At 41.1% G+C, this 144,179-nt stretch overlaps 1 protein-coding gene and 1 non-coding gene across 2 annotated transcripts; one reads left to right on the top strand and one right to left on the bottom strand.

Moving 5' to 3' along the window:
• Nucleotides 1-43,626: 43,626 nt before the first annotated feature.
• LOC124796678 (RNA-splicing ligase RtcB homolog) lies at nt 43,627-112,191 on the bottom strand. The gene is made up of 9 exons (XM_047260715.1): nt 111,884-112,191; nt 111,596-111,791; nt 111,391-111,521; nt 102,206-102,332; nt 101,232-101,498; nt 90,675-90,850; nt 90,294-90,428; nt 49,648-49,812; nt 43,627-44,682 (listed from the first exon to the last, which is right to left on the bottom strand). Exons 1-9 carry the CDS (start codon nt 111,977-111,979, stop codon nt 44,455-44,457), a joined length of 1,521 nt encoding a protein of 506 aa, XP_047116671.1. The 5' UTR covers nt 111,980-112,191; the 3' UTR covers nt 43,627-44,454.
• Trnar-gcg lies at nt 48,474-48,548 on the top strand. Its single transcript has one exon. It is a non-coding gene; the product is annotated as a tRNA-Arg (tRNA).
• Nucleotides 112,192-144,179: the final 31,988 nt, after the last annotated feature.

The raw sequence follows: 144,179 nt of genomic DNA, 5'->3' as shown, positions 1-144,179 counted from the left end.
CTTCTTCTACTGTATTTACTTCCCCCATTCCTGTCAATTGCTCCCTTATGCTCTCCCTGAATCTCTGTACAACCTCTGGTTCTTTTAGTTTATCCAGGTCCCATCTCCTTAAATTCCCACCTTTTTGCAGTTTCTTCAGTTTTAATCTACAGGTCATAACCAATAGATTGTGGTCAGAGTCCACATCTGCCCCTGGAAATGTCTTACAATTTAAAACCTGGTTCCTAAATCTCTGTCTTACCATTATATAATCTATCTGATACCTTTTAGTATCTCCAGGGTTCTTCCATGTATACAACCTTCTTTCATGATTCTTAAACCAAGTGTTAGCTATGATTATGTTGTGCTCTGTGCAAAATTCTACCAGGCGGCTTCCTCTTTCATTTCTGTCCCCCAATACATATTCACCTACTATGTTTCCTTCTCTCCCTTTTCCTACACTCGAATTCCAGTCACCCATGACTATTAAATTTTCGTCTCCCTTCACAATCTGAATAATTTCTTTTATTTCATCATACATTTCTTCTATTTCTTCGTCATCTGCAGAGCTAGTTGGCATATAAACTTGTACTACTGTAGTAGGTGTGGGCTTCGTGTCTATCTTGGCCACAATAATGCGTTCACTATGCTGTTTGTAGTAGCTTACCCGCATTCCTATTTTCCTATTCATTATTAAACCTACTCCTGCATTACCCCTATTTGACTTTGTGTTTATAACCCTGTAGTCACCTGACCAGAAGTCTTGTTCCTCCTGCCACCGAACTTCACTAATTCCCACTATATCCAACTTCAACCTATCCATTTCCCTTTTTAAATTTTCTAACCTACCTGCCCGATTAAGGGATCTGACATTCCACGCTCCGATCCGTAGAACGCCAGTTTTCTTTCTCCTGATAACGACATCCTCTTGAGTAGTCCCCACCCGGAGATCCGAATGGGGGACTATTTTACCTCCGGAATATTTTACCCAAGAGGACGCCATCATCATGTAATCATACAGTAAAGCTGCATGCCCTCGGGAAAAATTACGGCTGTGGTTTCCCCTTGCTTTCAGCCGTTCGCAGTACCAGCACAGCAAGGCCGTTTTGGTTATTGTTACAAGGCCAGATCAGTCAATCATCCAGACTGTTGCCCTTGCAACTACTGAAAAGGCTGCTGCCCCTCTTCAGGAACCACACGTTTGTCTGGCCTCTCAACAGATACCCCTCCGTTGTGGTTGCACCTACGGTACGGCTATCTGTATCGCTGAGGCACGCAAGCCTCCCCACCAACGGCAAGGTCCATGGTTCATGGGGGGGTGGGGGGGGGGTGGGGGGGGGTGGGGGGGGGGGGGCTCAGCATACAGGTTGAATAATGCTACAACCATGTCTTACTCTCTTCTCTACCACTGCTTCCCTTTCATGCCTCTCTACTCTTATGATTGCTATCTGATTTCTGTACAAGTTTTAACTAGCCTCTCGCTCCCCATATTTTACTCCTGATACCTCCAAAATTTCAAAGACAGTATTCCAGTCAACGTTGTCAAAACCGTTCTCTAAGCCTAAAAATGTTATAAATGTAGGTTTGCCTTTCCTTATCCTATCCTCCAAAGTAAGTTGTATGGTCAGTATCACTTTACACATCCCTACATTTCCTTGAAATCCAAACTGATCTCCCTCGATGTTGACTTCTACCAGTTCTTTCATTCATCTGTAAGGAATTCGTGTTAGTATTTTGCAACAATGACTTATTAAACTGATAGTTTTGCAATTTTTGCACTCATCAATAGCTGGTTTCTTTGGAGTTGCAATTATTACTTTCTTCTTGAAGTCTGAGAATATTTCACGTGTCTCATACATTTTGCACACCAGATGGCATAATTCTGTCATGGCTGGCTTTTCCAAGGCTACCAGTAGTTCTGACATAATGTTGTCTACTCCTGGGGCCTTGTTTAGACTTAGGGCTTTCAGTACTCTGTCAAATTCTTCTTGCAGTACCATATCTCTCATCTCATTCACATCTACACCCTCTTCCCTTTCTATAATACTGATTTCACCTCCCTTGTATAGACCCTCTATATACTCCTTCCACCTTCCAGCTTTCCCTTCTTTAGTTGGGACTGCTTTTCCATCTGAGTTCTTCATATTCATGCAGCTGCTTCTCTTTTCTCCAAAGGTTTCTTTGATTTTCCTGTAGGCAGTATCTATTTTCCTCTGATGAAATATGCTTCTAAATCCTTACAGTTGTCTTTTAGCCATTTTGCACTTCCTGTCAATCTTACTTTTTAGATGCTTGTATTCCCTTTCACCTACTTCATATGCTGCATTTTTAAATTTTCTTCTTTCATCAGTTAAATTCAGTATCTCCTGTGTTATCAAAGAATTTTTACTAGGCCTTGTCTTTTTACCTATTTGATCTTCGATTGCTGTCAGTATCTCAGCTCTTAAAGTTAACCCATTTGTCTTCTACTGTGTTCCTTTCCTCTATCCTCATCAGCCATTGGCTAATGCTCCCTCTCAAACTCTCAACAAACTCTTGCTCTTTCATCTTATCCAGGTCCCACCTTCTTAATTTCCTACCTTTTTGCACTTTTTTCAGGATTAATGTACAGTTCATAACCAATGCATTGTAATCCACATCTGCCCCTGGAAATGTCTTACAATTTAAACTCTGGTACTGAACTGTCTGTCTTACCATTATATAATAAATCTGAAACCTTCCGATGTCTCCAGGTCTCTTCCACATACACAACCTTCTTTCACAATTCTTAAACGAAGTGTCAGTGATGATTAAATTGCGCTCTGTGCAAAACTCTTTCATTCTTTTCCCCCAGTCCATATTCCCCTACTATTTTTTCTCCTCTTCCTTTTTCTACTATTGATTTTTCAATTCCCCATCACAAAGTTTCATCTCCCTTAACTATCTGAATATTTTCTTTTATCTCATCATATATTTCTTCAGTCACTTTATCATCAGCGGAGCTTATTGGCACATAAACTTGTACTACTGTGGTGGAGGTGAGCTTCATGTCTATCTTGGCTACAATGATGCATTCACTATGCTGTCCATAGTAGCTGCCCACATTCATTATAAAACCTACTCCTGCATTACCTCTGTTTGATTTTGTATGTATAACCCTGTAGTCATCTGACCAAAAGTCATGTTTGTACTTCCACCAACTTCACTAATTTCCACATATCTGATTTCAACCTATCCCTTTCCCTTTTTAAATTTTTTAACTTACCTACCTGATTAAGGGATCTAACATCCCAAGCTCTGATCTGTAGAATACCAGTTTTGTTTCTCTTGATGACAACATCCTTGTAAGTAATCCTTGTCTGGAGATCCGAATCGGAGACTATTTTACCTCCAGAATATTTTAGCCAAAGGATCATTTAATCTTACAGTAGAGTTGCATTCCGCTGGGAAATGGTTTAAATGGCTCTGAGCACTATGCAACCTAACTTCTGAGGTCATCAATCGCCTAGAACTTAGAACTAATTAAACCTAACTAACCTAAGGACATCACACACATCCATGCCCGAGGCAGGATTCGAACCTGTGACCGAAGCAGTCGCTCGGCTCCAGACTGTAGCGCCTAGAACCGCACCGCTGGGAAAAATTAGGGCCATAATTTTCTGTTGATTTCAGCCTTTCGCAGTGCCAGCACAGCTAGGCCATTTTGGTTGATGTTGCAAGAATTGAAAACAACTACAAGGGTGTACAATTTTTTTTTAGATGTGCACACAGCAATATCCCACTGCCAAAAAAAGTAGTACACCCTTTTATAAGTTTACAATTCACTAAAGATTTATTGTTGCAAAACTGCATTTGGAGTACATGAAATGTTAACCTTTACAGATCAATAACACAAGCAGTTCTGAGGTATCAAACCAAGCAGGGAGAATCCACGTTCATTGTTGAAGACCATGGCATGCCATTCCACCTTCCAAGCAATCCTCTTGTGACACCAGTTGAGCTGTGCATGTCAGTGTTGTGGAGTAAGTGGAAGACGGGCTAGACGACACTCAGAAGGCCACAATTTGACCCCTTCGAAACTTGATCAGTTGGCAGCAGGGAGCACAAGTGCATCTCTGTGGCATGGTCACCTGCTTGCGTCACATGTTTGTGCCATGCTGAGCCTTCTGGCTGTGACTCTTCTCCATTGAAGGGTAGACACAGATGGCCCTCTGGTAACTATGTTACTACAATGTCTGTTGACAGACAACACTGAAACCATTGTCAGTACATCGACTGTCCCCCAGGTTGCATATGCCATCAGCGGTTCAAAATCGGCATCTTCTTTCCAGGTGCACTAATTTTTTTCCAGCAGTGTATTTGCTAAAGAATCTATCAAACATAATTTCAACATTAGTTTGTCCAATCTGTGTTTCATACAAAAGAATCCCATTTTATGCAATGTACTCTGCCGGCAAACAAATTCATCTTTCCGACTTCTGATCCATGTCACTAGATTTTCTTCATGGGAGGTATTATTGGTTTTACACGACAGGTTGTTGTAGAGTATATGGCAAAGGAACATCCATGTGAATGACTAATAATAAAAATCTCATTAGAGAAGTTAACAATATCATCTAAGAAGGCTTCTTTACGAGTAGCACTTTTGTTTGTACAGAATATATTTAATGATCTTAAGATACTGAAAACTCATCATGATTCATGCTTGTCATGGTTTGACATTTCTGTACTGACATCACTGCAAATGGTGGTATTTTCTTTTTTTTTTTCCTTGTATGTTCTTCACAAGTTCAGAATTTTTGAAGAGTTCTTTTAGCTTTATGCAGCTGAACTCACTATCTGATTCAGAATAAAATTGGCTTAAATCAACTTTTGTGAATTTCACACTATCTATGACAAAAATTAAAACTCCAACTTTTTTGTCTGTTTCCTATGTATAATGTTGGCAACAATATATTCTTGAGGAACAAAAATGTCTATTTCAGATTTAGTTAGCCACTGTTCTGAAAGTCAAACTTCATCTTCTTTTTTACTTATACAATGATGTTCTAATTCTATTATCTAATTCCTAATGCTGCATACATTTATTTGTGGCACAGTAGCTACTTTATCTCTTTAACTGTTAATACTTGGACACACTGAGCTGGATTTTATGTTTTTCAATACACTAAATGATCTGTTCTTTGTGGAGAAGGGAGATTTCCTCTAAAGATAATGATAATTATCATTACTGGGCTGGGCCTTGTTACTTTTCTCATGTAAACTTTCATTTCCAGTAGTAAATCTGAAAACATTTTCTTTTCTACTTTTTTATTACATCCTGATTTGATATGATTGTGCTGAAAGTTGAAAATGGAAAATAAATAAAGCCAACAGGAACATATATTGCAAGAATAACTATCAACAACAGAATGCAAACTGATGAAGCTATTTCAACAACCACATACAACAAAGATTGCTCCAAGTGGGGGTTTACTGTTGAAAATGCCATCATAAATAAGACAAGTTCCATCCCTAAAAATATGTGTGTAGGGATAACCCAACAAAACGAGGAAAGGTGGATTAGTATCACTGATTAAAAATTGTGTTGCTACACTACCACAACAAACTATGCAGGGGAGGAAGCTATTATCAAACTGCAAAAAGAATCTAGCCTGACCAAGCATCAAAGTTTGCAAGTGATAGTCATTCTGCATCAATTTTCAGATGCTTTCAAATCAGGAGTGGAGAAAAGACAGACAAAATGACACATGGTAAAACGCCATATCAATACTGGGAATTGTCCACCAATCAGCTGGCATTCATATAAAGTTTCACCGGCTGAATGATGGATAATCTGAGAGGAAGTGGAGAAAATGCTGCAAGATGACATCATTCAAGGTTGCCACAAGTTCTCCAAGTGAAATTCCCTGATTCCCAGATAAGTTTTAGCATTTTTCCCTGACAAATTTTTTGATCTCAAGGTTAAGTAAAGATGTAAGTCGGAAAAAAGGGTAATGGCTTCTGTATTCCCTCTAGTTTTGAATGAACACCAAGTTGTCTCCTGTACAGGATTTATGATCTGAAGGGCAAGTAGATGAAAACCATTTTTGGATGAAGAATTTCTATTTTTATTAACAGGTTAACTCTAAGTTTGCATTAACAGCTATCTCATAACTGCTGATGCTAAACCAGAAAAAATTGAGACGAAAACATTTTATTCAAAAACTTTTCTTCTGTTACTGTTAGCTTAATTTTTAGTTGCTTTATTCAATTTTCAAATACACTGATGGTGAACATTACATTGTAAAACACTCAGGTAAAAATGCTACAAAAATATCAGTCCTCTTCAAATGCAGGATAAATATTGACACAAATCTGTAAGTCTATGATGTGTCCTCAAAACGACAAATTTATCAAAGCAAAGAATTAAAGTGTGTAGAGAGAATTTTACGTGGCTAGTTTTTAATCTAATAGCTGCTACAGTGACATATTATGTAATCATAATTTAAAAGAAACTTTTATGGCAGAACCCAATATTTAATTATAATATATCACTCAAAAATCTCATACATCATGTTGAATACTTTGATTTTAATGTGTTTATGTTAAGACCATATGATAGCGTCCATCAGTGTTTCTAAAGATAAAACATATCTCCCACAGAATCAAGCCTTTAGAACTTATGTGATGGCATCAAATCATCATACAGCTTCTTTGAATCACAGTGCAAGAATTTAATATGAACCAGAAACTGTTCATCAGATTAAAATCAATAACAAATTTGAAGTTTATCAAAACTGCTTTTATATCTAAAGCACTGAAAATCTTATGAGCAAACGAAAACTAAACAAAAGCTTTGCCTTTTCATTAGGTGTTACAACATGTGAAAATTCAGTAATTTTCAGCAAATTAGGTGACACTTTCAGTCCTTTAATATAAAAATCAAACAAATTTTAAGCTGTGAGAAAACACATTGCATGTATAAAATGAGCAGTCAAAGGATTCAGGTTTCATATTTAGTCTTAAATGATAGAGTGTGTATTTTTACATAGCTGAAGTCCCAATAATTACCAGTAGTCCCAATATTTATGGTCTGTGGCTGGAGGACTAAGCAAATGGAACAACTATATACAAGTGCTAAAGTAATATAACAAGACATACATACAAAAATTATAACAGTACATTTCTTCATCCTTTGTGTGCAAGAGTTATCACATATTTTATTAGGTGCGTGCATAGGAAATTTAAAATCTGTACTTCAAGTTAACTTTCAGTAAATACTGAATGTTTATGTGCCCAGCATCATACACAATGTATTGGAAAAGTTGTTAAGAAGAAAATAAGTAATAATTTTAACAACAATTCAAATAATATAGTACACATCCTTGTAGCACATTGCTGGAAATGGCAATTCACCTGTGTATTAACACTACTGATTTACTACTACCTCGTTCTTAAGTTTTGTCTCAAACCATACAATTCATTTTTCAATGATGGGCCCAAAACAAATACTGCAGCAGAGATGACTTCAAAAACTATTCTTCAGAGCACATCTTTCTTTCCACAGGAGATTGTCAGTTGTCACATACCCTCCTGACAGACTAGAAGTGTGTGTTGGGTTAGGGCACAAACCTACACTATTTCACAGAACTCTAATTCAATTTGGAAAGTTGAGATAGGTACTGACAGACCGAAGCAGTGATGTGAGTAATGATGTGTGCCTGAAAAGGCTGTCAAGTAAGACGTTCATCCACAAAATAGTTGTGAGGCTCCTTCACAATTGATGGAAATGAAGTAACAGATGTTTTAAGATACATGGCTTGAAATACTTTTCGGCATCAGTCCGTGTCATGCATTTTGTAACTAACTTCTTTATGAATTTTCTTTTCTTTGTGTGCAGTCTACATCTGGCACATAAGCTGCTTGGCCATTATTTCCCTAAATTAACATGGACTGTTATGGGCTGTCTGGCATGGTCAAGATCCTGGCACTAAATATTACAACAGTGTTTGGAAAAAATTGACAGAAAGTAGAGTGCATAAAACACATATTAATACCCTGACAAGCCTTACAAACTGAACATCAAAATGTAGACAGAGGACCTTTTTATTAGGTTTTAGACTTTTGTAACACCTCCATCCTACCATATAGGATATATGAATTTTCCAGGCAAGATAATCCATCAGACAGGACAATTATAAAACAAATATCTTGTATAATATTACAGTGAAGTTAAAAAAAAGAACAGCATTGGGTTACATTCAGTGCCTTTTCTCTGCCAAATAAAAAGGGCGTGATCTGCCCTGAAACAAAGCTTAAAAAAAGATATTTTAGCCAGCAGCAGAGGATCTTCATCATCCAAAGGTATCTGTTTTAATCTTGTGCTCCTTTACTTTGTCAACATAAGTCTTTAGAAATGGAAAGATTTTTACATCCCAGTCAACTGAATCCTCGTTTTCCAGCCAGTGCATGAAGCAAAACTTTTTAAGAAAGCATGGATTTTTGGGTTTATTAAATCTTTTATAACCAGTTTTCCTTGCAGGTACATTCTTCAACACATTACAAATTGATCTCAGAAAAGGTACAATGCCCCAGTTAGTCTTTACGCTACATTCTTGAAACTCTGGTGAATTGTATGAAGACCACAAGATCCCACATCCGTAAAAGTTGATGCACTGTCCCCATGAATACTCTTCAGATCAAGATGCAAATCCCTCCAGGTATGTCCAATTGACATTAGGCCCATCCATTGATATCTGAAGCGTGTTGCTGAGATTCAGAACAGAAGTTTCTATCTTAAAACCATCCAACATATTGGCAGCAGTGGTACAGCCTAAAAATGCAGATGATAAATAGTGCATTTGAACTTGGTTGTAAACTTTGTGCCAATATCTGAGAGCAGTATCCATTTGCTGCAGCTCAGCCAACTTGTTAAGGCTCTCACCAAATAAGATTACAAAACGAATGTCTCCTTCAAGATCTTTGAGAATATTTTTCCTAAAGTGCAGAGCTAACCCATGAACAATACTGTATGATGTCTTGGTCCATCCAATCTGCATCTTACTAGCTACATTATCATTAGGGAATGTGACCAGAAAAAATCAGTCTGCTTTCCTGTAGTAGAAAAGGAAACATGATTTTCAACAGCCTGCAAAGTTCATAACATTTCCACCCTGGTAACATCATCCTGAATCAGGTACTTTGAAGTATGACTGTTAGTCAATGCAGCATTAGTGGCAGTGGTGGAGGTGACGATACAACTGTTAGTTGATGCAGCATTGGTGGCAGTGGTGGAGGTGATGCCACGCTGGAATAGCTGGGTGTCGACAAACAGACCGTCAACTGTGAGCTTCTCAATTCATCAGTCACTGGGATCTTATGAAGTGTCAAGGAGCACCTTCATTATGCTCAGTTATCCAACCAGATGACAGGGAGCTTGATCCAGAAGTACCAGTGCCCTGAAAACAACCAAACATCCAAATAAGATGATGGTATGACCCTTGTGATGCTATACCCAGGCCGGTGAAACATGTCACTTGATAGCTCAGTTGTGGCTGGTTATACTGCGATTGCGAAGTTGCAATAGCTGCCGCCGCACATGCCCACAACTCCGAAGTATGTTTTGTAAATGTAAGCTACAATCAACTTATGTATAAAAGTGCAATAAAGTATGTTTTTATAACAATGGAGAGAACGACGACGGAGACTAAGCATTTGATAGTATATGAGACCGGGAAATAAAAACACCTGAAGTTAATTGTTACCATAACAGCTGCATGTAAAATGTCGTATAAAAATGTAAACCTAAGCACTATCGACATTCATAGAAAGAAATAAAGCAAAACATGCATAGCCTACCCCACTGCAGAGAGAAAGAATTAATTTTGAATACATTTACACTCACCAATTTATGACGTCAATGGCACAGTTCATTCAGTTCTCCTTCACTATCATTGGAATTGGTGCCAAAACCGTTGTCTTCGTCATCATCATCATCAAGAGAAATCAATACTTGTTCATTTTCATTTATAATGCCGTCTAGAGTCTGTGCTTCTCTTATGAGTTTAGCAACATGGTCTACTTCTTTCCTCCACGAGGTAACGTCTACAGTAGGAAGACCTTCATGTAGCAGTCTTCCCACTTCTGTTTTAGTAAAAGTCTTGTTGTTACTTCTAATGTACACCTTGACTTCACTCCAAACCAATTCAACTGGATTAAAATGGCAGTGATAAGGCAGTAGCCTAATTACCAAGTGACCCTGTTCACTTGCAATTTCAGCTACAACATAGTTAGGCATCACAGGCTTATTTTGTTTTACGAGTGAGTATACCAACAGTTTAGTTATGCCCATGTCCGCAGCAATGTCTCTCACCTGCAACCACTGCACCACAGTTTCTTTATGGTCACTATTGGTGGGAGTTTTATCTAAAATCACAGAATAGTACGGTGCATTATCCATCACAAACACTGGAGCAACAAATTTTTAAACCACTGTAGAAACTGTGGGTGGTCCATATCCTCATGATAGTCACCGGTTTTTTCGAACGAAAAACTAAAAGTCCTTCAGGCACAAAGCCCTTTGAAGATCCTGCATGGGCCACAATTAATCGCGATCCTCTTCCTGTTGGCTGATGACCGCAGCTATTCGGAGTATCATCTGTCCAGCATTTCTCAACTGATTCTCCAGTATTGAGCCAGGTTTCGTCGAACCATATGACTGAGAGTATGTCCTTTCCTACAATTTTGTATAAAAAAATGGTATGAGCTGCAATGAGATCAGCTTTTTCAATCAACAGTTTTCGTCCATCTAACTTTTTAAAATGGAAGCCCATACTTTTTAATATCATTTTAAGTGACACTTTCCCCCCTGAGAAAAGTTCACTTTCTTTTAAAGAAATTAGCAACTTCACTATTGCGGGATATTCTTTCCTTTTATAGTATCTGTATACATGCCAATGAATTGCACCGGATTGGAAAGGATCAATATCTGTAACAGGACAAGGCTGCTTTTTTTTTTTTTCTTTCCCAGAGTACTTAAAAACACAGGGGCTTTCTTCCACACCGTTTACTTCACTGTCTTGTAAGTCTTGAAGTTGCACCCCTTTCCTTATAACTGTTCTTTCACTGAGTCCTAGAGTTTTCGAGGTACGCTCTAAAACTTTATCGGCAGGAACCGACGCATGCCCATGAACAGAAACAAATTCTTTTTCTGGCTCGTAAAACTCATGCGTCCTCTGTAGCAATTCCAAAGCCTGACTATCTAATGGCACTCCATGGTGCAATGGATTGTCACTTGGTGAACAACATCGTTTTGGTGACATTGTTTAACAAACAAAAACTATAGTCAAAGCAGTAACACAACACAACACAACAGCAGGCATTTGCGCACTAACATACAATGTTTACATGCAAGCCGGCAACATGGTAGTGTCGATGCCAGAACCAGCGTTTGTTTGGTGCTGTTATTGGTTCAGAAGACGCGACGCCTCGCGTTTCTCACTTGTTTTTTAGTTATATTACCAACTCTATGGTGCTTTGGGCATGACCTTGAAGTGACATGTTTCAGTGGTCTGGGGATACATAGCTGCCAACCTTTTAAATCCAAAAATTGGGAGATGCAGCTTAAAAAATCAAGTGGTACGAATGATCAAAAATTGTAGCTCATTTTCAGTATAGTCCCAAGACAATTGATGTGAGTCTTTTCCTGTGACATCAAAAAGCTATATAATGGCTATTAAAATACTAATAAAAACACTCGAACTAACCAAGACATCAATTCCATACCTGTTATCTGTAGCACAGCTCAACTGCGGCATTAGATTGGGATGTTTCTTGACCTTTTCTCCTATGATTGCGACAGTTTTTGTTCTTGCAGAGCTGCATATTTTTGCTGTACTGCTATCTGATAATATTTCCCTGTACAAGTCACTCTCATGGACAGTGCAATTAATTTGCAAATTGTAAATGATATAAATAATTCTAACACCAAATTCCATTTTTTTAAATTAGTCACAAACTTAACATTTTCTCATTGGTTTGAAACATCACTTTCACCAGCAAATGATATACAAATGTCACATCAGCAAAGACAAGACATCTGTATGATGCAAAAAGTGGCAACTGACCCTAAGTAAAAAAAAAAGTGAGAGGTCATCCACATGAGCACTAAAAAATATCTGTCAAATTTCAGTTACAAGACAAACTGCATGAATCTCAAGGCTGTCAATTCAACTAAATACCTAGGAATTACAGTTATGAACAATTTGGAAAGACCATACAGATAATGTGTGGGGAACATGAACCAAAGATTGCGCTTTGTTGGCAGAACACTTAGAAGATGCAGCAGATCCACTAAAGAGACTGCCTACAGTACACTTGTCTGCCCTCTTCTAGATTGTTGTTAAGTGCCATAGTGCTTAGAGCCATTTGAGCCTCTACTAGAGTACTGTTGCACAGTATGGGACCCTTACCAGACAGGATTGTCAGAGAACATCAAAAAAGTCCAATTAAGGGCAGTTCGTTTTGTATTATCACAATTAGGGGAGACAGTGTCATAGAAATGATATATGAGTTTGGGTGCCAGTCATTTAAACAAAGGTGTATTTTGTTGCAACGAGAGCTATTTAAGAAATTTCAATCACCAACTTTCTCCTCCAAATGCTGAAATATTTTGTTGGCCCTCAACTATATAGTGAGAAAGCATCACCATAATAAAATAAATCAGAGCACAAATAGAAAGTTTTTCCTGTGCACTATTCAACACTGAATGATAAAGAAATAATCTGAAAATGGTACAATAAACCCTCAACGAGGCACTCAAGTGTGAATTGCAGGCTTGTCATGTGGATAAAGATTATAAAATGCAAACAATTGATCTTTCCTTGATATAATAATGCATGGAAATTGCTCCAAGGAAACAGAATGAAAATGTTTGAGGTCTGCTGATTTCAAAAATGTTGAAATGATTGCATCGGTTGCAGCATTGTCATATATTGTTGTTATTCCTAAAAACTTGGTGATGCTAATGTCTGTAGATTCATCAATTACAGTGTTGCACATGTCACCAATATCTTGCCTGAAACCTCCGACAAAATAGGGCCATAGTACATGTTTTACAACTGCACTATGCTTTGTTCTATATACTTGAAGTTTTCTGGCAACATCATTGCTTGAATTTACTCACATACAATCCAATTAAGTCATCACATGATATGGTCACACAATGACAAAACATGTGAGGGAACCCTCAGTTTGATTCACTCCTAAAGATTCTTTCATGGTTTTGAAAGGTATTTTTGTTTAGGATGATGCAGCTGTCTTGTGTTTTGTTGTGCCACTATGGCTTACATGTTGACATAAGGTACTAACAAAGTACTATGACAAAATTTGCAAAATGCTCTTGTTTCATCGCCAAAATTATTTCTAACCAATTTGCAAATTTAATATTGCAAAGCTATTCAGCACGACATTTCTGGGCACATACTGTGCCTTTAATTTACCCATGTTTCACGCTAAAACAATATCCAGTGATGTAAAAAAAACACCACAGTGCATGTAGCTGTGGATTTATTAATACTAGGGTGCGTAATAATACAGGAATGACGACACGAATACCATGTATTATAAATGTTTAGGTGATATAATTTCAAGAGTTAGTAGATGTTAATAAACTGAAAAGTGCTATTTTCTGTATGTTGAATGGATAAAGTGATTTTTAAAAGTGATTTTACTGTAAAACCGCCCTAATATGTTTAAAATCTACCATAATTCCCACTAGCCACTAGACAGGTACTCAAAACCACCATATTTAACAGGAAAACCACTAACTTGGCAGCACTGGCACTGTGACAACACTTAAACAGAAGCCCAAACAGAGCACAAAATGGAGCAAGATGAGTATACATTCTACAAAATGTGCAGGGAAGAGGAAAACTACAATCTACAACATGTTGCATGTGACTTCCTGATTCCTACAAAATTTTAGAAATACATCAATTAAAAAGACTAATAAGCAAAGGACTTTCCACAGTTGGCCAAAAACTGAAATGATTGGTTTTCAAAAATGGGTCAAATGGCTCTGAGCACTACGGGACTTAACTTCTGAGGTCATCAGTCCCCTAGAACTTAGAACAACTTAAACCTAACTAACCTAAGGACATCACACACATTCATGCCCGAGGCAGGATTTGAACCTGTGACCATAGCTGTCGCACGGTTCCAGACTGTAGCGCCTAGAACTGCTCGGCCACCCCGGCCAGCAATGGGTTTTCAAAACAATCATCTTAGGTTTGATGACCACTGGCTAAAAATCAGTAAAAATAATGGAATAATTGGGAGCTGGGGGTAAAAGCTGAAAATTGGGAGCCCCCACCTAAATCAGGAGAGTTTGCAGGTACTATCAGGGTAAGATCAGTGGTTGTCAATAGGTGAGTATGTATGGTTCCAGGATGCACATGTAATGAAGAAGGGAATGATATCAAGCCCCTCATCTAAAGAGGGAGCAAGAAGAACAGCAACATTGGGAAAGCACGGTGTACCTTACCAATCCTCCCTCTCCATTGAAAAACAAGTGGCAAGTTTCCATAACGAACACCAAAACTTGACATTAGAAAAGGATAGATTACATCAAGCTGTGCAAGTGTACGTTGAAAATGCCGGAGTCTGTCAGTCACTTTTGAGCACCATTCTGTTGGCAAGGTTTCCCAGCTTGCCTGATGTTCCTTTTCTCCTTGCTTATGTTTTAAGTCATAATTGGAATACTCTTTCAATAGCCTAACACATCACCAAAATGATCGAGTAAGAAAACAATGCAGTCATTGAAAATAAAATCCCATTAAGGTCAGTGAGACATTGTGCAGCCTTTAAGAGTCAATGCATCACTTAACAGTCATAACACTTCACTTATTGAGGACTGACGAAAAAGGCAAATGTCCGCTGTTTTCTTGACTGCCTTGGAGTGCTTAGCTCCTTCCACATGGCTGATTAAGGCCATCTTCCCTATGCTTCTGAGAGCAAAAGACTTGCTGCATACTGTGCAATACTCCTGGAATTCTGACACCTTATGGGCCTTGAAGACCTCAAACCTCCAGTCAGCCGGCCATTCAGCACCGAAGTTCACCTTGCTTGGTTTCACCATGAAATACTACTAGAACAGTGCAACAGTTGCCACATGACTGACAACAGGAAGTCGTTTTTTGACAGCACTCCTGCAACAATCAAAAGCTGGTGCATCTTCAATAGGGAATTGCCACACAAAGCGTATTTTCCTGACAAGCCACGGATATTTCCAGCGATTTCTTTTATAACTGTTGCTCCTGTTTGTGTGTTGGTTGGTTGTTTTGGGGAAGGAGACCAGACAGCGTGGTCATCGGTCTCATCGGATTATGGAAGGATGGGGAAGGAAGTCGGCCGTGCCCTTTCAGAGAAACCATCCTGGCATTTGCCTGGAGTGATTTAGGGAAATCACGGAAAACCTAAATCAGGATGGCCGGATGCGGGAATGAATTGTCGTCCTCCCGAATGCGAGTCCAGTGTCTAACCACTGCACCACCTCGCTTGGTGTGTGTGTGTGTGTGTGTGTGTGTGTGTGTGTGTGTGTGTGTGTGTGTGGAGGCCCAACCTTGAGACTGTACCCACAGAATGCAAGAATATTATATTCACAGTGTCCCTCATGCCTCATAAATGGTCTGAGTTATCGAAATAAGATTGTGGGAAATGATAGCACAGAAATATTTGAGTATTTTCCTACATGATAAGCAAGTGGAGTTTTCTTATGTATCATCTTATACAGGTAACTGTAGACTTATATAATGGAACGCTGTAATTTTTTTGTCTTCGATAGCTGCTGAAATGAGAACTAGTGTGGCTTTGCAGCAAGATAAGTTAAGAATTACACATTTGTTTTTATACCAAAAATGTTATTTTTCATAAACTTTTGACCTGAAATTACCACATTTCCTCATTTAATAAACCACTGTTTCAGGATTCTATCACAACTGCAAGGGCATTATGACGTTAGCGAGGTGACATTGTGTGAACTCCACTTTGTTTTGCCAAAGGAAGTAAATTTTAACAACAAAAAACGAGAACTGTAGTTGTTACTCAAAAGTTGCCACTTCTGAGTGAGTGGTTTTCAAGTGAAAGCAAGTTTTAGTTGCTACAGATATAATGAGTGGAATCGACCATTGAACACATCGAAAAACATACAATTGTATCGTGAAATAGCTGTTTGTGAAAATTCATACATGAACATTACACAAACAAGAATGAAAAAACAGCGTACAAAGAGAGGGTTAAAAAAATTTCTAGACAGTATTCCAGTTGTGGACAACAGTGTTGTTATAAAAACCAAGCTACAAAATTTGGAATCAAGTTTTAGAAAAAACTCTTCATTTGTGTGACCATATTGTCCATAGTTGCTTTATAGTAACTGAAGGTATTTTAAATCAGTCTTTGCAGGTATGGTACAAGAAAAAATAGTGCCAAATCAGGAAATGTAAAAAAAACAAACTTGCAAGCAGATGGCGTTCCTAATGTGAGCAAAAATATTAAGTACTAACATCAACATCTTTTTTTTTAGATAGAGAAAGCAAGCCAAATGGTATGTGTGTTCCACTACGACCACTGATGTTATTTTATGTCAGTAAAACAAAACACATCTGGTGACGCATTTCCTTGCAGTCACAAGACAGATTTAAAATACCTTCACTGATTTAAAAATAACATCAGAAAAAAGTAGGCCTCTTGAAAGAAGTGTATAAGACAGAGAAGAGTTGTGTAATCCAGGGCTATTGACGACTGCAATAAAATGTTGGTTCTACTATGTTTGTTATTGTCAGTTATTACCCACTGTGTTATGTCTACTATTTTTATTATTATTATTTATTTGTTAGTGCCATCTAGGATCACGTTAGGTCTTGTTGCACCCAGCACTGAGCCTGGCTTTTTTCTGAGCCCAGATTTCCCTCATTTTTTGTCAGTGGGCCTGCCTGCATTCTTCTGTCCAAAGGTCACCATGTCTTCTTTTCATCTATTTTATAGGTATTGGTGATTTTTCTTTCGAGAAGTATGTGAATACATAGTGTAGAAACTGCCAATGACTGCCAAACTGTCCACACTTTCCAATACATAAACTACTTTCAAAGTGCCACAAAGTACTAAAATAAATAAAATGTCTGTAAAACACCACACTGTACAACATACTTTTGGTGAGACAGTCACAATTCCTGAGATCCATTGCCCATGGCCTCTGGCCTGACGAGGAGCACTGCAGTCCTGGGTCCATGGATAAACCACAAAAATTCATCACATTACGCCATACATAAACAGATCCAGCCCGCAGGCAGATTGGTGAGACTAGAACCAATGGACAGGGCCTGTACATTAGTGGGAAACGATGTGCATCAGATTGGTAGGCCTGATCTGTTAGAGAGACCTGCAGAAGTGGTGTACGGTTTTGGCCCTCATGAAAATCCACTCGGGTGGCCAACTATTCACGAGCCATACATAATCAGCATGTTAATGACATGAGACCACAGTGATCAAGCCATGCAACAGATAACTTGTGTGAATACTCTGAAAATCAATAACAATGAGGATAGATGCCAACTCACTGTAAAAATGATTGCTGAGCCTCAGACAAGCATGTAGAAAAGACAATCACACTCTCACAACTAGCTATAGCCTTAGTCAGAAAATGACAGCACATACACATTCACTCAGACACAACTCACACACACATGATAGCTGTCTCCAGCCACTGTGTCTACAGCCTCTGAGAATCAGATCCAAACAAATCGCTTCTCACATCTGCCTGCCTCTCATTGGCAGCTGCTAGGCTAGTGGCAAGAACTGGTGGCAGCACTGACTGCAAGCTGAGGGGAGTGATAGGAAGGGGAGGAGCAGTAGCAAAAAGGGAGTAGGCAAGTGGCACCCATTCTCAGCTGTGCCCATGCCCATGCACACAGCCAACCCAGATTCATTGAAACTTCAGAGTGTCCTCAATCATCTCCTGAGAAGAGGAAGGACAGCACATGACATTTCTGCATCAATTACCAACAAAATCATGAAGAAAGATGTCTATCCATTGCTCTGCATCAATAGCATCCTGAACTACTTGAGAGGAGCAAAGTAATTCTCAACTGCAGACATGCAGAGAGGCTACTGGCAAATCAAGGTTGACTAGGCTGAGTGGAAACAGACTGTCTTCATAACTCCTGACAGTCATTTTGAGTTTAAAGTTATGTTATTTGGACAGAGTAACAGTCCAGCTGCCCTCTAGCGTTTGAAGCACAACCTGCTTCACCTTCACTGGACAATGGATCTTTGCTTTCTTGATGACTTTGTCATTTTTTAAAAACATTTAAAGTTCGTCTAAGCCATTGGTTGCCAACCTTTCTTAGACAATTACCCCTGAGTGCAATCAGACTTAAGCTAGTACCCCATCCCTCTAAACACTGCCCCCCTGCCATCTATTGCCAGCCCTCTCCCCCACAATATCACCAACTTCAGCACCAAAGTACACTGCAGAATGGAAGACTTTTCTTGGAACACTTTTATTTTTAAAATGATGAAATATGAATGACATTTAGGGTGTGTGTGTGTTAGAATAAATGCTACAGGAATTCGTAGTACATTGCAAATGCAACCCATAACTCCTCCTCAGAAAAGAAAGCTAACTATCCACAGTGAGGGTACACACTTGTTACAAAACATGCTTCCCCTGCATTACTCCTCTCCATTGCGACATTTGCTTGACCTGCACACTGCAACGCCATTTAAAATCAAACAAGTTTAGATGTGTGCACTATATTTACTGTTTGTAAATCACTATATTGCCGCACTCCTTACTTCTGAACTGGCAGAAATTGGACAACTTCAAGCTGTTAATGCTTTGTCTCTAATCACTCTAGTAACAATAATAATAACACTGTGTACAGGATTACAGTAGCCCTTATGTAGTTATTGAAAAACGGAAAATCCTGGATGGAATGTAACAGTATTATGAAAGGGATAGCTGCTACTCACCATATAGCAGAGATGCTCAGTTGCAGAAATGCAAAAATACTGTCAGAAAGTTGGCTTTCAACTGGAGCTAGACTGCAAGCAGCAGCACATTATGGGAGAGGCAACTGGTTGGGGGTAAGAATGGGGCTGAGGTGAGGAGGGGGAGGGATAGCAGGGCAGGAGTGGGGGACAGTAAAGTGCTGCTGGGAACATGTAAGGATGAGGTGGAGAGTAGGGCAGCTAGGTGCAGTAGGGAAGTTAGACAGTTTGGGGGAGAGAGGGGGTAGTGGAAAATGAGAGAAGTGAAAAGACTGCATGTGTTGGTGGAATAGAGAGCTGTGTAGTGCTGGATTGGGAACATGGAAGGCGCTGGGTGGGTAAGGACAATGACTAATGAAGGTTGAGGCCAGGAGCATTACGAGAACGCAGGATATACTTGGTGTGGAATCCATTGGCCGTTCAGAAAGGTAGTGTTGAGTAGCAGTAAGGTCATGGGTGCTAGGGATTTTAGTGTACAGGAGAGTTTTTTTAGATGGTGTTGTGCATGTTGCTCTAGTTCCCAGAGGGCAAGAGTTTCAATGGGTGTTATGGGATCCATGAATTTGGGATTGCTTAGCAGGTGAATTTTATGGAGAGAAGGTATTGGAAGGAGTTTTGGACCTGATTGATATGGTTTTGCAGAACTATGTTGGTGAGGCCTAAGGATTGGTGGCATGTGAGCAGATGGAGGTCACTGTGGAAGGAAGGGTGGCAGCTGGAGGTGGGTAATTTATTGGTTAAGGCCATTTGGGAGGTTCCATGAGTCAAGCAACAATGCATGAACAGTATGTGAGACTGGGTTCTCACTAGGGATAAGGAAACTTTTCTGTATTGATGCAAATGGAAGGAGCAAGGATCCATTAACCCTATACATTCATACTGATCACTCTCCCTGCATCAATCTTGCATATTTTTGCATGTTGTTTCCCGCACCTGTGCCACACGAACTTGTATCTGATACTACCAACCCCTCCCCGCCACCCACTGCTTCCCCTCTCTATTCCAGTTTGCACGTACTAATTTCACACAGTCTAGTTACATCCGCCGTTCTCCTTCTTCACACTTATACACCCACAAACCTGCAACCCACATTACATATATTTTTATTTTTTCTTTGATCTCATTGTGACTTCATGCCAATTTCAGTTGGTTTTCACCTTTCACTATTGGCCTGCCTACTCCCTCAAGTTTTCATCTTGTTTCCCCTTATTTCAGCCTTTTCATGATTTTTCCCTCGTATCTTGAATATAATTTTGCGAATTTATACAGACATAGTTCTTCGTTATTTACGCATTTTGCATGTTTTTTCCATCATCATGCATCCTTGCTCTTTCCATTTGCGTCAGAACAGGAAAGTTTCCTTATTCCGAGCCAGAAACCAGTCCCACATACTATTCCTGCATTGTCACTTGACTAAAATGGAATCCCCCCAAATGGCCTTACCATCAAATTAACTATCTCCGGCTGCCACCTTTCCTTCCACAATGACCTCCGTCTGTTCAGATTCCACCAATCCTTAGCCCTCACCAACATAGTCCTGCAAAACCATATCACTCAGGCCCAAACTTCCGTAAAATACCTTATCTTCATCCATAAAATTCTTCTGCTGTGCAGTCCCAAATTCCTGGAGCCCATAACACACACTGAAACTAATGCCCTCCAGGAACTAGAGCAACATGCACAATGCCACCTAAAAAAACTATCCAACCTACTCACTTCCTACTACCACCTTGGACTAACACTGTCCACCACCTCTACAGCAACCCCCAAACCTCACACACATCCCTTCATAGCAGTAAGACCCTGTCTCGCAGACCTACTACACTTACCCAACCCTCCAAAACTCCCTCCCACCACCACATAGAATCCAAAAACTAAACAGACCTGAAACACAGTCATGAATCTTTCCTTCAAAAGCCTTAGCCCTGCAGAAGTATCAGTCCTTTCCAAAGGTCTCACCTTCTTCCCCACTCCAAAATTCACTCATGCAGGGTTTGTTAAAGACCTCCTCTCCTCCTCCGGTCCCTACAGTGGAAACACTTTTTCACCACCAATCTTACCAATCAGACTCAACCAGAGACCAATATTGTACCCTGCCTGACTCAGTTCATTCCTCCATCCAACCATGATTCACCCCCACTGCCCCTCAAATCACCACCTGTTAACCTTCAAGAATTTCTTAACCTTGAGATCGTTCCTCACATCCCTCAACATGCAAACTAACCTTACATCGGCAGAAAGATCCGCAATCCACCAACTTAAAGCTGATTCCGAACTTATAATCCTATTTGGTAACAAACACTCCATCACTGTTGTTTTGAACTGCAATGATTATCTGGCAAAAGGACTCTGCAAACTGTCAGATTCATCCATTTACAAACACTGCCACAGTGATCCCATTCCAGAAATCCTATAGGATCTCCAATCTCTCCTCAAATCCTTAGTCTCATTCCAGAACCTCTCCCAGAATTCCATCTCTCTCCTCAGTCCTACCACTCCTCGCATTCCTACCTTCTACATGTTTCCTAAAGTCCATAAACCTAACCACCCATGACACCCCATTGTTGCCGGTTACTGTGCCCCCACTAGAGAATCTCTGGTCTTGTAAACCAACACCTTCAACCTTCAATCTATCCTCCCATATAAAAGATACCAACCATTTTCTCTACCATGTCTCCACAGTTCCTATTCCTTTACCACATGGTGCCCTGCTCATCACTATTGATGCCACTTTGCTTTTCACTAACATCCCTAATGACCATACCACCGAGCGAGGTGGCGCAGTGGTAGCACACTGGACTCGCATTCGGGAGGACGACGGTTCAATCCCGCGTCCGGCCATCCTGATTTAGGTTTTCCGTGATTTCCCTAAATCACTCCAGGCAAATGCTGGGATGGTTCCTTTGAAAGGGCACGGTCGACTTCCTTCCCCATCCTTCCCTAGTCCGATGAGACCGATGACCTCGCAGTTTGGTCTCTTCCCCCAAACAATCCAATCCAATCCAATGCCCATACCATACTGTTATTGACCCCATCTTTCCCAACACCCAATGGATTCCAAACCAGGAAGCTCCTTCCTAATCACCATGACTAACTAGATCCTCACCCACAATTACTTCTCCTTTGAAGACATTACTCACAAACAAATCCAGGGTACAGCTATGGGCACCCACATGGCACCATACTATGACAACCTATTCATGGGACACCTAGATGAATCCTTCTAAACATCCAGAATCCTGAACCCCTCATCTGGTTCAGATTCACTGATGACATCTTCGTGATCTGGATTGAGGGTGAAGACACTCTAACCACATTCCTCCAGAACGTCGACAACTTCTCCCCAAATCACTTCATCTGGTCCCATTCATCCCACAAAGCCACCTTCCTGGATGTTGACCTCCTCCTTAAAGATGGCTACATCAGTTCCTCTGTCCACATCAAACCTACCAACTACCAGCAATAACTCCACTTCGGCAGCTGCCACCTGTTCCATACCAAGAAGTCCATTCATACAGCCTAGCCACCCACGGCCATTGCATCTGTAGTGACAAGGGTCCCTCTTGAAATATACCAAGGGTCTCACTGAGGCCTTTGCAGATCGTAATTACCCTCCGAACTTTGTACAAAAAAGATCTCCTGTGCCTTATCTTTCAGTCACCCACTACCTCCCAGTCCCCACATCTGACCACAGAGGAGCATTCCCCTCATGACTCAGTACCACGCAGGACTGGAGCAACTGAATTACATTCTCCACCATGATTTTGACTACCTCTCGCCGTGTCCTGAAATGAGAAATGTCCTACCCACTATACTTACCACCCCTCCCACAGTGGTATTCTGCCATCCACTGAACCTACACAATATCCTCATCCATCCCTACACAGCCCCTGCTCCCAACCCCTTAGCTCATGGCTCATATCTCTGTAATAGACCTAGATGCAAGACCTGTCCCATACATCTTCCTACCACCACCCCAGTCTGGTCACAAACATCACCTATCCCATCAAAGGCAGGGAGGGCTACCTGTGAAACCAGTCATGTGATGTATGAGCTATACTGCAACCAATGTGCTGCATTCTATGTGGGCATGACAACCAACAAGCAGTCTATCCATATGAATGGCCACTGACAAACTGTGGCAAAGAAACAACTGGACCACCCTGTTGTCACACACAACATGACAATCTTCATTTCAATGACTGCTTCACTGCCTGTGCCATCTGAATCCTTCCCACCAAAACCAGCTTTTCTGAATTGTGCAGCATATCCTATGGTCCCATAACCCTCCTGGCCTCAACCTTCATTAGTCATTGTCCTTACTCATCTATCCACTTCCCTGTTCCCACTCCAGCATTACACAGCTCTCTGTTCCACAAATGCACCCAGTCTTTTTACTTCTCTCATTTCCTCTACTCTCTTCTCTTCCTCACCCTCTGTCTCACCTCCTGACTGCACCTAACTGCCCTACTCTCCACCTTGTCCTGCACGCTCCCAGCAGCACTTTACCATCCCCTACCCGTACCCTGCTATACCACCCCTCCATGCCCCAGCCTCCACCTTAGCCCCACCCAGTTGGCTCTCCCATATTGTGTTGCTGTTCACAGCCTGACTCCAGTTGCAGAGACTGTGATCATGTGCATGTGAGTTTTGGGTGGGTGGGAGCTCATGCAGCTGTGATACACAAGTGATATACAAAAGTGGGTGGAAACATAAGGACACTGGCTACCTTTAAGGAATTCTTTGGTAGAACACAGCAACATGGATGAAATCTCTGTCATTACTACGTAAAATGACACTGATGCTGAACAGAAGGAAGATCCAGCACTTTTGAAAATGGTACAAGTCTTGAAGAAGTAATAACTGATCAAAGGAGAATTTCAGTTAATCAACAGAGTGTGTATAAGAGGAACTACTACTTAGTGAGGCAGAAATGGTTGCTCATCATCACAGCTCATCTATGGCCAGCTAACCTGAAGTATTTCCAAGCTGCTCAAGTGTCTGGTTACCTGTGATTCATGAAGATTCTAGACAGAATCAGACACAACTGTCACTGGCCAGGTCTCTTTTCTGATCTGTTAGACACAATGTGAGCCACTGTAATGAATACCAACATTGGAAGCCTGTGTCAACATTACTTCCACGGCATTTGGTACCAATCCTACCTGCAGCAGCAGTACTCCACAAAACTGGAATCAACTTCTTGGGGAGGTTCTCAAAGTTGACAAAGTGGACTTGATGGACAATAGTATGTACTGACTACATCACTTGTTATGAAGACATCGTTTTGAAACACAGAGCACTCCATGTGATGATCTCTGAGCATCAAAAAATTTTCCAGTCAAGATTAGTATCAGAGGTAATCTCACATTATGACATCACACACACGATGACAACTGCCTACCATTCACAGACGAATGACTTCACATAATGCTTTAATAAGATGCTGGCAGATGTGCTCTCAAGCTACATCAATGTCACATAGAGAGATTGGGATAAAATACTGCCCATCATGACATTCACATACAATACGGTGAAGCAAGACATTACAGGTTTCATACCATTCTTTCTGCCCATGGTCATGAGGCCAAAACAGGAATGGATGCAATGTTCCTGTTTCAACCAGCCAATGTTCAAGATGACTACATGAAACACTTCATCACCAGGAGTGAAGCAGCAAGACACATGGAACACATGGAACCTGGATGCTCAGGAGCAGGACAAAAAGCACTACAATGCCTCGCACCGATCAGCAAGATACAGCCCATGAGACTTGGTTTGAATTTCTACTCCTGTGCAGAAAGCAGAAGCACTGCAAGAGAGGCCCAGAAAGAGCACTTTGGGCAGCATTATACCCTTTGTCACTTGTTGGATGTCATATATGAATTTGATGATTATGACCCTTCATCAGAAAGACAAAAGTGTAGAGATATCACCCAAATCCTCCGCATGAAGCCATATTACAGTCAAGAGGCTCAAGTTGATGACTGGAGATTCAGGGAATACTAAGGCTCACTCAGTCGCAAAGCTTTGATGAGAGGGTATACCTTTGATGATCATCATGGTATAGAGGATGCAACAAGACAGCCACAATGCAAGGATCTGCCAGCGCTGCCATACAGGGGACCACTGACAAGATCTAGATCCATGGTGCAGTAGTAGGCTCCAATGAGAATTTCTGAAACAAAGTGTCACAGGAGAGGGAGCAATGCCTGAATTATGGAGCCTTTAGCATGGTGTAGGGGGCTATCATCACTGGTTGGCATGCTATGGACCAGCAGTTCAAACCAGACCACAAGAAATTGTTTATTATTTCTGGAATGTTCTTGAAATATCTTATGTTTATATATTCTAGAATATTCAGTGTTTGTATAAAAAGTTGCATTCTTGGTAGGAGAGTTCAGTTCTATTCTAAATGTATGTTAACAGAATCTTCCGTTGGTTCTTGGTAGAACAACATTATAATACATTTACTAAAGTTATGTTGTCAGTAATAATCATGCTTTCAAAGCTAAATGTTGTACTTTATTGACAACTCTGCCTTCAGATTTGGACAAGACTGTGGTTTCAACATGACAGCATTGCATTTTAATTGAAAATTGGGTGACATAAGTGCAATAGTCAAGAAAAAGTTTCTTTTTTTGAGCCTTTTTTTGGTGAGTATCATCTTTGAGAAGACACAGAAGCCAGATCATAATTGGAAGAAAAGTTTCCTTTGCATAGTTTAAAGATACAAGTTTTTTCTATTTGCAAGTGGATTTTCTGAATAGTAGTTTCTTCATCACATTGTCAAATGAAAGACACTGCAATTGAGATTAACTCCCTAGCTACTGCAGCAGAGAAAGCAAGTGTCACATCAATGCAATGCCACTTTTGAAAGTGCCCAATGACCAGAGAAATGGCAACTTATTATTTGCATCCCAATACACCATCGCCACGTTCAGTACCTGTTGTTGTGAGTAGACGGCTATCAAATGGCAAACTACAAGTGAACACTTCTACATAAGCAGTTCTCTGTACATGAACAGCAACAATACATTGTGCATTTTAACAGTAAATGAAAATTGTACTAGTTCAAATAATTTTGCAGCAAGCAACAATGAATGAATAAAACTTACCTTAAGTGCTCTCACTACAGGTTGAGGTCACACTGCTGGTATTGCAGGCATGTACTTGAATCAGCAGCAGTTCTATTGCTACGTCAAGGTTGTGGGCTCTTTGTGCACAGCTGTTTTCAAGTTTCTGCATATAATGCACTGAATTCCTACTGACACTTTAGAGAACACTTTCTAAAGTGGAACAACACAACTTCAAAGTGTTATTAATCTTAAAATTGTGGTTCTCCCTTGCTACTTTGTTTTTTACAAAGACCAAAAATGTTCAACGGTACTGAATTCACAGTGTGCCACATAAGTTTAATTTCCTTGTTCACTGAGCACAATACACTTTCAAAAAGATATTCTTGCGATGTGAAGTGCAGTTGCACATGTTCCAGTAGGGCTGCTTTAGTAAATTCCTTGCGTGACATGGCATTAGATGGAAACTGTATGTTATTGCTCTCCATCCATTCAATATTTCACAAATGGATTTCATGACCTAGATTTATCACAGCATGATATGGAGCCTGATCTATAACAATCACAGATCTGTTTGGTAATATTTCGAGAAAGCTTTGTAGTTTCTGGCAGTCATCTCCTTTTCCCCAATGAGATAAGCCAGAAGTTTGCATGAACCCATCTTTTTTCCTGGCATGGCACATTACAAATCTGGTTCCAAAACAGGATGTGTTTCAATTCCTTTTCCAGTCATTCCACACTCGAACACTTCCTTCGGGATGAACATGATACATTTTCTGATGCATTGCAATCCAAACTTGCTGGAATGATTTGCACCACATCGACTCTTCTCAGAATAATAAAAAGTCCAGCCAGGGTTTTGCAAGTGTCTTACTTCACGCAGAACTCATCTCCCTTTGCTACTGAGGTACTCGATTATTTTACATCAGCAAAGGTTTTTATAAAACTTTTTCTGCCTAATGCTCAGTTTCTGAATAGCACGCCAAAAGGTTGTTTCACTAATATCAGGGAAGTCTTTCACTTCAGTCTTCAATTTTTACGATACAGCTGCTTCTGCTAGAAATGACTCTTTCACAATGAAATCATGGACTTTATTTCTTATGACTACCTGTCTAAATTCATCCAATACAAATGTCTGTCACCTGCCAGAATTACTTTTCGGTGATGATAGATGTGAATTTTCTCTATATTCTCTTGAAATTCGTTTCACTCTACTTTTGCAAATACAGACAAATTTAGAAGTTCTCTGTGACAGGGAACTGATTGCACACGGTTCTTTTTTGGCCTCAGATTTAGCATGCTCATTAACACCATGGACTTGTCACAGGCTCTGTAAATGAGGCATGGTTTCACAAGGCAGCTAATTACAGCACAAGGACTGTCTCATTAGAGTGCACAACAACAAATGACAGCACAATTGTTTTCTTCATTAACAATGGAAGTTCAAGGCACAGATGGTTCCAAGTGACAGTTGCAGTATGCCCATACATGTACTTTGTGTGTGAAGAAAGCATGTATCTTCCCAATTAAGGTCTTGCTTCCATACATAGAATTTGCCACTTCCCACCACCATTGGCGATGACAGCTTGCATCAAATGGAAAAAAATTCACTAAATAACTCACTACAATTACACTTAATGCTTGAATTGGCTACAATGCTCAAGGCAAAGTGTTCAGAACACTTCTGAATGCTCATTGTCTGTTGGAGAATGTGTGACATAGGTATGCAGAATGAGTTTAAATTTGCCAGCCATCATTTGTAAATCCAATTATATCAGACAGAAAGCTCCAACATAAACACTGCAACAATGAACAATGAAATGGAAATACTGTTCAGAGGTGTGCGAGCATAAAGATGCAAAACCAAAAAAAAAAAAAAAAAAATTAAACAAGTGATATTAACACTTTATGCAGCTTTATGTGCATAAAATATATAACATCTGTGAAAGGCAACAACAGAGCTTGCATTTACACTTTTCCTCTAGTTCATGAGCATCACCATTAGGTGAATTGTGGCACTCTATGTCTGCCATTATCACAACAAAATGACTTAAATAGAAAACAATGAAAATGTGGATGGTAATAGAGAATGATGGTATTCTTAAACCATGCACAGGAAATTGACAATGCAGTTACATTCTGGCTTCTACAACATGCCAAAGTTGACACTTGCCAAAAACTGCTCAAGAAAGCACTCTTTCTCTTAAACATTATGGCTTACATCACCACCTTTCATAGCAAAATTAAACAAACCAAAATAAACATTTACACAATTCAGGTGAGGTAAAACACGCAATGTAGCCAGAACAGAAGCTCAAAGCAAAGGATTCAATCATTTTGCAGTGCATAATAGTTGAAGCACTGAGTGACAGACATGAAAATAAACAAGACTGATCATGTAGCTAAGCTTTCAGTCAGTCTTGTTTATGTGCTTTCCTCTTATTCTTTGGCTCAACTATTACTCCATCTGGAAAGGTCTTGCAACGCCCAGTGGTACCAACTGACCACGTCATCCTCAGCTGATAGGCCGAATGGAAACCTACTTGCTTTTTCCGTTACGTGGACGACACGTTCATTATCTGACCACATGGTATGGATAAACTCCTTGACTTCCTTACGCATCTAAACTCCATACACCCCAACATCAAATTCACTATGGAGACTGAAACGGAGGGTAAATTACCTTTCCTTGACGTCTTGATCAAGAGAAGGGCTGACGGCACCCTAGGTCATGGGGTGTATCGGAAGACAACGCACACTGATCTGTATTTGCATGCAGACAGCTGCCACCACCCTTCACAGAGGAATGGGGTACTTAAAACTCTAGTACATAGGGTGCGCATTTTCTCTGACGCAGAGTGTCTACCCCAGGAATTGGAACATCTCAGAACTGTATTTCGAAAAAATGGGTACTCAGAGTGGCAGATTCAACGTGCTCTCTGCCCAACCACTACAGCACAACCTGTGGAGATGGATGAAATCATGAAGGAGGAGGTAGGCACTGCGTTTATTCCATATACAGGTGCACTCTCGGGGAAAATTGCCCGCATTTTGAAGAAACACCGGGTCGGAACTGTGTTTTGCCCTCCGAATAAAACTCGTGCACTGGTGGGGAGCACCAAAGATGACCTCGGTTTGAGAAAGGCCGGTGTGTACCAGATTGCGGGTCAATGTGGCAAGTCGTATATTGGTCAGACGATGTGTACCGTCAAGAATCGATGCCGTGAACACCAGAGGCACACTCAACTGATGTATCTGAGCAAGTCGGCAGTCGCTGAACATTGTTTGTCAGAAAATCACGCTATGGAGTATGAACGCACGAGGATTCTGGTACAGACGTCGAGATACTGGGACAGTGTTGTTAGAGAGGCCATCGAAATTCGCACCAATGACGACCTCAAAAACCGTGACTGTGGCTATAATCTTAGTAAGGCTTGGGAACCAGCGATTGGGTTAATCATGAGTAAATCGAGCAAACATATAGTTGTGATGACCATGGCGGACAGAGCCATCACACCGACGTCATCTCAGACGCCGTCGCAATCTGTTCTACCGCGTGACCGTGGCGTGGGGCACGAACGGCGGAGGGAGTGCGCCGCAGGCAGAGGTTATGAGGGTATTTAAATCAGCCGCTGCCACGACCGAACCCAGTTCCCCCTGAGCAGCCATAGCATACGGATCTCTGTACCGGCACGTTCACAGGAGCTCAGTCCGTCAGTTCACCTGATGATGGCGACATGTATGATCGCCGAAATATTGTGCCCATTGGACACTGTAGACCGGCAGTACACCTGTGGATATTTTGATTATCTCATTTACATTTACAATCCCGTCGCTTAGCAACCCCTGAAGAGGGCCATTTTCTCATCCCCACTAAGGAAGTGAGCGGGTATCCACTATCTGCTCAACCAATGCCTTCTTTATATTAGGTACAATTTCAATTCACAATTACAACTTTTAAACTACTATAAACAACTACTGGTGCTCTCTAACCTAAGCACCCACCACCTAAGAACCCTTAAGAACTTAGTGTCATCCAAGTGGAGGACTAGGAGGCACGTTACCACAATGAACCTTCCCATTTGATTTCTCCCACACCATTGATAACACAACGTAGGAAGTCTTCAGACTCTTATATCCCTGTCCTCCTTTGCCTTCCTTGTCGCAATACATTTTGTACTGGTCCTACAAGTGAACAGCCAGGCTATGGGTTGGCCTGGTCATGAGAGGTGGATCCTCAATCTATTTAACTTCAATGTCTTAGTATTGCTGCCAGAGTGTGCCCATCTAATTTTTGTTGCAGAGTAATTGTAAAATATGGTATTCAAGCTGGGCATTAGACAAAATAATGTCTACTAATGTACTAAAATGCTTAACTGTTCTCGATCAGCAAGTATTTGATGAATGTCTTACATAGTAATGACTTGTCTTGCTGTTGAGGAAACTTGTGTTCTGGAGTGCCTACCTCAGCACCACAGACACACATTGGGCTAGGCCTTTTCTCTATTGAGTGCAGATACACCGGGTAGGGACCATGACCATGTCAGAAAGTGCACTAGTCTTCTATTAGGGTTCAAAATGTTTTAGATTGATTCTTTATTTAACACATGTGCTGCAGCTGATGCTTACAAGCGTTTCTGTGATCAACACGCCAGAGCGGCCTATGCTTGTAAGTGTTTCTGAGATCAACAAGCCAGTGCAGGTAATGCTTATAAGTGGTGCGTTCGCTAGCTGAGTACTCAGTTTAGTTCATTCGGCTGTGCACTCGTGTTAGTACAAGCAACCAATGAAATATCACGTAATGTTTTCCTGTCTGTGTTGTGCATTGTTTGTAATGGTAGTGAATCAACCGACACTGAGGCCTTCTAACCCCAAAAAAAAGTAGAAAGAGTGAAGAATATACTGATCATGAGTTACTGAGAGTGTTAGAAGATAGTGATGTTGAGTTCAGAGGGGACGAATCAGAGGAGGGTGGCTGGAATTTGGGGACTGCATGAACATACCATAGTGATGACAGTGTGAAAGCAGAATTGTTGAATGTGTTTCACGACAGTTCAGTCAGACAATACGGACAATGATGATGATGAGGAAATCACTGACGATAAAGAACCCGCGCTCGCAGAAGCAAGCAAACCAGGTGCAACTTGGGATGAAGAACCACATGGGATGCAGTCTCATCTGTTTACAAAAGTGAAATATTTGGAGATAAACCCTGCTGGCAAAACACCAATGGGTTTCTTTAGACTAGTGGTTACAGATGACATACTGCAGCTTGTAGCTGACGAAATGAACGGTAACACACACAATATATTTGTGAGCGAAAATACGAAAGAGGATGCTAGGATTAGTAATTGAAACCTAAGTATAGGAGAAATACTAGTCTTCCTGGGTATCTCATTACATATGGGTAATGTCAAATATGCCCGATTACAAGACTACTGGAACAAAGACCCGCTGTTCGTAAATAGAGGAATAGCGACGAGTATGGGCAGAGACAGATATTTGCTCATCTTATGCTCACTGCATTTTGCAAAAAATCCAGAGTCAGGAGACCTGAAACCAGGTGATCGACTATATAAGGCACGCCCTATATTGAATTGTTTTAACAGCAGAATGTGTCAGGTGTATTATCCAGGTAGGGATCTATTTTTAGATGAATCAACGATTCTTTGGAGGGGACGATTGTCATTTAGACAATATATAAAGAACAAAAGGAATAAATATGGCATCAAATTGTTCATGCTAAATAATCCAGACAGTTTCATAAATAAAAGCATTTTGTACATGGGGATGCTTGGAGATACGGGAGGGGGGGGGGGGGTGGGGGTGGGGGGTGGGAATGCTGAAAAGATAGTATTACATTTGCTGGAAGAGAAGCTGCATGTTGGCCATCACATTTACAATTTTTACAATAGCTTTGCTTTAGCTAATTCCCTGTTGAATGCTAACACACATTGCACCAGGATGCTAAGGGTAAATAAGAGAAGTACCCCTAAAGACATGGTATGTGCAAAACTGGGGAAAAGAGACACTATTGCAAGATATTCGGACAGCATAATGATCAGCAAATGGAAGGATAGACGAGAGGTCTCCTATATTTCCACAGAATATCCTAATACAATGGGACGTGTGCTGAATGAACGCCAGCAAATAGTCTCGAAACCACTACCAATTATGAAATATATAAGTTGTATATCTGGGACCCATGGGTAGGACCAGATGCTGTCGTACTATTTATGTGAACGAAAGACTATCGCTGGCCAAAGAAACTATGCTTCCATGTAGCTGACATGCTAATGTTCAATTCACATTACCTATATACTACATACTCAGGGCATAAAATGACATTACATGATTATAGAATACAAATAATAAAGGCAGTACTTCCACCAATGGACGTTATAAAAGGTATGCATAACAAATACCATGAAGAACATAATAGAGGGAAACATTCCACGTGGGAAAAATATATATAAAAACAAAGAAGATGTAACATACCAAACGAAAGTGCTGGCAGGTTGATAGACACACAAAAAAGCACAAACATACACACCAAATTCTAGCTTTCGCAACCAACGGCTGCTTCATCAGGAAAGAGGGAAGGAGAGGGTAAGACGAAAGAATGTGGGTTTTAAGGGAGAGGGTAAGGAGTCATTCCAATCCCGGGAGCGGAAAGACTTACCTTAGGGGGAAAAAAGGACAGGTATACACTCGCATACACACACATATCCATCCACACATACACAGACACAAGCAGACATTTGTAAAGGCAAAGAGTTTGGGCAGAGATGTCAGTCGAGGTGGAAGTACCTAGGCAAAGATGTTACTGAATGACAGGTGAGGTATGAGCGGTGGCAACTTGAAATTAGTGGAGGTTGAGGCCTGGCGGGTAACGAGAAGAGGGGATATACTGAAGGGCAAGTTCCCATCTCCGGAGTTCTGACAGGTTGGTGTTAGTGGGAAGTATCCAGATAACCCGGACGGTGTAACACTGTGCCAAGATGTGCTGGCCATGCACCAAGGCATGTTTAACCACGGGGTGATCCTCATTACCAACAAACACTGTCTGCCTGTGTCCATTCATGCGAATGGACAGTTTGTTGCTGGTCATTCCCACATAGAAAGCTTCACAGTGTAGGCAGGTCAGTTGGTAAATCACGTGGGTGCTTTCACACGTGGCTCTGCCTTTGATCGTGTACACCTTCCGGGTTACAGGACTGGAGTAGGTGGTGGTGGTGGGAGGGTGCATGGGACAGGTTTTACACCGGGGGCGGTTACAAGGGTAGGAGCCAGAGGGTAGGGAAGGTGGTTTGGGGATTTCATAGGGATGAACTAAGAGGTTACGAAGGTTAGGTGGACGAAGGAAGGACACTCTTGGTGGAGTGGGGAGGATTTCATGAAGGATGGATCTCATTTTAGGGTAGGATTTGAGGAAGTCGTATCCCTGCTGGAGAGCCACATTCAGAGTCTGATCCAGTCCCGGAAAGTATCCTGTCACAAGTGGGGCACTTTTAGGGTTCTTCTGTGGGAGGTTCTGGGTTTGAGGGGATGAGGAAGTGGCTCTGGTTATTTGCTTTGTACCAGGTCGGGAGGGTAGTTGCGGGATGCGAAAGCTGTTTTCAGGTTGTTGGTGTAATGGTTCAGGGCTTCCGGACTGGAGCAGATTCGTTTGCCACGAAGACCTAGGCTGTAGGGAAGCGACCGTTTGATGTGGAATGGGTGGCAGCTGTCATAATGGAGGTACTGTTGTTTGTTGGTGGGTTTGATGTGGACGGACGTGTGAAGCTGGCCATGGGACAGGTGGAGGTCAACGTCAAGGAAAGTGGCATGGGATTTGGAGTAGGACCGGGTGACTCTGATGGAAACAAAGGAGTTGAGGTTGGAGAGGAAATTCTGGAGTTCTTCTTCACTGTGGGTCCAGATCATGAAGATGTCATCAATAAATCTGTACCAAACTTTGGGTTGGCAGGCTTGGGTAACCAAGAAGGCTTCCTCTAAGCAACCCATAAATAGGTTGGCGTACGAGGGGGCCATCCTGGTACCCATGGCTGTTCCCTTTAGTTGTTGGTATGTCTGGCCTTCGAAAGTGAAGAAGTTGTGGGTCAGGATGAAGCTGGCTAAGGTAATGAGGAAAGAGGTTTTAGGTAGGGTGACAGGTGATTGGCGTGAAAGGAAGTGCTCCATCACAGCAAGGCCCTGGACGTGCGGAATATTTGCGTATAGGGAAGTGGTATCAATGGTTACAAGGATGGTTTCTGGGGGTAACAGATTGGGTAAGGATTCCAGGTGTTCGAGAAAGTGGTTGGTGTCTTTGATGAAGGATGGGAGACTGCATGTAATGAGTTGAAGGTGTTGATCTACGTAGGCAGAGATACGTTCTGTGGGGGCTTGGTAACCAGCTACAATGGGGTGGCCCCCTACAAAACCTTTCACTTTCCACCTTCTAATACCATGTCACCCTCACAACGACCCCATTAAGTTTTATTTACATTCCCTCTGCAAACATACCTTCACTCTAGCCAGATTACGCTCCCATATTTTATTTTCCCAGGCCTGTCTGACATTTGGCATTACCCCCAAAGGCCTCACACTTAAAGTTCCCATCTCTGGCTGTAACCCTTCTTTCCATCAGTCCCTATACCAGTTCCAAACTGAACAATCCATTGCGCTCACCCACCTAATCCCTCACCTACACATCAACTCAGCCAATGAACACACCCGTCAACTCCTATCCTTAATAAAAGTCCTCAATCTTTCCTCTCCTACATCCACACCGGCTGTTCAGAGCATCCTCCTACAGGCCAACTGCAAATTAGAACAGCATGCCACCCTCCACCTCAAAAAACTATCCAATCTCCTGGTTTCCCACCTCCGGAAGGCAACTCACTCACCCTTCACAACCTTTCCAGCAAACCTCAACCTCCTCTCATTGCACACAGACCCAGTCTCTCCCATCTACTCAACTCCCACTTCCTGCTCCACTCCCCCCAAAACCTCAAAATTCGAATCAACACAATCTGGAACCACAACACCCTAATTCAGTAGTTAACCTTTCCTCCAAACCTCTCTCCCAATCCGAAACCTCTGTCCTATCCAAAGGCCTCACCTTCAGCCCCACTCCCAGATTCAACCAAACAGCCCTCGTCAAAGATTTACTGTCCTACGCTCGTACTCTCTGCTGGAAATATCACTTTTCACGAAGAAAAATGATCCTAATCCTACTCCTAATGATCCAACTCCCCAAGACACTATCCAAATTGAACCTGCCTGGAACAGTTCCGTCCTCCGTCACAGCGGGACCCACCTCCTCTTCCTCAAAATCACCCTCTCCAAACCTTCCAGGAATTTCTGACTTCCAGCCTTGCCTCTCAATCCTTCTTAAAAAACCTTAATCCTACTCCCAACATCACCACTGCTGAAGCCCAGGCCATCCGTGATCTGAAGGCTGACCGATCCATCGTCATTCTTCCGGCGGACAAGGGTTCCACGACCGTGGTACTTGATCGTCGGGAGTATGTGGCTGAGGGACTGCGTCAGCTTTCAGACAACACTACTTACAAAGTTTGCCAAGGTAATCCCATTTCTGATGTCCAGGCGGAGCTTCATGGAATCCTCAGAACCTTAGGCCCCCTACAAAACCTTTCAAATGACTCCATCAACCTCCTGACCCCACCGACATGCCGCACCCCTACCTTCTACCTTCTTCCTAAAATTCACAAACCCAATCATCCCGGCCGCCCCATTGTAGCTGGTTACCAAGCCCCCACAGAACGTATCTCTGCCTACGTAGATCAACACCTTCAACCCATTACATGCAGTCTCCCATCCTTCATCAAAGACACCAACCACTTTCTCAAACGCCTGGAATCCTTACCCAATCTGTTACCCCCAGAAACCATCCTTGTAACCATTGATGCCACTTCCCTATACACAAATATTCCGCACATCCAGGGCCTCACTGCGATGGAGCACTTTCTTTCACGCCGATCACCTGTCACCCTACCTAAAACCTCTTTCCTCATTACCTTAGCCAGCTTCATCCTGACCCACAACTTCTTCACTTTCGAAGGCCAGACATACCAACAACTAAAGGGAACAGCCATGGGTACCAGGATGGCCCCCTCGTACGCCAACCTATTTAAGGGTCGCTTAGAGGAAGCCTTCTTGGTTACCCAAGCCTGCCAACCCAAAGTTTGGTACAGATTTATTGATGACATCTTCATGATATGGACCCACAGTGAAGAAGAACTCCAGAATTTCCTCTCCAACCTCAACTTCTTTGGTTCCATCAGATTCACCTGGTCCTACTCCAAATCCCATGCCACTTTCCTTGACGTTGACCTCCACCTGTCCCATGGCCAGCTTCACACGTCCGTCCACATCAAACCCACCAACAAACAACAGTACCTCCATTATGACAGCTGCCACCCATTCCACATCAAACGGTCGCTTCCCTACAGCCTAGGTCTTCGTGGCAAACGAATCTGCTCCAGTCCGGAAGCCCTGAACCATTACACCAACAACCTGAAAACAGCTTTCGCATCCCGCAACTACCCTCCCAACCTGGTACAAAGCAAATAACCAGAGCCACTTCCTCATCCCCTCAAACCCAGAACCTCCCACAGAAGAACCCCAAAAGTGCCCCACTTGTGACAGGATACTTTCCGGGACTGGATCAGACTCTGAATGTGGCTCTCCAGCAGGGATACGACTTACTCAAATCCTGCCCTGAAATGAGATCCATCCTTCATGAAATCCTCCCCACTCCACCAAGAGTGTCGTAACCTCTTAGTTCATCCCTATGAAATCCCCAAACCACCTTCCCTACCCTCTGGCTCCTACCCTTGTAACCGCCCCGGTGTAAAACCTGTCCCATGCACCCTCCCACCACCACCTGCTCCAGTCCTGTAACCCAGAAGGTGTACACGATCAAAGGCAGAGCCACGTGTGAAAGCACCCACGTGATTTACCAACTGACCTGCCTACACTGTGAAGCTTTCTATGTGGGAATGACCAGCAACAAACTGTCCATTCGCATGAATGGACACAGGCAGACAGTGTTTGTTGGTAATGAGGATCACTCCGCGGCTAAACATGCCTTGGTGCACGGCCAGCACATCTTGGCACAGTGTTACACCGTCCGGGTTATCTGGATACTTCCCACTAACACCAACCTGTCAGAACTCTGGAGATGGGAACTTGCCCTTCAGTATATCCTCTCTTCTCGTTACCCGCCAGGCCTCAACCTCCGCTAATTTCAAGTTGCCACCGCTCATACCTCACCTGTCATTCAACAACATCTTTGCCTATGTACTTCCGCCTCGACTGACATCTCTGCCCAAACTCTTTGCCTTTACAAATGTCTGCTTGTGTCTGTGTATGTGCAGATGGATATGTGTGTGTATGCGAGTGATGCGAGTGTATACCTGTCCTTTTTCCCCCTAAGGTAAGTCTTTCCGCTCCCGGGATTGGAATGACTCCTTACCCTCTCCCTTAAAACCCACATTCTTTCGTCTTGCCCTCTCCTTCCCTCTTTCCTGATGAAGCAGCCGTTGGTTGCGAAAGCTAGAATTTGGTGTGTATGTTTGTGTTTTTTTGTGTGTCTATCAACCTGCCAGCATTTTCGTTTGGTGAGTCACATCATCTTTGTTTTTATATATAAATACCGCAAAGACACACACATTGTGCAAAAGTGGGACGCAACCGAAGGGAAGGAGCAAGTTATGAGGAAGCGATTAACAACATGCGCGGAACGGGGCAAGTGTACAAATACACCATACAGGTGCATAATGTGTCCAAACAAACCTGGATTCTGTTTGAACTACTGCACAATTACACATCCGTAATGTAATGGGATGTCGTATCTTAAGGGAAGATCTGTTCATGTCTAATTTGTAAAGTGTTTGTATTTGCTTTATTCGGTAGCCAAGTAAAAATGTTACATTGATTGTTCAGAGCATAATGTTTCTGTACCGTATGTGGACTTATTTGTAGTTTGCTATAAAAACATCACCTCTATACCTTGCAAACTTATTTGTTACATGGGATTGGGTTTCCATAGCACGACATTGCAGATCAGTCCTGTTTTTCTCCATTTGATAAATCTTTTGGTGTTTTCAGACTAATTATTTCTCAATGGAGTAAATTTATCACTTGTTTGAATTGCATTTTCTTTCCAGTTTGCAATAACTGCATTTGACACTTATAAGCATCAGACAGCATGCAGCATTTATCACACGATTGGAATGCAGCTAAAGTGTACCTGTATTTCTGTATCTAGGACCACCTCTTGCGCAGACGATATATTCGCTGTCAATATTATGTATGTGCACAACATGACCTTGCAGGTTTCGCAGGAGTATGATTTCAGCTCTCAGCTCATATGCGCTTACAAGTGTCCACCTATAGCGTTAACGGCCCGCACTGGTGACCACAGTGAACATGTTAACAGAAGCTAGGAAATCATGCAACCTTTGTGCTGTTACAGAACTGTCCCATACTCCCTGTAATATATGCATTATTGCTCTTGATATCCCTACAGGGGGAATAGATAAAGTGTGCATTAAGCAGGAAAATATCTTTAGCAGGAAGCACCACAATAGTTTCTTTTGTACAAAATAAGGCAAACATGCAACTGCTTAAAGCCATTCCTCATATAAGTCAAGTGCAAGTAGGACTCGTGCACTGAGGTTTCCACATTTTGCTTGTTATTGACATTGATACTGGCAAGACATCAGTTCTAGGGATTCCAAGTTTTGAGAATGTTTTAATTTCAGTAATATACAAATGACATATGGTCATGCAGGAGGCACACTATCATTATGATATAATAATCAGCAGTTCTGCATTCAAGCTGGATGGATTGGACTGGTGAAAGTCTAACATCAGGAAAGAATGACTTCATTGCTGATATCATGCATTTTGGAATTTATCCATCATCAGATATCTAGGAGTGATTACTGCATGTAGATATGGCATTTCAAGTTGTATCTGTATGTAAATTCAGTCTGTGAATGTGTTTCACATACAACTTGAAATGCCATATCTATGTGCATTAATCACTCCTGAATATCTACCAATGGGCAAATTCTGAAACATTTCTACTGATATTTTTTGTCTAGCATACTTAAGTTAAAACTGAATTTTTTTTCATGTGATGGTTACAAATTAACAATTTTACAATTTTTTCCTCCACTTGCACTGGGAAACCTTTCTTCTTGCCAGATTTCACGATTCTAGGTCAATAGGAAGTATCATACAGGTTTTGATGAGCAAGTTAGTGTATCAAATTATGTGACATTTGGCCATATCTTGATTGCACTGACTTAGAAGCTTCAGTATTTTACACCGAGGAGGGACCATATACCTCAGCATGTGACATTTCAACTTGATACAGCTACCCATTCCATCAGAAAAAAGGGTTTTAAACAGAGTGACAGGTATACAAATGGACAACAATGTGATCCTATAAGGGTTCTGTTTTTACCGACAGATATGGAACTCTAAAAACATATGCATAATCACAACATTAACAATTAATTCATGCACTAAAATACAAACAGCTTTTTTGAGAAGAAACAAAAAATGAACTGCTGTATCCGATGGTTCAGTCTACATTGTCATTTACGTAGTGTTTTTACAGTGAATGCCATAGGGCACTTCAATGTTTCCTGCGAAAATGTTTCTGTGAATGAGACCAATCATATATAGTACTGTTTTAAAGGAACAGGTTTTGATTTGCATTACACCTCTATTGCACCGTCAAAACCATTCATCATCGAAGTCCTGTGTATAGGAAGTTATAATGTTATCAACCAAAATAGCCTCGCAAATGGATGTCTCGAGTTTTTTTGTGGCCTGCCTTCCAGTTTTTGTCATTGGGATTGTTCACATCAATGTTGACCATCAATACGTCTGACTGAATGTATCAGGCAGTCTTTTGTGCACACCCACACACACCTCCCACGAAACTAATAAACATCAGCCTTCTAGGAACAATTTTTGATGACTACAGTCCACATCATCCCATGCAGCTCAAATAAAAGTGAGAATCTATGAGATTCAATGGTTTTGCAGATCTAGGTATGTAAATGGGTTGTAGGTTCCATCATATAAGGCACTGTGACAACTTTCGAATGTTCACTTCTGTTATTCCTTCATCCATGGCTGAAGTTTACCGGCAGTATGGGAACGAAGGCAGACATCTTCCAGTGAAACATCAGGTGAGCAGCACAGTTACCTACAAGAAGCACAGTTTTGCACTTTTTAACACTCAGGCATTTTATACACAGGACCCCTGTCATCCAGACTTGACACTGGTTTGTGTACTCACATGGCAGTTTACATGTTTTGGAAGCAACAGAGATTTGCAATTTTACTGATAAGTGGCAACTTCAGTTTCTCTGACCCACTGACAAAGGTGGAAGCATGTACTGTCACTGTCTTTGCTGAGCTGCTCACAGTAGCCAATTTCATTTTATACAGTGGGGGATTGTCAGGTATGCCTTTTTAAAGGTCAAAATTTGTCAACATTAAATGTCACTGGTCATACAGTCCTGTCAGGACTCTTAAGACACTTTTTGCACACAGTAAATTCTTCATTAATGGATTTGGACTCAATGTAGATTTTTTCACTTATTTCTAGAATGGCCCCTTTAATCTATTGACACAGTAAAATCTTCAGTTTTCTTCTCTGTAACATTATCTGCAGAGTTTGCTGAATTACTGGTCCTCTTGGAGGAATTTACACAGCTCTAAGTTTAGGTATCCACTGGATTAAAGCGTCATCCAATTCACCATATTTCAGTTTTCACTTTATGGTGGGTTTTTGCCCCTTTACAAACAATTTCTCAATGTCTTTCCATTAGCAAATATCAAAGTTGCCCTTCCAAGGTACTGCATAGCTTCTTTAGCAATGGCATCTTGTTTTCGCTGTAGTTCCACATGACTTTTGAAATCTGTTTCCCACTAAAATGCTTTCTTATTTTACACAGGCATTGCGAAAAATGCAAAACATTTAATGCACAGCATAAGTTTGTTGTATGACCACACACTGTTACAACCAAGTAAAAAAGGAAATCTTGGGCAGCTTTGCCTGTTATCAGCCAGAAGTAAAACACAGTTACAAGAGACATTTCTATGTCCTGTTAGCAATAGCTCCTTTACCTTGTGCTACCTGATAAGTAGCCTGTCATATGCTGACAACTTGCATCCATAAAAACACACTGCTGAAAGGTAGCAGAAGACCATTTTAAGTGGACGATGGTTTATATATCAAAAACAAAATGCACTCAAAAAACTAAAAACAGTATAAATATCATCTTCAGTCAGAAAACTGGTCTGACGCAGCTCTCCTTGCTACTCTATCCTGAGCAAGATTCACCTCAATAACTACTGCATCCTACACTGTCCATTTGAACCTGCTTACTGTATTCATCCCTTTGTCTCCCTGTACAGTTTTTACTGCCAACTGATGCCCATGGAAGTACATACACTCTGCTAGCTTTTGGAAGTAATTGCTCTTTCCTCAGGAAGAGCAAGGTTAAAGTGGGGAAGGCACAGCAAAAGAGAACCCACTGGTATGTAAGTTACTGCACTACCTTCCACACTTATATTATCTTTACTAGGCAAGTCTCACATCTTATTAGGTTATGAGCTTACTGGACAAAGTGTTAGTCCCCTTTGAACGACCAAAATGTTCACTTTGGAGAGCTGTAGATGGCGTAGAGCTGGTCACGGGATACTTCCCTTCTAGTGTAAGTCATTGGCAGTGAAGTAGTGTGTTTCTATTGGTTGTATGGTCAGTGCAGTAACAGGAGTAAACATTGAGACATGGGAAAAAAGAAGCTATTGTATTTAGACAAGGTAATGACCACACTGTAAATGAAGAGTTTTTGGTCTAACAATGTGGAATGTCCGATATGTCTACCAGGAGTACCACTTGCAGCCACATAACAGTGTAAGAATAGTGGTCACAAAAAACCCTAACTGACAGACCATGGACAGGTGTCACTCCTTGTAAATGCTAGTTGGTTTGGAAAACTATAGGAATTGCTGCTTTCAGTGAATGCAGGTCCCTTTCAACCAGTTTCCAAGTGAATTTATGTCAACTGTTGCACCAAATCACACTATCTTAAGCCAATAAAAAATGTATTTTGAACAGCTTGTGAAATATAGCAAGCAACATCCCCACAATGTGGTAGCTCTAATGGATCTTGTCAAAGTGTGGTGTCAGTTGAAAGTGGCATACCTGAGGAAACTTGTGGACACTATCACCAGATTGAAGGCACTGTCATGGTTAGAAGAGTGTTACACAATATTAGCATTATGTCTCCCAAGGGATCGGGGGGACTAATTTTTTGTCCCCTGTGCTTATGGTGTACTGAGATTTCTTCTACTTACCGAATTTATAAAATTGCAACTGCAGCATATTTTGCTTGTTTATGTGACTCGATGAGAGTAAATATAAATTGAAAACAAACAATTTTTTTGGGAAAACAGTATTATGTAAACCAAAAAGCAAAATATATCTTCCATATCTTTCAATTAACAAAACTTTATCTTTGCAAATGATTTTATTTCTTTGTCTGAACTGAAGCTTCTAGTTAATGTGGATCAATGTTCAAGAAATTGCACAGTTGTTAAATGTGCCAACACACTAATATTTGAAACTTACAAGAAAATGCCTCAACAGACACAGGGGATTTGTAATTAGTTGAAGAGAGAAGCAGACAATCAAAACATTCTTTGTTTTAGAATGATGCAAGTAGCTGCTGCTTTTAACTTCGTGATCAAGTACATTGTTTTTGTGTGAATACCTATTCATTGTGCCACTCAAAGAATACAAATACATACTGAATCCATTACATGCCATACTACAGTCCACAAAAATTGAAGTGGCACAATCAATTACAATTTTACGATGTTATAAAACAAAGTAATTTATGATTAATCTTTCTGCACACTGTTATATGTCCAATCACTAACTTAACACAGTTGGATCAATGTTACACGTAATATCAGAATGAGAATCTTATAACTTGTTTCAATCAGAGCATCATGTCACCGATGTTTTGGTTCTGTTTTTTTCCAAGTATAATACATTTCCACATTTGTTACATGACTCACAATGCCATTAGTATTTCCAATCATTCAATTACCCTTTTGCTTACTTTTGTTAATTTATAGGCTGAGCTGGCTGTTGCATTTAACAGCTGTAGACCTTTTGCTTGTTCAATAAGCCAACATATTTCATAAATCTGCAAAACACATTACTGAGAACAGCATCTTCCTCATATTACACAAAACCATTCCAAAGTTACTCTCAGTAATAGCTGTCACATCTGTTATTTTATATATGTTTAAGCACAGTTTCTTTATAATGTTAACTTTCAAGCAATGGTAGGCAACTTGCTAGTTAAACAGTAAAGTAAAATCTGGAAACAAGTTTAACCATTTTAGATTAATTTCACAAAATAAATTGATTATATGATGTACATTGATGAGTAACTGAAGCCAGTGAAACATGGGACCAAAAAGTTTGTAAAAACATAAAAGTTTAGGATACTATTTTTTACCACTACATTATTATTTTTCAATTTTTTTGCAAATCATTACATTTTATTACAGTTTTCTGGATATTAGGTTCTAAATAATCCCATAAAGGCACAAGAACATGCCTATACAAATTCACTGCACTGATGAAGTGGCCAGACAGTAAGCAAGGAACAAAGCAATCACATTAGCTGTACCATTTATGGCACCGTAAATTTAAGTCCCTATTGTGTGAAACTTGAAACGTCAAGAAGTGTCTTACATTTCACAGTGAGATCTACAACATTCTTCCACACTACACAGTTGGGAGCATTGTGATATGTATTGTAACATAATAACAAAGAAATATCTTTCTTCTTTAACGTCCTAGATTTTCTCAAGGTCTGTTAACTAGTACAGTCTTGACGAGGACACTTACCAACATTTTAAACACCAGTAAGTAGCATGGCTTTTCATTTTAGTGAAAGCCTAACCTTTTTTGTCTTTAACTATGAAACTTTGTTAGGAAGTCTTCTGCAACAGCATTTGTAGTGGAAAAAAAAACCTTACATGAGGATTTTATTTTACATTTAAGAAATCAGAAGGTAAAAGACTGAAAACTCAGATATCAATAGTTTACAAAATATAGTTAGTGGGATAAGAAAATAAAATTTTCAATTTGGTTAACACTTCAATTTATCAGTGGGTAAGTACAGAATAACTTAAAGTTCAAAACAATTCTTGCATCTTCATCACAGATGATGTTTTACATTCAATCACACATACTGAAATGCGGCATTTTAAATGCAGTAACACATACTTTACTGTATTCAGACACTTTTTTTGAAAAACTGGCATGCGGTCAGCCTTTAATAACAGCAATTGGTCGTAATTTGATACACTTCTTGCTAATACCTGCTTCATGGCATGTATCAACAACATCAGTCACATTCTTGTATGATTCAGGTGCCTCTTCCATAACCAATTTTGGAGAAGCAACTCTAATTGAGATACCCATTTCTTCTAGTTTATTGAGGACATCTTGGTAGTCCAAGTTACGTCGTGACTTCGCCCGAGAAAGGGCTCTACCCTGAAACAAACGTTCTGTTCACTCGAAACTCTAATTAAAAAGAAAATTTTACAAATTTAAGTTTTTTAGAATAAAATGTTAAGAGATCACCTACAACAAGTACAGATGAGTAGGAAAAACCATTAATCCAATGGTTATCAATGTATCACGAGTATTTAATACAAATGTCTAATCACCCAATTTCACAAGCCACCATTCAAGATTTAGTCTTGGACACACAGTAACTGAGGAACAAGGTACAGAATACTTAAAACTTACAAGCTATAGATATAGTTTATAAACACATGGCATGGATTATTTGTCTACCAATTAGTATATCAATTGAGAGAATGTTGTTTACTCCCTTATATAGATCCTGCACTTACTCCTTTCAACTTTTGGCTTTCCATTTTTGCTCATTACTGGCTTAACATCTGAGCTCTGCTCCCACCAAAGGTCTCTACCATTTGTACAAGGAACTGTCTTTCCAATAGTCATATGTTTCTACAGCTGTCTACTTGTTACCTAGCTACTCATGTTCCAATTCCTTAAATTAATTCAGTTAGAAGCAAAAATTGTTGTCAATCAAAATACCAATATTAGGTGAGGTACAACAAAACTTACCACTTCATCTACCTGTATACCATGTGCATATACAACTAACTTTGTGGGTGGGAGTTAACAGAAGTCTTAACTCACCCCTTTACACTTACTTGATACATCATTGTGGAGACATTTAGTATCTTTGCAAAATATGAGCAAATGAAATGCAGATAAACATGATTAAAGCATGTAATAGTTTGACCTGAAAGTACAGTTAACAATATTTCGAAGGAAGAAACTTACATCTAGCATAGGCATACAAGAGTATTAGTGGTACAAGATGTATACGTAAATTGCAAAAAATTTACGATTTAAACAAGGCCTCAAAAATATTGGTACATCTTTGATGTTAAATTTCTCAGAAAATGTAATTTAGAAGAGAACTGTCCTGGCCCACTTATATTCTACAATAGAAAAACAATACTGCTTTTCAATCTTTAAAGTCCAATTACGAGCTTTGTGGAAAGTACAACTATATTAAGTGTGCAGTTGCCTATTAATTTTCAGATTCAATTATTATCTGCAGTTGCAACTCAGTAATTCCAACAAGTGCATTTATGTCAACTAGTATATGTTAATAAAAGCAAACGCCGCATGTTGGACGAAAAACAATCATTCAGACCAGGATGGACATGAAGAGATCACTTTCGTTTAGTAACACTATATTAACAGTTGCAGAGAGCATTACATAAGGACTGAAGCCTCTAGTGCTAAATGTTACAGCGATGCTGATTATGCTAGACACAGTGACATTTGATTATGGGGGGAAAATAAATTACATGAACATGTAAATAGAACTGTCAACTAGTTTACGAGAAAAATATTAGACAGTGAATCACACAACCAGCAATAGGCAGCAGTGTTCTTACAAAAAGGTTAACATTTGTGAACTAAACCTCTAAAGTATGTGTGTGAGACTTGAGAATGTGTAAAATGATGTACCTGAGCAACAGGAAAGTATTTGATGGGAAACTACAGACTTAAATTACACTAACAGTGCAGAAACTGTGGCTGACACAGCAACAATGGGGTCTGTAAAATTGTCAAGAAGGGGCTGAATGCACACTTTCATGTCGCCACAGTTTTAGAGCTAATGGATGAAGGAAGTTTGAAGCATAGCATCTGCTTTGAAGTAGAAATAGAGTACGGTAGCGTGAAAGTAAATATGTAATGTACGTTTTATGATATATAACTTAAGTTTTTGAAACCTTTAAACTGAGGATATGGAGAAAGTTTTTACAAGTTTTTTATTCTTAGAAATTTATCTTAATAGTTACTTTGTTGTCATGTGTTTGGTAAACGTTAACTTTAATCAGTGCATGATACTGTAACAAAAATAGAAACATACAATTTTCAACATGTGCCAGAAATCCACAACTCAATGATCAGATTTGAGAACCTGGTTTTCATGCATGGTATCTACATCAATCATGCGGATGAATACTCACCTGGACCTGCAACACTTCCATGCCAAGTGTCTTGTTCAAGCATTAACACAACATGTGCTTTTCAGAGCTTCCACTTTTGAGAGTGGCTTTTCATACAGGTAACAATGAATGGCTTGGACATGGATAATGGTGTAAAATGCCTGGGCATTTATAAGATGAGGCGAATGCATGGGCGTACCCAGCGAGGGGCAGGGGGGGGGCAGCTGCCCCCCCTCCCCCCCGCAGAAGATATTCGCAGTTTTTTTGCTAGTTTACTGTTTTATTTAATAAGAAATGCTGCTTTGCATGTTTTCTCGGATTGTACAAGTGCATTCTTGTAATTAAAATGTGTATTTAAAGCAGTTTTTCACTGGTTTACTGTTTTATTTAATAAGAAGTGCTGTATGTTGTCTCGAGTCCTTGTTTCCTGAGACTAGTGTGACCTGCCCCCCCCCCTCCCCCACCCCCAGTTCAGACCATGGGTATGCCGTTGGGCAAATGCCTAAGATAAATGCCTGGGCAAAAGCCCAAAATTCATAAATACCTGGGCATTTATGCACTTGAAGTTTAATTGATAAGTGGTGATTATAAAAAAATTTAACCTGATATTTTGTACCACTGCTTCTTCAGTGGTTGAGTAATCAAGATGAAGAAGCTGCTTGGGAATTAGGGGAGAGATGTTAGTGAAAATAAATTGGACAGTAAACTTAACTTTCTACATCTTTAATGAGGTCAATTTTATCGTTGCAACAGTCAAGTCATACGGACGTAGATTAAGTAATGAGGAAAATAAAAGACCATAGTCTGATTCAAATGTCACTACATCTGACAAAGCATTTGTCCTTTCTTCACTGAAAGCAATTTAACATTTAAGAATACATTGTCATCAAGAAACACATGTCAGCTGTTCAGTATATTTGGCAATAATTTTGCTATCAATAATCATTACAAAGCAACTCTCTGAGTGTGTCTCAGAGACACACCAGTTCTTTTCACCAGTTGTTCTTCCTCTTCCTCAGTGAGTGAGTGAGTGAGAGAGTGAGAGAGTGAGAGAGTGAGAGAGTGAGAGAGTGAGAGAGTGAGAGAGTGAGAGAGTGAGAGAGTGAGAGAGTGAGAGAGAGAGAGAGCTGGTGAAAAGAAGAGAAGACATGATAAATGATAAGCAGCTGTCAGCAACATGCCACCCTTCTTTGGTACATCAAGTTGAAATGCTAGAGGGGAAAAAAGCTTCTCTCCTTTCCTTTTGTTCTTAGTATTAAAGGCAATGAACAATATACATCGGTTTAAGTATAAACATTTACTAACTTTCAATATCTGGAATACTGTCCCATCCCATATTTTTGTGTGTAAATTATACATGCCAGCAGTAAAAGCTTTAAAAAGTACTTTACACATGAACTGATTTTAGGCACTTTAAACTGCTTTGGGCACATTCCCATGCAAATGCCCATTTATAAATATCCTGGAATGAGATTTTTCACTCTGCAGCAGAGGTGTGTGCTGATATGAAACTTCCTGGCAGATTAAAACTGTGTGCCGGGCCAAGACTAACTCGGGACCTTTGCCTTTCACGGGCAAGTGCTCTACCAACTGAGCTACCCAATCAGAGTGAAAATCTCATTCTGGAAACATCCCCCAGGCTGTGGCTAAGCCATGTCTCCGCAATATCCTTTCTTTCAGGAGTGCTACTTCTGCAAGGTCAGCAGAAGAGCTTCTGTAAGTTTGGAAGGTAGGAGACGAGGTACTGGCAGAAGTGAAGCTGTGAGGATGGGGCGTGAGTCGTGCTTGGGTAGCTCAGTTGGTAGAGCACTTGCCCGCGAAAAGCAAAGGTCCCGAGTTCGAGTCTCGGCCCGGCACAAAGTTTTGATCTGCCAGGAAGTTTTACAAATATCCTGCCCACTGGGCATTTGCCCAGCCCACATCACTCAACATGGATCCATTCTCACTCTCTCATTAACCCTGGTTTCACCTGAGTGGTTATTTCAAACTACAGAATCATGGCTTCTGGGCAGTGGATAATGTGCATAATCACTGCATGATCAGAACATAAGGTTTTGGTTTGAAGTGTCTACACACAGCATTATTGCTCCAATCTACTTTTATCAGATGCTGACTTCGGGGAGTTACCTTTCCAATGTTTTAAAACCATTTCTGGAAGCATTAACAGAGAAGGAAAATATCTGCAGTTACTTGCAACGGGATGGAGCACCTGCCCATACAACCAGAGGGACCTTTGAACACATTTATGCAATCCTTGCATCTTTGTTGTTAGCAGATGTGAGTCTGGTTGTGGCCCTAGCTGGTCACCCAAATCATGTGATCTATAGTGTGTGATTGGTTTGTATGGGGAGCCCTCGAATCTAATTTGTATCTTAACAGTCAAATCTAAGGCATATTTCAACCACCCTTATGGTCTTCAAGAACTGCAGCAGAACATTGGGGATGAGAGTTTAGCAATTCCAGCAGTCGAGCTTCGATCTGCCTTCAGCAACTTGCTGACAAGGGCCTGAAAGTGCCAAGAGATGAATGGTGGTCACTTTCAACATCTGCTGTAGTCAGGTTAGTACTGTATTTCCTTTCCTCTGCTGTGTTTCTTTGTACCCTGGAATTGTTCTCCAGGCCACTTATTTGCCCCACAATGTACAAGCGATACTCTTATGTCAATATAAAAATTTCCTTATTTCAAGCCTGGAAATATTTGACTATCATTTTTTCTCTTTTCCTGCATATGCATGAAAGTTGGTGACCTACCACCAGTACTTATACTGAAGCTTCTCCAATTGGCAATGGGTACATAAAAATGAAATTTGAACGACTTTTTACTAGTTTCCCAAAATTTGATGTCTTCACAATCAATCTTAACTCGTATAAGCTGTGAAACTCTTCAAATAATAATGAAATTTGTCAGGTTAATATTAAGACTTAATCTTCACGAGTAAATATCTTCAATACTTACTGCACCATGGCAGGTTGAGCCAAAGGTTTCTCGCATACCCTGTTCAGTTCCAGTTAAAACATAACTGCAGGTCCCCATGGTACCTCCAATCAACACTGGTTGTCCTGTCAACTGATAATCCACAGGAATTAGTGGATGGTGGGGAGGGAAAGCCCGAGTTGAGCCCTGCAACAAAGGAAGAGCTTATACTGCTTGTCCTCATCGGCATTTACATATTTAAGTCTAACATATTTTAAGAATTCTTCTATTTAAACTGCGAACATTACAGGTTACTTCTGAATGCAGAAAATTACACTCAAAACATTAGCTATGCACAATCACAAGACACTAATTATTGTAAAGCACTACAAGGGATATTTTATCAGATGAAATATTTGAGGCAACAGATAAAACTTAGCAATTATGTAGAGTGCAGGAGAAAGTCTATGTAGAATGCCCATTTCTGGCTCTTCATCCGACTATAATACGTATGACAAATGATTGAGGACATAAGGTGTAACTGCTATTCTGTGACAAAAAGCTTGGCGTAAGAGAGGAATCCATAGCAGAGCCATATCAAATGAGTGAGAAGACCAACAAAAAATGGTACTATAACACAGATCTTTCGGAAAGAGTTAAGAAATTCATGTTGAGGGTTTTTTAGATTAAATTCACCCCGTTTGAGTTTTCTTTAACAATAAATGTTTTGGTGGGGCCACCTTGAGCAAAACAATTTCCTGTTCTTTCTACACCCACCCAGGTTTTGGTGATTTATCATCGTGCTGTCAAGTAAGAGAGAAATCCACTGATAATTGTGAAACTGCACCAAAACATATTTGAGTGCAGAAAACCCAAGAAATTGTTTTTTGCACAAGGTAGAATCTAAAAAATATTTAGTGTAATGATATAATTATGACAACCATTAAATATGGTTTCAAATTCTGCACGACAAACCATTTCTTTGTGTTTCCTTCAGTAAAAAATTACACAGCAAGCTTTGCTATTGTGTCAGTCTGGCAATGGCCATTCATTTGACTGGTGAGCTTACACACTGTGCATAATTTACAGCAGAACTAGTATACGATGACTTTTCACACGTGTCCTTGCTTCTGATGGGGTAAGATTATGTCCACGATAGGACTGGAATGGCATGTGCTGGGTGGGTGTATGGGACATATCCTTGAAAGACCTAGATGCAAGATTATGCAAATTAAGGAAGGCACTAGGAACTGTAACAATTTGTATTAACACTGCTTTCCACTACAGCAAAGAGATCTGAACACTAGCAAAGAAGGTGTTCTCTTGGATGTAAATGAGATGAGCTAAGGATTAACAATATTTCTTCACGTATAGCTCACATTCATAGGCGGTCACCCACATTCTGTTAGTTGTTTGCCTTTCAATAGATTGTCAGAAGAAGTCTGTGTGCTTTTCATTTTGACATTTTTTTGTAAACACTACAAAAACTTGCTCTTACAGTCAGCTATTTGTACAGGCCCTCTTTTATGTCATATTCTACTATTTACATGTATTTTGCGAGCAATGGACTGATCTGAGAGTTTTTATGACTCCTATACTAGTTTGTTTTGGAATCAGAACTCCAGAAAACGATGAGAAGATTCACAAAACACATGCTCACCATATACAATAGTCCCATTTGTGTGTTACTGACCTGCACGACAATTACTTGCATTGTAAGCTACAAGATGATGATTTAGGTCCAAACAACAAAATTCAACATTCAGAGGCACTCATATTTTGAGTCATTTTTTTCATTTTCACTTCCACTCGAGTATAAATTCTTGTTTAACAGGTAAAAATCAGTCAAAAGTGAACACTAACCAATTCTTCATTGATGCTTATTCCATCTTGTTATCTTTCACTGCCTTTAATGTACACTAGACTTAAGACTTAATACTCAATATGTTGCACAATTGGTCTTTTTTTTTAAATTCATACTTAACATTCATTGTGCAGCAAATAGTCCTGCACAACTGGAGAGAGGGGGGGCGGGTGGCACAGGCACACATCCCTCACCACCTGACTGTGCTGGCCCAACTTGGACAGGATTGGTTCACTGGTGGCAGTGGGCTCAGCCCGACAGTCTGCTGGTGCCTGCTTGGCTCAGACCAGCACGCTGGGCTCCGCTGTAATGGGCAGCCGGGCGGGCTGACAACAGTTTGTGTATTGTGGCACATGCTGCACTCGCCGAGTGACTTGCTAGCCTACACAGACACCATCACCCGTCTTCTCCAGATGGGCAGATTGCTTAGCTGTAACCTGTCTCCAAGTGTCACTGAATTGCATAAAATTAAGAAGAAATACAAACTACTGATCATCGAAATTTCAGTTGCCATTTCTGATGAGTAAAGTTGTGGCATTCCACAAGTATTTCGCATTATTTGCACCTAACACAAGGTGTGATTATCCAATAAACATAGCTGTTGAGAATATTCAAATTATTTATCTGAAAAATAAATTAACCACGTAAACATGTCATACATGGTGTGACTGAGTTTGAGTGGCAGTAACAAGGATCTTGGGCTTGTTATGTTACTTGGCCCAGCATGGGGAACTCCATTAATGAACCCAGGGAGCTGTTGGAAATGGTATGCCCTGACCCACAGAGAAAACAGCATGTGAACACATTTTTTATGCCTGTCAGATGAAAAACTGATCAATAAAAAAGGACAGCAGCCACTGCAGTTTCGTATGGCAGTATTGTAGAACAAACGGAACTGACATTTCTTCAGTATTTTTAATAAGTATTGTTTGAGGTCACTGATTTGTGGCGGATGTAATCTACACTCCTGGAAATGGAAAAAAGAACACATTGACACCGGTGTGTCAGACCCACCATACTTGCTCCGGACACTGCGAGAGGGCTCTACAAGCAATGATCACACGCACGGCACAGCGGACACACCAGGAACCGCGGTGTTGGCCGTCGAATGGCGCTAGCTGCGCAGCATTTGTGCACCGCCGCCGTCAGTGTCAGCCAGTTTGCCGTGGCATACGGAGCTCCATCGCAGTCTTTAACACTGGTAGCATGCCGCGACAGCGTGGACGTGAACCGTATGTGCAGTTGACGGACTTTGAGCGAGGGCGTATAGTGGGCATGCGGGAGGCCGGGTGGACGTACTGCCGAATTGCTCAACACGTGAGGCGTGAGGTCTCCACAGTACATCGATGTTGTCGCCAGTGGTCGGCGGAAGGTGCACGTGCCCGTCGACCTGGGACCGGACCGCAGCGACGCACGGATGCACGCCAAGACCGTAGGATCCTACGCAGTGCCGTAGGGGACCGCACCGCCACTTCCCAGCAAATTACGGACACTGTTGCTCCTGGGGTATCGGCGAGGACCATTCGCAACCGTCTCCATGAAGATGGGCTACGGTCCCGCACACCGTTAGGCCGTCTTCCGCTCACGCCCCAACATCGTGCAGCCCGCCTCCAGTGGTGTCGCGACAGGCGTGAATGGAGGGACGAATGGAGACGTGTCGTCTTCAGCGATGAGAGTCGCTTCTGCCTTGGTGCCAATGATGGTCGTATGCGTTGGTTGGTTGTTTGAGGTTAAAGGGACCAAACAGCAAGGTCATCAGTCCCTTGTTTCAAATAGACTCCATTCTGCTAACGGGACATCTCAGAAAAGTCAGAACAATAAAACGGAAAAAGGGGAAACGTAAAAGGGCAGTCACGTTGTCAATAGTAAAAACAAATGAGGGAAGTTGGCAAGAGAACGAACCCAACACTATGCTGAAGCAGCATAGCCAAGACCACCTGTGACTTAAAAGGTACAACTGCTATAATGCAGAAGTACGTATGGGAATAGAAAAACGAACCAAGCCTTAAAAAGAGGGGGTAAAAACAGAGTAAAAGGGAAAGAAAAGAGGATTCCGGTCAGGGAGGTGAATCGGGAATCTCTGAACACTGCCTACAGTGGGAGACACCCAAACACTCACCGCCCTGCCCCAACACCAGAGGGAGATTAAAAACTTTAAAACTGAGAATAAAAACCACTCTCCCGGAGGAAACCTAGAACCAGAGAGACCATCCGGGAATCGTCAGCCAACATCAAAGGTAAAGTGTGGGGGAGTCTGTACTTAGCACGCAGAGCCAAAAGAAGGGGGCATTCAACCAAAATGTGGGCCACTGACTGGAAGGCTCCACAACCACATAGTGGGGGTGGCTCATCACACAAAAGGAAACCATGGGTCAGCCTGGTATGGCCAATGCGGAGACGACACAGTGTGGTCGAGTCCGTGCGGGAGAGGCGAAAGGAAGAACGCCATGGGCCTGGATTCACCTTAATGGCACGAAGTTTATTAGACAGTGGAGTAGCCTCCCAAGAATTGGCCCATGACTGTGCAAAGTGGGATTTGATGTGAAGCCGTAAATCCGCTGCAGGAGGTGTGACAGAAAACGGGGGGTAAGTAACTGCTCCCCCAGCCAAACGATCAGCGAGCTCATTACCCGGGATACCCACATGGCCCGGGACCCACAGGAAGTCAATGGAACAAGCAGCACGGTGAAGATCAGCGAGGTGGTCATGGATGGCAGAGACCAAGGGATGGCGCGAAAAACACCGGTCAATAGCAAGAAGGCCACTCATCGAGTCCGTACATAACAAAACGCGGTTGTGTTGGGATTGTTTAATAAAGGTAAGGGCCCGGGAAATTGCCATCAATTCCGCAGTAAACACCCCACATGAGGGTGGCAGTAGATGATTTTCCGTTCCAACAAAGGACGTGAAGGCATACCCAACATGATCAGCAGATTTAGAGCCATCAGTGTAAAAAACAACAGCATCCCGAAACTCCCATAAAATTTGGCGGAAAAAGGAACGGAACACCACCGGGGGGATGGAATCTTTCGGACCGCGGTGGAGATCCATCCGAATTCGAGGCCGAGGAACTAACCAAGGAGGGGTGGAGGGGAGGGAGCGAGGAAGACAGGACAAAGAGGGAAGCCGAAAATCACGGTTAAGAGACGCAAGGCGCAGTCCAACCGGTAAACCCGCCCGAGGGCGGGAGTCAGGCGGGCGACGTCCATGGTCTGGGAATAGGATAGAATAGGAAGGATGAGCGGGAGAAGAACGGATAGTAAGGGCATAAGACACCAGAAGCTGGGACCGCCGAACAGAAAGGGGGGGGATCCCAGCTTCAACCAGGAGACTATCAACAGGGCTAGTAGGGAAGGCACCGGTGGCCAAACGGATACCACGATGGTGGACCGGATCCAGCACATGCAGCGTGGAAGGAGCAGCTGAACCATAAACTTGACAACCATAGTCCAAACGTGACAGAACTAAAGCACGATAAAGACGGAGGAGGAGGGAACGGTCCGCACCCCAAGAGGAGTGGGCAAGGAAGCGAAGGACATTGAGTTTACGGAAACATCCTACCTTCAGGAGTCTGATATGGGGCAGCCAAGTGAGCTTGTTGTCGAAAAGAAGACCTAGGAAACGAAACTGTGGAACCACAGGCAATCTTTGGGCAGCGAGATAGAGCTCTGGATCAGGGTGGACCGTAGTACGGCGACAGAAGTGGACCACCCGCGATTTTAAAGGAGAGAATTGAAACCCGTGTGAGAGGGTCCATGCAGAGGCACGCCGTATAGCCACCTGGAGCTGCCGTTCTGCAGATGGCATCGAGGAGGAACTAACCCAAATGCAGAAATCATCCACATACAGGGCAGGGGCGACCAAGGGACCGACAGAGGCCACAAGTCCATCGATAGCAATGAGGAAAAGAAGGACACTCAAGACAGAACCCTGTGGGATGCCCGTCTCCTGGGTCCGTGGAGAACTAAAAGCAGTACCAACTCGAACTCTGAATGACCGATGGATCAGGAACTGGCGGATAAAAATCGGGAGTGGGCCCCGAAGACCCCACTGATGAAGGGTTAGTAAGATGTGATGGCGCCAGGCCGTGTCATAGGCCTTGCGAAGGTCAAAAAACACTGCAACCAAATGGCGGCGGTGGGAAAAAGCCTGCCGAACTGCGGATTCCAAGCGAAGTAAATGATCGATTGGAGATCGTCCCTCTCGAAAGCCACACTGGTAAGGGGACAATAGATCCCGAGATTCGAGGACCCAAGTGAGCCGACGGGCTACCAGCCGCTCAAGTAACTTACAACCAACATTGGTCAAACTAATTGGCCGATAGCTGTCAACAGATAGGGGGTTCTGACCAGGCTTAAGGACAGGAACCACAATGCTATCCCTCCACTGAGAAGGGAAGTCACCCTGGAGCCAGATACGGTTAAAAACCCGAAGAAGATGGTGCCGTTGTGGAGCACTGAGATGTTGAAGCAGCTGGTTATGAATGGAATCTGGGCCAGGGGCCGTATCATGAGAAGAAGAGAGAGCAGAAAGAAATTCCCATTCAGTGAAAGGTTTGTTGTAAGATTCTGACTCACAAGTGGTGAAACATAAGGTGACAGCTTCAGCCTGCTGTTTTTGATGAAGGAAAGCAGCTGGATAGGAGGCCGACGCTGATGCCACTGCAAAATGAGTCGCAAGATGTTCTGCGAGAACTAATGGGTCCGTACAAATGCCATCTGGGAGGTGAAGGCCTGGGAGGGTGGACTGCCGATGGCAACCTTGGAGAGAGCGAAGTGTAGCCCATACCCGTGACAGAGGGACAGTGGAACCAAGGGAAGAAACGAATCGTTCCCAACATATCCGCTTGCTCTGTTTGATTAAATAACGGGCTTTAGCGCGAAGGCGCTTAAAGGTAGAAAGGCTGGCTACAGATGGGTGCCTCTTAAAGTATTGCAAAGCTCGACGGCGATCACGGATGGCAATGGCAATGGCCGTACTCCACCACGGGACTTGCCGACGACGAAATTGTCCAGATGAGCGCGGGACAGCAAGGTTAGCAGCGCGAACAATCGCGTCAGACACGTCACGTAGGACGTCATCAATACAACCCGACAAAGAGGGAGAAAACTCGACCTGTGCAGTATATAGAGGCCAATCGGCACGGTGGAAAGACCAACGAGGTAACCTCTCCATCGGGGAGCGGGAAGGGAGCGTGATAATCAACGGGAAATGGTCACTATCACAAAGGTCGTCGTGTGGCGACCAGTGTAATGAAGGGAGGAGAGAGGGAGAAGAAAGAGAAAGATCAATGGCAGAAAAGGTACCATGACCAGCACTGAAATGAGTAGGGGAGCCATCATTAAGAAGGCACAGGTCATGGTCTGCAATAAATTGGTCTATAAGAAGACCTCGTCTAGATGGAAAGGCACTGCCCCACAAAGGATGATGAGCATTAAAATCCCCAAGGAGGAGGAAGGGAGGAGGAAGTTGCTGAAGAAGGGTGGATAAGGCAGCAGGTGTAAGAGTCCTGTCAGGAGGGAGATAAAGATTGCAAACTGTGACTGCAGAGTCTAAGTGGACCCTAACAGCAACCGCTTCCAATGTAGTTTGGAGAGGAATCCACGTGCTAGCAATGTCTGTACGGACCAACGTACAAACGCCACCAGAAGCCCGCAAGGGTCCGACCCGATTTCGACAGAAAACACGGAACCCACGGAGGGTCGGTGAGTGAGCATCAGTAAAATGAGATTCCTGGAGAACCACACAAGCTGCAGAGTAGGACGAAAGAAGGGATTTTAATTCTGGAAGGTGACGATAGTATCCATTACAGTTCCATTGGAGAACCACAGAACGATGGTTTAAAGGAGGGCTGAACATGCTAAATCCAGTCATACCGCCGGGTCCCCACCCGTCACCGACAAGGAGGGGGCGACATCCATAAACGACAGGTCAGAATCCGGTTGTGAAGTCGGGGAAGGGACCTCCGGTGACACCAGAGGCTCTTTGTCCCGGGACTTATGTTTCTTCTTCTTTTCAGGCTGAGATCGAGGAGGGCTGTGTGGCATAATGGAGCCAGCTGCAGCAAGATCAGGAACAGAAAGAGACCGGGCGACCTGGGGGCCGATAGACCGCGGCTCTCGTGGTCGCCGCGCTGCAGCAGACCTTTGACCTGGAAGGTGCCGGGAAGGGGCATCCCGGGAGAGGCGCCCTTGACCGGCAGACGCCGAAGGAGTAGGACACTTCTCCGGCTGGGGAGGGGGAGCAGCGCCCAGAGGAGAAGGTGTGGGAGCCGCAGGGGAGGGGGGAAGGAGAGGGGTCCGGGATGGGGGTAAGGAAGGGGGAGGAAGGGATGAAGATGTAACCAAGGCGTAGCTAGATGTCATGGACACAGGGTGCAATCGTGCATATTTCTTACGGGCCTCTGTGTAGCTTAAACGATCAAGGGACTTATACTCCTGTATCTTTTTTTCTTTCTTATAGACTGGGCAATCCGCTGAACGTGCAGAATGACTACCATGACAATTTACACATACAGGAGGGGGAACACAGGGACTCCCCTCATGGAGTGGACGTCCACAGTCACCACAGAGAGGGTCCTGAGAACAGCGAGAAGACATGTGGCCAAAACGCAAGCACTTAAAACACCGCATAGGAGGTGGGATGTACGGCTTCACATCACAGCGATAGACCATAATCTTAACTTTCTCAGGAAGGGTATCCCCTTCAAAGGCCAGGATAAAGGCACCAGTATCAATACGATTATCTTTAGGACCCTTCTGAACACGCCGAACAAAATGAACACCCCGCCGTCCGAGATTGTCCCGAAGGTCCTCATCAGTTTGAAGGATGAGGTCTCTGTGAAAAATCACACCTTGTACCATATTTAGAGACTGGTGAGGGGTAATGGACACGGGAATTGTGCCAAGATGGGTACAGGCACGAAGGGCCGCAGATTGGGCAGCCGAAGCAGTTTTTATCAGCAACGAACCCGACCGCATCTTGCTCAGGGAGTCCACTTCGCCGAACTTGTCTTCAATGTGTTCCACAAAGAATAAAGGTTTGACACTGGTGAAAGTATCTCCATCAGTCCTGGTGCAAACTAGATAACGGGGGAAAGGTTTTGCCCCTAGACGACGGGCCTGACCCTCCTCCCAGGGGGTAGCCACGGAAGGGAAGGCCGAAGGGGCAAGAGAAGAAGCACTTGAGGAATCAGTACCACGCAGAGAGACGGCCGCAGAAGAGCGGCCAGAGTTTTGGACCCGTATGCGTTTCATCTGCATAGCGTCCGCCCTGATACCACCCACTCCGATCAGGGGCTCTCCTCACGGGCGCCACCCAGCCACAGCAAGGGCCGTCTGGCACGGCGGCCATTGCCGGGAGTTCCGATGCTCCAGGATGACGAGCAACCACTCCAAGGCATGCATGAGGAGGTTACAGCTCAGGTATCAGAAGTGTGATCCCTGTGTGTTCAGGGGGCTCAACCAAAAGGGTACATAGCGACCCCACCACACGGGCTGGCTACCGTGCTGGCTATGCACCCTAGCATCAGACGACGACGGAAAACAAAAGGTGGAATGTAGTAGGAGGGCACACGTCGGAGACACTAGGTAAGGTGCTCTTCCCCAAATGGCTCACACTACGGAAGAGAAATTTTGGAATGGAGGTCAAACCCCAGAGGGGGACCAAGGAATGCCAAAAGGAGGAGATGATTACGCAACAAAGCCGGAGTGTAAAACCAACAGAACCAGGAGGATAGCGGGGGCCAACATAAGCAAGGACACCAATAGAGGGAGAGGAGAGGGCGAGGGGAAAGGGGTATGGAGGGGAAAGAAGGGGAAGGGAAAGGAAATGCAGCCCGGGAGAGAAAGAAGGCTGCAATGGCTCGGGGCCCCGTGCTCGCCACGCACGTATCCACAAAAGAGTTGTGGACCCCCTGGGGGGGGTCGTATGCGTGTTTGGCGCCGTGCAGGTGAGCGCCACAATCAGGACTGCATACGACCGACGCACACAGGGCCAACACCCGGCATCATGGTGTGGGGAGCGATCTCCTACACTGGCCGTACACCACTGGTGATCGTCGAGGGGACACTGAATAGTGCACGGTACATCCAAACCGTCATCGAACCCATCGTTCTACCATTCCTAGACCGGCAAGGGAACTTGCTGTTCCAACAGGACAATGCACGTCCGCATGTATCCCGTGCCACCCAACGTGCTCTAGAAGGTGTAAGTCAACTACCCTGGCCAGCAAGATCTCCGGATCTGTCCCCCATTGAGCATGTTTGGGACTGGATGAAGCGTCGTCTCACGCGGTCTGCACGTCCAGCACGAACGCTAGTCCAACTGAGGCGCCAGGTGGAAATGGCATGGCAAGCCGTTCCACAGGACTACATTCAGCATCTCTACGATCGTCTCCATGGAAGAATAGCAGCCTACATTGCTGCGAAAGGTGGATATACACTGTACTAGTGCCGAGATTGTGCATGCTCTGTTGCCTGTGTCTATGTGCCTGTGGTTCTGTCAGTGTGATCATGTGATGTATCTGACCCCAGGAATGTGTCAATAAAGTTTCCCCTTCCTGGGACAATGAATTCACGGTGTTCTTATTTCAATTTCCAGGAGTGTAGAAAGGACCACTGTATTGAGCAATAATGCATACATACTGTGAACACTGTTTTATCACAATTACAATCACAATTACAATGGACTGAGTATATTATGGATGGACATTTAGATAGTTGAAGGAAAGAAGTAATCTGAAGAAATAGCTCAGGTGAGGTTTTTGGATTGGAATAAAGTCTCCAGCTTTCAGTGGTAGTCTCCACAACCAAAAGCTTGTGGTTTTATCTGAATCTGATGTGTCGAGTTACAGGAGTACTGTTTACCTAAATGGACTGTTGGGATAAACAGACTTTTTTATGAGTGGAAAACGACAGTGTCAAATCAATATCCTTTTGGCTTTATTATTTTCTTGATGTGGCTACATTCATTCACTGACTACATTCTGTGACTGGAGGCCATGTAGTAGAGCATAAAACATTGACTTTAGAAGATACTTCTGTCATTTATATTTATTTGCACTGTCTCTGTTTTGCTCTGACACTGGCAAGAGCCATATCTGCTCTCCCATCTGTTTCTTGCCTTCCTGTTGGCTCTATCATTTGTTTTTCTTTAAGTAAATCTTTCAACCATAACAAACACTGAGCAACTTTTATTTCTTGTCACATAATTTTAATTTCTTCTTCTGGTAGTGAGGCAGTCGAATTTGAAGGCCAGTTTCTATTGAAGTAGGTGTGATATTCACAGTTACACTAACACCCTCTAGATTTGCGAAACTGTGTGCATTAAACATTTTTGGAAGCTATCAGCAGCCTCAAGTAATGTATAAAATGCAAGTTTGGCCATCAGCTGCTTTCATTTTAAACTGAAATATCAACTGGTTTCAGTCTTGGACCATCTTCACAAGTAAGACTTAAAACAGTTTAAGCCACAACATTACATGTGTCATTACTTAAATAATGTACAGGGTGTACATACAATCTGGGAACACTTTCTATTATTTACTGCACAAAAACTAAATATTGTACAGATGTCATACACATTGCATTTTTTTTATGAAAATTCAATATGCAAACCATGAGTGACCCAGCAGACATCAATACGATAATTGAATTCTTGTCATACCCGTCCCAGCACGGCATCATCGACTGTGGCAGTCGCTTCCCGTATTCTCTCTCAGTGCTCTGCTACATCACATGGTACAGGCAGTACATAAACCAGATGTTTAATGTATCCCAACAGAAAAAAGTCACACAGAGTGAGAGCTGGTGATCGGGCAGATCATTTCATGAAACAGCTGTCCCCTTCTGTAGCACAGCGGATCCATTGATGCGGCAGCTCTGTGTTCAGGTACCCATGAACTTCATGATGAAAATGGGATGGAGCCTCTTCCTACTGAAAGATGAATGGAGAGTGACTGCATTTGAGGCATCAGCCATTTCTGCAACATGTCCAAGTAGGAATGTTCGGTGACAGTGCTCTTGGTGAAGAAAGATGGCCCGTACAGCTTTCGACGTGACAAGGCACAAAAAACATATACCTTTGAGGAATTTGTTGTGCCAGTGGTAAATGGCCTTCCTTGTTGGTGGCTTCTTACCATACTTGGCTCTAAACATCTGCTGAACAGCTTTAGCACACTTGTTTTTGTCGAACTCCAACACAGAGAAAGCTCACTCTGCACGTGAACTCGCCATGTTTGAGACTAGTGCTGACTATCGGCAAATTACCAAACTACACTGTGGCGGTACAAATGAAAAGAACTTCCTGGGTTTCTCTTCAAAATGACTTATGTATGATATTTATAAAATGTTTGGTTCTTGTGCAATAAGTAATTGAAAGTCTTCCCGGACTTTATGTACACCCTGTACAGTGCATGTCATGAAAATATGCGATATGGGACTTTTAGAGGCAAACACACTAATATTAAATGTACATAGAGCAGTACTGAAGAGAATATCAGGACGAAGTATTACACTGTACAATGTAACAAAGTTGCTACACACCATATAGCAGATATGCTGAATCACAGATAATTACAGTCTGTGAAGGCTTCAAGTGAGATCCCCGGTTTATTTCAAGAGGAACTGTTCATCACTGCAGAGGCAACGACCACAGGTGGCTAGGCTGTATGGAAGGGACTTCTTAATATGGAATGTAGTGGTGGCAGCTGTCGAAGTGGAAGTATTGCTGAGGGTTAGTAGGTTTGATGTGGAGGGAGGTATTGATATAGCCATCTTTGAGGTTGAGGTCAACACCTAGGAAGGTAGCTTGTTGGGCTGAGTAGGACCAGGGGAAGCAAACTGGGGAGAAGTGGTTGAGGTTCTGGAGGAATGTGGATAGGGTGTCCTCACCCTCTATCAGATTGCAAAGATGTCATCAACAAATCTGAACCAGGTCAGGGGTTTAGGATTCTGGGTGTTTAGGAAGGTTTCCTCTAGATGGCCCATGAATAGTTTGGCAGAGTATGGTGCCATGCAGGTGCCTATAACCGAGGTATGGGAACTCGGCATGAATAGCCACCGTCAAACTGTGGCGAAGAAACAAGTGGACCAACCTGCTGCTGAGCACACTGCCAAACATGACATCCTTCATTTCAATGACTGCTTCACAGCCTGTGCCATACAGAACCTTCCCACCAACACCAGTTTCTGAATTTCGCAGATGGGAACTTTCTCTGCAATACATTCTACATTCCTGTGACCCTCCTGGCTTCAATCTTCATTAGTCATTGTCCTCACCCATCCAGCCCTTTCCCTGTTCCCATTCCAGTACTACATAGCCCTCATTCCACCTTCACGCCCAGTCTTTTTACTTCTCTCCTTTTCCACTAACCCCCCTCCCCACCTCTCCCCTGCCCCAATGTCTACCCTGCAGCATTTAACTGTCTACCACCCCTACCCGACTATCCCCCCCCTCCCCACCCAAGCCACCTCCTTACCCCCACCTAGTCGCCACTCCCATCATGCATTGTGCTGCTGCTCGCAGTGTGGTTACAGTTGCTGAGACTGCAGTCTGTGTGTGTGTGTGTGTGTGTGTGTGTGTGTGTGTGTGTGTGTGTGTGTGTGTGTGTGCTGCTATCTGTACATTTAGTATTAGCATGTTTTCCTCCAAATGTCCTGTGTCCTATTGATATTCATGACATGTTCTACACTTTAAGTAATGACAAATAAAATATGGTGGCTTCAACCATTTTAACCCTTATTCGTAAAGATGGTAGAACACAAATGATTGATATTTGAGTTTAAAATAAAAGCAGCTGATGGTTAAGCATGCATTTTAAACATTGCATGAATTGTCCACATCTCGAGTGCTGCCCGTTTCATGCTGTCTACATCTGCATCACACTCCACAAGCCACCTAGAAGTGTGGTGGAGGGTACTTCTAACACCACTAATTGATGCCGTCTTCCCTGTTCCACTCGTGAATGATGCATGGAAAGAGTGAATCTCAGTAAGCCTACGTATTAGCACTAATTTCTCTACTTTTCTCAATGTGGTCATTCGGTGAGATGTTTGCGGGAGGAAGTAATATGTTAAACTCTTCATAGATAAGCCTCCTTAAATATTACAATAGTAATTTGCTCTATGATGCACAATGCCTCTTGTAACTCCTGCTACCGGAGTTTGTTGTGCATCTCAGTAAGGTGCGAGCACAAAGAAAGTGGGCTACCCGAGCAGGCGAGGGGGAGCAGTGGGATGTGGCTTCACCCAGTGCAGAAAATATCCCCTTGTTACCTAATGAGGCAGCACAATGGCAGGCAGATGGTGGCGTTGACTGGCGTAGCCCTACAGCTGCCAGCTAGCCAGAATGAACACAACATTCTTTGCCCGGTTTCTGTGTATTAGTTGGCAATGTGCTGTGCTGACAGAATCAAAGCACATGCCCTGCAATCTTTCTCAATTTGATTGAGACTAATCAGTAAAAAGAATTTATTTTCGCTTTCGTCATAGCTTTGTATGTTAGCTTAATGGTGAAGTGCCCAAAATTTTGATAATGGTCATACGTAAAGTGATATTCAAATTTAGGAATGATTCTGCAGGGTGTTTGGAAAGTTTGCAATGAAAAATAGGGGTCACTATGATTTTGCGTTTGGTACATATTACACCATATGTTGCTGCGAATAAAACTCGGCTAAGATATTGAATTTTCCTGTAGACATGGAAGAAGGTTTCTGTCTATCTCCAATCTCGAGAAAATGGAATTTATGTAGCACATTCACTTCGAACCGCTCACGAGCATGAAATATTCGTAACATATCTTGTATCTAGTAACCTGTTTGAGATATCGAAACAAGATTTTGGCAAATTGTAGGATGCAAAGAGGAGAGTATTTGGCTGCAAAGTTAACATACAGAGCTTTCTTATATATAGTGATATAGCAGAAGTTATGGTTTTTATTTTATTTTTTCAATCCAGCACTAATTTTTTTAAGATTCAACATATATTGAAAAGAGAATTTGCTAGTATGAAAATAAACAGGAAATTTCTTCTCTTATGTTGCTGAAAGCAAGGGGAAACTACAGTCGTAATTTTTCCCGAGGACATGCAGCTTTACTGTATGATTAAATGATGGCGTCCTCTTGGGTAAAATATTCCGGAGGTAAAATAGTCCCCCATTCGGATCTCCGGGCGGGGACTACTCAAGAGGACGTCGTTATCAGGAGAAAGAAAACTGGTGTTCTACGGATCGGAGCGTGGAATGTCAGATCCCTTAATCGGGCAGGTAGGTTAGAAAATTTAAAAAGGGAAATGGATAGGTTAAAGTTAGATATAGTGGGAATTAGTGAAGTTCGGTGGCAGGAGGAACAAGACTTTTGGTCAGGTGAATACAGGGTTATAAATACAAAATCAAATAGGGGTAATGCAGGAGTAGGTTTAATAATGAATAAAAAAAATAGGAGTGCAGGTTAGCTACTACAAACAGCATAGTGAATGCATTATTGTGGCCAAGAGAGACACAAAGCCCATGCCTACTACAGTAGTACAAGTTTATATGCCAACTAGCTCTGCAGATGATGAAGAAATAGATGAAATGTATGACGAGATAAAAGAGATTATTCAGGTAGTGAAGGGAGACGAAAATTTAATAGTCATGGGTGACTGGAATTCGTCAGTAGGAAAAGGGAGAGAAGGAAACATAGTAGGTGAATATGGATTGGGGGGAAGAAATGAAAGGGGAAGCCGCCTTGTAGAATTTTGCACAGAGCATAACTTAATCATAGCAAACACTTGGTTCAAGAATCATAAAAGAAGGTTGTATACCTGGAAGAATCCTGGCGATACTAAAAGGTATCAGATAGATTATATAATGGTAAGACAGAGATTTAGGAACCAGGTTTTAAATTGTAAGACATTTCCAGGGGCAGATGTGGATTCTGACCACAATCTATTGGTTATGAACTGCAGATTAAAACTGAAGAAACTGCAAAAAGGTGGGAATCTAAGGAGATGGGACCTGGATAAACTGAAAGAACCAGAGGTTGTAGAGAGTTTCAGGGAGAGCATAAGGGAACAATTGACAGGAATGAGGGAAAGAAATACAGTAGAAGAAGAATGGGTAGCTTTGAGGGATGAAGTAGTGAAGGCAGCAGAGGATCAAATAGGTAAAAAGACGAGGGCTGGTAGAAATCCTTGGGTAACAGAAGAAATATTGAATTTAATTGATGAAAGGAGAAAATATAAAAATGCAGTAAATGAAGCAGGCAAAAAGGAATACAAACGTCTCAAAAATGAGATCGACAGGAAGTGCAAAATGGCTAAGCAGGGATGGCTGGAGGACAAATGTAAGTATGTAGAGGCTTGTCTCACTAGGGGTAAGATAGATACTGCCTACAGGAAAATTAAAGAGACCTTTGGAGAGAAGAAAACCACTTGTATGAATATCAAGAGCTCAGATGGCAACCCAGTTCTAAGCGAAGAAGGGAAGGCAGAAAGGTGGAAGGAGTATATAGAGGGTTTATACAAGGGCGATGTACTTGAGGACAATATTATGGAAATGGAAGAGGATGTAGATGAAGACGAAATGGGAGATAAGATACTGCGTGAAGAGTTTGACAGAGCACTGGAAGACCTGAGTCTAAACAAGGCCCCGGGAGTAGACAACATTCCATTAGAACTACTGATGGCTTTGGGAGAGCCAGTCCTGGCAAAACTCTACCATCTGGTGAATAAGATGTATGAGACAGGCGAAATACCCTCAGACTTCAAGAAGAATATAATAATTCCAATCCCAAAGAAAGCAGGTGTTGACAGATGTGAAAATTACCGAACTATCAGTTTAATAAGTCACAGCTGCAAAATACTAACAAGAATTCTTTACAGACGAATGGAAAAACTGGTAGAAGCAGACCTCGGGGAAGATCAGTTTGGATTCCGTAGAAATGTTGGAACACGTGAGGCAATACTGACCTTACGACTTATCTTAGAAGAAAGATTAAGAAAAGGCAAACCTACGTTTCTAGTATTTGTAGACTTAGAGAAAGCTTTTGACAATGTTAACTGGAATACTCTCTTTCAAATTCTGAAGGTGGCAGATATAAAATACAGGGAGCGAAAGGCTATTTACAATTTGTACAGAAATCAGATGGCAGTTATAAGAGTCGAGGGGCATGAAAGGGAAGCAGTGGTTGGGAAAGGAGTGAGACAGGGTTGTAGCCTCTCCCCGATGTTATTCAATCTGTATATTGAGCAAGCAGTAAAGGAAACAAAAGAAAAATTCAGAGTAGGTATTAAAATTCATGGAGAAGAAGTAGAAACTTTGAGGTTCGCCGATGACATTGTAATTCTGTCAGAGACAGCAAAGGACTTGGAAGAGCAGTTGAACGGAATGGACAGTGTCTTGAAAGGAGGATATAAGATGAATATCAACAAAAGCAAAATGAGGATAATGGAATGTAGTCAAATTAAATCGGGTGATGCTGAGGGAATTAGATTAGGAAATGAGACACTTACAGTAGTAAAGGAGTTTTGCTATTTAGGGAGTAAAATAACTGATGATGGTCGAAGTAGAGAGGATATAAAATGTAGACTGGCAATGGCAAGGAAATCGTTTCTGAAGAAGAGAAATTTGTTAACATCGAGTACAAATTTAAGTGTCAGGAAGTCGTTTCTGAAAGTGTTTGTATGGAGTGTAGCCATGTATGGAAGTGAAACATGGACAATAAATAGTTTGGACAAGAAGAGAATAGAAGCTTTCGAAATGTGGTGCTACAGAAGAATGCTGAAGATAAGGTGGGTAGATCACGTAACTAATTAGGAGGTATTGAATAGGATTGGGGAGAAGAGAAGTTTGTGGCACAACTTGACTAGAAGAAGGGATCGGTTGGTAGGGCATGTTTTGAGGCATCAAGGGATCACAAATTTAGCATTGGAGGGCAGCGTGGAGGGTAAAAATCGTAGAGGGAGACCAAGAGATGAATACACTAAGCAGATTCAGAAGGATGTAGGATGCAGTAGGTACTGCGAGATGAAGAAGCTTGCACAGGATAGAGTAGCATGGAGAGCTGCATCAAACCAGTCTCAGGACTGAAGACCACGACAACATGTTACTGCAAACCAGAACAATGAGGTTTTCCACAAGCTATTTACCTCTCTAGTTGCCAGTTGCTTGGTTAATATGTCACTGTTTCTGAATTATGTCACAATACCTATCGCAAAGCGAGTTTGTCCAAATTATACTTTGTTTTGGCGAAAGAAGCAAAATTAAAGCTACCAAGAGAAACATAGCTGTTACTCATAACCGATGATGCTTCTTAAAAAGATAAAAGGTTAACAAATCAAACAAAAATAACTCACCAATTCTGCTGCAATTTTGAAGGAATCCCATAGCTGATAGTATTTTTATTAGTGAATGACTGGTACAGAAATGCAAAAGGATTTTCTGAATGTTCTTCATCTGAGAAATATGAAAATAGTTCATATTGTGCATCTTTTTGTTCCCATCCTCATTTTGAGTGAAGTGGTGTTCTTCACCTTCTCTTTTGATGTGTTAAAGACAGATTACATATATTTGTAATCTATTTTAATCTTAATATGTAGTCTTAAGTGATCTATAAAGTAACGACTATCATGTTTTTGTAATCTTGTTATCCACAAATACACAGGCACAAAATTTATTATTTTAAATAGCACAATGCTGCATTCTTGCTGCAGGGTAGAACTGACCCAATAAAACTCTTTCATAACTCTAAAGTTATGAACACATTTATGATGTGCAGAGCCTTGCAAACTATGTCAAAAAATGCTACTGATAAATTAAGTTATCTTTAGCAATAAGATTCACTCCCTCACTGTACAAGCATAGGAAAGGAAAGATGGTACACTGCTGTACATTTTCATATATCAAAGATAACAGAAATGCAAAAATACAATTCTTTGGCTCATTTCAATCCCAGCTGCTCATTATTAAAGATACACTGGGTTACAGGATTTCCCTGAAATTGCAACAGAATTGGCGATTTGTTTTTATCTGTATTATTAGCCATTTATCGTTTGAAGAAGTAGCTTTCTTGTCCAAAGGTTTACTTTTTTCCAAAACTCACCTTTCCATAGCTATTGTGACAGAATCTTGAAACACAAGTGTCTTATTAAACATGCAATAGGCAACCAGAGAGATCAATACCTTACGGAAAACCTCTGTGTAGGTACAGGTATTGTTGAAAGTAAACATGGTGCACAAATTCCGATTTCTCAAGACTGGAAACAGATGGAGACCACGTCCTAAGACTAAAGACAAATCAGATAAAGTAAATTTCATTTGCAGCAACATATGGTGGAATATGCACCAAATGCAAAATCATAGTAACCATATTTTTCACTGAAATCTTTTTTGAATTCCACACAGCGTCTTACTCAAATGTCAGTATCACAATGAGTATAACCATAGCTAGATGATGGGCTCTTCACCGCGTAGCTCACAGATGAAGCTATATGTAATATACAAATAATTTTTTTTTATGAATAGTTTCTGTAACATTGTGTGAGAAACACTACAGAGCTAACTCAGTGTGCATGACATTCTACCCATAATGGCCCTCCTGCACCTTGTCTAGCAGGCTAATCAGCTAACACTGTGTGCACCTGAGGGCATGTATAGCTGATCTGACTACCTGCCTTCTGTTACACAAAAATCCAGGTAAGTGTGAGTAGTAGTTGTGCACCGAGGATTGCGTTCAAACTTAATTTTATATATTTAAAAAAATTGATACATCAACCGTATCAAGCATTTCAAAGATTTTTGCCCATTATCGATATTGGCAAGATAACAAAATATGAGACAAATATGGATGAGGAGTACTTGCAGACATATCTTACGGAGTGCACATTCCCACCCGGGGCCTGGCCACAGCTCATATGAGCAACAGGGAGGTGTGGGGGGAGAACCCGGCCAGGCTGAATAGGCCAGCCACAGCCTGAGTGTTGGCACAAGCTCAGCAGGACTGAGCTGGCCTGCCTTGATGTAAAAGCTCCAATTTCTTCCATTGCCTAGGAACCACATATTTTAATATGTGACAAATTTCAACTTGATATGTCTACCCAGTCCTGAAAAAATGGTTCTTAATACTCTGACTGCAGACAGTTGGACAAAAAAGTTGTGAATGTTCCAATTTTATCAACTGAGGCATGGAACCCTAAAAATTGAGCTTCCCAATTTCTATTCTTGCTTCTTGCTTATTACTTTTTGAGAATGTTCTACAAATATGTTGTTTTGTGGTAATTATATTTGAAATTGACATTTTTTCAATTATTTCATTAAATCCATTGTATGGATATATAAAAGTACTTATGACTGTTCATGCTTTAGCAGAATACGTCCTCCAACTTTGGATTACTTAAGTAGTTTATATGAAACATCATGGCCATTAAAAATGTGGATGAGGAATGCTTGCAGGCATAGTTTTCGGAGAGTGCATTGCCGCCCAGCACCTGGCCACAGCTCGTGAGCAACAGGAGGGGGAGGGACTGGCCTAGCTGTACAGGCCGCAGCTTGAGTGTTGACAAGCTCCGCAAGAATGAGCCAGGCTGGTGGGCCAGCGAGTGGACAGCCCTCCTAAAATGGACAAACCTGACTGCAGTGGGCTACAATATTATTAGACAGTAATAATCTCCTCCATCAAACGTCTTTTAAAACACATTCACAGGCAAGGCACTCGAGTTTGCCAAGTACAAAATCTAGGCAATGATTAGAGAGTATAGAGGAAAGGAACACAGTAGAAGACAAATGGGTAGCTTTAAGAGCTGAAATACTGATGGCAATTGAGAATCAAATAGGTAAAAAGACAACGCCTAGTAGAAATCCTTGGATAACATAGGAGATACTGAATTTAACTGATGAAAGAAGAAAATTTAAAAATGCAGCGTGTGAGATAGGTGAAAGGGAATACAAACATCAAAAAATGAGTGACAGGAAGTGGAAAAGTGCTAAGCAGAAATGGGTAGAGGGCAAATGTAAGGATTTAGAAGCATACATCACTAGACGGAAGGTAAGATACTGCCTACAGGAAAATTAAAGAGGCCTTTGGAGAAAGAATGTCAATAGTTCTCATGGAAAACCAGTCCTAAACAAAGAAGGAAAAGCTGAAAGGTGGAAAGAATATAGAGGGTCTATACAAGGGAGATGTACTTGAAAGCAATACTGAAGAAATTGTAGAGGGTGTAGATGAACACGAGATGGGAGATACAATACTGTGAGAAGAATTTGATGGAGTACTGAAAGCCCCAGGCAAGCAGTGGTAGAGGGGTTGATTGGGGGGAGATCAAGCAATGAGGCCATTGGTCCCATGATCTACGATAGCAGAAATCTAGGGAGGAACGACACACTAGGGAGGAACGACACACACAGCGTGAACAGCACAGTCCAGTCAAGGGGAAGGGACAACGTACAAACAAAAGGAAAACAGATCAGTGCAGGAGGAAAAGGAAAGAACAGGAAGGAAGTGGATGGGTGGGTGGAAATGGGGAGAGCAGGGGTGCCCCAGAAACATGACTTGCAATGTGGCACCTGCACTATACCATTTTTCACTGTACAAGAGGGAGAACACCAGGGGAAGAAGACAAGAAAAGGGGAAACGGAACAGTACAAAAGATCAGACAACCTGTAGGGAAAACACAAGGAGAATCTGTCTGGTGTGGATGCAAGGTTGAGGCCCTCACAACCAATACCCCACTAACTAAGGGACTCAAATTCCAAAGTAAAATTCAAGAGCTTATATTCGAGAGGACAAACCATTTTCGTGAAGGAAACTGAGGACAGACAAAACCATGCAACAGTTGTCTGCTAACACATGAGACAAGGAATTTTGGAGGGCACATTTAGTGCGAAGGGCCAAAAGGAAGAGGTGGTATAGCAAAATATTTATCATGAATGGATTCCCGCAACTAAAAAGGAGGGGGGAGGGGGGTCATTACTGAGTAAAAACCCACAGATCAATCTAGTATGGCCAATATGTAGACAGCAGAGGATGGTAGATTCTCACTGGGAGAGGCAGAGAGAAGAACGCCACATGGCGAGAGTCCCATTCATGTTGCCAAGTTTGTTAATGAGAAAGGGACGCGCGGGGGAGGGGGGTGGGAGGCAGCCTCCAAAGAGTGAGCCATGATTGAGCAAAAAGGTGTTTGATTTAAACTGCAAATCCACCCCCAGAGGGGTCACTGAGAATGGGGGTAAGAGCCACCCCCAGCCAGATGAACAGCAAGTTCACTACCTGGGGTATCTATGTGGCCAAGAACTGTCAGGAATTTGACCGAAGAAGCAGCATCTCCAATATCAGCAAGACTGTCATGGATAACAGAGACCAAGAGATGGTGGGAAAACAAACAAGTGATAGCCTGAAGGCCACTGACTGAGTCTGTACAAAACAAAACTTAGGGAGGACCATTTAATTAAGTAGACGGACTGACAGATGGCCATGAATTCCGCAGTACACACCCAATACATGACAGACGAGAGATGGTGTTCCATGCCAACAGAAGATGTAAAGGCATATATCCCAGATGATTGGCAGATTTAGAGCCATCAGTGTGAAAAAAATGGCATCTTGAAACTCTCATAAGAGCGTTCGGAACAAACAACTGAACACCATTGGAGCAAAGGAGGCTTTTGTAGCCCCATATGAGATCCAGCTGAATCCGTGGCTGAGGAACTAACTAGGGGATGATAGTTGGGTGAGAACGGGGGTAAGAGGACAAGGAGGAGAGATTGAAGTCATGACAGAAGCATGGCAAAGTGCTACCAGTAAACCAATCCGATGGCGGGTAGCAATCGGGCAGCCCGAAGCTGTGAAAAGAATAGAGTAGAGTAGGAGGGGGTGAGGAGGGGAAAAGTGGATAGTGATGACATAGGAAACAAGGAGATCGCATAACAAAATCAAACCAGAAGGCTACCAACAGGGCTAGTACGAAAGTCACTGGTGACTGACCAGATATCATGATAATGAATCATGATCCAAGAGAAGCAGCATCGAAGAGCATCTGATCTATGAACTCTACAAACAAAGTTCAGACAGGACAGAACTAATGCCTGGTAATGGTGGAGAAGGGTCAAATTATCCACACTCCCAGAGATGTGGACAAGGAAACAGCTAACCTTCTGATGATGAATTTGGAGCAACTAACTAGGTTTGTTGTCAAAAAGAAGACCCAAAAAATGGAACTGACAGACCATGGCCATGTGTTGGCATCGAGGTAGAGCTCCTAATCAGGGTTGATGGTAGTATGGCGGCAGAATCACAGAACTGAAAACCATGTGAGAGTTTCCACATGAAGCACACCGGATGGCACTCCTGAGCCGTCGTTCTGCAGAGGCCACCGAATGGGAGGTAGCCAAAATACAGAAATCATCCAAACATAGAGCAGGGGTGACCAATGGCCTGGCAGAGGCCCAAGTCTATTAATAACAATCAGAAAAGTAGGGCAATAAGAACGGAGCCCTGTGGAACAACTTTCGCCTCGGTCCGCGGAGAGCTCAGAACAGTGTCATATCGGACTCTTAAATAGTGAATAAAAATAAAGAGGGGTCCCATGAAGACCCCACTCATGGAGTGGAAAGAGGACTTGATGGTGCCAAGCTGTGCCTTACACCTTACAAAGCTCAAAGAAAATTGTGACAAGATGGTGGCAGCGACAAAAGGCCTGCCAAACTGCAGTTTTCAATTGAAGCAGACGATGTTTCTGAGACAGTCTCTCGTGAAACCCACTCTGGTAAGTGGATAAAAGTTCCCGAGATTCAAGAACCCAATTGAGCTGACGAGCCACCATATATTCCACTAACTTGCAGGGGTCCACTGGTCAGGCTAATGGACCAGTAACTATAGAGGGATGACAGATCCTTGGTGTGCTTAATGACTAGAACCACAATACTGCCTCTCCATTGAGATGAGAAAATGCCTTTGAGTCAAATACTGTAAAAAACCTGGAGGAGATATTGGCACTGTCGAGGATTGAGGTGTTGAAGCAATTGTCTATGGATGGCATCAGGGAAAGGAGCTGATTTGTGGGGAGAAGAGAGGGCCAGAAGAAGCTCCCGTTCAGTAAAAGATTCACTGCCAGATTCCACCTGACAAAAGCAGTAAAATGTAAATGGGAAGCTTCACCCCGCTGTTTCCGGAGGAGGCAGCTAGCTGGATAGGATGCTGACACTGATGCCATTGCAAACTGATAGATCTATACAAAGGCCCACTGGAAAAGCAAGGCATAGAATGGAAGACCACCACTGACAACTGTGGAAGATGCAGAGTGTAGCCCACACCCATAATGAAGGAACAGAAGAACTTTGAGAGGAGACAAAGCATTTCTAACATAAGCGTTTGCTCTGTTTGATTAAGTAACAGGTTTTGACATGAAGATGCTGCAAGGTGATAGCGGCAGAGGACAGGTGCCCCTTAAGACGTCGCAAGCTGCAATGATGATCACAGATAGCAGTAGCAATGGCCATGTTCCACCAAGCCACCAATGAACTGACACACAACACAGATCATCTTGTCAGTCAGATCACAGATGACTTCATCAACAACTTGACAAAGAAGATTGAAACACGACCTGGGAGGTATATAGAGGCCAATCAGCACAATAAAAAACCCAGCAGATAAACATGGTCAGCGGGAGATGGGAAGGAAATGAGGGAATCAGCAGGACGTGGTCACTAGCACCAGCTAAGGAAGAAAGATGAGGCGGCAAAGAGAACAAAAGATCAATAGAAGAAAAATTGCTGTATGTGGAACTATACTGAGTTGGGGAACCATCATTAAGAAGGCGCAGGATGTGGTCCACAAGGAATCTGTCAATCAAGAGCCCCAACTAGATATTGAAGCACTGCCCCACAAAGAGCAATGGGAATTAAAGTCTCCAAGGAGGAGAAGGGAGGAGGGAGTTGTTTAAAGAGGGCAGGACGTGTAGGTGGCCTGCCTGGAGGGATAAGGAGATTGCAAACCATGACAGCACAGTCCAAGTGGACCTTAAGGACAACTGCTTCCAATGGAGTTTGAAGTGGGATTGATGTACTAAAAATATCTGTATGGACCAACATGCAGATGCCATCAGAATCCCTCAACAGACTGACCCAATTACAACAAAGCATGGAACACACGAAGGGTTGGTGAGTGAGCATTCCTCGAGAACACAAACTGCTGAGTAAAAGGCAATAAGGGACTCCAACTCTGGGAGATGACGGTAATATCCACTACAGTTCCATTGCATACCGTATTTACTCGAATCTAAGCCGCACTCGAATCTAAGCTGCCCCTGAAAAATGAGACTCGAAATCAAGGGAAAAAAAATTTCCCGAATTCACCTGAAATTTGAGACTCGAAATTCAAGGGGAGAGAAAAGTTTTAGGCCGCACCTCCAAATCTAAACAAAGTTGGTCCATTGTAATATGAGACACAATTTAGGTCGAATGAATGACAATACAGCTACAGTACTTTGGTTCGAGTCTTAAGCTTAGCAGTTAAACTTCAGCAGGTAGCAATTGCTATGCGTCAGGCACTCCATCCGTATTTATACAGGTACCCTTCCTTTTCCACGTGCTTCGTCTGGTTTGAATTGATGGCTTATTTTTCTTTGATCTAATAAGTGCCATTCTCTTTGTTATAGGTGTTTACGTCACTCTAAGCTGAAAATGTATTACTGTACTGTGTCAGGCATTGTTTGTCGCATTCTGATAATGAGTGTGTACGTCCTGTCGCCGCTCGCAGAATGACTTGCTTTTGTGCGCACTTCCGCCGCTTACAATTAAAAAAACAAGAGAGGAATCGTCTCATTAGCGAAACAATGGCAAGAGACTGCTACTTCTTGTTACTTACACTGCTGCTTTCTTCGATAACCATCAACAAGAACCAAATAATAGACTGCGTATGATAGAAGATGTTCTGAACGAGAGTTTAGCGAAAATTTTTCTCCGTTTGAAAATCTTTGCAGGCGCCTCTTTAGTACATTACATTCTGCACAGAAATTAGTCATCTTAGATTTAAAAATCTAGTCAATTGCAGTGCTTCATTTCTAACTGTATCACTATTAGGCATACGAATAATACGAATATAAACATGACATGATATGTATATTCTTCCGCGTTTGCTGTTGTCTAACTAGTTTCGTAGTTATTAGACAGACAGGATTTAAATGAGGTAGCAGCAAACACGAAAGAATACATGGCAAAATGTTTATATTCGTATTATTCTTATGGTGAAGAGAATACTGCATGTGATTCATGATTCATAAAAGTTCCTATTTGTAATCATCTCTTCTCACAGGTAGGAAAAAATTCACAACATAGAGTTGGCCATATTGACAAACATCCCAAACAGTCTTGCCAGTCGGATTTTCATAGTACATTGAAATGCTGCTACATTCGAAGATGAACAATACGGAATTTGTATTTACTTCCTTGGCTAATGTATGAAAATGCAGTGGTCGAAACTGAGCGGAGGAAAAAGCTCGTCTTCCACCCTTTTTTTTTTAAATTTATTTCCTGACACAGAGGTTTTGGCGCCAGTATTTATCTTTGTGCTTGCAAAACATGCCTGTGTAGCACTACATGTATTCGAAGGCAGAAGTTAGTTGTGGCGGCATCTACCAACATTTTTCAGAACTTCCGCCTACTTTGCACTCTATTCTAAGCCGCAGGTGGTTTTTTGGATTACAAAAACCGGAAAAAAAGTGTGGCTTAGATTCGAGTAAATACGGTAATCATGGAGTGGGTATGCAAATGAGAGGAAAACAGGCTACAGCCAAACACACCACCAGGTCACCGTCCGTCACCAACGACAATGGGGTGACATCTATAAATAAGATGTCAGGCTTGGGTTGTGAGGGGCAAATGGCACCTCCGGGGCACCAGATAGGAGGGAGGTATTGTCCTGAGACTTGCATTCCTTCTTCCTCTCATTCACAGGTTGAGGAAGCAGATCACAAATTAAGAGCAGGACACTGCACGATCCAGAATGAAAAAAGAGCGGACGACCTTGGGGCACGCAGACTGTGTGACACCAGGGGTAGGGGTCCCAGAAGGAAGCCCAAACACCAGCAGACACCAAAGAAGCAGAGCACTTCTTCGGCTGGGGGGGGGGGGGGGGGGGATGCAGCATTCAAATGGGAGAGTATGAGAACCACAGGCGAGGTGGAGAGGAGAGGGGGACAGGACTGGGGAAAGGTCATAACGGAGGCAAAAGTAGAAGCCATCAGCAGATGGCTAAGTCTGTCAAATTTGTGACAAGCCTAAGTAACGATCCAGAGACTTATACTCTTCAATCTCCTTTTCTTTCTTATATGCTGGGTAGTCTGGTGAGCTTGGTGAGTTACAGTCTCGACAATTTACACACATGGTTGGTGAAACATTGGAGCTCTCCTCATGGACTGAGTTTTCACAGCCACCACATATCTGGAAAATGTGCCCGAAACACAAGCACTGAAGGCACCTCATGAATGGCAGGATGTATGGCTTCACATCACACCAGAGACACACAATCTCGACCACCTCTGTTAGATAATCTCCCTCAAACACCACAATAAAGGCAATGGTATCAGTGCGGTTGTCCTTACGACCCCTCTGCACACGCTGAACAAAATGAGCACCCGGTCTTTCCAGATTGGTCTGGAGTTCCTCATTAGCTTGAAGGATGATGTCCCTATGATAAATTACTCCCTGGATCATTTTCAAGGACTGGTGAGGTGTAATGGATACCGGGGCATTGCCAAGTTGTTGACCAGCAGGAGGAGCTGCAGACAGAGGCAGATAATGTTTTGATCAATAGGGAACTCAACCAATTCTTACATAGAGACTCCACTTCGCCAAACTTTTGTTTGACATTATCCGCAAAAAATAATATGGCAGTGAACATATGCCCATCTGTCCTAGTACAAACCAGATAGTGGGGAAAGTGATTCACCTCAAACTGACGAGCCTGGTCCTCCTCCCAGGGTGTATCCAGGAAAGGATAGGAGACACAGTCATACGAAGCAGCATTCAATGATCCATTATCACTTTAAGAGATGGCCTTAGGAGAACACTCAATTGATACATTTCATATGCAAAACCTCTGCTCTGATGCTACCTACTCTGATCTGGGGTTCTCGCCACGGGTGCCACCCAGCCATAACAAAGGGCTGTCTGGTAAGGTGGCCTTTGGCAGGAGTTCCAATGCTCCAGAATAAAAGCAACCACTCTTAGGCAAATGTTGAGAGGCAACAGCTCAGGTATGACAAGTGTAATCACTTTACTGTCAGGAGGCTGAATCAGATGGGTATATAACGTGCTGGTGACCTATTGAGGCAGACAGTGCTATGGCAGGGAAGGAAGACAGAAGGAAGGTGGGAGAGGAGTGTACGTCGCAGACGTTCTGGAGGTAGTTTGCCAAATGGCTCACACTACGAAGAGAAAATTTAGCAGTGGAGGTCAAACCCCAAAAGAGGGGCAAGAACATCAAAACAGAAGGATGAAAAGAAAAGGCAAGGGGAACAAATGTGCAAGGAATATAGGAAACATGATACATAGCCAGGCTGACATAAGTAAGAACACTGAAGCAGGGGAAGGAGTGGGGAAACAGAGGGAAACAGTCCAGGAAGGAAGAATGGGCTGCAACAGGTTGGTTGGTTGGTTGGTTGGTTTAAAGGCAGGAGAAGGGACCAAACTATGTCATCAGTCCCTTGTTGCTAATAAAACAATGCCACAAGTGTGAGAATAAAATGGACGAAACATACAACACAAAATGGAAAGAAAGGAAAAGCCACAAGAATGAAGGGAAGACAATGAACACTAAAAGGAACAAAAAAGGATGAGAAAACAGAAGGATGCTAGAAACAGAAGAGAGTAAAACATGAAAGCAGATCACAGTGGCTGGCCAACCAGGAGAATAAAAAGGTAAAGGCAGCCACTCTGCAACACATTAAAACCTCCACCCTAAAAGCACTAGGGTGGAGGACACAGGGGGACTAAGGACATGCGCTAAAACCTACATAGAAGTGTAAGACCCACTCTCATGGATAAAACATAAAACTAAAGCTGCTGTGGAGGCATTGTTGCCCAACACAGAAGGCAGGGTGCTGGGAAAGTTAAAAGTCTGCCGCAGAGCGGCAGGGTGCTGGGAAAGTTAAAAGTCTGCCGCAGAGCGGCTAGAAGTGAACAGTCCAACAAGAGGTGGACGACTGTCATTTGGGAGCCACAGTGACACTGAGGTGGGTCCTTGCAACGGAGTAGGTAACCATGCGTTAGCCACGTGTGGCCAGTGCAGAGCCGGCAGAGGACAACTGATTCCCTGTGGCAAAAGGCCTGCATGGAAGACTTCCACTCATAGTCTCAATGACATACAGTTTGTTGTCCGTGCTGTTATGCCATTCCATCTCCCAAAGCCTGCGGTGTAAGACAGAACCCAGGTCAGCTTCGGAGGTGCCTATCTCCAGAAGCGGTTTCCGCATCGCCTGTTTGGCCAGCCTGTCAGCAAGTTTGTTGCCAGGGATTCCAATGTGTACTATGGTCCACACACACCCCACAGAACGGCGGGAATATACCAGGGCATAGATGGACTCCTGAATTGACACTACCAGAGGGTGGCAAGGGTATCACTGGTCGATAGCTTGTAGGCTGCTCATTGAGTCAGTACACAGGAGAGAAAACTTGCGAGAGCATGAGCAGATGTACTCAAGACCACAAGATATGGCCGCCAGCTTTGCAGTGAAAACACTGCAGCGAACTGGCAAGGAGTGCTGCTCAATATTTCCTCCATGAACATATGCAAAGGCTACGTGACGATCAGCCATTGAGCTGTCAGTGTAAACCACTTCGATTGATGACCTCAGATGTTAAGTCCCATAGTGCTCAGAGCCATTTGTAAACCACTTCACAGCCCCGGAACAAGTCAAGAATCAAGAGGAAGTGACAGTGGAGAGCGGCGGGGTTAACGGAGTCCTTAGGGCCATGCAAAAGGTCCACACGAAGCTGCGGCCGAGGCGTACACCATGGAGGCATACGTGAATGGACCACAAGTAGAGGTGGTAAAGGGAAGGACTCCAGTTCGGAGAGAAGGGACCGCACGCGAATCTTAATCGTTAGCCCCAATCTGGGATGCAGACGCGGGAGATGGACTGCGGTGGGCAGGAAAAGGAGACAGTAATTCGGATGCTCAGGGGAACTATGAGAGTGTGCTGCGTAACTGGCGAGCAGTTGCACACATCTGATCTGCAGTGAGGGACACCAGCCTCCACCAGTACGCTGGTCACCGGATTCATCCTAAAAGCTCCTGTCGCTAATCAAACCCCCACAGTGGTGCATAGGGTTGAGTAAATGCAATGCTGAAGGCACTGCCCAACCACAAACCACACACCCACAGTCAATTCGGATTGGACAAGGGCTCTGTGGAGCTGCAGCAGCCTACAGCGATCTGCACCCCAACTGGTGTTGCTCAGGCAATGGAAGGCATTGAGGTGCTGCCAGCACTTCTGCTTAAGCTGACAAAGATAAGGGAGCCAAGTCAATCGTGCTTCGAAAACCAGTCCTCGGAATTGATATGTCTCCACTACAGTGAGTGGATCGTTGTTAAGGTAAAGTGCGGGTTCCGGACGAACGGTACGATGCCGACAGAAGTGCATGACATGACTTTGCGGCTGAGAACTAGAAAGCCATGGGCTAGAGCCCATGACTGCGCTTTGTGGATGGCTCCCTGGAGGCACCGCTCAGTAACAAAGGTACTGTGAAAGTTGTCTGCATACAGAGAAGGTGAGATGGAGGGCCTGACAGCTGCTGCTAGACTGTTAATGGCCACTAAAAATAGAGAGACACTCAATACAGAGCCCTGTGGGACTCCAATCTCCTGCATATGAATGGAACTATGGGAGTCACCAACTTTGACACGGAAGTACAGGGCGACAGGAAGTTTTGGATAAAAATCTGGAGTGGTCCCCGGAGACCCCACTCATACAATGTGGCAAGGATATGATGTTGCCAAGTCGTGTCATATGCTTTAAGTAAGTCAAAAAAGATAGCAATCAGGTGTTGCCATCTGGAAAAGGCTGTTTGGATGACAGACTCCATGGACACAAGATTATCAGTGGTAGAGCGACACTGGTGGAAGCCGACCTGACGTGGAGCCAGCAAGCCACGTGACTCCAGGACGCAATCCAACCGCCAACATACCATACGTTCCAGTAGCTTACAAAGAACGCTGGTCAGGCTGATGGGCCGATAGCTATCCACATTAAGTGGGTTTTTACTGGGTCTGAGCACCGGAATGATGGTGCTCTCCTGCCATTGTGATGGAAAGACACCATTGCACCAGAGCCGGTTGAAGATGATGAAAATATGTCATTTGTAGTCAGATGAAGAGATGTTGAATCATCTGGCTGTGGATGCAATCAGGCCCAGGAACTGTGTCTGGGCAATATGCAAGGGCACTGAGGAGCTCCCACTCTGTAAATGGGCCGTTATAGGATTCATTGTAGTATGTAGTGAATGAGAGGACGTTCCCTTCCAGCTGCCGTCTGAGTGTGCGAAAGGCTGGGGGGTAATTCTCTGACGCAAAGGCTCGAGCCAAGTGCTCGGCAATCGCATTTGCGTTGGTACGTAACTCGCCATTTATGGTAACACTGGGGACAGCTGTTGGGACCTGGTACCCGAAAAGACGTTTGATCTTTGCGCAGACTTGGAAAGGTGATGTGTGGCACCCAATGGTGGAGACTTATCTCTCCCAACACTCCTTCCGTTGTATGAAAAGGTAGCAAAAACGGGCACGGAACTGTTTAAAGGCTATGAGGTGCTCCAGGGAAGGGTACTGCTTATGCCGCTGTAGAGCTTGCCGACGCTCCTTAATTGCTTCAGCGACTTCCAGCGACCACCAAGGGACTGCCTTGCGTCAATGGCACCCTAACGAGTGAGGGATCGCACTTTCTGCTGCAGAAACAATTGTACTAGTCACGTGGTCAACCATCACATCAATGTTACTGTGTGGGGGAGATTCAGCAGCGACAGCAGAGGTGAAAGTTCCCCAGTCCGCCTTGTTTAAAGCCCATCTGGGTAGACGTTCATGTGCCTGACGCCAGGGCAGTGAAAGGAAGATGGGAAAGTGGTCACTACCACACAGGTCGTCATGTGCTCTCCAGTGGATAGATGGGAGAAGTCCTGAGCTGCAAATTGATAAATCAATGGCTGAGTAACTACCATGAGCCACACTGAAATGTATGGCAGCCCCAGGATTTAAGAGGCTGAGGCTGAATTGCAACAGTAAAGTTTCGACATCTCTGCCTCGGCCAGTAAGCATGGTACCACCCCACACGGGATTATGGGCATTAAAATCTCCCAGAAGCAGGAAAGATTTAGGGAATTGATCAGTCAGTGCAGTTAATACATTCAGGGGTACTGCACCATCTGGACAGTTATTTCTTGCGTCATCCTTATTCTGACAGCCACAGCTTGAGGGGTTTGAAGGGGCACATGTTCACTACAAACCGAGCTTAGGACATCAACACAAACTCCACCTGACACTATTATAATCGCTTCGGTACCTGTAATATCCCTTATAGCCACGGAGGGCAGGGGTCCGCATTGCTGGTAACCAGGTTTCCTGGAGAGCAATGCAGAAAGCATGTAAAATGCTTAACAGTTGCCACAGCTCAGCCAGGCGGTGGAAAAAACCACCGCAATTCCACTGGAGGATGACATCATGAGACAGGGAAAGCATGGAACATTCAATGAGGCAGTTTACGCCTCAGTCACCTGCTGCCACCAATTTATTGCCTGAGCAGTCTGTATCCATTGTTTCTTAGAGTCTGGCAAGATCTTGGTCCTCAGCGGACGCCAAAATCTTCACCCCATTTTCAGCTGCAGAGCCTGTAGGTAGTGTGGTGTGGGTGCCACCGCAATTTCCTTGGTCTTAGGGGTTTTCTTTTTGGATTTCTCTCACTGCTCCTTGGGTTTCCCTGGCTGGAAGGACTTCACTGTTGGGCTCTTCAGCCACTGGCAGGTATCGTCTTTCCCCCTAGAAGAAACCTGGGAAGGGAGTGACCCAAGGAACCCCTTCCTAGCAAGAGAAGCCGAAGAAGACTTACACTTCTCCGGCTTAGAAGTGGGGACGGACCTCCCCGATGGGGGGAGGGGAGGGGGGGGGGGGGGGTTGCTCCCGAAGTAGGTGGTGCAGGAGCAACAGGGAGGCAAATGCCCCACACCATCAATGGGGCAGGTGTAGTCTACCGGTTCTGAGAGGTGACCTGGGTTGGCGGAGCTGATGGTGCCAGAACTATTGTAGTGGCGGTGTAAGAGGGTGTCATACCCACAGGATGCAAGCGTTCAAATTTCCTCTTAGTCTCAGTGTAGGTCAGTCGGTCCAGTGTCTTTTACTCCATGATTTTCCTTCATTTCTGGAGAATCCTGCAGTCAGGCGAGCAAGGCGAATGATGCTCTCCGCATTTGACACAGATGGGAGGCGGGGCACATGGAGTACTGGGATGTGACGGGCGTCCGCAACCTCAGCATGTGACGCTGGAAGTACAGTGGGAAGACATACGGCCGAACTTCCATCATTTAAAGCACCGCATCAGGGGAGGGATATAGGGCTTTACATCACACTGGTAGACCATCACCTTGATCTTCTCGGGCAATGTGTCACCCTCAAAGGCCAAGACGAAGGTACTGGTGACAACCTGCTTATCTTTCGGACCCTGGTGGAATGGTGGACAAACGTACACCTCGCCACTCTAAACTGGCGTGCAGCTCATCGTCGGACTGCAAAAGAAGGTTGTGGTATCGATAGCTACAATGCCACGGCATAGGTGTAAGTTCTTAGGTTGGCATTACGACACTGACACCGACGACAGCGCCCCCTAGCCAGTGCTGTGCAGCTGTACGAGCGCAGCTCCATATTCAGCCCAGTTGATTCCAAGGAGACAACCAAGCAACACTGTTCCTATTTCATAGTGGGTGAGCCACTACAGATTTTATCTTTGTAACTTCTAGACGCTTTTAAATTTGACGGATGAACGGCTTTGCAACGATGTGCTCATCTGTACACAAAGTTAAGTAAAAGAGTCATAACCTAATTGCAGTGTTCTACCTCACCTGCTCCTCCTAGCTTCCTACATTCGACCTACCCTTCAGTTTTCAAGAGCAGACCCACGTGCCGCCTTCCAGGTGGGATACAAAAAAGGTCTCTGTGAAATATGATACCCTGGACCATATTTAATCTCTTATGGGGCGTGATGGTTACAGAAACATCCCCCAGCTTGTCACAATTGAGTAACTCCCGGGACTGGGCAGACGACGCTGGTCTGATCAAGACTGATACACATCTCATTTTGGACAAGCCCTCCAACTCCCTGAACTTGTCCTCTTAGGATTCATCATCATGAAAGATTCCCCATCAGCTCTCTAACATACAAGGTATCATGACGAATAAGATCTGCTGCCAACCTTAGCCTGACATTCTTTCCATGGTGTGACCAGGGAGCAGAACCATTTGGAGTCATACTTCTGTGAGTTGAATTGAGCTTGTTTTCGCTTTGAGACTGCTGGTGTTTCACCACCAGCAAGATATGATGGACTACGCTTCAATGCATGCCATCCGCCCCGATGCCACCCACTCCCAGGGGCCCTCTCCACAGGCGCCACCCAGCCGCAGTAACGGCCACCTGGCAGGATGGCCATTGCCGTGAGTCCTGATGCACCAGGGGGATGGGCATCTACCCCTTAGCATACGTGGGGAGTCAACGGCGCAGGCATCGGCAGAGCAATCCCTGTGTGGTCAGGGGGTTACAACCAACAGAGTACATGGCAGCCCCACCACAACGGACTGGCTACCATGCTGGATATCAGGTGCAAAGACGTCCATGGTCATTGTCGATGGAGAAATTCACACTTCATAGTGCATAATGGAAAATGCACCCAGGAAGGTGTCCCCGCTCAAAAGATGGAGAATGGGCAGAACTGCAATGCAACGACGAGAAAGTGGGCTAAAGATCTCAATAGCTCGGGCCTATTCTAGCCCCCAGACCCGCAAGGGGTGTAAGGGGGTGGGGGTTCAATCTTATTCATTCTGTACACTGTAACGGAACATATTAAAAGCTTTACTTTAACGAAGTATGTGATACCCTCAAAATTCAACCAGTTTAACGAGTATTTATGATTATAGAAGAGTTATTGTGTATGTTAACAATGATTACACAACATGTCTCCACAAACAGTCAACCCATTAAATTATACTGAATAACTGACCCACACGAAAGTTAATATCACTTGATCACTGATACAGCAAATGTCATCATGTAAAAACACTAAGTTTATCTTAAATAATTAATATGAAGTACGAAAAATAGTAGCCAACTTAGGTATTTTGGATCTCCTTAAATAAAAATCACCCAGTGAAACCTATTTGTTCACTAGGAGCGTTTTCACTCAGTATTCACGTAATCAATCCTATTTTAGACGAAAACCAATGTAATTCTTAATAATTCATGTTAATTACTTATTTATGCAAATTAGAGAAGTCAATTGACAAACTTTAAAAAACGGCCTTTTTGTAACAAAGAATTATTCTGTCAAGTTTACAAATCTGTCTGTCATTTTAATAACATGTTAAATTATGTCACTCGATGCAAATTAATAACTTTTCTGCACAAATTATGATAACAGATGTACATGTGACTTGTAAACTATATCTCTTTTTAGTAGTTCTTTGACAATGTTATAAATACAAGCAGCAAGAACGGTCGGGAGGCAGTCGGAATGTCACTTTGGTAGAGTGTGTTTGTGTGTTATTGTTTGAGGTGGATAAACAATGCAAAGAACATGCAACGGAAATACTACTTTGTCTTGTGTCATGGTCTTTGGTGGACAGTGGAATTAAGATGGCCACCAGAGTAATAAATATTTGAGATTTACATATTTGTTGGTTTCGCTCGTTCTTTATCATCAAAAGCACATAAAAAACACGGGACCTCATGTTTTTAACCCTAGACAACCAGATTTAGAGCCAGCATCAGCATCGAGAGACAGCAGCGATCCAGCAAGCAGCAGCGATTACTACAACGCATTTTAATGGCGCCAACCAAACATCAAGTGCTAACAAGCTCCGTAAACGGGAGTGAAATAGTGCGATTACAGCAATTAGCTATATCAACGACTAGGCGACCATTACAACACTGAGCAAAAAACCTAAGAAACTTTGGGTAGGAATTAACATACAGGGAGAAGAAATAAAAATTTTGAGGTTTTCCAATTACATTTTAATTCTCTCAGAGATGGCACAGGATTTGGCAGAGCAGTTGAACGGAATGGACAGTGTCTTGTAAAGGAGGATATAAGATGATTGTCACCAAAAGCAAAATGATAATGGAATTTAGATTAATTAAATCAGGTGGCGCTGAAGGAATTAGATTAGGAAACGAGACTAAGCAGCAGACGAGTTTTGCTACATTAACACCAAACTTACTGATACATGAGCACCAAAATAACTGATGATGGCCATAGTAGAAAGGATATGAAATGTAGACTGGCAATTGCAAGGAAAGTGTTCCTGTAGAAGAGAAATTTGTTAACACTGAATATTGATTTAAGTGTTACGAAGTCCTTTCTGGAAGTATTTGTATGTAGTGTAGCCACAATCAAAGTGGAACATGGACAGTTATCAGTTTAGATGAGCCCTAGAAGCTTTTGAAATGTGAAGCTGAAGGAGAATGATGAAGATTAGATGGGCAGATCATGTAACTAATGAGGTGGTACTTAACAGAAGTGAGGGGGAAAAGAAATTTGTGGTGCAACATGACCAGATGAAGGGGTAGGTCGAAGAGTTGCCCTCTGGGGCCGACTAACTTTTTGCGTGGTGCTATTTTGCTCAAAGTAGAATTCATGCCCTACCGTATTGTGTAACTAACTAGGGGTAATACCACAAAGCAAAAAGAAGGGGGTAAGAACAAATTATGTTGACTGTACAGAAGTCAACTGTTTGTTGCTAAGATTTTGTGAAAGTGGGGCACCTGTAATGGAAACTTTGTGTAAAGTTGTAAAGTGACCCATTTCTTAAGTTGTGTACCAATATTTCAGTCCTTTGAGTCCTTACCAAGCAGACATGGCAGTATACGCAGATTGGTTCAAGAGGTGCACTGCTAAGATCTAACATGTCAGTACAGATCATATGGAAGTATACCAGAGATGTTAAGGGAACAAATTGAAATCTTTGGAAGAAAATGTTCTTGTCAGACACTGTGTGATAAATTAGAAAAGTAGAATTTCAGAAAAACTTCTGCTTTCTCAATTTTACATTCCACTTAAGGACCATGAAAGTGAAATTCTAATGATCTGAGCACTTTTTATATCCCATTTTTCTTTATAGAGCCACCTGAACAATGATTACTTTAACCTGTCAAAGTTTGAGTATTAGTGCCATTTTTTTCTGTTAGTACTTATAATAGCAAAAGGTTTCTAGTTGCTAATAGTATTAACTGACAGGTAATAAATACACTATACTGGCAGCAAAGGATCCAATTCACTTTCCTGGGATACACCTCACACTAAATCCACATGTTTCTAGTACACAACATCCAAGATAACAAGTGACCTCTGTACCAAGAAATCCTTAAACCCGTCACAAATTTTGTTTGACACCCTTGGATTGGAATTGACACGAACACTTGACGAACATCAAGAAATACTGCATCCGCAAAGGACATGATCCATGGCTTTCAAGATGTGATGGGAGAAGAGTGAAAGTCAGGTTCTCCTTAGGATACAGAGACATTTCTAATACAACTTTATTTACTTGCAAATTCACATTCATTGTCATTAGAGCAGCAAACACTGCCATTAAATGAAACCAGTTTTTGAAATAAGCATCTCCTTCATAGAAGCACAGATTTTTTAATGTGTATGTTATTGACAGGAATGAGTCATTTCGTATTTTGCATATCTCTAAAAAGTTTTCTGCAGAATTTGTCCAATCAGTGTAAGTAACATTAATACTAATCAGTTTGATTTTATTCCAAGCAGTACAAAGTCTTTGTACCTATTATGTTCCTAGTCTCCCAAATAACCATCAGTACCCAAAGTTTTCTATTTCAAGTATCTGTTGGCATTCCGGTTACATTCCGGCACTCATAACACCACTTTCTACACAGTCCCCTTATGCAATTATCCAAACCTGTTATACAATATCCTTATGCAATTATCCAAACCTGTTATATGATAAAAGTAATGTAAACCTACTACAGTTTTAATTCTGACTGTATGTTCCTTGCCAGTGGCCTTTAACCCTTGAGCAGCTGCACCATCTTCCATAAAAAGTGGGCACATCGCATATTAGGTACTCGTATGTAGAATAACTGTCTTTATGTTATGAAGGTGAACATGTGTGGTAGGACTCTCAGTTTAATCTCCGATTAATTAAGCAATAGTAAAATAAACTTTCATTAGATTAGTTAAAGCACTGTTTAATTAAATAATGAAATAAGCTTTCATTATATCACTTTGTTGTCATGTACAAGCGTCACCTCATGCTAACGATCCACCTGAATCATTGAACAGCGCAGTTGCAACACATCCCAGACAACCGCTTATTTCATTACTAACTACCTCTTAGACAACTGCCTTGTTGTGGTATTGTGCAGCAAACTCCAAATCTGGGGCACTTTTTTTGCATGGATTGTAAATTTTTCTCACTTAGCTCACTGTATTTTATATTACTTATGCTCACTTGGACATATGACAACACAGCTTATCACTGCGTTAGCTGAAGCAATAAAGAAGGAACAGATACTTGGTTGCAGTTGTAAAACACCAATGTACTAGTACAAGACAATGTTATCTGTTCAAATGGCTCTGAGCACTATGGGACTCAACTTCTGAGGCCATCAGTCCCCTAGAACTACTTAAACCTAACTAACCTAAGGACATCACACACATCCATGCCCGAAGCAGGATTCGAACCTGCGACCGTAGCAGTCGCGTGGTTCCAGACTGTAGCGCCTAGAACCACTCGGCCACCTCGAATGTTATCTGTGGTTGGCGCACTTTATACGTTAGCGCGCCCACTTGAGGATTAACAGTTTTAAATATTTCAGTCACAAATGAATGTACACACCAATCATTTTCTATGCCAACTTGAAACTTACGTTTTGATGCCAGCATTGTTGCAATATATACATTATGACACACCATAATTCATTTTAACTACAGTATGCATATCAACTAGTGACTATCGCTAATATATCCCAACTACTTTTGTTGCGGAGTATACAACATGCAACAAATGGTATTACCTGATAATCCTCTCAATGTTAATCACTGAAAAAGTTTATACCAAAGTAACTGCATGGAATTAACTGCCTTTCGCACAGAATTCATACCACTGTGAGGTATATAATGAAACAAACCACAACAAGAAGATAAGAGAAAAGGAGGGGAAACTTTGCTGTTATCTGCAAGTGATAGCTAAGAAAGTTTACTCTCGATTAAAAAAAAAGGGTACAGTCATCAAATAATATAATTCAACATAACTCTACTCACCAACTTTTAGCGGGAGAACACACATAGAAAAGAAAGGTTTTACATATGCAAGCTTTCAGAGCCAATGGCTCCTGGCAGAAGGGTTGAAGGGGAAGGAGGAACGTCGATTCCAAAGAACTGGAGAGGTTTACGAAACGTGTTGGGGATCAGATAAGTCACCCAGAACCACAGGTTAGGGGAGACTTACCAGATGGGGTGAGCAGAAAAGACTCATCCTGCCCAGTAAGTCTTCTCTGACCCAGTGTTTTGTGTACTTTTCCACATTCTGCCTCTTTTCCTATACCTCTCTAGTCCTCTTCCTTCACCCCACTTCTTTCCCCTTCAACCCTTCTGCTAGAAAGAGCCACTGGCCCCTAAGGTTTGCATAAGTAAAACCCACCACCACTTTGTGAGTAGTTTTTTATCTATCTAATTACATTATATTGTCAGTAATCAAATAATGGATCACTGAAGTTCTGGAATAAATGTACCTATAGATAAGCTCCAAGGTCAATAAATCTCAGTACAAAGATGTTCAGGAATATTTGGTAAATTTAGTACATTTCCAAGAATCCTCATACTCATCAAAATAATCTACAATAGGTATTAATGGTAACATTTAAATCCTTAAATGTGACTGGCACTTTGTTTAATCATTCTGTTTATAGGTAAGAGTAGACTAAATAATAATCTACACACAATCCCATTCGATGGAGCTTTGCATTTTTAATACACTGCATGTTGCTAAATGTTCTGAACTGAAACTCGCCACAACCTCTAAAATAGCTCTAATTTTACTTGTCAGGAATCACTTTTTGGTAAGTAATCTGCTTTTTCCTCATTTAAATCAAATAACATTAAACAGGCATCAACCAAACCTTTGTACAGAAAGTCCAAACTCATCTTTCAGAATGCAATTCTCATACCCGAGAACTCTTCTACTGGAGAATCCTCCTTTCCACAAGAATTATTTAGTACCCTCAAACTTAAATGAAGTTTTTCTCAGTAATTCTGAATTTAGTCCCTGCACCTTACAATTCTGATAGTAAAACAAATCAGAAGTATGACTAACACAAAATATGTCTTGCACTATTTACTGGAAATACTTAAAGAATTTGTCATGGTGGTGTAACTGTTATTGAACCAACATTCTTTGAATCACACTGTAAAAACTTCAATGCACTTATGAAGCATCATGATTTACAAAAGAAATGCAACCGAAACAAAGGAAGAATGAATTCTTATGGAGTAAATTAACATACAATTAACTACAATGCACATATTTACAATTTTAATCACTTAAAATTGTACACTGTCAGTCAATAGCTATTATTCTTACCTTCCTGTGTACCAGCAGTGTCTTCTGTTTACCATCAATATAATGTTCCTCAACTTTAGCAATGTTGTGGGAAACATCATAAATTACATGCATATCTAGGTCATCAGGTGTCATCCGGAATTGTTTAGCAAAAGCCTGGAATAAAAGTGCCACACACAAATTGTTTGATAAGTTTAGCTTCTTGTTTGTTACCAGGATCACTACCACAATAATCCACTAAGACATGCACAGACAAAATATCAGTTATTTTTCAAATGATTCCATGATGGCTGTTTTGGTTCAACTTCTGATTTATATTATTTTCACTTTCCTCAGACCAATGTTTATATTCCAATTAGAATTTTTCATCAACTTAATCTCTACAATAATTTAATAAATTACCTGCCGACTGAGAAATGTCATTGAGCTCCTGTTGACCCACGCAAAATTTGCAGCTGCAGCCATAGCTTTGAGGTAATCCTGACCCTCTGGGGACATAATATGTGCACACGCTAGCTGTCTGTCATTGGTCTCAATGTTATCACGTTTCATAGCTCTTTCCATGGCAACCAATGCATCTACAAATAGATAGCAAAAACATGGATTTCACATGTTATGGTACACACTGAATAACCTTACGTAATAACTGTTATTGTGATTACTCACTATAATCCCATGTCTCTAGTGCTTGAACTTTGAAGAGGAGATGGTATAATGGAAATAGAGACAGTCTTGGCATTAATGTAACAGCTGCCACAACCTAAACAGAATCCATTTTTGGCAGAAATACTAGGAAAACTTGGCAACAATTATCCACCACAAAGATGTGTGAAATATTGTGAAAAGCAATTATGATGCTATTACAGGGACATTATCACCAACTATAATGACATATAGAAAGCTATGAGAGTATTTGTATATGCCGACACCTACACTGGAATCTCGTTAGTATGTCCCTCATTACTCCATTTTTCCACATAGTTTTTATCCATTTTTGTTATCTGAGAGTCACAACTGCATTAAACACATGTTAAACCAACTTGTTTATGCACTCTCCCTCCCTGCTCAGAGCATTCAAATTTGATGGTATTGGTACTGTTTGGTTGCTGCAACTTTTGCTGCTGAGAGTTGCGAGAGTGGTGGGAGGAGGACATTCATGGGCACATGATGCAGAAATAGGCAGGTAGACACTGCTATTCAGTGCTGGCAATTTTGCGAGTCACACGGATCATTTGCTATGGTAGAAATTATGGCGGAAGTAATGCCTATAGATTGGTAGTAGCTCCAACAACTTCAATAGCAGTCAAGCAAACTGAATAACTTAATTCAAACACTTGACTTCTTTGTTCATTTTAGCATTTGACTGACTCCGCTTGTAATTTTTTCATTTTCTTAGTCTGATTTTTTTGTGTTTTAAACAGTTTATCCATTTGTCATTGATAAAAAGACAGTGGGATAGCTTACAAATGAAGAAAGTGGAACACTATTCAGGGAGTGCACAAAAATTCATACATTAAGCTTGTTAATACTGCACAAAACACGAATATTCCTCCATCAATATTAAATACGGAAGTGAGCAAATGAAAAATAACTGAAGCAACATGTGTGGAAACAGAAAAAGTCACATGAAAACGAGAATGTGATGGTCAGTTTCCAGAACTGGAAAAGATGCTACTTAGTGGATGAAACAAGCCCATGTTTTGAACATTTCAACTGACAGTACCATGGTTCATGCAACAGCAATACATTTGACACAAAATATGGAATGTGTGGATTTCAAGGTATTCAATGGTTAGATTGGTAGGTTGAAAAACAGACAATGCAAATGTGTTCAAGGTGGTGCAGCAATTGTGAACATTGACTTGTTCAGTCATGGAAAAATACTCTTCCATCAATCACGGAAAATTGTTTTTAATGCAGATGAAACAGGCTTATTTTTTTCACTTTCTGCCTGAACAACCCAAGGTCATAGGAGAAAAATACCATGGCAGAACATTTCATAAAGAGAGGTTAACTGTTCTATTATGTTGCAACTAAAGTGGAACAATAAGGTTGGTGCTGCTAGTAATTGGAGGGCGAAGAGAACCCGATGATTCAAAAATGTGTGGACATTTCCACGTCAATATATGAGGGGTGTACAATAAGTACTGCATCACTTTTTCTCAGCCAATTTTGTTTGACAAAAATGTCGAGTTTGTTGTGGGATAAATAATCCTGCTTCAACTCCAATAAGTTTCACGAAGTTCCAACAGGTAGCGGCATTTATGTAACCTTCAAAATGGCGTCTCTAACATAGGTGCATTACAAGCAGAAAGCTGTCATCAAGTCTTCTGGTGGAAAACTAGAGCATCACAGCTATTCATAGCCACCTGCGTAATGTCATGGTGAGTCACTGGGTGAGATTTCTCCTCATTGGAATAAGGTCTAAACCTATCCAATCTCTCGTGTGCTGGCTGGCCTTACACAGCTGTGACTCCTGCAATGGTGGAACATGTGGACGCACTCACTTGAGGTGATCAACAGATCACAAACACCTCAATACTCAATTGGACATCTGTTAGTAGTGCAGTCACTCGTCTACCGGTTAAGAAAGTAAAGGTGTGTACCCACAGGTCCATCGCCATCTAATAGAAGACCATAAAGAGTAACACAGGACAATCTATGTGAAATTGCTTATGTGTTACGAGGCAGATCATGACAATTTTTGTTGAATGTCATCATAGGCAATGAAACATGGGTTCATCACTTTGAACTGGAAACAAAACAGCAATCTGTGGAGCAGCACCACACCACCTCTCCCCTGAGAAAAAGTTCAAAGCTGCACCTTCAGCAGGTGAAGTTACGGTGACAGGCTTCTGGGACTCTGAAGGGTTATTCCATTTGATGTCCACCCTGACAGCACAACAATCAACTCCGAAGTGTACTGTGTTACCCTCATGAAATTAAAGAAATGACTTCAGCGTGTCCATTACCACAAAAATGCAAACAGACTTCTCCAGGGCAATGCAAGGCCTGTACACCTGGGCAAAGCTCACAAAAATTCAATGGACTGTTCTTCTTCATCCAACCTACAGCCCATATCTCAATTTCTGCCTTCCATCTGTTTGGCCCAATGAAAGAACACGAAAGATGGGGAGATTATTGATGCAGGAAGACATTAGCTCCATTGTCTACCACTGCAGTGACACTATGCAAGCACACAGGCACTCCCTGTAAGGTGATATAAGGCTGCCACACTAAACAGAGATTATGTCAAAAAAGGCTTCTGTAGACGAAAGAGTGGGGAATAATATGCATTGAAATCCTCAATAAAACCAACCCGCTTTCATAAAGGAAAAATGTTGCATTACTTATAGAATGCCCCTTACACCCGATGCAAGTGCATCGGTACAGTGAATGCAAAATTCTACGTTCACTAGATGCGCTGTTGGCTGGGGAAGCGTGGGGAGAGTGACAGTGATGGGGGTTTGCTCAGAACACTGTAGGGGAAATGCCAAGTGGTGGAGGGGAAGTGCCATTCTGATCTGAAGCCTATGCTCACATTTTTGGTAGATATTAGGCAGGGCCCCTCCACACCCACATCTGCATGGTGACCATTCAAAAATATTTGTCACATCATCTTTGGTTCGTACCTAGAAGGAATTCTGCCAAAAATTCTGTGATTTATTTTCCCCTGGTTTGTTAACCATATGTAACTATCACAGAAGAGTGACGGTGCGGAATTTTAAGTAAAGCCTACATATTTATCTTGTTGCCACGTCAAAATTTGCTTCTTTTGCCAAAACTCAGAGTTTACACAGTCTCACTTCACTAACATGTCGTGCAGACACAACTGCGAGAGAAATCTGAAACAGTGGTTTATTGAGGAACTGAGGAAAAGTAAGGTCAGCATCTTAAGAGAAAGCACATCCTTGGTACAAAATAAATGTCATGACTTCACTTATGTACCGATAGCATTTCATTTCATCAGCTATCGATGGTCCTTAAAAATTACATTCCTTCATCAGAAAAGTCAGTAGTTAGTGGAATACCATGGAAGATAATGAAGTTTTGCATAATAAACATGACGAAATACTCACCTCTTTGTGTACTATCATTTGGCAAAATCTCATTTTGATATCTCAAACCATACACAAAATATGAGGATTGTTGTGGGTATTTCACTTTGGCTCTATCACTGGTGCAACGCTATTGCAAATAAGACCTACGTCAGATCAATTTTCTGAAGACTGGTGACAGATCGCCAACCAAGTCTAAAGAAATATTTAATATGTTCACTAAATTTCATACACGGCAACATATTATGTAATATGCACCAGATGCAAAATCATAGCAACCCGTATTTTTCCATTGCAAACTTTTTCAAATTTCGCGCAGCATATTAGTTCCACATAAATATCACAATAACTACGACCATTAACAAAATTATGGGTACATCATAATGAACCTGATGAAGAAAACTACAAATCAAGTGAGAATGAAATTTTTTACCAAATAGTTTCTGTTAAATCGTTTGAGAAACATTGCAGGGCTTACACATTGTCATTGCAAACTGGCCGCAAAGTGACAAACACTTGTTGGCCTCCTCTTCCGGACAAACTAATGAACAAGCCCAGCTCTTTGTACGAAAACTGGTCACTGCTCATTGGCCACTGTGCCCTGTGCAACCTATAACTCCAACTATTTTTGAAGGATTCTCAAATGCCTGTGATGCAAGAGTGGGCATTAGAAATACGAAAATCATGTCATTTATTGACCAGTGTGTAGCTTGACTTGCGACAGAGCAATAAAAACTCTTAGGTAAAGCTAAATAACGACAACTTGCGAACTTTTTGTCTTTTCATTCACGATGTAATGTGATAGTGATAAGAGTACTTTAAGTGTTTCACCCATATTGTGGTAGGTGGAAGTAGTTGACAGCTCTCAGTATAATGTGCGATCCGGAACACCTTGTTCTCTTCGAAAAGCTATATTATCTCTGACTTTTGAACTTTACCATATTAGTGAATATACTTGCTTACGTCCTCACCCTATTCCATCTCTACTGGCATCTGTATTAGCATTACATTATGCCGACACATTTAACTGCAAGTAACACCATGGGGCCAATGCTAGTTCAGTAATATTGTCTTAAAATAATACTACTCAAATGAAGCTGGAAAGGGATGGAAGTTACTTTTTTATTGGGCATTAGCAAAGTTATTAAAACATGCTAAATATCGAAGGATTATACTCATGAAGAATAAGCAAAATGTTTATCCAAAATCACTGTAGCGCACCCTTCAATTACTCATTTGTTAGTTACAAGTATTTTTATCTCTGACTATCTGGATTTATTTTTTTTATGTCTCTGCAGATTGGTGGTGAAGTGTGATAAATGAAAACGTACTGAAAGATTAAAACTGATCTATCTGATATTACACTGTTACTGAAGCCTGAATGGCAAAACCGCGCATACCTTGCATTATGTTGGACGAATGAAACAATAAACCCATTTTCACATGTATGGCGAAGTTCGTAAGTCACAGAACAAACAGCTTTCTCTAAGAATATTTATTGCTCCATAGTTCACAGATTTTTGCTCACTACACTCAGCCACTGCCACATACTTCAACCGAACTCCCTTACTAATAGGATGAGGCCATGGCAGTGGGCAGTCATGAAGCAAGGCCTGTCCATTACCAACACACAAGGGTTTTATATATAGATACAGAATGGACTGTAACAGTCTAGCACGACTCTGCTTAATGTTTAGAATTAAAAGTTAAATAATAGAGAGTGAATTTTATTAAAAATCAGCCCATAGAAAAAGGAAACCTAAGAACAGCTGTAGAAGCATCAACTAGATACAAGAATTTTTGTCCTGACAGTGATTTTAAGGGGTTCAAAAAATCCATCAACTCTAGTGTTAACATTTGCCTCCTTTGCTGAGCGGTCAGCAAAGCGTGCATACAAGCCCCTACAAAAGAATGCCAAGTCTAAGGTGCACTGCAAATGGTCCAATTTTCTGGTAGTACTCAAATCTGACATCTTTTATTATGTTCTACAGTTGTTTAGTACTTTCTGTGGAAGCTAATATCCAAAGTACCGATAACTAAGAAATGAGCTTGAGTCAGAAAACTGCAAATAAGCAGTCTTCTTTGTTTTTTAGGCAGCTCTACAACATTCATCCCTACAAAGATATTTTTATCAACAATGAAACTGAATAATGGATCCAATAAAAAATAGTTCTCAATTTTTGCGGCCCTAATAATCTGAAGTAATCACATTTGGAAAGTTAATTTTTTTGGTTTCTGTCTCATCAAATTTCTTCTCAAACAATCCCATCAGTGACATCTGACCAGCAGCAGTTTTCCTCATGGCATTCTACAGCAAATTAATGAAACCTGTAAAAAATTCAAGTACACATAAGCTCAGAATCTTGAAAGAGACCTCTTCTAGCTATGGCCACCAACAGTTTTAGAAATTTAAAGAAACACTCACCAGGCTTGTGAACTTGTGGTCAAGTAAACTACCCCTGGTTCCTGTTGCCCAGGTATTGAACATTGCCCCTATGGCAATGGGGATGCACCATGGACCATAGCAATAGACTTATACAACTTTTGATCTGCACACTAATGTTCCACGTAACTGCAAATTATACCGACACCAAGTACATTTTACCTTAAACCAGAATTAAACTGGTGCATCAATAGCATTACACAGCAAAAAGACATACTAATAGTTCTCTATAATTTGAATCCATCAGAAAAAAATTCAGGAAGACCTCTGAAGTTCTTCAAAAATTACAAAATGTGACTAAGTACTCATAAAACCTGAAGACTGTTAATACAAATTGTGCAGCAGATGTTCATTTTACTACCATAATCTCCATCATAATACACAGTTAAACTGTGAAAGCCTTTCCATAGTGCCTTTCCCAGAAACTACTAAACAACTGCAGAAGATAAGAAAAGATGTCAAATTTAAGTACCGCCGGAAAATGGGCCCATTTTCGACACACCTCTACCCTGTCATTTTTTTTTAAGCCTTATATTCTTTCATTGCAAAACAAAATATAGGTTTTAGGTGGATTAGAGCATTGTCTTTCTAACAAGAACATTTTAAAAACACTTTAAAGATGTTTGCGTAAAAGTGGGCCAAAAAAGCGATTTTTAGCATGTTAGAAAAATTGTTAACTTAGGCCTCAATTTGTAAGTCACTGGAAAGCAGCAGGAGACTAAAATTTTATATTTTAAGATCTTGTATTAGTAAGCTGATGTGTGATAAGTTTCATGTTAATCCTGTCATTACTTTCAGAGATATAAAAAGCTTAATTTCACATTTTTTCAAGCATCTATTTTTCCAGTCAACTTTGCTTCAAATTATGCAGAGGAAAAGCTTTTTTTTTACTGTTTTGCTTAAGCAAGCATAAAAAGTTTTAACAAGATAACCTAGTTTTGTTCTTTTTCAAGATTATACTGCCGGAGATATCAGCTCTAGAATTTGCCGAAAACTCACAGGAGTCCTGACAATAGTTGTGCTATGGGGTCAAACAAATGACTACATCTCTCTAAGTATTAAACCGACAAAAGTAAAATGTCACCAATGTTAATTCAGGACATGTGCGGATGTTCACACAAAACTGCAATAAAATCCACGAGTTATACAGTAATCTGTAGGCCACTTGGCATGGAACGATCCGACAGTAACCATGCATAGTTGCAGGCTCCACCATATACAGCAGGTAAGAACAGCACTTAAAGATGTGGAACTTTCATGTCATTCTTTATAATGTATGCTCAATATACATAAAGAGGTTTGAGAAGGAAACATCTCTTACAACAAAGTTACAAACATTTCTTGTTATCAAGTATTTCTACAGTGTAAATGATCTTTTAACATATCTACAATCTATGCTGTGTGTCCTTGCACAGAAATATTTCTACTGTTGGCTTCAGTTTTTTTCTGTTTCACACGCAGAACAATATACTGCCTTAGAGAAAGGACTATGTTGCAAGACGGGTAGTGATGGTTCAGGTACTGGCAAGTGGTGTGTGTATATTTTTCAGAAGTGTAACAAAGTTTCATGTCCTAGGTACATCATTGACTATTTCTTGTGCATGATATAAGCTCCTTATAGACTAGGTACACGTAGTTTTCTTTCAAAATCATACCGGCTTCGGTGTCTAAGGAAGTGTTAATCCATTGGACTTGCATTTGGGACAACAAGTACTCATTCAGACATACTGACTTTGGTTTTTCCATACTGTGAAGTTTAATACTCTGACAGTTCCACTGATAAGGCCATGGAAAACTTCTGCCTACCCCAACCTAATCTTAGTTTGTATATGCTTTATAAACGTAAATATTATTTCTGTAATGTAGTATGACAAGTTATACTTTTGGACAGAATGTTCTAAGGACAAGTAAATAAAATAAATCTACGTGCAAAATTATGTACCAATATTGGTAACATCAGTGATAGGATCCTAGAACATATTTTAAGCTTCACCATTATGTTGTTCCTACAGGGAAAGTAGCTTCTATCGAAGTATCAGAGCAGATTCATGGAAAAATGCCACTTTCGTGAAAAACAACTCACTGTTTTCACACTTAATATCATGTAAACAGTAGACTGTTATCGGGCAGATTTCTGAAAGGTACTGAACAATGAGCCACATTGTCCACTAATAACATTACAAGATTTGTGGTGACCATTTTCAGCAATGAAGGGTGGTATTCGGATGCAATACTTACATCAAAAAGTTTGCATCACCAAGGTTCCCAAAACTCTGGACGATAGACGTTGACTGTGGATATTGTATCACAGACACAGTCCCTTTGACTGTTCAAAGATGTCACTAAATCCGCCCAAAGAAGTAAACAACTGTGCATGAGCAGTATCTATTAGTCAGAGGGGGTCCGACAGCTGATCAGTTCCAGTCATCCCACCAGGAAGGAAGTACACAGCTCGTGTGGTCTGTAGTTCAACCATGCCCAAATAGTCAATACCGCATTTCAATCACAGGAAACTTCACTCCCGACATCGATGGCGAGGTCCATCTTTGCAACCACATCATGCAGCGTGGTACAGATGGGCCAAACAACATGCCAAATGGACTGCTCAGGACTGGCATCACGTTGTCTTCATGAATGTGTCACATAGACCTTCACCCAGACAATCATCAGAGACGTGTTTGGAGGCAACCTGGTCGAGCTGAACACCTTAGGCACACCGTCCAGCGAGTGCAGCAAGATGGAGGTTCCCTGCTGGTTTGGGGTGGCATTATGCGGGGCTGACGTATGCCACTGGTGGCCATGGAAGGTGCCGTAACAGCTGTATGATACATGAATGCCATCCTCCTACTGATAGTGCAACCAGATCGGCAACGTACTGGCAAGGCATTCATCTTAATGGACAACAGTTCGCGCCCCCATCATGCACATCTTGTGAATGACCTACTTCAGGATAACTACATTTCTCGACTAGAGTGGCCAGCATGTTCTGCAGACATGAACAATATCAAACAAGCCTAGGATAGATTGAAAAGGGCTGTTTATGGATGACGTGACCCACCAACCATTCTGAAGGATCTACGCCAAATCGCCATTGAGGAGTGGTACAATCTGGACCAACAGTGCCTTGATGAACTTGTGAATAGTACACCATGACAAATACAGGCATGCATCAATGCAAGAGGGTGTGCTACTGGGGATTAGAGGTACATGTGTTTACAGCAATCTGTACCACCACCTCAAAGTCTTGCTGTATGGTGGTGCAAGATGCAATGTGTGGTTTTCATGAGTGATAAAAAGGGTGAAAATGATGTTTATGTTGATCTCTATTCCAATTTTCTGTACAGGTTCTGGAACTCTCAGAACCGAGGTGATGCAAAACTTTTTTTGATGTGTGTATTTGAAGGGTTCTGGTTTGACTGACTGATTTGGGAGAGGGGACCAAACAGTGAGGTCATCGGTCCCATTGGATGAGGGAAGGAGGGGGAAGGAAATTGGCCACGTCCTTTCAAAGGAACCATCCCAGCATTTGGCTGAAGCAATTTAGTGAAATCACAGAAAACCTGAATCAGGATGACCAGATGTGGGGTTGAACTGCCACCCTCCCGAATGCAAGCCCGGTGTGCTAACCACTGCGCCACCTAGCTCAGTTGAAGGGTTCTAGGAAACGGCGGTCTATCTGCTACAGAAATCTTAGAATATGTTTTAGTCCAGTCAGAATAAGATGGGCTGGGCACAGCAGCCTCTCATGCACAATGTGGTTTTGCAAATACCTGTGGCAACACCTCAGTGTCGTTGCACTTACATAGGCAACTACTGTTTTTGCCTGCAGCCTTTTGCACTACACAGCTGAAAGTTGCCAACAACACTGCTGACTGTTAGGGATGACTTATGCCTACTCCCCGTGATGTACATATGCCAGTAGGTGTCCACTAATCCAGAAACATGCTGCTGGAACAGTAACAAGTATGTTTAGTTCATGTTTTAGTGTAACAGATGCTGTGTGAACATAAATGGCAGACACTGGAAGAAAGACGACTAAGTTATTTCAAAACATTGTTGGATGAATATGAACAACCGGTTTTTGAAGGCAGATGACAGTTCTGTTACCCCCACCTCTCATATCGAACTACTCTCCACCAAACATTGTGCATGGGTATTTATGGAGATGCAGACTGTGTTACAAACCTAACTTATTTGCTTATTGTCAAGGAAAAAGAACATGCAAATTATGCAGTTGCTTGGTCATTCCAATTAAGTAGTGTGAACCATTTTTAGGAAATTGGCTTTGAACTGGTATCATACCAACTCTAACCAGCAATACAAGAAAGTATGTTTCTAAAATTGCATCATATATCTCGTTGACAGTACACAAGGTAACAGTTAAACCAAAGGTTAAAGGTAGTTTACAAGGTTTGCATAAAATAATATCACAAAAACTCACATTAATGAATATCTCACCTGTAGCAACCTGATGCCCAAAGCCTCTGCTTCCTGAATGGATCATGACACATATCTGTCCTTTCATTTCTATTCCCATTTTACTGGCAGCCCATTTATCGTAGATCTCATCAACTACCTGTATCTCAGCATAGTGATTCCCTGCTCCCAAGGTACCTAGCTGAGGCAGTCCTCTCTTCTTTGCTCTCATGCTGACTTTACTTGGATCAGCATTCAACATGCGGCCGTACTCCTCACAGTGTTCTTTATCTTCAGCCCATACATAACCTGAATCAAAGAATCCATATGACCTTTGTTAAATATGCTAAAATATCCTTCAAAGTCCATGCATAAATAAATTAACACACACTGTTAGCCATTCTCCAAAATTTTCTGATAAACCTTTAAATATCTGCCATATAGTATCTCTCTTTGTTCTTGCAGTATTTCTCTGAAATACAAGCATTTAAGTTTTATTCCCAGTGCCCTAGCCTATATTCATATCACGAAGTTCAAACTCGTCTACAAATGTTACTGCTGCTTCATATCAACAAGAGAATGTTTTCTTCGTTTAAAAGTACCAATCTCACAAATTCATAGTTCTGAAATTTTTATAACTAGAAATGTTCATGACAGCACAAAGAAAATAAAAACTACAGTACAGTCACTATTTCAGTGCCCTCCATTTCATTCTGGATTTGCACGTATTGAATATAATTTCTCTATAAAGACAAATGTTAATAGCTTGAAATATTAATAAAATAGAGCATTTTGTAGTAAAACTAATTTGCCACATTAGGACTGCAGTTTTTAGAGACTGCAAATATAAATAGAATTCAACAGTAAAAAGGAGATGGAAATGTTACATTTCCACAGTGAAAACATTATAGGAAGAAAGCTATGCACACATAACTGTTATTTCATCTAATCTGAAGCATTTCTCTTTCGCATATTATTTAGCAAGTATTAACCAAAAGAGACAAATGCCCAAATACCTTCACGAAGTGACCAATCCATTCCCATTTCCAGTGCCTCTTCCATATCTCTTGCATTCATAGGGATTATTCCCTTTGAACCAACACCAACAGGAATATGATCGAACATGCTCTGAGCTAACTGCTCCTGTAATTAAAACAGTATAAGCCATACTTTTTTAAAGCTTTGAGACAATTTTTATGGGAGAAAGTTATCCTCGATCCAAAGATTAGTGTGAATACTGAAGTGCTTTCCTAGGCACAGCCCCATTGGAAGTGATAAGGCATTGCGTTCCTATGATCTTCCAAAGAACTCATCCATCAATTTATAAGGGAACCTACATTTAACACAGGTTCTGAACCTTGGTACAATTTTGCACATTAAGAAATTATAGCCAGAGTTGAAAAAATAACAGAAAAAAGTTATAGTTCATTGAGGACTGTACCCAGGACCTTTGGATTTGTTTTGTCTGGCATCCATGCACATCTGATGTAAATACACTAATTCTTCCAATCATGTGCCACACTATCATTTCATTGTTGAACATATGACTTAAAACATTATGAACAACCACATAAACAGATAAAAACTAATGTCGTCTTGTTTAGCATATCCAACTTTTTCTTGCAAGGTTAAGTTTCACCCTCTCACAGAAGTAATAACTGGATTATATAGCAAGACCATGGACCTTGCCGTTGGTGGAGAGGCTTGCGTGCCTCAGCGATACAGATAGCCGTACCGTAGGTGCAACGACAACGGAGAGGTATCTGTTGAGAGGCCAGACAAACGTGTGGTTCCTGAAGAGGGGCAGCAGCCTTTTCAGTAGTTGCAGGGGCAACAGTCTGGATGATTGATCTCGCCTTGTAACATTAACCAAAACGGCCTTGCTGTTATGGTACTGCGAACGGCTGAAAGCAAGGGGAAACTACAGCCATAATTTTTCCCGAGGGCATGCAGCTTTACTGTATGGTTAAATGATGATGGCGTCCTCTTGGGTAAAATATTCTGGAGGTAAAATAGTCCCCCAATTGGTTCTCCGGGCGGGGACTACTCAAGAGAACGTCTTTATCAGGAGAAAGAAAACTGGTGATCTACGGATCGGAGCGTGGAACGTCAGATCCCTTAATCAGGTTAGAAAATTTAAAAAGGGAAATGGACAGATTAAAGTTAGATATAGTGGGAATTAGTGAAGTTCGGTGGCAGGAGGAACAAGACTTCTTGTCAGGCAATTACAGGATTATAAATACAAAATCAAATGGGGTAATGCAGGAGTAGGTTTAATAATGAATAAAGCTACTACAAACAGCATAGTGAACACATTATTGTCACCAAGACAGACATGAAGCCCACGCCTACTACAGTAGTACAAGTTTATATGCCAACTAGCTCTGCAGATGACAAAGAAACTGAAGAAATTTATGATGATAAAGAAACTATTCAGATAGTGAAGGGAGACGAAAATTTAATAGTCATGGGTGACTGGAATTCGGTAGTAGGAAAGGGGAGAGAAGGAAACGTAGGAGGTGAATATGGATTGGGGCTAAGGAATGAAAGAAGCAGCCCCCTGGTAGAATTTTGCACAGAACACAACTTAATTGTAGCTAACACTTGGTTCAAACATCATAAAAGAAGGCTGTATACATGGAAGAAGCCTGGAGATACTGACAGGTTTCAGATAGATTATATAATGGTAAGACAGATTTAGTAACCAGGTTTTAAATTTTAAGACATTTCCAGGGGCAGATGTGGACTCTAAACTGAAGAAACTGCAAAAATGTGGGAATTTAAGGAGATGGGACCTGGATAAACTGACTAAACCAGAGGTTGTACAGAGTTTCAGGGAGAGCATAAGGGAACAATTGACAGGAACGGGGGAAAGAAATACAGTAAAAGAAGAATGAGTAGCTTTGAGAGATGAAGTAGTGAAGGCATCAGAGGATCAAGTAGGTAAAAACACGAGGGCTAGTAGAAATCTTTGGGTAACAGAAGAAATATTGAATTTAATTGATGAAAGGAGAAAATATAAAAGTGCAGTAAATGAAGCAGGCAAAAAGGAATACAAACGTCTCAAAAATGATATCGACACGAAGTGCAAAATGGCTAAGCAGGGATGGCTAGAGGACAAATGTAAGGATGTAGAGGCCTATCTCACTAGGGGTAAGATAGATACTGCCTACAGGAAAATTAAAGAGACCTTTGGAGATAAGACAACCACTTGTATGAATATCAAGAACTTTGATGGAAACCCAGTTCTAAGCAAAGAAGGGAAAGCAGAAAGGTGGAAGGAGTATATAGAGGGTCTATACAAGGGCGATGTACTTGAGGACAATATTATGGAAATGGAAGAGGATGTAGATGAGGATGAAATGGGAGATATGATATTACGTGAAGAGTTTGACAGAACACTGAAAGACCCGAGTCGAAGCAAGGCCCCGGGAGTAGACCACATTCCATTAGAATTACTGATGGCCTTGGGAGAGCCAGTCCTGACAAAACTCTACCATCTGGTGAGCAAGATGTATGAGAAAGGTGAAATACCCTCAGACTTCAAGAAGAATATAATAATTCCAATCCCAAAGAAAGCAGGTGTTGACAGATGTGAAAATTGCCAAACTATCAGATTAATAAGTCACAGCTGCAAAATACTAATGCGAATTCTTTACAGACAAATGATAAACTAGTAGAAGCCAACCTCGGGGAGATCAGTTTGGATTCCGTAGAAATATTGGAACACGTGAGGCAATACTGACCTTACGACTTATCTTAGAAGATAGATGAAGGAAAGGCAAACCTACGTTTCTAGCATTTGTAGACTTAGTGAAAGTCTTTGACAATGTTGAGTGGAATACTCTTTCAAATTCTGAAGGTGGCAGGGGTAAAATACAAGGAGCGAAAGGCTATTTACAATTTGTACAGAAACCAGATAGCAGCTATAAGAGTCAAGGGGCATTAAAGGGAAGCAGTGGTTAGGAAGGGAGTGGGACAGAGTTGTAGCCTATCCCCGATGTTATTCAATGTGTATATTGAGCAAGAAGTAAAGGAAACAAAAGAAAAGTTCGGAGAAGGTATTAAAATCCATGGAGAAGAAATAAAAACTTTGAGGTTTGCCGATGACATTGTAATTCTGTCAGAGACAGCAAAGGACTTGGTAGAGCAGTTGAATGGAATGGACAGTGTCTTGAAAGGAGGATATAACATGAACACCAACAAAACCAATACGAGGTTCATGGAATGTAGTCGAATTAAGTCGGGTGATGCTGAGGGAATTAGAATAGGAAATGAGACACTTAAAGTAGTAAATGAGTTTTTCTATTTGGGAGCAAAATAACTGATCATGGTCGAAGTAGAGAGGATATAAAATGTAGACTGGGAATGGCAAGGAAATTGTTTCTGAAGAAGAGAAATTTGTTTACATCGAGTAAACATTGAAGTGTCAGGAAGTCGTTTCTGAAAGTGTTTGTATGGAGTGTAGCCATGTATGGAAGTGAAACGTGGACAATAAATAGTTTGGATAAGAAGAAAGTAGAAGCTTTCAAAATGTGGTGCTACAGAAGAATGCTGAAGATTAGCTGGGTAGATCACATAACTAATGAGGAGGTACTGAATAGGATTGGGTGAGAAGAGAAGTTTGTGGCACAACTTGACTAGAAGAAGGGATCGGTTGGTAGGACATGTTCTGAGGCATCAAGGGATCACCAATTTAGTATTGGAGGGCAGTGTGGATGGTAAAAATCGTAGAGGGAGACCAAGAGATGAATACACTAAGCAGATTCAAAAGGATGTAGGTTGCAGTAGGTACTGGGAGATGAAGAAGCTTGCACAGGATAGAGTAGCATGGAGAGCTGCATCAAACCAGTCTCAGGACTGAGGACCACAACAACATGTATGGAGTATAGCACAAAACACAGACAGTAGGTGTAAAGAGATAAGCAAAAAAATGACAGATCATCCATATATACATCATTTTGCATAATGTTATGGATTTCAGCATAATACAAAGAAAAACAAAATTTAAGTCATTCACCTTCTAATGCAAATTACAGTTCGATGAAGATTTATATATATGTTCTGAACAATGCTCTTCAACAGACAAGCCCACAGTCCCCCCCCTCCCCCCCCCCCCAAAAAAGTGAACCCCTGCTGTCAGGACCATGACAACCACATGGCATTACATCATTTTTCTTATTGCATTAGTTATTCTGAGAATGGAGTAAGCATCCCCAGAAGGGGTTTATGATTTCCCATTAAGATATTTATGATGAAATAATAATGTAGAATGAAAATAGTTTTACAAATTAATTAAATTTTTACCTGCCTACTTGTACTATCTAATTCTCTACATTACAATGAATAAATAATATTTATGTAATGTACTTTAAATGCTTGTTTTTATGTTAGTTTGATTCTCCTTTTTTTCAGTTTTATAGTTTTATTTCTGATCAAACACGTATGAGATTTCATTGATTTTTAATATTGAAAATAAGACACTGACAGCCCATGAAAGAACAGTGGGTGCAATGTTGTGCAATTAGTACATATTTTTACTTGTGTAGTTACAATGATCTAAATTACCACTTATTACGAACCTTTGATGTGGCATGGGAACTATTCATAACTTATCCCCATCATTCCAAGAAATGACTCCATAGCCAAGCACTCTATTACATGTAAGGAATGCTATGTACACTGACAAATGACAAAACTCAAAGCATGAGGTGCCGCTTATGTTATATTTGTTATGGTCTGTACAATATGCTCTTTAGGTTACATAATTACAGGCCTCTGTACACTATGACGAGACTCTTTTACTCCTAAGTTTAAATTCATGCAATTTGTTTTCCTGTTATTCAATGTTACATTTACATGCCTCCGAAGAATGAGAAAAAAAATTCCCAAGTTATAACAAAAAGTGCTAATATGTCTTCAAGCTATGCAATGAATAAAATTTTGCTAAAATCGGCAGCTACAGGTCACTAACAGGCTACTGAATCAAGATAGTTAACTGTAGATTTTTCTTAAGTAAGCAAAAATTTATCAATTTTGGAGGCTTTACCACAACACAAGAATAAAATTTAGAAATTTGGACTCCATTTTTTTTTTTTTTTTGGAGAATGAGTAGCTGAATACACATCTTCACTATTCAACAGAATTATTTCATTACAATCAGTAATTACTTCATAAGCAATTAAGACTTATTTTATTCAATATGGCAGAAAATAACCTGTTGCCTCTTGTGCACATACTTCAATAATTTCACTTCTTGTTTATTTTATAACATAAGCCCCTACCATAATTTTTAATGATTTTTATTAAATTTCCACTTCAGGTTTTGCTGGGTATTAAAGTGTGTTCCAAGTGTGACAACTCCATTTTTATATAACGCTTTTTCTTAATTTCTTTATACGTGCTATGCAATTGTTGCCTAATTTTATTATTGCTATTTTTATTTTAGTCTGTTCTTGTTTCATAGGCCTTGTCTAGTTGGCTATCTCGAACTTAAGAAGCTGACACCTTTTTGAAAATACTATCTGCAACAACTGTGTTATCAATTATAACATCTTTCTTTCTTTCTACAGCTACACAGTGCCAAAGACTGCTAGTGCAAGTCAATACAAATGCAAAAGATGCATGAATAACTAAAATGTGAAACCCAGAGTTTCAAAAACAGAAAACAAGTGGATCTCACAAAAAGGATGAAGATGCAAGGCACAACTGAAGGTGAGACAAACTGATTAAGAGGTATCTGAAGTGACTGCTGAGGGCAAAGAAAAGGGCTGTAAGCTTAAACAGTAATCTCCCTCTACATCCTCAAGGATATGTGGGTCCAAATCAATGTCTGTAGCCACTTGGAAAGGCCATATGTAGAACAACTGCTTTGCCAAAATTACCAGGGAAGAAAACATGCGTAACAGAAAGCACTGGTTTATGACTAGCCATGGAAGTCTTTCATTCCAATGCAAAATCCAAAATGGATTACTCTAAAATAAGAGATTTCTCTTTTACACCACAGATTGCATATACATGCTCAAGAATGAATGACTGTCATAATCTGGGAGAATGGAATCCAGGAAAAGTTACAACATATGCACTATATGACCATGTTCTTACAAGTAACTTTCTCATTTTTTTAAAAAAGAAAACAAAGAGCTTATCAATTTCTCCAAATTTTGTAGCTATCAACCAAAGAATGTTTTACTTCCGAAAAACACACTATCTGATCAATGCAAGTGCAGAGTACACATGTTTTCAGACTTAAGCCTAAAATTCACCTATTTAAACTCTTTCTAAAAGAAAATACTGTACTGTGGAAATTCTTCTGCTTGCTGATAAAATAGATGCTGCTGTAACACAAACTTTTGCTGATACTAGAAACTAAGGTTTCCAAAAACACTCTCTGGGAAAACTCAGAGCAAAGATTAAAACTTTCTACTAGAGAAGTCCTGTCTCAGATCTATTTGAGGGCAGTACAAGATCTACCAAGCTTTAAGGCCCACATAAATTTCCAATGGATACAGGCTGCAGCATTCGAAAATAGTAAACTGGAAACAAGTGGTAACTGCATTTTTGCTGAGCAATTTTTCCATGTCTTTCTCATGTGAATACAGGAAAGAAATTATGAGTACTGTCACCTAGAGAAAGTGTTCTGTACTCAGAGTGGCCTTATTCTTTAAAGGAAAATGTCAAATATTCCCTCTTTGTTTTAACACTAAGAACAAGAACAATGAATATTTACTTCCACTGATCCTTTTTAGAATTTTCAGTACTGAACTAACAGTTACAAATTTTCTGAAAAGGTAATTTGCAGTAATGGCCATGCCTCTGCGTTTAAAAGCAGATACATGGCCAATGTTCTACACTTGCTGTCTCAGAAAAACTGTATAAAGTTTTCAAGGAAGTATTTCGCACACTATGGAAAGGGAGTTGATGCAGTAGTGGGGAACTAACAACTTTTTCATGAGAACAGTAATGAGCTACGGAGAAAATGTCCCAGCTGTTCAGAGTGCCAAAGATTTTACCGGTCTTGCTGCAAAAATCTCATCTAATGAAGAACATCTATATTTATGATCAATTCATAAAAAAAATGAACAGGAAAAGCCTTGGTTAAAGGGTCTACCTAAACCTGTAATTTCATCATTTTATATAATGAAATCAAAAGCACTGTCCACACAGTGTAGAAAATATGACCCTTCTTCTGATTAAGTCAGCCTACTTTTGGAGTTGAGGCTAGAATGGTCCATTTTTTGAATCTAGCCATCAACCAGTAGGGACTAAATTACGAGGGTGTTCACTACAGAGCACAAATAAATTTACCACAATACTGTGAAAGTTTATGTTATGCATAAGCCAAAAGTTCCCAATTTCTTCAGATGGGAAAAGTAATGGTATCAGATACCTTACACCTATTACGAAATTTTGAAGATAATTCCTGAACCAGCAACAAAATGGGACTAAATTTATTGACAGTTAACAATTTTGGTCAACTTTAATGTTGCAACACTGCAACTTTAACAAATGAGTTCATGTGTGTTTACTTTCCCTGACAAATCCTGAGAAGAATGAATTCACGTAATGTCTTCTATGCGACAACAGCGTGCCACACATGAAAAATCAGACAAACTATTTCTTTCAACTTGCTCATTAAAATTGATATATGTTGGATATGTTGTTTTTACTACTAAAAAGTTCCGAAGTTTTTCCCACCTCCAACGCGTGACAGTAATCTCTCTCAGTATTTCCAGTACTCATGTACATTCTAGATACTCCTGTAAATAACAAGTGTTTGCATGTAATTTTCATTTTTACACTGGCTGGTTGATATATTTAATGTTTTAAAGCAGAATAGTAAAAGAAAGACTTAATAAAACAAGTATAACTGTACCACACGTGAATGTGGACTGCTCCAGCTGTTGTGTTGCCGACATACAACTTTTCCTTCATTCTGAAAACTCTGATATGTACAACAATAATGCTGGTATTAAGATGCTACCAAGACACTTTAAAATTAATGTAGTTTTGATATACCAAAAATTTTAAAGGAACGTAGACTTCATGTAAGGCCTTTCCTATCTCTATCCCGTTTACTTATTTTCCATTGGTAGCATTAACCAGAACTATGTAGTAGATTTCCATGGACAGCACTGGGTCCATTGCTACTGATTCTTTACATAAATGATAAAGAGTACACCAGATGGTGCGTGTATAATCTATGACGACGATAATAGATCTCTTATAGCTACTGGTAGCATTGATAATGAACTGGAGAAAATACTTGCTCTGCATACAGGAAAAAGCAACCCAGTATTTTAGCAGTAAAAATTTCTTCATAAATGGAACAAAAATAATGAACATGGAGGTCCATGCCAGCAGAAAAATCGAAAGTACCATCCTAAAGTTCAGAATGCAGACAAGCAGTTGGAAGTCTTTGGGTGTAGTAACAGGTAAGTACTTTCCCTGGGGAAAACCACATTGACAATATATTTTCTGAAAATAGCTCAAACACATTCAAAATGAATGATGTCTAACACAGTAAACAATGACACTACTAAAGGTGTACTATGATGCATAACTTGGTGCTATCTTGTCAATCACAATTTTTGTTAGCCTAAATTAATCTTTTCTTGCATAGGGTACTTCGGTGTCAAATAGCGTATATGCGTTGATAACACGAGTTTCTCCTCCGTGTGTGTGTGTGTGTGTGTATCCATACAAAGAAATTTGTCTAAGGATGAATAAATAAATAAAATATATGTATGAATAGATTTACGAAAGAAAAAAGTCTGCAATAAACTCTTGCCTACTACACCACGTAAAATCAGCACCAACGGCTACATTAGTAATACTTTGGGGCTATCTCTCTACACGATTTATTTTTGAGAATCCTGACAAATATGCCAGGAGTTTACATCTTCAGCTACATCGGATCAATGAATAACTGCAATATCTTTCCTATATATTTAACTTCCACTTCCTGCTCTACAATACCAGTAATCACCATGCACTATAAAGAATGAACCATGAAAATTATGAAGACATCTAAGTACAAACTAACTGAATTTAAATATGGAAGGTGAACTTTGCCACTTCAAAAGTGTTGTGTGTACCTTAATTGCTATGATTTCCAATTGCTGAAGTTTAGTAAGATGCAAACGAATTATGTAAGCAGGTGCGTAGAATATCTTCATAAAAAAACTAAAATTTAACTTACTTTAACAGGCTGAACATCCCTTTCATGAAGATTCGTCCTCAAGAGCCTCACACCACAGTTTATATCGAAACCCACTCCTCCTGGAGACACGACTGATTTTGGATCACCCATATCAAAAGCTGCCATGTTACCTGAAATATTGGATTTTGGCGGTAGTAATAATTATCGCGTACCCCTGCACACAGCAGTAAACGTAACTACTCACCTATCGCAAAACCATAGCCGGAATGCACATCCGGAAGGCCAACTGATCTTCCTACAATACCCGGCAAGGCAGCCACATTCGCTATTTGTTTTACACCTGGTAGAAAGCCTCCAACCATGCCAGGCCGACATGCATTGCGAAGCTCATCGAACATCAATTTTTCCAGGTGATTATTAACATAGAACACGCCTTCAACCTATTAAAATGAGCAGTAGTAATATTAGCAATAGTCGAACAACTGACCTACAATACCAGCAAACAACATACATTTATTCTATGTTAACTCACATTCATGTTTGGTTGGAAACCTTTCTTAATTTTCCAACAACTAGGCGAAATCTTCTCCAAATACTTAAGCTCTTCATTGTACTGCCTAACAACCATAGCGATAACTTACACTTATAGAGAAGACAAATACCGTTACGGACACTCTTTAGTCCTACCTCGATTCTATAGGGCAGTTGCGATTAATTAAATGTTTACCAACTCTAGCTACATACGATTGCACAAGTTGTCACTTCAACCATAAGCCGGCCAACTCACGCTGCTTCCGAATCACAGAAGTTCACCCACATGTCAAAACTGTCCAAAGTTGATAGGAAACTCTTTGCCGCAGTAGTACCACAGTCTAATATAACAGTCGCGACACTTCGCCTCGATTTTGTTGCCTACAGCGCCAGCAGCGCCCCAAGCGGCTGGTAGGTTACACTGTGAGTTCGGCGCGATCGTGAAGGAAAATAGTGGTTGTTTATTTTGATTTTTACAATGGCTTTTACTGGCGGGAGCGTTTGTAGCGCAATAAATTGCACCAACAGCAGAAAGAAGACACCAAAGCTGTCTTTTTTTAGGTTTCCTAAGGATCCTGAGAGGTATAACCATCATGTTACTAAACTGTATCGTCAGGATTCACTTGCAAACTATATGTGTATAAATGATGAATGTTTCGTTTTAGGAGCAGAAAATGGCTTGTTAATAGCAGGCGAGAAGACCTCATGAAGAAAGACCCAGTGTACCTGTATAGTAATATTAGGTTTTGTTCGCTACATTTCGAACAAAACCAGTTCATGAACGCAGGCAACAACAAACTCGTGTGGAATGCAGTACCCACCCTGTTTGACATTCCAAATAAGCCACCTCAGCTGACGATGAAGAGGAAACTGCCACAAAGATTCGACAGTCAATCTAAAGCAGTAAAACAGTCCTATGACACAGAAGCAGCTGGTTCAGCTCACCATGTATCAGTGCCAGATTCGTGTGAATCGTCAACACAGACCTGCTTTGACGATGAAGTGGTTAGATTAAGTGCAGCTGTTCGTGTCTTGCAAAAGCGTGTGAAGTGTCAGAATGTGCAAATCGCTAGACTTCGAGCGAAACTATTACGAGACAAGGAAAGTGCCTACAGACAGCGACAGAAATTGTGTCAGAAGGAGCAAGTGAACAAGGACAAACGAATGTTAAAGACTATAGGATCCCGATATTTAAAAAAAGATGCCCTTGACTTGTTGTTAAGCCAGATTAGCATGCCATTGAAAGAGAAACGTGCTGCAAGATGGAAAGACGAAAATAAGCTGTTTGCTCTAAATTTACTATATTACAGCACTCAGGCATACAGGTTTTTATCAGAATGTTTTATGCTTCCATCAGTGCGTACACTACAAAGGTATGTGGAAGGCATACAAATAAAATGTGGGATAAGTGACAATATATTCCATCTTTTAAAGCAAAAGGTGCAACATTTTTCTGATAATGATAAACTTGTGAATATGTCATTGGATGAAATGTCGCTAATGGCAAATTTGACATATGACAGCACTTCTGACACTGTTATTGGTTTTGAGGACTTGGGGTTTACACGCACAGCTAAAATTGCCAACAGTGTGTTGGTGATAATGATTAATGGCATTTTTTCATGTTTCAAACAACCATTGCTTTACTGTTTTTGTAAAGGAACAGTGGGAGCTATTCATTTGACTGCTATATTTTATGAAGTAGTCAAAAGACTTAAGGAAATTGGCTTGGTTGTGAAGACCTGTGTGACTGATCAGGGTTCAAATTTTGTGGACTGGAGAAAGAGACTGGGAATTACACAAGACAATCCAAGTTTGGTATATGAGGAGCAGAAGATCTATTTCTTCTATGACACCCCACATTTGTTTAAGAGCATCAGAAACAACCTATTTAGGTATGACATAATTCATACATCAAATGATGGTTTGGTTGGTACTGCTTCTTGGAAGGACATTTCTCAGCTCTATTCAAATGACTTGCACAGGAAATACAAGTTAGCTCCCAAGCTGACTAAAAAAGCTGTCGAACTGCCAGCTTTTTCAAAAATGAAAGTGGGTACTGCAGTTCGTGTGTTAAGCCATACAGTGGCAGCTGGTATTGACACACTTGTGTTTTGTGGTAGTATGCCATTATCTGCAACTGGCACTTCAGACTTTTGTCAGAAAGTTAATGACATTTTTGATATCTTTAATACATACAGTGTGAAAGGGCCTGTGCATCTAAGGAACTGTATTAGGAGTGATTCAGAGCATCTGGATGTTCTACATGTGATGAAGCCATGGATTCACTCTTGGAAATTTGTAGGCTCTGATGGAAAAGATTACTCCCTGAGGATAAAATGTGTAAAGGGGCTTCTAAGCAATATATGTGCTTTGGAAATGCTTGCTGCCGAGGTACTGACTGGAACAAAATTGTACTTATTCTCACATAAAATTAACCACGACACATTGGAAAACTTTTTTTCAACTATAAGGCAGAGAGGTGGTTTTTGCAGCAACCCATCTCCAAGGCAGTTTTGTGCTGCATTTAACAACTGTACACTAAGCAAACTGATAAATTTTTTCTAATGTGGCAAGCAGTAATTGTGAAGGAATTGACTGGGGTCAGGCAATACTGGACATGAAATCTGCTCAAACATTAAAGGTCTCACAGTTGTTATGCAGTAGTGATACAAGTTCTGCAACAAAGCTACCAAATGTGGAAGTTCCAGCAGACCTTGGAGAACAAAACAGTATGAGATATGTGTTTGGTTACATCTTGAAGAAACTTTTTTCTTTACATAATTGTGTCAAGTGCAGGAATCTACTTGTAGACAACAGCCAGGACTTAGATGCAAATGACAAATTTTATTGCCATTTCAAAAGTTACGAAGACAATTTTGGAAGCTTGGTTATTTGCAGTGAAAATATTTGTTTATTTTTTAGGGATTGTGAAAATCAGATGGCTTCAGTTTTTGATGAACATTCTCACAAGAAAAACTGTGGTGAATTATATGTGAACTTATTGATGGCTGTCCCAAGTTTTCCTCCTGGATGTTGTGAAGAAACTAAGCTGCTGTTAATCAAGTTATTTGTTAAAGTGAGACTCGTTTACAGGCTGAAATATTGGAATCAAGACGTAGTTTCTAACAACAAGAAAGCAAATAAGAAACTGAAGAAGTTGGCTCATTTGGGCTGCTGATTTCTTTGGTATGCATTTCGTTCACTTCTGTTGTTAGTCACTTAATTTCCCTTGCTTCTTTCGTGTGATGACATTATTTTGTCAGCACCTTCTTCACTGACAGATTGTTTGAAAATTATACAAATATTTGGTTTTTCGTGAAATGTAATCAGCTCATTATAGTGTTTTCAGCATATTCTTCCCACTATTTGGCAGTTGCTTGTCCCACTTAGAATAATAAAAAGATGAAGGTCGTACTTGTGGCAACAGGCGAAAATGACAAACAAACGCAGTAGGCCTACAGAACGATAAACGAGCTGTCGATCGTTTTTGCAAGTAGAGGTACATGTCTGTGCTTCTGACATGTGAATCTGTGTGTTTATATTCTTTTGATATGAACGTGGTAAGCTGCAATTCTGTCCAATGTCACAAGTGTTTCTTCACGAATGTGTTGTAGCTTGCCACTCTATTCATGATTTTTGTCCGTGCCGGCGCTTATTTTAGAATCATTTTTAGAAACATATATGCCTTCTGATACCACACAAACCCTTGGAGGCAAGAAAATAACTCAAATAATGCGGAAATTACGTAGGAAATGGATGTAAACAAACATTATGCTTACGACGCGTCTGACGTTCACCTTACCTACCGCTTGGAGCGATAGTGTCGCTCCATCTGTCAAACGGCAACAACTTTTACAGCAGTGAGTGTCGCGACTGTTATATTAGACTGTGGTAGTACCACAATCTAACATAGACTGTGGTAGCACCATCTGCGACGTTTTTTTCTGGCTTAATGAAATCTTACATGTAAAATAGCGGTCGTTTGCATGTACGAACAAGGAGGTCGTTCATAATGGAGGAATTATTAAATTGCTAAAGAGAGTTCCAGATAAGACCCAAAATAATAGTTCATTAATGGAAAATTATTGCAAGAGCCTATAATTACGTCCAAAAGCTGAGAGTCAAAAGTATATGCGTTGTAAGTTTTTCAGAAGCAATTAGGATTTGCAGCAAGACAACAGCTTATTGGCAGTTCACGCCTCCTGCGTATAATACTGACACGGGAACTTTATCCGAGTAGCAAGCGATAGCGTTTCTGCTCACTAAGTTCCGAAGTGATGGTGGTGCTGTGGTTAATTCTTATATTTCTAACTTCTAGCTGATCTTTGTCAGCCGTATGATTCTTGCTGATGACACAAGTACCAAGATGGAATAAATCAATACTTTTTTTCAGACAATGCTTCAAACGTGAAAACAAATACCGAATGCACTTACATCCGAGTCGATCTGCAGACCATTAGATATTACTGGCACTGTTAATTAAATAGTACAAACATGGGTTCTGAAGGTTTATTTACTTCCTTAGTTTCACAACTTATAGATCTCTACTTACCTCACATCATCAAGAGCTTGTACAATAATAGTTCATTTACAGCACGATTGACACATAACACCTTCTGACTATCAATCGTAGAAATTTTGGACTTTCAGTTCGGTCTTTCCATTAATTTTTGATAGGGTGAAACGTTCAATAAATCAAACCACAAGTTGAGAGTAAAAATTTTGTCGAAATTTTTATGTATTTTATAATTTCCAGAATAATTTTATAATTCACATGGCACACCAAGATTTTTTTTGTAATTGTTACTTTACATATCGATAAATGAAGCATTATGTGGTAATTTCTACCTCTATGCTGGTTGATATTACAGTAACTCCCCAATAAGCACATAAGTTCTGTTTCGACAACAGGAAGAAATATGAACAACTGTGTATCACTCGCTATGTGCACATACAGATCACTTTTTTTCAGGGGATGTTGTGAGTGTAAGCACCCACTTGCCGCCTAGCTTATGGGCGTTTACAGGGAGAGGAGACACATTAATCATTGGTCAACTTTGTTCCAGTATGTCCTCCAGATTATTATATATTTAATAACGTCTTTTGTATCATTACAAGCCAACGAAGGATAACACCAAGATAAATAATTTAGTCCTCTTTTCCTACATTTACCTTCAATACTTTTTCTTTTTCAGAATGAGCTCTTTTCCTCTCATTTGGCAATTTGACACCATTTTTTTCAATTTGTTGTAGCTTCCTGAAGACCTTTGAATTTCTTGACTTCCAGTCTGAATTTCTCTCTGTTGGGTAATATGGTCCTGATAAGTCTACGTTTCTTCAAAGTCCCTGTTTGCCTTTGCTCTCCACCCACTTTTGCCATCCGTTTTCCTGTTTTGGAAGAATGTGTGGACCTTTTTGGTTGATTGGTCTTCCTCCATTCTCTCTAGATGTTCATAGAGTGTAACACATACTTCTGTGATCTCCTCTGTTTTTAGGGTAGAAAGAGTATATTTCTGTATTTTCTGTCAAACATTTTTTACAGGCTTCTTCTTTTTATCTTTTTCAGATCTTCTAATACGGTTTGGCATCCATATTAAAGGAGCAATACCGATTCATAGTGGACTTCTGGTTTTACAATTATATTATAGTGCCTTAATTTAAGATATTTTAGAAAAACATTTTCTATTCCACAGTTTTCTCATGTTCATGTATGCTCTTTTCATTTTTTCAGCCCCACTTTAAACTGCCGCTTCTTCATGTTTTATGATTATATAGTCATCCTGGTATTTAATGTTGTCTGTTCTCTCGATGTTGCCATAATTAGCTTTTAAAATTATTGCAGTGTTACACTCATTGTACATCTTTTCAAAATATATTTCTAGATTTGCCATCTCAGCTCTTTCCTTCAAAAGCTCTACTATTTTCTTTCCATTTTCTGAGGTTTCATCAGTTATTACAATATTGCTTACAAAGGCCAAAAACATTAATTCCTTTTTTCGAACGGCAAGACTTTATTTACTGTAGTTATTGACTTCTTGTTTTTTTCCAACACAGAGTTGAATATTAAATGTGTCAAACAGTCTCCTTGCCTGACTCCTGGTACTGTTTGGATAGGAATAGAAGGTCTGCCAAGAAATTTAACTTTAAACACTGCATTTGTAAGAGTATTTACAGAGTTTTCCCATCTGCTGTAAATTCCCTTAGGGTTTTGAGGAGAGACTCTCTGTCTACCGAATGATATGCCTTTTTAAAATTAACAAACATTATCACCATCCTTTTATTTATTATTTTTATGTACATAATTAGTTGTTCAAGATTTAGAATTTCCTCTGGGCAGGATCTGTTGCTCCTAAATCCAGCTTGATACTCTCCAGTTGCTTTAATTATGGATGTAATATTTCAAGAAGACATTTCGATAAGATTTTGTATTCTAACAAGCCTCTCTCAGAGACGGCTGTTGTGACTGAGCGGTTCTAGGGCCTTCAGCCTGGTAACGCGCGACCGCTATGGTCGCAGGTTCGAATCCTGCCTTGGGAATGGATGTTTGTGATGTCCTTGGGTTAGTTAGGTTTAAGTAGTTCTATGTTCTAGGAGACTGATGACTTCAGATCTTAAGTCCGATAGTGCTCAAAGCCATTTGAATCTCTCTCGGATTTATTGGAAAGAGGGCCCAGTGGACAGCCCATCAAAAAATGAACACAGATCAAGCATCAAAACAGAAAGTACGTGTACTGCACTGCGAAGAAAAGCAAAATAGAAACAGTGAATGCTCCAAGAACAAGAAATGCAATACAGAGCAGCTGGGCAGAGAAATGGCGACAGGGTTATGTAGTTACTGTGTTGAACTGATAAGCTGGCGAGATTTGTTCAAACCTCCTTCATGTCAATTTTTTTGGTCCCATTCGCTTTATTCAAATTTGTTCTGTGTCATGATGTAACATCTGTTTGTAATATCGAGGTATAAGGAAGGGACATATAACGACAGTTGATTGTGAGCAACTATTCTATTAGCAGCTGAAAGGAAGTGGCTTTCAAATGGGAACCACAAATTTTTGATGCCAAGGCGACAAGTCAACCATCTCTTCCACCAGAAAACATATCTGGTGTGTCATACACAGCATTAGTGACAGTACATGTGTCATGTGATAGGAATCTCTTATGGATGCATCTAATTTATATGACTGGTAAGTGAGTGAGATATGCCTCCTTTTCCTATATAGGTGTTCATATGAATGTGAAAGTGATCACTCCATAGGAAATGATGAAAACATAATAATTAGTCACACAAGCTGCAACAAATGAATGCAACAGTTTCATAATCACACAGTTTCTCTCTCTCTGCCTAGATTTGGAATTCAGCTGTTTATTTGTTGTTTTCATTTCTGTGAAACGTCAATGTTGTATCTCGCCTGCTCTCACTATTCATCATATTTACTTGCAGTGGTGACGTATTCTTAGCACATGACTCAAATTCTATATCCATTGTATATTGTGACAACTGTCAAGACTACAGGCTACATTTCAGTGACCGACTGAACAGTTCATAATGTTGTAAAAAAATAAAATAAAATAAAATAAACAGCACAAGGGTGTTTTGAATGCAGCTCGCCCACTTAGCAGTCCAACACCATGACCACTTATTCACGACGCCGTTGTTGTGTTGGGCTGCTATTTATTGCACTTCCTGTTCTTGGACTGTTCACTGTTTCTATTTTGCTTTTTTTCTCAGTTCAGTATACCTTCTTCCTATTTCCATTCTTGATCTGTGTTCGGTTTTTGATGGGCTATACGACAGGCCATCTAAATCTGAGTGGGCTGCAATGGGGAGTTTTCCTTATATGGGTAGTAATTAAATTCCTCTGAATTTACTAATATCTGTTTTGTCCCCTGTTCTGTGAAGTGAGAATTAAAGCAACCTTCCAGTTTTCTGAAATGGTTTCAGTGTCTCACACTTTCTCCAGTCTTTCTTTTTTAACTGTGAAGCCTAGTGCTCCTCCAACTGTTAGAATTTGTACTGTTAGCCATCTTCACCTGGGGATTTGTTCTGTTTTAATTGTCTGATGTAACTTTTAATTATATTGATACTTGGTGGTTTTGATTGCCATTTGGAATATAGTCATGGAATTCCAGTTGTTTGGTTGGTTCTTCACACTTCAGTAGCTTCTCGAAAGATGCTGTCAGTAACTTACAGTTTTCTTCAGTGTTAGATGCAAGTTTTCCATTTTCTGCCATGAAGCAACGAGAGTGAGCAATGTAGCCAGGCATAAAATTCTTACATGTTTTGTAGTAGTCTCTTGCATTTATTTCTTAATGTGTTCTTCTGTACTTTTAAATTAATCCTTTTGTGGCCTAATGGTTTTGTTGTTGTTGTGGTCTTCAGTCCTGAGACTGGTTTGATGCAGCTCTCCATGCTACTCTATCCTGTGCAAGCTTCTTCATCTCCCAGTACCTACCGCAACCTACATCCTTCTGAATCTGCTTAGTGTATTCATCTCTTGGTCTCCCTCTACGATTTTTACCCTCCACGCTGCCCTCCAATACTAAATTTGTGATCCCTTGATGCCTCAGAACATGTCCTACCAACCGATCCCTTCTTCTGGTCAAGTTGTGCCACAAACTTCTCTTCTCCCCAATCCTATTCAATATTTCCTCATTAGTTATGTGATCTACCCATCTAATCTTCAACATTCTTCTGTAGCACCACATTTCGAAAGCTTCTATTCTCTTCATGCTCAACTATTTATCGTCCATGTTTCACTTCCATACATGGCTACACTCCATACAAATACTTTCAGAAATGACCTCCTGACACTTAAATCTATACTCATTGTTAACAAATTTCTCTTCTTGAGAAACGCTTTCCTTGCCGTTGCCAGTCTACATTTTATATCCTCTCTACTTCGACCATCATCAGTTATTTTACTCCCCAAATAGCAAAACTCCTTTACCACTTTAAGTGTCTCATTTCCTAATGGTTTTATCGGCTCACTTCTACTCAAATTCATAGGTTTTCTAATTAGTAGTTGTTTTCCTGCTATACCACTTGTTCCAAGCTTTTCTCTTTTTGTCTAAGTATTTCTTTGACTGTTCTCTGGGGCTATTTCAAAGGCGATATGTCAAAATGTTTCTGTAAGGTGGTAGGCATCAAAAGTCAATTCCTTCAGCATCGTTTGAAAATCAAATTCCTTTTCCTTCAAAACTTCGTTATTAATTCCTCAAACCACTTGTGGTGTGGGGTGCAGGACACTTTATGTACCACTGTCACTCCCCCGCCCCCTTTCCTGTTCCAGTTGTGAATAGTTTGCGGGAACAATAATTGCTGGTAAGCCTCGATATTGGCTCGAGTGTCTCTAATTTTATCTTCGTGGTCTTTTTGTGAGGTCTATATGCAGCAGGCAGTAACATATTAGTTGACTCTTCTAGGAATGTGTGATATTGGAAGCTTAACAATAAACCATGTCATCGTGCAGAGCACATCTCTTGCAGTGTCTGCCACTGGAGTTCATTGATAACCTTCTTTGCATCTCTCCTGTTTCCTATAAAAGTCCGATCTGGTACAGGTCCCATACTGATGAGCAGAATTCAAGTACAAGTCGAACTAGTATTTTGTAAGCTTCTTTTGTTGGTGGATTACATTTTCTGAGCTTTTTTCAATGAAACCATGTTTGCATCGGCTTTACTCAAGGGAATTTTTAAGCGATCATCCCACTTCTGTCTGTGTATTCTCAATGCGTTGCTTTCTGTCGCCAGGAACATTTCACTCCTCCAAAGATCTATGGTGCATAACTGCTAGAAGGGGTGCAAGACCTTTTGCATTCTCAGTGTAGAGTCGTACTGGTATCCCGTCAGGTCCAGAGGATTTCTGTCTGTTGAGCGATTGCAGCTGCTTTTCTATGCTATGGTGCCACTAACTGCACGAAGTGTGAATCCTCCTGCATTCCACTACGATTTTCTAGCATCATGACTTCTCTGTATACAACAGCAACATCCGCACAAATCCTCAAGGAACTACTGATATTATCTGTAGAATATTTATATATACTGTGAAAAGTAACGATCCTGACGCTACCCTTGGGCACAGCTGAAGCTTGTTTTGTGTCCGAAGACTTCTCTCCATTCAGAATGACATGATGTGTCTGCTAGAAACACTTCAATCCAATCACACAGTTGGTCTAATATCCCGTATGCTTGTATTTCGTTCATTTTAGGCGACAGTGCAGATCTCTATGGAAAGCTTTCCAGAAGTGAAGGAACACAGCATCCCTTTGAGTACCTGTATCTACAGCTTTCTGAGTCTTGAAGACGAACAGAGCAAGCTTGCTTCCATACAATCAGTGTTTTTGGAAGCCATGTTGATCCCTACAGAGGAGATTTTCGACCTCTAAAAACGTCAAAATACATACGCATTAAACATGTTCCAAAATTCTACAAATGGCCGATATCAGAGATGTAGTCCTATAGTTTAGTGCATCTGTTTGACGACAATTCGTGAAAACGAGAACGACCTGCGCTTTTTTCCTGTCGCCAGGAACATTTCACTCCTCCAAAGATCTATGGTGCATAACTGCTAGAAGGGGTGCAAGACCTTTTGCATTCTCAGTGTAGAGTCGTACTGGTATCCCGTCAGGTCCAGAGGATTTCTGTCTGTTGAGCGATTGCAGCTGCTTTTCTATGCTATGGTCACTTATTTCGATATCTGCCATTTTCTCTTTCGAGCGACGATTTAAAGTGAGCACTAAAGTCCGCTCTTCCTCCTTGAAGTGGTTTTGGGAAACGTCTTTTAGTATTTCGATCTTTTCTGTGACACCCTCCATTTCAGTGCCATTATGGTCATAGACTGTCTGGCTATATGGGTTCGACCCATTTACTGATTTGACATGAGAGCAAAATTTTTTAGGATTTTCTGTGAAGTTCGAATTCATTGAACGCTTCATGCATGGCTTTGGCTTTACTTAGTTTTTGTTTTTCTCCGAGGCTGTGGCAACGTTTAAATTTTCAGCGAGGCTCTCTTTACTATTGTAGTAGTTTTCTAACAAGACTGTTGAACCATGAAGGGTCTTTTCCATCCCTCACAACCTCTCTCAGCACACATCTGTTTGAAGGGTATTATGCAATACTCTTGAACTCTGTCCATTGATACTCAACGTTGTTAGTGAGGGAGATAAAATTTTTGTGCTGCCGCTCAGGCAATCTGAAATCTGATCCTTGTCGCTCTTACTAAGTAGAAAGATCTTCATTGTCTTGGTTTAATTCCCTTGTTACAGCCATATTCAGTGATGCTGTAACAGGCTCAAGATCACTGATTCCTGTTCTATGCTGAGTCGAGAAGTTCTGGTCTGTTTGTCACAAGCAGAGCTACTATATCTATTTCTCAGGGTAATTTTCAGTTAAAGCACTTTAAAAAATTCACGTGATTCTCTGTCCCTACTCCCTGTTCTAATCACTTGGGTCTCCCAGTCTATAGCTTGTAGGTAAAAATCTTCGCCTAAATTTATGACATGACAAGGAAATTTACGTAAAATATTCCCCAAGTTTCCACTCAACCATTCTGCCACTACTGCTGCTGAGGGGCATTTGATGACACGATTGATCCAACTTTGACACTTACCTTCATCCAAATTATTTCGAATTCGGAAACTGTACAATCTCAGTAGATATTATAGTATTTTTATTGCTATAAACACACCTCCACAACTGGTGTTCAACCTGTCTTTGGGATGTACATTCCAATTGGAATTTAAAATGTCAGTGCTATTGACATCTGGTTTCAGCCAGTTTACTGTCCTTAGTACTATGTGGACACTGTTACTGTTCATAAGCGAGACTAGTTCCATCCTATACATGCTCCTGCAGTTAACTAATATTACAGTAACATTTTCTTTCTCCCATCTGCTATAATAAATGCTACTTTGTCTGGACTCAGAAAGAATTTTATTGGGCTTGTGGGAGGTTTTCCGTATCCTAAAAATCCCATATGTGCACGCCACATGTACTTCGCTACCCTAGCAGTCACTTTCTTAGTGTAGTGCACTCTTGGTTTGTTAACAGGAACCGTACTCTTCTCCAGCCAATAGCAAAGGTCGAGAAACTTGCATCCAGTCCCGTTGCATAATTATCTGAGCCTCTGATTTGGACCTTACAACCTGCTTCAAACCAGAGAATATGATCGATTCACCAAATTGGGCAGCCTTCTGCAGAAACCGCCTCTGAACCCAAGTGGCAGGCGTCATTCATGCCTACATGAACTACAACTTGCCGCTGGGTACATCCAATACGCTCAATCATTGATAGCTAAGCCTCCCCCACATCTCAGAAGAAACCCCCTGACAGGCAAGCAGAGTGGACATTGACCTTCTTTCCTGACCTGCCCGCTGCTGGTTTGTTTCATTATTTTATGTTTTGGAATAAGTATGATGTGGATCTTAGTTGGGTAGTGACGTGAGCCAACCTATTTTCCTCTCTTGACTCTACAACATTCTTGACTTTTTGAAATTTATATTTTGAGACAGTCACATGATAAATTTGAAGATCTCCCAAGTTATGATTTGCTGATATCCATATTTTTTGCTGTCTAGGCAATTTTTGAAATGCATTGTCATGATTTTAAGATCAAATGATTTGCATATATTTAGTGATTTTGAACCATTTGCATTAATTCTCTTATGAGATGGATAGCGTCAAATAACTTTTTGGACTGATTTTTCCTTACCCATCATGATTATTATGTTGTTCTTTTGCACTGTCGACATTCTATTTTCCATACCTTCCCAAAAGTTTTCTACTTTCTCTCGTTTTTCCCGTGGTCCTTATTTGTTTGTACATGGCAATCAGTATTGAATAATAGTTATTCTTACATTTAATTGCTGATACAGAGAGTCTTTCATTGAAGGATTCAAAATCAACAACATTTTGTACTGTACTTTAGGTAACTGCAAAGACTGTTCCTAAAATTTTGAGATTCGAGTTGGAAAGTCTAACTTTCAGTTTAGCTTCAAAAATTCGCTCATGAAGTTGGCAAATTTCCTTCATTATGTATGAATGATCTACGTTAAATATACCAGTTCACTGTAAACAGCTGTAACGAGTGCATGTTGATTACAGTGACTTATTTGTATTTTTTTTATGTTGGCATGAGGTGGGAAACTACAAATATTTTACATTTATGCACCTAAATCGCACTCTGCAGTGTGAAGTGCATGCTACAGAGCATTTTCTGTCTTGTACCTATCTTCTTCAATTTGTCTGTCTTCTTCACTGAGTGAGGTGGTGCAGTGGTAATCATACTGAACTCGCATTTGGGAGGATGATGGTTCAAACCCCTGTCTGCCCACACAGATTTAGGCTTTCCATTATTTCCCTAAACTGCTTAAGGTAAATGCCAGGATGGTTGCTTTGAGAGAGGACAACTGATTTCCTTCCCCATCCTTTGCACAGTCTGAGCATGTCCTCAGTCTCTGATGACCTAAATGTCAATGGGATGTTAAACCCAATCTTCCTTCCTTCTATCTTCTTCTAGCCATATAAATTAAAGTTCACCACTTTATTTATGTATGTTTGGACTAATCTCAGGAACAACTCCATGGAATTTTGATATCACATTGCCAATGGGAAAAGCAGGAATTCTCACATCCATTAAGTGAGATCAAAAATTCAAAAACATTAAAAATTTTGATATAATTTTGACAATGGGAAAAGCAGGAGCTGATACCTACATTAAAAGAGATCAAAACCTCAAAAACATTAAAAATTTTTATTTCATTTTGCCATTGGGAAAAGCAGAAGTTGTTACACACATTAACAGAGATGATAAATTCAAAAACATCTAGATTTTGTAGTTATCAGCACTCAGAAGTGTGTGTTTATGATGTTATTTTGAAAAACAGTTAGCCTTTAATTGTAACTCCAAAAAAATCCACACAGTGAAAATTTGAACTGTTTGTGAGGAATACCAATTCCCTATTACGCCATATGTTGAAAGCAGCAATAAGTTAATAATATGTGGGTATTTCAATGGAAATTTTCTAAAGGATTCTGATACAACAAATGATCTGGAAACCTCATTTGGATCCTACAATTTGATCTCAAGACTCAACTTCTCTCCATGGGTGGATAATAATAGTCTGAGCCCAACTGATGATGTCAATTGGTCAAGCTCAAAACAAGAAAATAATTGTATACCCAGTAATAAATTCTTTGTCTGATCATGATGCTCAGTTAGTTGGAATAGAGACGGTGGCTTACAGTATAGAAACTCCTCAGTGGAAATCATTAGAGTAATTAATGAGCCCAGGAGAAATATTTTTAAGAACGGTTTGCAAGAGATTAAAGATGAAATTTACAATGAATCATTTGCTGACATAAATTTTAATCTATTCCATGAAACATTTAAATTATTGTTTGAAAATGAGCTTTCCAAATAACCTAATCAGAAAAGACATTAAACAGCCATGCAAAAACACATAGACCACTAGAGGGATTAAAGCATGCAGTGAAACGAAAAGGCAGTTACATCTACTGGAAACAACAAATAAAGATCCTGCAGTATTACCCACTGCAAAAACTACTCAAAATTACTAAGAAAAGTTCTCAAAAAATCAAGAAATATGCATATTAGTCAGAATAATTCCAACACCAGACTTAAACTATATGAAATGTAGTAAAACAAGATACAGGAAAAGCCACAGAACTGGATAAAATTTCAATTAATTTAAATGGAAGGGCTATAAATTATCATTGACAGGTAGCAGATTTGATTAATGATCGGTTATTACATGTAGTAGAAAATATAAGGACAAACAATTCAAGTCAAAAATCAAAAGAATGTAGTGAACAAGTAGTTTAAATGAAATTCAATCGTATGGGTGTCTCACTCATTTCTACTTGTGAAATTAAGAAAATTATGTTTTCTCTTAAAAATACAAGTTCATCTTATTTGAAGGGGGTTTCCAACAAAATACGAAAGATTTGTTCCCATATAATAAGCACTGTACTTTCTGAAATATGTAATATATCACTAATTCAGGGCATTTTTGCAGAAAGATTGAAATATGCCACTATGATACCCCTCTACAAGAAAGGTGTTAGGAAAGACGTCAACAGCTACTGACCCAGTTCACTACTGACATTATTTTCCAAATTTTTTTAGAAGATAGTGTATTCTAGAATGGTATCCCACCTGGGCAATAACAATATACTCAGTAAATCACAGTTTGGATTTCAGAAGAGTTGCTCAACTGAGAACAGCTTTAACATGTTCACTCTCAAAATTTTACAAACACAAAAATAACAAAATCGCACCAATTTGTGTTTTCTGTGGCTATGTGAATCACAGTCCTCCTAGATAAACTGAGGTTTTATGGAATTGATGGTACAGCAGACCAGTGGATAATCCCTTATGGGGTTCAACAAGGTTATATCTTAGGTCCACTATCGTTTGTGTATTACATCTAATATACAACAGGCCCCCCCCCCATGAACCATGGACCTTGCCGTTGGTGGGGAGGCTTGTGTGCCTCAGCGATACAAATAGCCGTACCATAGGTGCAACCACAACGGAGAGGTATCTGTTGAGAGGCCAGACAAACGTGTGATTCCTGAAGAGGGGCAGCAGCCTTTTCAGTAGTTGCAAGGGCAACAGTCTGGATGATTGACTGATCTGGCCTTGTAACAATAACCAAAACGGCCTTGCTGTGCTGGTACTGCGAACGGCTGAAAGCAAGAGGAAACTACAGCCGTAATTTTTCCCGAGGGCATGCAGCTTTACTGTATGATTAAATGATGATGGCGTCCTCTTGGGTAAAATATTCTGGAGGTAAAATAGTCCCCCATTCGGATCTCCGGGCAGGGACTACTCAACAGGATGTCGTTATCAGGAGAAAGAAAACTGGCGTTCTACAGATCGGAGCATGGAATGTCAGATCCCTTAATCGGGTAGGTAGGTTAGAAAATTTAAAAATGGAAATGGATAGGTTGAAGTTAGATACAGGAAAATTAAAGAGACCTTTGGAGATAAGACAACCACTTGTATGAATATCAAGAACTTTGATGGAAACCCAGTTCTAAGCAAAGAAGGGAAAGCAGAAAGGTGGAAGGAGTATATAGAGGGTCTATACAAGGGCGATGTACTTGAGGACAATATTATGGAAATGGAAGAGGATGTAGATGAAGATGAAATGGGAGATATGATACTGCGTGAAGAGTTTGACAGAGCACTGAAAGACCTGAGTCGAAACAAGGCCCCCGGAGTAGACAACATTCCATTGGAACTACTGACGGCCTTGGGAGAGCCAGTCCTGACAAAACTCTACCATCTGGTGAGCAAGATGTATGAAACAGGCGAAATACCCTCAGACTTCAAGAAGAATATAATAATTCCAATCCCAAAGAAAGCAGGTGTTGACAGATGTGAAAATTACCGAACTATCAGTTTAATAAGTCACAGCTGCAAAGTACTAACACGAATTCTTTACAGACGAATGGAAAAACTAGTAGAAGCCAACCTCAGGGAAGATCAGTTTGGATTCCGTAGAAACACTGGAACACGTGAGGCAATACTGACCTTACGACTTATCTGTGAAGAAAAATTATGGAAAGGCAAACCTACGTTTCTAGCATTTGTAGACTTAGAGAAAGCTTTTGACAATGTTGACTGGAATACTCTCTTTCAAATTCTAAAGGTGGCAGATATAAAATACAGGGAGCGAAAGGCTATTTACAATTTGTACAGAAACCCGATGGCAGTTATAAGAGTCGAGGGACATGAAAGGGAAGCAGTGCTTGGGAAGGGAGTGAGACAAGGTTGAAGCCTCTCCCCGATGTTGTTCAATCTGTATATTGAGCAAGCAGTAAAGGAAACGAAGGAAAAATTCGGAGTAGGTATTAAAATTCATGGAGAAGAAATAAAAACTTTGAGGTTCGCCGATGAGATTGTAATTCTGTCAGAGACAGCAAAGGACTTGGAAGAGCAGTTGAATGGAATGGACAGTGTCTTGAAAGGAGGATATAAGATGAACATCAACAAAAGCAAAACAAGGATAATGGAGTGTAGTCTAATTAAGTCGGGTGATGCTGAGGGAATTAGATTAGGAAATGAGACACTTAAAGTAGTAAAGGAGTTTTGCTATTTGGGGAGCAAAATAACTGATGATGGTCGAAGTAGAGAGGATATAAAATGTAGACTGGCAATGGCAAGGAAAGCGTTTCTGAAGAAGAGAAATTTGTTAACATTGAGTATAGATTTAAGTGTCAGGAAGTCGTTTCTGAAAGTATTTGTATGGAGTGTAGCCATGTATGGAAGTGAAACATGGACGATAAATACTTTGAACAAGAAGACAATAGAAGCTTTCGAAATGTGGTGCTACAGAAGAATGCTGAAGATTAGATGGGTAGATCACATAATTAATGAGGAAGTATTGAATAGGATTGGGGAGAAGAGAAGTTTGTGGCACAACTTGACCAGAAGAAGGGATCGGTTGGTAGGACATGTTCTGAGGCATCAAGGGATCACCAATTTAGTATTGGAGGGCAGCGTGGAGGGTAAAAATCGTAGAGGGAGACCAAGAGATGAATACACTAAGCAGATTCAGAAGGATGTAGGTTGCAGTAGGTACTGGGAGATGAAAAAGCTTGCACAGGATAGAGTAGCATGGAGAGCTGCATCAAACCAGTCTCAGGACTGAAGACCACAACAACAACAATACAACAAGCAAAATTAGTTCTTCTTTTGGATGACAGTAGTATTGTAAGCAATTCAAACATACATACAGCAACAGAGGAAATGGTAAATAACGTCATTAAAAGTATTATTGTGAGGTTTTTTACAAACAGTCTCACCCTCAATTTCAAAAAGACACAACATGTTCAATTCAGTACAACTAGAAGTATTATATCAACGATAAGTGTAACACAAGTGAGGAAAAAGTAACTGCAGTGGAATGGTCAAAAAATTTTGGGTTCCATACTGTTGAGAACTTAAACTAGAAAAAAAAACACATTTTGGAACTCCTAAAATAAATTAGTTCAGCCACATTTGCACTTAGAACCATTGCAAATCTCAGGAAGAGACAAATCAGTAAGTTGACATACACACATCAAAAAAAGATTTGCATCACCCTGGTTCCGAGAGTTCCGGAACCTGTACAGAAAACTGGAATAGAGATCGCTCATGAAAGCCACACATTGCATGTTGTATCGCCATAAGCGAGACCTTCAGAGGTGGTGGTCCTCATTTAAGGAACCAGAATCCGTCTTTATTTCACTTGTTAAGCAGGTATCACGAAGTGTGCATGAGCCTCCATGGGATCTCTCTCTTCTGCAAGAGCTGCTTGCTACATTGAAATCTTCCAATTTATTGAAAATTTTTGTGATGTCACTAATTAACTAATGTTCATTTAAGTAGACAGCTGTGGTATTTTGCTTTTATTAAGGTGATTTGTAGTTCTTCAATTTTGGTATTATTTGCCTTCAAACCATTTATATTCCATTGCATTACGCACTTTGTTTAACTTTTGTTAATCTGTCTGAGCATAACTTTTCATTCATTTCTTACCTCATTGTTTTCTTTACACAGTTTGGAACAACAATTCCTTCTGATGGCTTGGTGGTGAAATACTTCTCTTCTAAAGGGGATATGACAGCTCCAATTCCTTCTGTCATTATTGATGTTGCATTTTCTGTTGTTATTGTCGCTGTTGCTTCTTCTCTTGTTGTCTGTGTTTCTAATGATAATGATTCTGGTGATGCAAATGCTGTTGCCAATGTTGGCAGTGGTTCTGCTGCTGCCACTGATGGTGGTTGTGGTTCTGCTGTTGGTTGGAATGACGATGTTTTTTTTGTTGTTGCTGCTGCTTCTGATGATAATGTTGTGCTTCAGTTGACGCTGGTTTCGCTGCCACTGGTGATCGCTCTCCTGAAATAGCTGAAGGTGGTGATTGGCTGTTCATTGTTTGGCTTTTGCTGTAAGTTTTGGTACTTGTGCCGCTACAGTTGGTGGTGGTTGCTGTGCTGTTGCTTGTGGTTGGGATGTTGTAGTTGGTTCTGCTATTTTAAGCACATTATTTCTTAATCTGACAGCTGCTGTGAACATTTCCATGCCTTGTGCAACTGTCTCTTTGCAGACAGTCAACAGATAAAAACTAAGTGCTTTGATAAATTTTGCATACCTTCTCGAACTGTTTGTTAGGCCTAATAGTTTCTTTATTTACATATAAGTCGTTTATAAGTCGTGTCTATGTGGTATTCCACGACTGTTCTGCTGTTTTTAGAGTTCAATACTATCTTCAAGTTTTGGACAACACTAAATAAATCAGTCTTGTAAGCATCGTTGGCACCCCCTCTATTGCTGTATATTTGCTTGCTTTTGACGAAGTCCCTGATTTTATGTTTATTTGCGATTTCGAACATAGGTGCTTCTGGTTTTCAAATAATCAAAAGCATTTACACAGTATTCTTCCCGTAAAATCTCGACTCCACGCCAGTGGCTCTCAGTGTGTATGTTTACACTGAAACGTTTTTTTTCCAGTCTTTGTTGGTGCACTTTTGTTTACGATTTCGTCTTCACACGTTTCTTCTGCTCTTTTGTCTGTCTTTAGCACACTAAAACGGTTTTTCGATGGCACTTGTAACACTTTTTCCTTCTGTTTTCAGCGAGCGAACATTTTAGGCCTAATATAGTTGCCACAATTTTTGTTTATCGTAATTCGCGATATATTTGCAGTTATATGGCTGAAGATATTTAAAATCATTTTGTAGTTTAATTACATCGTTACATAGGATGTTGATATTTTTTTCCTTTTGTAGATATTTCACGAAGTATTTCGCTTTTATTTTGCTGGAAAGAGCTGTGTTTTGTTAGCTGATCACTTTCATTCTGTTTTTTTTCTTACTTTATTAAAATTTGAGACGTCACGCATATATTATCATACACTGCATTGTATTTTTCGAACAAAGAACACTTCTACACAGGTTTTTTGTCATTATATGTGGAGCTCACTATCAAAGATTTGGCAAACCAAGGACTATTAAAGAAATGATTGTATCAGAAGACCTAGAATGTGAATGAACTCTTCAGTAATGTGTGTGGTATCATGTGTCTAAAAATGTATTTGCTGGTCTCATGACGCTGAAGTTAGAAGTGTTTGAACCTGTAATAACTTTTAACGGTGGGAAATATAAAAGACTGAATGTTCTGGAGAAGTTAGGGGGTGAGATTAAGGCAGAACGCAGCTAGAGGACTGTGAGAGCTGGATGTGCTACGTGTATACCACGCAGGATTTCCTGGTCGGCAAGATTGGAGAACTAAGAAAGATGGATCTAGTGCATGGAAGAGTCATAACTGTAGGTCTGTATAGAAGTTCGCAATTAAAAAGCTTTGAACCTCAATATCTCAGAACTAGTTCTTTTGCTGTAAATTGTCCTTTTTCTCAAAACGAAATACTGAAGCTAGATACATGAAATTTTCAAAGTAAGCTAAGAATAAAATTCGACACATATGGAGATAGAATAATAAAAATAACGTATGTTGCTAATGTTTGGTTTTTTATTTTCATATATTTACAAAATTACAGGAGTACATTCGTTAATTTTGGAAAATTATGAGTTGGAGTGTTCAAACCTTGCCCGGATAGTGGGTCACAGAATTTTATAATTTAACACTTGCAGCATAGGACACACAATTTCCCTTTAATACTGTCTATTGAAATTCACAAGTAGGCTTTTACATCATAATTCCATATAACTACAGGTGTCTACATTTTTAGGTTACTCTGCTTGTCCGTGATACTCTCTCGTGGACCAAATAGTTAAGTCACCATCCATGCTCCCCATCTTTAAACACACGCATTATGCCTGTTAGTTGCATTTGGTATGGGTTCTGCACACTAATGTGATCATTCCATTTCATGCCTCATAAATTTAACATCTAACTATTTGTTTGAGTTGTCTAACGTCAGTCATTACTCACTTATATTGTAGTTGCAGGGTACTACTTGAATATCTTACTATGTTTTTATACAGCTTTTTGCAAAAAATACGTCATTAAGATAATTACATCAGCTGCTAAAGCTGAGGCTATCATTGATATTGTTTTCCAAGTCATCAGTATATACCACAAACAGCAGAAGTTTCCAACACACTTTTCTTGACATTTACTTGAAGCATCCACATCTAAAATAACATGCTGGTCTTTCCTACCAAGAAATCCTCAATCCAATCCCTAATATCCTTTGCTACTTCACATGTTCAGGCTTACATTAACAAGTGCTAGTGCGGTTCTAAGTTAAATGCCTGTCAGAATTCAGGAATTGTTGCATTCATCTGACTGCTTTGGTCTATGGCTCTCAGGATGTTATGAGAGAAAAGTGCCAGATGGTTTTATCATGATCAGTGTTTTCAAAAATCATGCTGGTTGGGTGTAAAAGATTATTCTGTTGTATATATCTCATATGTTGAAGCAGAATCGAAGAGGCAGTCAATGGAATGGCATCACAGAAACTCCCCGAAGAAGAAAATGTGCAAAACTGCATTGTTGGCAGGGAAAGTTCCGGCTACGGTATTCTGGGATGCAGAGGGTGTGATGTTTTGGAGCAGGGATGGACAATAAATTCTGTCCAATACGTCAGAACCTTCAAGCAGCTTAAAGCACATCTTCAGCGAGTTCGTCCAACAAAAGCTATAGCAGATCTTTTTCTTTAGCATGACAATGTGAGACCACACACCAGTCATCACTCCACTGCAGATTTTCTGAGAACTGACTGGGAAGTCATGCCTCATCCCCCATACAGCTCTGGCACAGCACCATCAGAATTTCATTTCTTCAGGGGGCTAAAAGAAGCTCATTGTGGGGTCACTCTGAAGATGAGGAGGCCATGGCAACCTCTGTGCATCAATGCCTTCAGAAGCAGGACTCTGCATTTTACCACACTGGAATCCATGCCCTTGTTAAAAGATGGACCAAAACTGTGGAATGATGGGGGATTATACTGAAAAGTAAAAAATTAATCATCAATGTTGTAGTTTTCAACCTAGGTATTTGCATTTAAAGCTCTTGAAAAAAAAATTAGGAGGCATTATTATTTGACTGACCCTCAAAAGATTAACTGGAGCACATCATTTAAACAATCATTCTTCCCACACTGCAAACATGAATGAAATGGGGGAAAAAACAAGGGCATTTTCACTCTATCATGCACTACACAGTGGTTTGCAGAGTATTGATGTCGATGTAGATGAAGTCAGACCTGCCTACAGGACTAAACGACCTTAGTGTAGACATATGGAAAATGGAGGGATTTAATGAAAAAGCGAACTCCATCATTCATTGCAGCCATTCACCCACAAATTGGTCATCTAGCACCACAGTAGTAAGGCAAGGCTGACCCTGCTGAATGAACCAACTACTGTTCAATCTGACTCCTCTTCCACAACACGAATATATTCAAATTTATGCCTGACAACAGGCTGCAGAACGTAGTCCGTCTCCCAACAAATCAATGTGGGTTTGTGAAGGATGTGGGATGATAGATGCGATTGTTGCCGCACATGACACGATGTAGAATTTCCATGAGAAAAAGAGGTTTTTACATCATTCCTTCCTTGACCTTGAGGCATTTGGTCGAGTGCCATGTCAGGTGATTTGTAACGTACACAAACTGGATAAAAATTGTGTACAACAACACCAGCAACCAGGTACAATGCTCTGCAGGACTGAATGACAGCTTCTGTGTGGAAACTAGCGTTAATCGAGGCTCAGCTCTGTCTCTGCTGCTCTTTTCTTTTGTAGTGGATGCCGCAGCATGCGATCTGCAGAAGTGTGTAACATGGTCATTGCTATACACTGGTGATACGATGCTTGTGGTGGGTTCTAGAAAGGATCTTGAAACTCAAGTCCAAACATGATTTGATCGTCTCCAAACATTTGGTCTCCGTTTGAACATCCACAAGTCTGAAAAACTCAAAACCATTTCACCTACTGGAAGTAAACAAATTAGTAGAAATCCTCTCACCAAAGTGGATAAACTCCGATATCTAGGTTCTCGACTACAGAGTGATGACTATGTGAATGAGAATGTGCGAGCAAAAATCAAAGCGACCTGTACCCAATTCAATGATGTCACTGATGTTCCTTGTGATAAGATGTGTATCCACCTAAAATCAAAGAAATACCGAACGATGGTGAGACCAGTTGCATTATATGGTACTATGTGTTAGCCCACACCTAGAAGTGTCGATCACTCGCTACAGGTCGTCAAAAAGTGGATACTGAGATCTTCAGGCATTCCTCTGCTCGACCATATCAACTATACAATGATTCGACAGTACACTGACGGGAAGAAAATATCGCAACACCAAAAACGAGTTGTGCAGCATAAACCAAAGTTGGTAGGCATATTTCTACACCTGAATAATGAAGTCTGTTCAGATTTGGTGGCAGTCGTATAAGAGTGGTGCTAGTAGCGCCATTATGATGTTGTAAATCAGACTTGCTTTAAATACACGCTGTAACGGTTGTGAGCGTTAGTTGCCTTTGAGATTGGATGCGGTGAGTTGATATTATTCAAGAATCCTGTAGGCGACAAAGACGCCATCATCAACACCTCTCTTAGTTTCAACGAGGTCGTGTAATAGGGCTACGAGAAGCTGGATGTTCCTTCTCCGGTACTGCAGAAAGACTTGGCAGGAATGTTGTCAGTGTGCACGACTGCTCGCAGCGGCGGTCTCGGGAATGTACAGTCACAAGACCGCTTTTTATGCAGGGTGATGGTAACATAGTAGCTGTGATTGTGCTTTTAATAGGGCGGTCCTTACGCATAATATATGTTGCTGGCAGTAGAGTCCTCCTATGTTCAGCTTCAAACGTCGGTTCTCAGTAATGTTGCACGAAAAGAACATTTTCTCCCCTCCAGGAATTCCCATTTTAACTACATGGTGAGTGTAATCTGATTACTGGGAAAGAAAAATTACTCGCCATGCAAAACGACTTTCGTGACTAGTTTAATCAATTAGCCTATCAATTTGATAATAGTGACATGGCACCTGGTGGGTGGAGGTGATGACTAGGGCACCAAGGATATGATTTTTGACTTGGCGTTTTTTCGTTGTGACAATATCTTTTAATGATATTTGAATCTCTCACCTACACAGGGAGAAACAACCATCGTAATAAAATCAGATGTATTACTGAATTTATACAGTGATGTGTACTATAAACCTTATATTTATAACTTCTCTGTGCTCTTGCCTTAAGAGAGAGTCCGAAAGTGAGGAGGCGTCCTGTAACAGTGGTAGATCGTAGCACTCCCTCATGAGCCAAAAATGTGTTTAATATTCTAGTTCTGTGATGCAGGACGAGACAGACAAGACAAGATATTTTTCTACTTGATGAAATAATACTTAGAGGAAATATATCCTATGCCATCGTCCTATACAGGATTTTCACAAGTAACGATACTTTAACGATGTGAAAACGTATGTATTGTCCTAATTCTATCATCTTCGAAAATAACTAGTGTAAACGAGAAGAATCTACATTTCGTGTGAGTAATTCGAGGTGCTACCTTGGATTGGGTAAAGTAGGTTTTTTAAACTGGGTGGTCTGTGTCGGTGTGGAATTGTTTAGAACTACTGTGTATGTCCAAGCTGCAGCTGCTTGTTTTGCAGTGCGCCGAGACTGGCTGCAGCGGCGGTCATGAGGAGTTGGCAACCGGAAGTAACGGATTAGCTCAGCCTGTGACGGGTGCAAAGAATGCGCCAACCTGTCTAATCTTGCCCAAGGCAGCAAGGGCTGGCGAAGTGACCAGTATGCTGTGTGAGTGCGACAGAAGCAGACGTGTATGTGTTACGTGAGAGAAGATTCAAAATAACGGAAATTTGCGCTGGAGGTATTGATAAAATCCGAATTCCTACCACTCCAATCATCCCCGGATGCCCTCCACGGCCGGCGGTGGTGCACTCTGGCTTACATGCATGTCCACGACTGTGGGTGCAACCATGGCAGTAATTTTCACCGACCTCTTTACGCGACGCTGGCGATGTACATGGGGCATGGGCGCACTGCATGTGGACCTCAGAACAGTAGCACGTGAGATGTGGAAGTTTTTCCAGCCATCTACAACATCTAGTCATGATAACCATGACTACAGACTGGATCGTGGTTTAAGTGCGCCGTGTTTAGTGCTTCTCAATACATCGCAGTGGACTCTGTCTTGCAATGGTATTTGCTGTTGTCTCTAACCTATCACGCACTAGAACCTTCCTCATCCTCCTCCTTCCGAATATGGCTGAGAGAACAAATTTAGGAATTCTGTTGTGCTTGAAAAATGCAATTGCGACATGAGATTCCCGATTGATAGCGATCTCTGACATCTAGGGATGACAACTTATTGCCACAGACTGGATTTGGTTTAGGTGTGTCGTCTTTAGTGCATCTCAATACACTGCAGTGGGCTCTGCCTTGCAGTGGTATTTTCTGTTTTCTCTATTGTATTACGCACCTTCCTCCCTCCTTCTGAATATAGCAGAGAGAACCAATCTAGGAATTCTACAGTACTTTTAAAAACCCAAGCACGACATCAAATTCCCAATTGATCAATTTACTGTTTCTGATGCTTGTATTGTGTGCATGCATGCGTTTGGGTGTGGGTCTTTCTCCCGGCCAGTGTGGATGGGGGCTATGCTGTAGACAGCAAACAGCCCAGGCCTCGCGATCGCTAGTTTGTGTAATCGGTAGGATTTTTTTCATTAGATATGTTTAGTGGAACTTTGTGGTAGAGGAAAATGTTTGTGCTCTCACACGTTGGTGTGTATAAGACCTTGGATATATTTAATGCTGCAACCTATTTGTGACAGAAATTTCTTGATTTGCTTAAGTTAGTGTGTTATACTCAAATGTTGAAAATATGTTTTGTTATGAAGAAGGATTATCTAAGGTGGACGTGAGTGTTTTAAGCGATGTGTTTGACTACTGGAAATTGTTAAACATTTAATTTGCAAGAGTAGTGCAAATGGCTTATTTCGCTCTATTTTTAATATCGAAATTGTATCAGCTCTCCCTTTGTCTCCAGCATTAGCCAATAGGAAAGGAGAGATGCAAACATCCAACTGCATGTTTCGGGATGTTGGTTCACACAGACAATCAGGGAGTGGTCTCTTGAGAAAGACACAGACACGCTGCTGTCACAGGTTCGAATCCTGCCTCGGACATGGATGTGTGTGCTGTCCTTAGGTTGTTTAGGTTTAAGTAGTTCTAAGTTCTAGGGGACTGATGACCTCTGATGTTAAGTCCCATAGTGCTCAGAGCCATTTGAACTAAAGACACAGACAAGAAGCGGGTCTGGAATTTCTCGGTCAACAGAATACTGCCACTTGATGTTTTGTTTGGAGGCCGCGAGATCAAAGGAGGCCGCGAGATCAAAGGAGGCCGATATGTGGTTCGTGGTCGGTGGTATTTAGTAACGTAATCTGTAATTAGGACATTGCACGGTCTTGACCTTTGTTGTGGTGCCCTGACGATAGAGACATGCAAGGGGGACCCCAAACGGCGGCTACTATACCGCACTTCATTCCATTCATGATGTGTACCACACTTCTGCAGGGTTTAACTATCAGTGCAATACGACTGCTGTATGTTTCTCGAACTGTACAAAACAGTTTGCCACAGAGATTCTAGTAATTTGTCCGTCTACAGAAAGTGATGGTGGGTTTCTAAATATGTCTTGAACTTTTAGGTATGTAATTGTTCTGATTTTCCCGTCACACCAGTGTGCTTCGAAAAGTGAGGGAGATAAATAATAAGAGCCTTAACATCCCTGATTCCGGAACAAACATAAACTAAGTCTACTCAGCATTTCCATTCAAAATCAGAATAAAAAAGTGCGACATTTGTTTAAATATTCCATACTGCGATTGAGTTCCTGACAAATTCTTTAAATGAACTATATTTCATACAACATCTTGTATCCTGTAAATTGTTTAAATAAACAATATTCCACACAGTGCAGTCAATTTCCCGACAAATTCTTTAACTAAATGAATAAACTATGTTCCAAACGTCGCCTTGTATCCCACAAATTGTATAAATAAACAATATTCCACACACTGCCTAAATTGTATAAACAACATTCTATACACTGCAATCGATTTCCCACCAAATTCTATAAAATAAATAAATTAACTATTTTGTCTATATTGTTTAATATTGCTACACAGCAATCGATTTTCCTGCAAATTGACTCTTTTTCTCGTCAATTTCCGGTAAGGGGAAGGCTGGAGGATTTCCCAGAAGGTGGATTTAATTAATTGGTCGATTTAATTAATTAGTCAATGAAATTTATATCAAAATTGTGCTTGCATCGAAGATGGGAGTTCCCAGAGGGATGGCGGAGGAGGTGGAGGGTCAGGTAGAGGAGGAGGAGGTGTGGGGGAACAATAGGTTAAGGATGTGTCAATCAAAAGGAAGGATTATTCCCAGGGGGTCATAATTTGTCAATCAAAAGGATGGATTATACCAAGGGGGTCTTAATCCTCTTAGGAGAAAAATAGCTAAGGACATGTCAGTCAGATGAGAACAATAGGATTGCTCCTGGATGTACACTAGCCCCTGATGTAGGTAACCCACAATGTTGGGTGATACCCCTGCTTCCCTACTACTCTGCAGATGGCACTACCGAGATGAAAGAACATTGCGTTCCGTGTATGGTTTTGGCGCATCATACTGCACCTGCAGCAGCAATTTGAGAAGCGTTTGGCACCACAGCGACATAAAAAAATCACTCAAATCGATTATTTCAAGGACAGCTAAGCGCCAAATGCCCTGCAGTCTACATTCCACTGAACACAAACCACCGCCACCTGCGATTTCAGTGGCGTCATATGCGAGTTTATTAGAGGGCAGAGTGGAGGTCTGCTGTGTTTTCTGAGGAAAGCTGGTTCTGCCTTAATGTTAGTGATGGCCGTGTGTTCGTTAGAAGGAGGTCAGATGACGGCCTGCAATCAACGTGTCTGTGTGCTAAACACATTGGACCTACACCTGGAGTTATGATCTGGGGTGCGATTTTGTATGACAGCAGGAGCACTCTCGTGGTTATCCCACGTACCTTGACTGCAAATTTGTACATCTATCTGGTGATTCGACCTCTTGCGCTGCTATTCATGAGCAGCATTAAGGGGGTATTTCCCAACAGCGTAACACTCGCTCACCTACTACTGTTGTAACTCAACATGCTCTACAGAGTGTCGACATGTTCCTTGGCTTGCTCGATCACCAGATCTGTCTCCAATAGAACACATATGGGACATTATGAGACGATAACTCAGTATCATTCACAACCGACATTAACCGTCGCTGTATGACTGACCACGTGCAACAGTCATGGAACTCCATCCCACAACCTGACATCCGACACCTGTTCAACACAATGCATGCACGTTTCCATGCTTGCATTCGACATTCTCGCTGTTACAACGTTCATTACAGTACCAGAATTTCACATTTGCAACGGCTTATCTCGCGCTTACATTAACCTGTGATCTTTCGATTTTAATCACTTAAATATGTTAACTAGACAAATGTATTCCCTAAATTTCCTTACTCTACATTAATTATTTTTTGGTTTTCCTAATTCTTCCCGTCAATATATCTGAAGTGACTCCAGTCAACGAGACGCCACAAGAATGGAGACTTCGTTCGTATGGACACAACGTACAGGCTCTGCCCAGGGCAGTTATCAGCTCAGCCTATCATCTCATTGTTGAAGGCCAGAAACAACGCGGAAGACCTAAATTACGGTGGCCGGATGCAAATGGAGATCTCAGAACAAGAAGTCTAAACTCACAGGAAGCATTAGGTCGCAAGAAATAACATGCATTCAGACAAAAAGTGGAACCTGTTCCAGAGAGCGCTAAGAGGAAGAAGACATATTTTTGCAGTGGTATTCCTATATCATCCTTTGTAAAGAACACTTGGAAGCGGGGTTTAGCATTTCTGCTTTTACTTTGTTATCCTTAGTTACAGTTCATGTGCCATCCACCAGCGTCTGGACACCAACTTCGGTGCCACTGACAACCAATACATATGACGAACAATTCTTTGGATTAAGTGATTGATCTTCGATAAGATTCTGCTACAATGGTCATTAAAGTGTGGTGCATTACCCCTTTGACAACCAAACACCTTTCTTTATTATCTCCTTCTCTCTGTAGCCATATGTTCTGCTATTTCTTTATAAGTCTCTGTACAGGGACCTTGTAATATGGAGGATTTCTCCTATCATGAATTGTTATACGAGATACATTTCAGCACAGTGCTTGGTCAAGCATACCTCCAAATTTGAGTAACATAACGTCTAGACACTCCTGCACGAAGCTAAATGTTTCTAGTTCGTCCTTGAGATGGGAGACTTTTGCCTCTTTATTCAAATTCCTGAACATACAAATCTTTCTACATGCCATAGTCTTCATACATATTTTGGTAATCTCTGTTGCTACAACTGCCTCAGGGTCACTCATACCAGCTTCAATGCAGACCTCCTCAGAGAGATCAGGTCCTTTTGTGGTCATGAGATATGCTATATTTTTATCTTAAGTGAGCTTCCTAACTATCGTTGTAAGTAGTTATTAAAGAGAGCATTTCATATTGTTTCACATGATGTACAGAGTGATCACAAAGTCCTATCACCACATATGTATTACAAAGGTGTTAGTGTACTGCTGTTTTTTATTGTTTTGTAGGTGTTGATATACAGCTAAATCACGGCTGATGAGTCCATTTACACCAGGCAGGGACAGATCATAATGAGCACATGGGCCCGCGACTGGCCACATACAGGAAAATCAATGAGTTAATCAGCACGATTTCATTGTAAAGTTTCAGAAACCTTCCCCACCAAAACCAACAACTTTATGGCGGGAGAAAAAGATTCTTGCAGATGGTTACATAAGAGACGTCCACCAACACGACTGGAAGCGTGTGTGGATCATCTGTCGAAGGTTCGCGGAAAAAGTTCACTAATAGGCAGCCACAGGAAATGAGGAGCTCCACACTTGATATTACAAAAACGTGTGAAGATTGAGTCGAAGTTAAAGACATTTAAACCTTTTTTTTTGTAAACTACTTGTCTGTTAATGACGTGCAAAAACATCATCATTGTTGTGGCCGAATGCTCGATATCTTTACAGCTCTTCTGTCAAAGAGGAAACTATTTTTCATGTACGAGTGTGCAATATACTGCAGTGCAAAAGCGAGAAACATTTGCTTCCGGAGTAAAGAAAACCCACAGTTTTATGAACTTGAATACAACCCACCAAATGTCATGATCTGGGCTGGAATGTCGAAACCCACGCGGTAGTTCCATATTTCTCTAACAGTGCTATGAATCATATTACAGATCTCACCATCTTACATGATTCGTTTATCTTACATCTGCTAGAGTGGTGACTGCTGTGTCGTGTATGGTTCCAGCAGGATGGAGCATCAGCCTATTATGCTATAGCCGTTAGTGACTGTCTCAATGAGGTATTTTCTGATAAATAGGTTGAACGTGGTTCTGTTCATTTTCTTGCATCTTTGGAGTGGCTACCCTGTAGTTCTGATCTGTCATCTTGCGGCCATGCATTATGGAGGTTGATTAAACAGAAATTTACCGCCACACGCTATAAGAGAGTTGACGGATTTAAGGATGTTGTTCGTCATGCTTTTTCTGCCACAGTGGCATTGAAGAGAATTTCACATTGTACGAGGGCAGTTCAATAAGTAATGCAACACATTTCTTTTCTCGGCCAATTTTGGTTGAAAAAATCGGAAATTTCTTGTGGAATATTTTCAAACATTCCCGCTTCGTCTCGTATAGTTTCATTGACTTCCGACAGGTGGCAGCGCTGTACGGAGCTGTTAAAATGGCGTCTGTAACGGATGTGCGTTGCAAACAACGGGCAGTGATCGAGTTTCTTTTGGCGGAAAACCAGGGCATCTCAGATATTCATAGGCGCTTGCAGAATATCTACGGTGATCTGGCAGTGGACAAAAGCACGGTGAGTCGTTGGGCAAAGCGTGTGTCATCATCGCCGCAAGGTCAAGCAAGACCGTCTGATCTCCCGCGTGCGGGCCGGCCTTGCACAGCTGTGACTCCTGCAATGGCGGAGCGTGCGAACACACTCGTTCGAGATGATCGACGGATCACCATCAAACAACTCAGTGCTCAACTTGACATCTCTGTTGGTAGTGCTGTCACAATTGTTCACCAGTTGGGATATTCAAAGGTTTGTTCCCGCTGGGTCCCTCGTTGTCTAACCGAACACCATAAAGAGCAAAGGAGAACCATCTGTGCGGAATTGCTTGCTCGTCATGTGGCTGAGGGTGACAATTTCTTGTCAAAGATTGTTACAGGCGATGAAACATGGGTTCATCACTTCGCACCTGAAACAAAACGGCAATCAATGGAGTGGCGCCACACCCACTCCCCCACCAAGAAAAAGTTTAAAGCCATACCCTCAGCTGGTAAAGTCATGGTTACAGTCTTCTGGGACGCTGAAGGGGTTATTCTGTTCGATGTCCTTCCCCATGGTCAAACGATCAACTCTGAAGTGTATTGTGCTACTCTTCAGAAATTGAAGAAACGACTTCAGCGTGTTCATAGGCACAAAAATCTGAACGAACTTCTCCTTCTTCATGACAACGCAAGACCTCACACAAGTCTTCGCACCCGAGAGGAGCTCACAAAATTTCAGTGGACTGTTCTTCCTCATGCACCCTACAGCCCCGATCTCGCACCGTCGGATTTCCATATGTTTGGCCCAATGAAGGACGCAATCCGTGGGAGGCACTACGCGGATGATGATGAAGTTATTGATGCAGTACGGCGTTGGCTCCAACATCGACCAGTGGAATGGTACCGTGCAGGCATACAGGCCCTCATTTCAAGGTGGCGTAAGGCCGTAGCATTGAATGGAGATTACGTTGAAAAATAGTGTTGTGTAGCTAAAAGATTGGGGAATAACCTGGTGTATTTCAATGCTGAATAAAACAACCCCTGTTTCAGAAAAAAATGTGTTGCATTACTTATTGAACTGCCCTCATACATGGAGGAAGATCATACTCTGTTATGAAAACGATGGTATAAATGCAAACACTCTGGAATAGATAATAAAGAATAATCTGCGACCGAACCGCCGAATCTTTCCATCAGTAAATGGGGTATGTTCTCAACTGACTCGGTTGTTTTAACCCCCTCCACTTACAGAATGACCCGCTTCCTACTTCCGTATGTATAAAGCCGATACGGACTTGTAGCTGTCACGCCTTTGCG

The sequence above is a fragment of the Schistocerca piceifrons genome, chromosome 1 (assembly GCF_021461385.2).
Source record: "Schistocerca piceifrons isolate TAMUIC-IGC-003096 chromosome 1, iqSchPice1.1, whole genome shotgun sequence".
Classification (NCBI taxonomy): Eukaryota; Metazoa; Arthropoda; class Insecta; order Orthoptera; family Acrididae; genus Schistocerca; species Schistocerca piceifrons.
Note: the sequence above shows the minus strand (reverse complement) of the source record. Positions and strands in the feature narration are given on the sequence as shown.

Bases quoted from the DNA above. Each gene is read 5' to 3' on its own strand.
- LOC124796678 (XM_047260715.1), bottom strand. From the start codon at position 111,979: ATGGTTGTTAGGCAGTACAATGAAGAGCTTAAGTATTTGGAGAAGATT. The intron at 90,851-101,231 runs GTGAGATATTCA...ATCTATTTGTAG, and splicing joins TGGGCATCAGGTTGCTACAG to ATGCATTGGTTGCCATGGAA. The intron at 90,429-90,674 runs GTAATTTATTAA...CTTTTATTCCAG, and splicing joins TGACATTTCTCAGTCGGCAG to GCTTTTGCTAAACAATTCCG.